The 141,966-nt window shown below is 41.4% G+C and overlaps 1 protein-coding gene and 2 long non-coding RNA genes across 9 annotated transcripts; 1 reads left to right on the top strand and 2 right to left on the bottom strand.

Annotated features, from left to right (window-relative positions):
• Positions 1-54,573: 54,573 nt before the first annotated feature.
• LOC133364371 (uncharacterized) lies at positions 54,574-72,606 on the bottom strand. Its single transcript, XR_009757927.1, has 3 exons — positions 72,450-72,606; positions 55,590-55,681; positions 54,574-55,119 (listed from the first exon to the last, which is right to left on the bottom strand). It is a non-coding gene; the product is annotated as an uncharacterized LOC133364371 (long non-coding RNA).
• A 16-nt stretch (positions 72,607-72,622) lies between these two features.
• LOC133364370 (uncharacterized) lies at positions 72,623-85,613 on the bottom strand. Of its 2 annotated transcripts, none has more exons than XR_009757926.1 (3): positions 85,481-85,613; positions 84,040-84,285; positions 72,623-74,048 (listed from the first exon to the last, which is right to left on the bottom strand). It is a non-coding gene; the product is annotated as an uncharacterized LOC133364370 (long non-coding RNA). The 2 variants fall into 2 exon arrangements; XR_009757925.1 differs by lacking the exon at positions 85,481-85,613 and adding an exon at positions 85,138-85,287.
• SMAD1 (SMAD family member 1) lies at positions 83,977-136,681 on the top strand. 6 transcript variants are annotated; one of them, XM_061584781.1, is made up of 8 exons: positions 83,977-84,443; positions 97,831-97,933; positions 100,156-100,733; positions 120,360-120,617; positions 125,504-125,620; positions 130,554-130,775; positions 133,074-133,330; positions 135,436-136,681. In XM_061584781.1, exons 3-8 carry the CDS (start codon positions 100,334-100,336, stop codon positions 135,577-135,579), a joined length of 1,398 nt encoding a protein of 465 aa, XP_061440765.1. In that variant the 5' UTR covers positions 83,977-84,443; positions 97,831-97,933; positions 100,156-100,333; the 3' UTR covers positions 135,580-136,681. The 6 variants fall into 6 exon arrangements, with proteins under 6 accessions (XP_061440765.1, XP_061440764.1, XP_061440767.1 ...); XM_061584780.1 differs by having other exon boundaries at positions 83,977-84,466; XM_061584779.1 differs by lacking the exon at positions 83,977-84,443 and adding an exon at positions 84,473-84,694.
• Positions 136,682-141,966: the final 5,285 nt, after the last annotated feature.

The following is a 141,966-nucleotide window of genomic DNA, read 5'->3' as shown; positions in this document are numbered from 1 at the left end:
GCTAGAAGTTACGGGGGGGGGGAACGGACGGACCCAAAAGTACAAAAATTAGGCGGGTTGTTGAAACGATGGGCTCTGCATTTAGGCTCAGTCTGAAGATGGAGATTGCAGACTGATCTAGTTAGTCTCTTGGTAGTTGCTGCAGGTATCAGGTTGCACCTAGAATCCTGGGATAAAAAATAAACAGCAATGGCTGATCCCCATTTTTAAAAAAACAAATTAACTGTTACTATCACCATTATAATGCTGCCCCTGATATACAAACGTTAGAAGTGGAACACCCCGTGGTGGTGACTGGGAGGCAGGACAACCTGCAGCAGCACTGACCAGACCATAGGTCCGCACTAGCACTGTCATATTGATTACTGCATCCTCATCCCTGCTGTGCATCAGGTCAGAAGTGAGGGTGATGTAATTAAGACAGCAGTGCCAGTAAGTTGCTGTGTGCAGGTTGTGTGCGCTGCCATGGGCAGGCAGCCTAAAAAAGCCCACAACCTGGAACTGGGTTTGCTTATAGGCCAAATCTATGCATGTTTACACATATGTGATTTTACAGCATTTACTCTTAAATAAGGATCCATAGGATTGCAGCCTTGCAGGGCTATCCTTTACATGTCTACTTAGAAGTAAGTTCCAATTACTTCAATGGATCCTACTCCAGGGTAAGTAGTATATAATTACAGACAGACTGCAATCCAATACACATTTACCTGGGAGTGTATGTACTGCCTTCAAGTCAATTCCGACTTACGGAGACCCTATGAATAGGGTTTTCATGAGGCTGAGAGGCAGTAACTGGCCCAAGGTCACCCAGTGAGCTTCATGGCTATGTGGGGATTTGAACCCTGGTCTCCCAGGTCGTAGTCCAACACCTTAACCACTACACCACACTGTCTCTGAGTAGACATGTATTAGATTGCAGCCTAAGTGTTTGAAGGAGTCCACAAAGCTCCTGATTTCTGAACAGCTATAATTGTATGCATGCCTTCCTGGGAGTAAGTCCCAATGTCTTTTGAGTAAATGTGCATTTGATCAGGCTGCAGGATTTATACGAAGGTACAGACATGGTGGCTGGCTAAATGTTAGTGGAGTTGGAGGAGGTGTCCTTAGTTTTTAAACTGTTACTTGAAGTCAGGAAGGTTAAAGAATACCAAAAAGGTGTATTGGTGCCTGCTCCTTCTTTCTTGCAGTGCATGCTTAAGGGTAGAGAGTTTGGTTCTAATCTGAGCTAGCAATTGGAAGGGCATGGCCAGGTGGCTGAAGTCATTTCAGATCAACATGGAGAGGTTTTTTGAAAACAAAAAAAGTTTGGAGACCCACAGAGACTGCCTGATACAGGACTGGATTTGAATCAAGGATCATCAAGGCTCTGCCCCCCAAGCTTGTTTTTCAGTCCTATGATTCAGCCTTTGAAGATGTGAAGTGACAGAGAAGAGGGGGGCTTATGCAAGTGCAGAGTGCCTCTCCCTCTGTTTAAAAAGTGACTGAAGAAGAGAACGCTTTGTTGATGTAAAGACTATGTTTTCTTCACTTCTGTGCCTCACAAGCGATCCAGTGAGTGTGTTCCAATTGGTTCTAGAGATAGAACCTAGTAATTGCTGGGTTTAGTAAGCTAATTAAGGAGGGTTCATTTATATGCTGCTTTTCAGCTGTATGTCCCCCCCTCCAAGCAACATACATACAATTAAAATACAAATATATAACTGGATGTTAAAATGACACTCACTACATTGATTATAATTAATGCGTACTGAGCTGCAAATAACCCACCCACAGCATGAAACTCATTGGGTGATCTTAGGCCAGGCACAATATCTCTCAGCCTAAACTACCTCTCAGGGTTGTTGTGAGGATAAATTGGGGGGGTGAAGTGTGTCACACTCACTAATGTGGACGGAACATTGTGGAATGTGCACATAAAAAGTGCAATTCTCCCAATAGTGTGGAGAGTCAATTGCAACTCCACTTGTAACTTGCAGTGGAAGAGCAATGACTGGGTAGCACTAGGAGTCACCCATCCAAATCAGCCAGACTTTATGTGCTGCCTTTTAACCATAGACCCCCAAAGCAAAATCTCTTCAATTAAAATGCAAATGAGTAAGTAAAATAACAACAACCATAAAACCACCATTTTATATATCAGCAAGGAGACAAAAGTTAAGGACAAAGCAACATTTTCTATTGTATACTTTTTGAAGAGAGCAGGCATTGCTTATTTGTCCCAGGCTGGCTATTCGGAGTAACCTCACAGAATGGAGTAAGCCCAACAAAGAATCTGGTGGGGGCCCTTTAGAGACTCACATTTTTACTGTGGCATAAGCTTTTGTTAGCCAAAGCTTTGAGATCTACTACCCTGTTGCAAAAACAACAAAGCTGTTTGTTACACCTTTAAAAGCTTATATATTAATTGTTTATTATGAATAAAAATATTTCATTATTCATGGATTATGGTCCACTTCATCAAATGCTGCTGAAATATCAGACTTGGAATGGAGTGTGGGTGCAGCTAGTTCACTGCAGAAAGCAACTGTCCCTCATTAGGTGTACATACACACTGTTCATCTTGCTTTGCCAATTCAATCATTACAGGGTTAGCAGTGGATCACACCCACTCTTGATTGTATCTTTTGCCCTATTCAATAGACCTTGATTACATTAGATTTTGCATAGTGATAGCTCTTGCCTTGGCTTTTCTTCTACCCTCACTGAGTAACAGTTCACACATGCAGCACATACACACACATGCTTTCCTCTGTGTGTGTGTGTGTGTGTGTGTGTGTGTGTGTGTGTGTGTGTGTGTGTGTGTGTGTGTGAGAGAGAGAGAGAGAGAGAGAGAGAGAGGGAGGGGGGGGGATATACTTTGTGTATATAATGAAATTGGTTTGGGTCCATGAAAGTTTATTCCACAGTAAATTTGTATGCCTTCAAAGTGCCACAAAACGCTTTGTGTTTTTCTGCAACAGACTAACATGACTACTCCTTTGGAGTATGTTGTGAAGCTACACAGTAAAATCTCAATGCCAACTCTGTGCAAACTTTAAAAGTTGCATTGACCCTTGTTTATGCCATGTAGGTGAGTTTGTGCTGATTAGTCTGGGTGATGGTTGCCACTGTTATGTACACAGGATAAAGCTTCAAAAAGCACGTTAGGCTGCAGTCTGTACACACTTACTTGGGAATGTCCCATTGGACCTGTGGGGCTTACTTCTGAATGGTCATGTATACATGCTCACACTGTTAGAATGTTCTAATGGCTTTACATACATTATTTCAGTAATCCTTATATGAGCCCTATAGGTCAAAAGTGGGGAGGGGCACACTCCCTCATAGAGAACCTTATGGGGGCCATGTGCCAGTGGAAGGCAGGGGCAGAGGCAAAAGTGAGCAGGGCATGGATGAGAATGCAGGAGGCTGCATTCCACTTATTTATTTTATTTATTTATTTATTTTCATTTCTAGACCGCCCATAGCTAATAGCTCTCTGGGCGGTGTACAAAACGAGATTAAAATACAATATAGAATAAAATCAATAACAAAGGAACACATTAAACTAAAAACATAAACATAAAGCATTAAACATTAACATGCCTGGGAGTATAGCCAGGTCTTAACCTGGCGCCTAAAAGAAAGAACCGTAGGCGCCAGGCGTATTTCCTCCGGTAAGCTGTTCCATAATTCGGGGGCCACCACAGAAAAGACCCTAGATCTAGTAACAGTCCTCCGGGCATCCTGGTGAGTTGGTACCCGGAGGAGGGCCTTAGATACTGAACAAAGTGAACGGGTAGGTTCATAGCGGGAGAGGCGTTCCACAAGGTATTGCGGTCCCACACCGTGTAAGGCTTTATAGGTCAACACCAGCACCTTGAATCTAGCTCGGAAACAAATAGGTAGCCAGTGCAAGCGAGCCAGGACAGGTGTTATATGCGCAGACCGATTGGTCCTCGTCAACAGCCTGGCTGCCGCATTTTGCACTAGCTGAAGTTTCCGAACAGTCTTCAAGGGCAGCCCTACGTAGAGCGCGTTACAGTAATCCAGTCTAGAAGTTACCAGAGCGTGAACAACCGAGGCGAGATCATCACTGTCCAGATAGGGGCGTAGTTGGGCTACTAAGCGCAGGTGGTAAAACGCATTCCGTGCCACCGAGGCCACTTGAGCCTCGAGCGACAAGGAAGGGTCAAAAAGGACCCCCAAACTACGAACCTGTTCCTTCAAGGGGAGTGTAACCCCATCTAGAACAGGATAAGCATCCACCATCTGAGCAGGGAAAGAGCTCACCAACAGTGTCTCAGTCTTGTCTGGATTGAGTTTCAGTTTATTAGCTCTCATCCAGTCCATTATCGCGGTCAGGCAACGGTTCAGCACATCAACAGTCTCACCTGTGGAAGGTGAAAAGGAGAAGTAGAGCTGCGTGTCATCAGCGTACTGATGGCAACGCACTCCAAAACTCCTGATGACCGCACCCAGAGGCTGCATGTAGATGTTGAAAAGCATGGGGGACAAAACCGACCCCTGAGGGACTCCACAATGGAGAGTCCAGGGTGTCGAGCAATGTTCCCCAAGCACTACCTTCTGGCGACGATCCGCTAAGTAGGAGCAGAGCCACTGCCAAGCAGTGCCCCCAACTCCCAACTCCGCGAGCCTCCCCAGAAGGATACCATGGTCGATGGTATCAAACGCTGCTGAGAGATCAAGGAGAATCAACAGAGTCACACTCCCCCTGTCCCTCTCCCGACAAAGGTCATCATACAGGGCGACCAAGGCTGTTTCAGTGCCAAAACCGGACCTAAAACCGGATTGAAACGGATCCAGATAATCGGTTTCATCCAAGAGCGCCTGGAGCTGGCCGGCAACCACCCGCTCCAGAACCTTGCCCAGAAAAGGGACATTCGCCACCGGTCTGTAGTTGTTCAAAACATCTGGGTCCAGAGAAGGTTTCTTTAAAAGAGGTCTTATTATTGCCTCCTTGAGACTACCAGGGACTACTCCCTCTCTCAAGGAGGCATTTATTACCTCCCTGGCCCAGCCGGCGGTTACAGCCCTGCTAGTCTTCACTAGCCAAGATGGGCAAGGGTCCAGAGCAGACGTGGTCGCCCGCACCATTCCAAGCACCTTGTCCACTTCCTCGAGCTGCACCAACTGAAATTCATCCAATAATAAATGACAAGACCGCGCTCTGGACACTTCAATGGAATCAACTGTCATAACATCAGAGTCTAAGTCCCGACGGATGCATGCAATCTTATCCTGGAAGTGCTCCGCAAGTTTGTTGCAGCGGGCTTCCGATGTTTCCTTAGTATCATGAGAGCCAGAATGTAGAAGCCCTCGTACCACCCTAAAAAGCTCCGCTGGGCGGCAAAGGGATGATCTAATGGTGGTAGCAAAATAAGACTTTTTTGCCGCCCTAACCACTTTTATGTACAACTTAGTGGAAGCACTTACCAAGGAATGATTACATCCGTCAAGGAATGATTACACAAAAGGGAGAGTTTTCTACACACACACAGCCATGCTCTCTCGATCCATGCAAGCAAGAGGTATGAGCGTAGTTCAAGGACCCATTCCAGCCAGGGAAAACTACTTGAGGAAAGCGAAGAGCGCGGCTTCTGAGGGGTGTGGCCTGGAAAGAATTCCAATGGCCAGATTGAGAAGCCTGGAGAACCGCACCTGGTCCCCAGGGCGGAGATTCCCTACCCTTGCAGTGAGATCGTTACAGTACCATCCTCCCCATATTTCAGATGGGGAGGTGATGTGTATTGTCGTGCATCTAGTGAATTAATGGGTGAAGCAATGCTTACACAGTGAAACTTCCCAACTCTCAGAGATTCCTAGGTTGTGGGGGGGGATCAGTTTCTCCAGGCCCAGCTGAAGATATTTTGATGCCTGATGTGAAAGATAATAATATAATAAGCATGTCCTCTCTTGCTGCTCTTTCAGGATAGATGGGCTCATGCAGAGAGAGGTGATCATGAAGGGAGAGGCCCTCTAAGCAATGGTTCTCAAACATTCTTCCCCCGCAGACCGTTTGAAAATTGCTGAGGGTCTTGGCAGACTACTGGATTATTTTTCTGCCTGTTGTAGCAAGCGTAAGGTGCTGTGTTAAATGCTGTATGGTTTTTAATTGTATTTTTATTGCTTCTTTTATTTCACATATAGAATTGTATGACCATTTCATATTTTATTGTGTTACAGTTACAAATTGAATTCTTATTGTAATACAATAAAATGCAAAAAGAAACAATAACATGCAATTAAAAGTCAATATGAATATTTAATGTGATAGATATGCCATCTCCCATCGTCAGCCACAAATTCAAAAATATGCCACAGACCCCTTGAATGAAGCTTGTGGACCACAGTTTGGGAACCCCTGCTCTAAGGTATGATGAACCAAAACCACAAAGAGGTGGACCAGAATGCTGGGATGGATCCTGTCTTCTCATGGGAGCTAAATAATAATATGCTATCTGCAAGCATGTTGAAACCGTTTTGGACCAGTAAATCATCAAATCATCAATCTGCCACCCAGCGGAGCTCTTCAGAATTGTCCGGGGGCTATTGCACGCTGGCCCCAAGGACATGGTAAAACCATCTGAGGCCCGCTGTAATGAATTTGCTAGGCACTTCCAAGATAAAATCTTTAGCATCCGCCAGGACTTAGACTCCAGTGTTATAGCAGGTGAATCAAGCGAGGTATCGAGAGCACAGCCTTGTCCCGATTTCTTGGATGAGTTTCAGTTGGTACAGCTTGAGGACGTTGACAAGGTGCTTGGACAGGTTCGTGCAACCACTTCTGTGCTGGATCCTTGCCCTTCTTGGCTAATAAAAGCTAGCAGGGATGGAACAGCTGGCTGGGCCAGGGAAGTGATTAATGCCTCTCTGCAAGAGGGAGTGGTCCCTGGCTGCCTGAAGGAGGCAGTAGTGAGACCACTCCTGAAGAGACCCTCCCTGGACCCAGAAAATCTTAATAACTATAGGCCGGTAGCAAATGTTCCATTCCTGGGCAAGGTCCTTGAACAAGTGGTGGCAGGCCAGCTCCAGACACTCTTGGATGAGACCAATTATCTAGATCCATTTCAGTCAGGTTTCAGGCCTGGTTTTGGCACAGAAACAGCCTTGGTCGCCCTGTAGGATGCCCTCTGCCAGGAGAGAGACAGAGGGAGTGTGACTCTGTTGATTCTCCTTGATCTCTCAGCGGCTTTCGATACCATCGACCATGGTATCCTTCTGCAAAGACTGGCTGAGCTGGGAGTGGAAGGGACTGCATGGCAGTGGTTTCACTCCTACTTGGCGGGTCGGGTCCAGAAGGTGGTGCTTGGGGATCATTGCTTGGCACCCTGGACTCTCCAGTATGGGGTTCCACAGGGGTCAGTTCTGTCCCCCATGCTGTTCAACATCTACATGAAACCATTGGGTGTGGTCATCCGGAACTTTGGAGTGCGCTGCCATCAGTATGCTGATGACACACAGCTCTATTTCTCCTTTTCATCTTCTTCAGGTGAGGCTGTCAATGTGCTCAACCAGTGCCTGGCTGCGACAATGGACTGGATGAGGGCTAATAAACTGAGGCTCAATCCAGACAAGACTGAGATGCTGCTAGTGGGTGGTTCTTCTGACCAGATAATGGATGTCTAACCTGTCCTGGATGGGGTTCCACGCCCCCTGAAGGAACAGGTTCATAGCTTAGGGGTTCTCCTAGAACCATCTCTGTCACTTGAGGCTCAGGTAGCCTCGGTGGCACGGAGTGCCTTCTACCAACTTCGGTTGGTGGCCCAACTACACCCCTATCTGGACAGGGATAATCTGGCTTCAGTTGTCCATGCTCTGGTAACCTCCAAGTTAGATTACTGCAATGCGCTCTATGTGGGGCTGCCTTTGAAGATGGTTCAGAAGCTGCAGCTTGTGCAAAATGCAGCGGCCAGATTGGTAACAGGGACCAGACGGTTCAAACATATAAACCGATTCTGGCCTGCTTGCATTGTCTGCCTGTATGTTTCCAAGCTCGATTCAAGGTGCTGGTTTTAACCTATAAAGCTTTACACAGCTTAGAACCACAATACCTGATGGAATGCCTCTCCCGACGCGAACCCACCCGTACATTGTGCTCAACATCCAAGGCCCTCATCCAGGTGTCTCCTCCAAGGGAAGCTGGGAGTCTGGCAACAAGGAAGAGGGCCTTCTCAGTGGTGGCCCCCAAATTATGGAATGATTTTCTTGACAAGGTCCGCCTGGCGCCAACACTGTTATGTTTTCGGCACCAAGTCAAGACTTTCCTCTTCTCCCAGGCATTTTAACATTGTTTTTAAATTGCTTTTTTAAAAAATGTGTTTTTAAATTTATATATTTGTTTTTAACATTTTTAATTGTTGTAAACTGCCCAGAAAGCTTCGGCTATGGGGCGGTATACAAATGCAATAAATAAAGAAATAAAGAAATCTCCCAAATTACTTAAATCCCAAGATTTTTAACCACCGAGCAAAAATTCTTCATTTTGAAAATGCTACAAACCCAGACAGTTGCTTATTTGATAAAAACAGCTGTCAAGGGGCAAAATGTTGAAGCACAGGCTATTTTAGTTAGATTAGAAACAATTAACCCTTGCCTTGTGTTCTTGGGTTACTAGAATTAAGCGTTTAAGCAAATAATGAAAAATGTGCAGCAAACAAGAATACAGTAGGGCCCCGCTTTACGGCGTTCTGCTGATACGGCAGCTTTCAATCGGGAAATTCCCCGTTTTAAAGCTGGTTTTGCCGTTTTGCGGCATTTTCACGTCATTTTTGCTCGACACGACCCATTAAAGTGAATGGGTTCCGCTTTACAGCGATTTCCGCTTTACGGCGGGGGCCTGGTCCCTAACCCGCCGTATAAGCAGGGCCCTACTGTATAATAATCACAATACTTGCATTGCAAATAAGCAGAAGGCTTTTTAAAAATCTTGGGTAATTGATTGATTCTTTGTTGTTATGTTCAATAACCAGCATAAAACAGAAACATAAGACTCTTAGAAGATTATTCAAATATACAGAAGAATAACATGCAGTAAAATAAGATAAAATTGTTAAAACATCAATATTATTAAAATTCCAAGAGGAAAACTTACTAGATTGATAGGGTCAATTCCTGGCAAGTTTTGCTCGCTGCATTGCAAAATTTGGCAACACTTGTAGTAAATGTATTTTAGTCAGAAAGGAGTAAAGAAACAGAATGCATCTGATCATCTTCTTCAGACACTTGCATTCATGATAGGGGATTTTTTGATATCTTCCCTCCAAAACTGCTGAGGGAAGAACATAAAAATGCGTCATTGTAAAAGCTCTTTGATGATTTTGGACAAAGAGTGCAGAAAGATAATTTGCTAGTTTATTGGGCTGGAGTGCTCTGGCAACTGAAGTATAGTTGCAGATTAAGCCCAGATCATGTTGGCGTTCAGCATCAGTGATGTGTTGCCTAAGAATCACTCTGACTGTCTCATATCCTTGTGAGATGAGATAACCCAAGGAGAATCCATATACAGTAGGGCCCCACTTATACGGTGGGTTAGGGACCAGGCCCCCACGGTAAAGCGGAAATCTCTGTAAAGCGGAACCCACTGACTGTAATAGGTCGCATCGCGTGAAAATGATGTGAAAATGCCACAAAACGGCAAAATCGGCTTTAAAACAGGGAATTTCCCCTGATTGAAAGCTGCCGCATCAGCGGAACGCCAGAAAACGGAACGCCAGAAAGCAGGGCCCTACTTTACAGTAGCTGGAACTTTTGAGGCAAGGTTTGCCTCCACTTTGAATGGAATCCATTCTGTATTGCTAATGGAGCTAGACCAGTGGGGGGGAATTAGTTTTAGCCTTAAGTTAAAAATAGCAAACCAGGCCTTGGTTAAGCTTGGGTATTGGTATTCTCTTTCCTTCCAGCCTCTAGTGCCCAGTCTAGCCAAGAGGAGTTGTAGGCCAGGAAGATGCATTTCCCTCCTAGACAGCTAGGAAGAGAAGGTTAAGAGCCGAGACCCAATCTAGGTTCTTTTTGTTTCCCTTCAGTGCTTGAAGAACACATGACTACGACATGTTGGACAGAAGATACTGTATCTTAGCTCAGTGGTGCCTACATTGATTGGCAGGGCTCTATAGGGTTTCCCTAAGACACAGCGAAGGGGAGGGGCCTTAGCTCAGTGGTAAAGCATCTGCTTTGTATGTAGAAGATCCCAGGTCCAATCCCCATCATTGTCAGGTAGGTTTGGAAGAGACCCCAGTCTGAAACCCGGGAGAGCCCCTGTCAGTCTATGTAGACAAGACTGAGCTAGATGAATCAATAGTCTAACGGGGTATCAGGTAGCTTCCTATATCATAGCATTAGGGTGGCTCACTGTTTACAATCCCCCTCGTCCCGGCAACCAGATAACACTTCATGCGTCTGATAAAGTAGACTGTGGTCCACAAAAGCTTATGTCATAATAAATTGTTTCGTCTTTAAGATATCACAAGACTTTTCATTGTTTTTGCTGTGCAAGGCTTTACATTGCTACCTCTCTGGAAATAGATTCAATAGCGTGCAGTAGGCTCTAGATGGCACTAAATCCATAGACATGTCAGCAAAACTGAACAAAACTTCAGTTGCTGAAATGCTAAAGGCAACATGTGCAGACAACAGCCAGAAAATATTATAGTTTAGATTGTAGGCTCCTTGGGACAGAATCCTCTAAGTTTTGTTTATGTTACTCTGTAAAGCACCAGGTATAACTGTTGAAACTGTATAAATATGTAATAGCAACCATAATGTTCCCATGATTGTATGTGTGTTTTGTTTCTCCTGTTTATCTGTAAATAATTTTAAACCATTTTTCACAAAAAAAAAATTAAAAAGACAATTTTTTGTTACATGGACAGTAACAAAAATAAAAGAATCAGTGTGTGTACATAAAATCACTTGGAAATAAATTCCATAGCACAGACAATCAGATCAATTTCTTAGCGTAAGTCCATCTATTAGCAACATGAGGGTGTGGAGGAGGAGGAGGATCACCCTCCTCAAAGAGAAAGTTGAATTTTTATTAGCTTCTAATTCAGTGAGAGCTCCAATGATGGTACGACCCATTTTTCCTTTCTCATTCAAGGAAAGTTTGATAATTTGAAATATTAGGATATAAGTTGTGAGGTTCCTCATAATTTGATGTGTACTCTTTTTAAGATAGCCAATATTGCACATGTATTACTGTAAGGCATTAGAGCAGGGAATCTGGTAGCAGGTAGGGTTGCCGTATTCCAGTTCCACAAATCCGGGCAGGCTAATTTGCATATTATTTGCATATTAATATTTGGATTGTCCAGTTGTTTTGTTTTTGTGCCTAGGAATTACCACCAAAAACTGGGGAAAGATGTGAGAAATCTTTGTTTTTAAAGCAACATTTTCAGCCTTAAATGCTTAGACTCTCGTTTCCAAAACTATGGAATATTGATTGATTAAGAGGATTTATATCCTGCCCTTCTGCTGTTAAAAACAGAGCTCAGGACAGCTTACAGATATAATAAAAACAATAAAAATACACAATCAATATAAAAACATAATAAAAACACAAAATAGCAACAAACATATAGTAAGTCAGGGCAGCAGTATGGTTAACCATTACATATACTATATATTTCAGAGATGTGGTGGGTGGAAAAAAACAAGAAGCCAAAATGTTAGGAAAAGGAGTCTTTCACACCACATGCTCAGTTGTAAATACTGTTGCAGCAAGTTTTACAAGTTCCTCCAGTATTCCACTGGTGCAGGCACTCAGACATTCAAAGTATCTGTATGTTTCTTAGGTTTTATAAAAGCAGAGCTTTGCTTAACTCAAAATTTCTTCTCCCTTTGATCAACCACATCTACACAGGTTCCACCTCCATACTCAAAATGAAACTGGGCCTGGAAGTGTGCAACAACCCCACACATACCTTGCTAATTAGATTACCAATGCCAGGATGTCTGTCTTATCGACTACTCTCCTGTCCCTCCCACCACCAGGCATCATGAAAGACCCAGTCCTGGGCTCAGAAAGAAAATACAGTAGGGCCCCACTTATATGGCGGGTTAGGGACCAGGCCCCTGCCGTAAAGTGGAAATCGCTGTAAAGCGGAACCACATTGACTATAATGGGCCGCATCACGCAAAAATGACACAAAATGTCACAAAACGTTGCAAAAGAGCAAAAATCGGCTTTAAATGGAAAACGAATGCCATCGCATTAGTGGAACGCCGGTAAGCAGGGCCCTACTGTATCTGGTCCTCTTCAAAGTACTGATAAGCCTCTTGTTTTAATTAAAATAATAATTATAAGTTCTTGCTCTTATCACTAATGGGAGTTAATTATCTTGCATATGCTGCTGTTGCTTCTATGGCTGTAACGGAGTGAGGTTAAAGATAAGTGAAATGCAAATAGGAAAAAAAAACACAAAAGACATTAACACTTTCCTAAATGTAATACCATACCAACCACAACAAGATGCCTATGAGTAAGGCAGAAAACTCAGCATCCCACAACCAGTCAGGATTCACAACCAAAAACCCAAACTAAAAAAATCCTAGCAGCCAGTCAGCCAAGGTCACAGAAATCCCCATGCAGCACAACGTGACCTGCGGACTGCAGTTAATGCAGAATGCTGCAGCGCAATTGCTGACATGAGTGAGATCCTATCAGCACATAATACCTCTGCTCTGAAATCTGCATTGGTTGCTGATTTGCTACCAGGCCAAGTTCAAGCTGTGCTTTCCATGTTATGGGTGCCACATAGTACTTGTTCTGCTCTTGTAAGAAATCAGTCCTGTAAAGTGGCAGCACCTGCGCTTTGGAACTCCTTGCCTACTGACATTAGGCAGACACCTCTTTTCAGCACGTGCTAAAATCAGTTTTCTTGAGGCAAGCCTCTCCAGGCATGTGGAAGCTATTGTGTTTTTAAATCTGTTTTTAACTCATTGTTGGTTTTATTACTTTGAATGTTTTTAAGCATCTGTCCTTAACGCTTTTGCCAATAATTTTATTGTTTTAATTCTTTCTGTAAACTGCTTTGAGATTTTTTACAATAAAGTGGTATATAAATGTTGTAAATAAAAATACATAAATAAATGTTGGAGTCACTGTGGCCCTTGAGTCTCTTCCCATTTTTAGGATCCAAGGAATCTGCCTTATACTGATTCAGGCCATTTCATACCATGATTTCTTAAATGCAATACCATACCAACCACAACAAGATTCCTATGAGTAAGGCAGAAAACTAAGCATCTCACAACCAGTCAGGATTCCTAACCAAAAACCAAAAATATGATAAATGAAGAAATATTTATATAAGCATGACTATCAAATATATTTATTATTTACACAAACTGTAAAGATATTTATAGTGCAATCCTAGGTTTATTTATTCAGAAGCAAGTCCCAGTGTATTCAGTGGGGCTTACTGAAACAGGGACAGAAATGCAACCTCAAGTGATAAGCAACTTCATTCACACAACCCAAAATTCCGAATCATGCCACTTTACACTGTTTTGCAACTGTTTATACTTATTTTTATGGTTATTGGATTTTAAATGGCTTTATTTCTTGTTGTGAGCTGCCTTGGTTTCCAACCCTACCTCACAGGGTTGTTGGAAAGACTCCATACACGCGCGCACACACACACACTGCAGATGTATAAATACATACAGCCCATATAATAGTTTATTGTCAAACCAGTTGGTCATTGCAGAAAAATCAGTATTAGTTTCCTACAGAATAAAAACTGTAATACCTAAGTAAAGCCTTGCCTACTTGCTTTAAAATAGGACTGGAGGAGGGGACAGAAAGAGTTATAACGCAAACACAATTCTTTTTTACATTCACTCCAAAGTCCCATTGATTTTCAGCACATTCATAACCATATCTACTCAAAAGTAAGTCCTATTGAATTCAATGGGATTTACTCTGGGCATATGGGATTAGCATTGGTTTTACAAAAGCAAGTATTGGGAAGGTTTTCAAAACACTGCCCAGGATCTGACTCCTGCACATAAGAGGAAAAAAAACTGAAATGTATATACTTACCCAATTTATGAGATTTTCAGATAAATGGGGGAAACCACCATTTTGTTTTCTAGACACTGCCTCAGGTCAATGAAACTGAAACACAACCCTGGCTTCACTGATTGGCTGCAATTCTGAATGGGCGGGGTTAAAGCTACGAAGTGCTATAGTATACAGTACTGTTTAAAGAAAGATTTAACAGTTGGGGCGGCCGACCTTTTTATGTATATCTTGAGAACCGGACCACCTAGAAACGTAATTTTTTTAAAATTAAAGCTGAGAATCCGGGCTACCTACGGGCTAGCCGGGCGCCGGGTGGCATGCAAAGAATCCGGGTAAAACCCGGCTAACCGGGCAATATGGCAACCCTAGCAGCAGGGCACAAACACCTTATACTTAGCTCCATCAGGCCAGCTTGCAGATGGAGGAAATGGCTGGCTCAGCTCTACAGTGACATCCTGACAAAGGCAAAAAAAGAGAGTGCAGCACATTAACCCAGCTGAATCAGGTAACTTGGGGAGTTTGGAACCCTCCTTTGAGCAGCTTGTTATCAGTAGTAGAAATACAGAATTGCTTTCTGGAGTCTGGCTACCTGCCCCTGAGCCTTGCCTACCTGTCACAGAATCTGTCTGCCTTTGACCACATCTGCCTTGGGCCCTGTGGACCCATAATTGCCACCTGTGGGTACCTAACTAAGATCATGCTGCTTTGCTTCTACTCTGCTGGGCCCTGATGGTTTTGTTTTTTGACAATGCAAGGTTTTATACTTGTTGAATGGTGTCTGGGAAGCAGATGAACAGTGCAGTTAATAAATACTAGGTAACAGTGTGATGAGAAGTAGTCATTGCAGGACAGTGTGAGAATGAAGAGATTAGTTATTCAACTCATGGCTCATTCTTTTATCAGTAGCTTGATGTAATCAAGAGTTTCTTAGCTGAGACCTTGGTAAGGTTTGACTGTGATTTTGGATTGTTTCAGGATCATACAAATTACAGGCTGCTTTTCAACCTCACAAAAATTTGTTATTCAATATTTCTTAAATACTTCCATTCGAGTCCAGGAATAACATCCTATGAAAATTTATATCAAAAATTCTAATTGTGAAATTGCAAGGTTTTGAAACAATGTGAAATGTTGACAGTGCTCATTTCTCAGAACTGAGAACCCTTATACTCTGTTATTTATTAAGCAACCAAGATGACCACATAGGCAGGTGCTGATCTCCTAACTAATGGAATAGTATCAGGCTTTCATTTTGTCCACCCAGTCTAAAATTAGTAAGTAGGCAGAAGTGTGACATTTGTGGGTTTGACTGACATTTTGCTCTCATTCTCAATTGCGCTGCTTTCTAATGATATTTTGTAAGATATAGGTAGAGGTGAACCAGTTGTGAACTTAATTGGCATAAAGCTTTTGACAAAGTACCTCGTCAAAGACTCCTGAGTGAGCTTAGCAATCATGAAATAAGTGAAGAGGTCCTCTTGTGCATCAGTAACTGGTTAAGAAACAGGAAGCAGGCAATAGGAATAAATGGACAATTCTCCCAGTGGAGGGATGTAGAAAGTGGAGTCCCCAAGGATCAGTACTAGGACCTGTGCTTTGAAACTTGTTCATAAACAATCTGGAGTTAGGGGTGAGCAATGAGGTAGCCAAGTTTGCTATCATACCAAATTATTCAGTGTGGTTAAAACAAAAAGGGATTGTGTAGAGCTCTAAAACGATCTCTCCAAACTGTGGGAATGGGCAGAAAAATGGCAACCGCACTCCAATGTGAGGAAGTGTAGTGATGCACATCTGGACAAAAATCTTAATTTCACCTGTACACTCATGGGATCTGAACAGATGGTGACTTACCAGGAACAAGACGTTGGGGTCATAGTGGATAGCTTAATGAAGATGTTGACCCAGTGTGCGGCAGCTGTGGAAAAACTTGCATGTCATGCTCTAGGGATCATTAGAAAAAGGACTGAAAATAAAACTGCCAATATCATACTGTCATTATACAAATTTGTGGTGCAACCACACTTGGAATACTGTGTACAGTTCTGGTTGCATCACAAAAGGATATTGCAAAGCTGAAAGAGGTTTGGAAAAAGGCAAAACGATCAAAAGGATGGAGCAACTCCCTTATGAGGAAAGGTTACAAATTTAAGAACATAAGAAAAGCCTGCTGGATCAGGTCAATGACCCATCCAGTGCAACTTCCTGTTCTCACAGAGGCCAACCAGTTGCCCATGGGAAACCTGCAAGCAGGACCTAAGTCCAAGAGCACTCTCCCCTCCTGCAGTTTCCAGCAATTGGTATTTGGAAGCATACTGCCTCTGACTATGGAGGCAGAGCATAGCTATCATGGCTAGTCGCCATTGATAGCTTTTTTTTCCTCCGTGAATTTGTGTAATCTTTTAAATCCATCCAAGTTGGTGGCCATCACTGTCTCTTGTGGGAGCGAATTCCATAGTTTAACTGCACTGTGTGAAGAAGTATTTTCTTTTGTCTGTCCTGAATCTTCCAACATTCAGCTTCATTGAATATCCATGAGTTCTAGTGTTATGAGGGAGAAAAGCTTTTGTCTATCTACTTTCTCCATGCCATGCATAATTTTATACAATCATATCACCTCTTTACTCACCTTTTCTCTAAACTAAAAATCCCCAAATGCTGGAGAGCCACCCATGCTGAAAGAGTAGTTTGTTGCCTTATATATCAGAACAGTCCAGAGAAAAATACTACAAGACAGCTTTTCTCTGTTGGTGCCATACTCTGTAGGCTCAGAGCAGAGATGGCTGAGAGTAGATTTAAGCACAAACCTTTCTCTGGATTGTGCCCATCATATGAAAAGGAAAGTGGGACTTAGTTCCTGTCGTACACTTAGGATAGGGGAGCCTTTATCCTATCACCGAATTCATGATAAATTACCAAATGAAAAGTTAAATCTTAATGTCTGTCTTAGTACAATGGTTTATTTGAACAATAGTTTATTTGAAGAGCATTATTATTTGGAGAAGATGAGTAATTAGTAATTTGGCACAGATTTTAAAGAGAATGTTTGATAACAACAAAGAATCTTGTGGCCCCTTAAATACTAACACATTATGGCATAAGCTTTTGTGGACTCGAGCCTGCAATGCTGTGTTTCCACTAGAAACAAAATATCTCCTATATCTCCTTCTGAGGCCTTTCTCTGGGTCCCCTCTCTGAGGAAGGCTCAGAGAGTGGTGACAAGAGTGATGGCCTTTTCAGTTGTGGCTTCCTGTTAGTGCAATGCTCTCCTTGATGAGGTCTGCCTGGCACCTTCATTGACATATTTTTGATGCTGTATAAAGACTAGTATTTTTCCCCAGGCATTTGATTGACTGAGATTATGTTTTGTTATTAGTGTGCTACCAAGCTTCCTGTGGCAGTTATGAGGGTTGTTTGTTCTGTTTTTATGCTATTATATATTTATGTTTATGCTTTTAACGTGTCATGAGTGGAGGCCTTCAGGCAACAAATGACTAACAAGTGTAAATAATAATATCCAGTAAACATTTTTCAGGAGTTTATTGAAGACAAAAAGATTTGTCATCACTAAATATTACCTTCGAGACTTATTTATGCATTGCACAACAGCCAATTGCTCCAGTCCACATATCATCACAAAATAATAGCTTCAAGGCTTACTTTATGCATTGAGCAACAGCCAATTGCCACAGTCCAGCAAGGGAGATCTGCATATGGAAGCAGGCCTCCAAGAGCATGTCTGCATAGTGATGTTAATTTAGGCTCCATTGAACTAGATGGATGTTTTCTCAACTTTAATAATAATAATAATAATAATAATAATATGCAGATGGCAAGGCAATTCTCTGTTAGGGCCAGTAGTAGTGAACAGCTCCAGCTGGATCAGATCATGTGTGGTTTAGTGGTAAGAATGTAGGTCTTGAACGTAGCAGATAATTGGTTCAAATCTTCCAAAAGCCATCTATGTGAATAGCTTTCAGCAAGCTACTGTCTCTCAGATCAGTGTCTCCCAACTACAAAAAGAAAGTAGTGATGTGACAGAGTGTTTTGCCTCCCAGAATGTCTGGGAGCTGTGTATTAAAGAATAATAACTGCAACTAAATGAAGCCTACAGTATGCAAGCAAACTAGAAAAGGAGAAAAATTAAGTAGATAGTCACAGAAAAACAAGGCAGAATATTTGTGATCTTCTTTCCTCTGTCACCTGTGTAACTTTATACTCATACAAGTGAGTGAGAATTTTCTGTTGGTGCCAAAAATTGCACAAATCTTATAACATCTCATAGATCACTTGTTAGAGTCAGATTGTTTGGGACAAACACATACACAACCAATCATTTTGGTATGCCCCCCCAAGTTTAAAGAAACTGTATATGGGAATAACAATGTAGTTGCAGGTGGCTAATTACTGCTAATCAGGGGAAAGGGTAGAAGGAGGGAGCGGCCTCAGACGTCAAAGGTGTATGGATTTCAGCAGGGGAAAAAGATGTGTGGAGTTCTAATCCAAAGAGCTCTCTAATTGGAATCATAGGCCCATAGATATGGAAGGGACGTAACAATTATATCAGTTGCAGATGTAGGATCCACCCATAATGCACTGGGCCATATCATCCAGATTACAGTGTGCTATAACGCCTTAAACCTGATGCACTTACAGGGCAAGACATCCAGGATGCATATGCAAGGAAAACCTGTCTAGATTCTACAGAGAAAGACAAAAACAGAAAGGGATGAAAACAGCCCTACTGCTAATGTTATCCAGGCATTTCTTTGTTTATTACATTTATGTCCCACCTTTTCTCCAGGGAGCTCAAAGTGGTACACACAGTTCTTCCCTCTCCCCATTTTATCCTCACAACAACCCAGTGAAGTAAGTTAGGCTGAGAGACAATGGCTGGCCCAAGGTCACCCAGTGAGCTCCTTGGCTGAGCCAAGGGTTTGAAGCCTAATCTCCCAAATCCTAGTTCAATACTCTAACCACTACACCACACATATTAATTTAATGACCAGCAACACAGTTTAGGGGAAGGTTCATAGCTCAGTGTAGACCACATGCTTTGCCCACAAAAAGTCCCAGATTTAATCCCCAACATCTCCAGGTAGGACTGGGAAATATCCTTGTCTGAAAAGCTGGAGAGCCACTGCCTGTCAGGGTAGACAATACTGAGCTAGATGGACCAATGATCTAACTTAGTATGGCAGCGTTCTACTTTCCTATGGTAACTTCCTGAGCATGAATTCAAAGCCTTGTGGACTGTGGTATGGAAGGAATTAAAGCAACTCAAGCCGCAGAATTAACTTCTGAAAGAGTCCGGGCTAGATGCGAGTTTCAACATCAGGCGGTGTGCTTATCCTTCACAAATGCTATGTAAATACAGAAGACCATCTTACATATGGGGAAGGGGTACCATTTGGTAAACACCCCAAGGTTCACTACACATAAGAAAGTGAGGCAGGAAAAAAACATGTATCATGTGCATGATACAGACAACCAAGCAACCTCATGGTAGAAGACCTTTGCACAGGGTAAGCTGATCTTCTGTATTAATTCTTTGTTATGACTAATCAGTGTATTGAATAAAACTGTTTTGCATCATTCATACTTTAGAGGAACTCCAGAGGGGGAAAGACCCAAAATTGAAAAGCAGCTACTGAACTAATTTTTCTAAGAGCCCCCACCATTCATATCTGAAGCACTGAAGACCCTAGCAAAAGGTTGTACAGCAAGGATGAGGACCCTGTGGCTCTCCAAGATGTGGCTGGCCTTCAACTCTCATTAACCCTAGCCAGCATGGCGAACGGTTGGAGATGATGAGAGTTGGGCCATAGATTTTCCATCCCTGTTGATTATGAAATCTTCAGATTATGAAAGGGGTGAAAGACAATTCTTGGCAAATGTTAATATTTATACTCTCTCGTTGGGAATGGCAGAAAGAGCAAGCACATTACCCAGTTCCAGGGAAAGCCCTACAGGGTTTACACAGCAAACACCCTTACCTGGGACTAAGTTCCATTGAATTCAATGGGTTGCTTCTCAGTGGACATACATAAAATTGCTCGGCTTCCTTTTGAAAGAGGTTATTGGGAAACTTACAGGCCTTTTTGTAAATGTCTGAGCAGGTAGGCAGCCAATTTAGAATTGTCGGTCTCCACACAGCATGAGGCCAACACCCAAAGATTCTCAGTCTAATCCGTTTCTTCTTCCAGCACCTTACTTAGGGAGATTCCCTCCCCTACCCCTCCTATCTGTTCAAGCATCAAAGCTGACAAACAAGTTCTAGCTGTTTTCATTTCCATGAGAAGCAGGCCCTTTGTAAAATTAATGGCCCTTGATTGCCCATTCATGGCTTAAGGATACTTTGCATTACAGCAGGCAGGACTCAGGCAGGATAAATAGTTAACTGTAGGGTAAATTGTCTAATTTGTTATGAGTGCCATATCCTTTTATTTGGGAAAACTGCATATACCACCCATCACCTTTATCACCTGACCCCTAGTTTTTGTCTGGTACAAATAATTGTGCTTTATCAGCATGGGACTGTGGCGGCTGGTGGCTCCATGTCAATGGGGCAGTGGAATCTGCTCTGGGTTTTAGTTTATTATTATTTAGTTGCATTTCTAAACCGCCCTATAGCTAGCAGCTCCCAGGGCGGTGTACAACATGATAAAACCACAATATTTAAAATACAGCAAGTGTGTATTGCGCAGACAATATAAACATTATATAAACAAAGTGAAAGAAAACTAAAAAAAAATAAGATTAAAAGCTTAAATACTTTAAAATGCTTGGGTGAAGAGGTAGGTCTTTACCTGGCACCGGAAAGATGACAGAGAAGGCGCCAGGCGTATCTCATCTGGGAGGGCATTCCATAATTCGGGGGCCACCACCGAAAAGGCCCTAGATCTTGTTACTGTTCTCCGGGCCTCTGTATGGGTTGGGACCCGGAGAAGGGCCTTAGACGTCGAGCGGAGTGAACGGGTAGGAACATAGCGAGAGAGGCGTTCCATCAGATATTGCGGTCCAGTGCCGTTAAGGGCTTTATAGGTAAGGACCAACACTTTGAATCTGGCCCGGAAACATATTGGAAGCCAGTGCAGTTGGGCCAGAATAGGTGTTATGTGATCGAATTTCTTCGTCCCAGTAAGAACTCTGGCCGCAGCATTCTGCACTAGCTGAAGTTTCCAAATCGTTTTCAAAGGTAACCCTACGTAGAGAGCATTACAGTAATCCAATCTAGAGGTTACCAGAGCGTGAATAACTGAGGCTAGGTTCTCCCTGTCCAGATAGGGTCGTAGTTGGGCTACCAGCCGAAGCTGGTAGAACGCATTTCGTGCCACCGAGGCTACCTGGGCCTCAAGTGACAGAAGCGGATCTAATAAGATCCCCAAACTACGGACCTGTTCCTTTAGGGGGAGTGTAACCCCATCTAGAACAGGTCTGACATCAACCATCTGAGCAGAGGGCCCCCCAACTAGCAGCATCTCAGTCTTGTCAGGGAGTTTCAGTTTGTTTGCTCTCATCCAGTCCATTATCGCGGCCAGGCAGCGGTTCAGTACAGCAACAGCCTCACCTGAAGAAGATGAAAAGGAGAAATAGAGCTGCGTATCATCAGCATATTGCTGGAAACGCACTCCATAACTCCTGATGACCTCACCCAGCGGCTTCATATAGATATTAAAAAGCATGGGGAACAGAACTGAGCCCTGCGGGACCCCATACTGGAGCACCCAGGGACTCGAGTAGTGTTCCCCAAGCATCACCTTCTGGAGACGATTCTCAAGATAGGAGCACAGCCACCGCCAAGCAGTGCCTCCAACTCCTAACTCCGCGAGTCGCCCCAGAAGGATACCATGGTCGATGGTATCAAAAGCCGCCGACAGATCAAGGAGAACCAACAGAGTTACACTCCCTCTGTCTTTCTCCCGACAGAGGTCATCATACAGGGCGACCAAGGCTGTTTCTGTACCAAACCCCGGCCGAAAGCCGGATTGAAATGGATCCAGATAATCAGTTTCATCCAAGAGGGCCTGGAGTTGGCGAGCGACCACGTGCTCTAGAACCTTGCCCAGAAATGGAACATTTGCTACCGGCCTATAGTTGTTAAAGTTATCAGGGTCCAAGGAGGACTTTTTTAGGAGCGGTCGCACTACCGCCTGTTTCAGGCAAGGTGGGACCACTCCCTCTCGTAACGAGGCATTAATTACCTCCTTGGCCCAGCCGGCCGTTCCATTTCTGCTAGCTTTTATTAGCCACGAGGGGCAAGGGTCCAGAGCAGAAGTAGTCGCCCGTATCTGTCCAAGCACCTTGTCCACATCCTCGAGCTGTACCAACTGAAACTCATCCAATAAAACCAGACAAGACTGTGTTCTGGACACCTCATTAGATTCAACTGTTACAATATTGGAGTCAAGGTCCCAACGGATGTTTATGATCTTGTCTTGGAAGTGCCTCGCAAACTCATTACAGCGGGCTATTGATGGTAATATTGCGTCTGGAGAACCAGAGTGTAAAAGTCTCCGGACAACCTTATAAAGTTCCGCTGGGTGGTTACAAGATGACTGAATGGAGGTAGCGAAGTATTGCTTCTTCGCCATCCTCACCGCCTTCACATAGCGTTTCGTGGAGACCTTCACAAGTGCATAATTACAGCCGTCGGGAGTTCATCTCCATTTACCCTCCAACCGTCTCCTTTCTTGCTTCATCACTCTTAGCTCCTCGGTAAACCAAGGGGCCAATTGAGCTCTGCAATGGAGAGGGCGCACCGGGGCGATTGTGTCAACTGCCCGGGTCATTTCCGTATTCCACAGAGTGACCAGGGTTTCGACAGGGTCATCAGTTTTATCAGCCGGAAAATCCCCCAGAGCCCTCTGAAATCCTTCAGGATTCATTAGTCTCCGGGGACGGACCATCTTAATTGGTCCTCCACCCTTGCAGAGGGGAGAAGACAATGTGAGTCTAAATCTCAAGAGGCGATGATCTGTCCATGACAAAGGAATAGATGTAAGATTCCTCACTCCCAGATCACCTTCCCCCATTCCAGTGGCAAAAATCAAGTCTAGAGAATGTCCTGACACATGCGTCGGGCCAGCAACAAATTGAGACAGCCCCATGGCTGTCATGGAGGTCATGAAGTCCTGAGCTGCTCCAGAGGCGGCCTCGGCATGAATGTTGAGATCCCCCAATACCAAAAGTTTGGGAGATCGCAACACCAAGTCCGAGACCACCTCTGTCACCTCAGTTAGGGAAGCTGTTGGGCAGCAGGGTGGACGGTACACCAACAGTATTCCCAGTCTGTCTCGCTGTTTTAGTCTGAAAGTTTGGACTAAAACCCAGCGGATGCCACTGCTCCACTGATAAGGAGCCACCAGCCACCACTGGCATGGGAAGGGCTATAGCTCCATGGAGGAGCATTTGCTTTGCATGAAGAAGCCCAGTGGTTCAATCCCACCTGGCATCTCCAGATAAGGCTATGGGAGACCCCTGTCTGAATTCCTGGAGAGGTGCTGCCGTGTTTTGTGGACAATCCTGAGCTACATAGATCAACTGTCTGAGTCCATTGGTAAGCCCATTGATACCTATGTTCAGGCATAGTTCTCCCATTTGCATTAGGGCTGGTGCTGGAAAGTCATTTTCTATCCATTCCTCTTCAGGATAAAGTATTCAGTAGCTGACAGTCATCTAAACTTTCTCTCAATCTCTATTTCTGTTCTAACACAAATACTTTAGCTTATGATGCTAGCTCACATTTATAGACTGGGCTCTGTGACCTCATAGACCATAATAACAACCTTTGTAAATGAGTGTCTTAAAAAACCATTTCATATAGTAAGTTAAGATAGGCAATGGACACATCTCAGTCCCCATTGCTGGCCAATCAAAGAGGAACTATGTTTGTATTCAAAAGTTGCAAGATAACTTTCTGACTATCGCATAAAAACAGACTATGCATCCACTTCTAGACCTCTGAATAGAGATGTAAATTTTCTGGTATTTACCCATTTTTTTCCTTAAATTTATTGTGCAGGGAGAATGGAATCTTGGGAAAAATGGAAAAATATTCAAATTTTCAAATTTCAAATTTTATTTAATTACAGTCATAGACCCAGTCTATTCAAAACATATTCAAAACATATTTTTTAGCACCTTTTGCAGATTGAAAGCCACTTTGTTACTTTAGGAACATAAAATGTATTATGTATAACTTGTCTGCCATGAAATTATCATGTTGGTATATTAGAAGTCTAGTGTATTCAGACAATAATTACTAATTTACTTTATTTTGTTTTGTTATAAATTGAGCTATAACCTACTGAACTGTGCAACTTAATGCACAGTTCTATGATTATGATTATGATTATTATTGATAACGCTTGCAGTAATCGGTCATGTAAAAGGAAGTGGCCATGCACAAGGAAAATGTATCTTGATCTAAAGTTATAAAGAAAATATGACAAAGGCAGAATTGCATGCTACATTGCTCTCGAGATCTTGCCCCCCAACTTATGCTGTATGTGTGGTCTCTTTCATACTAGTCTCTTTGCTCTTCATCAGTCAGTTGCAACTGTAACTGCACAATGCTCATCTCCACAGCAAAGCCATCCAACCATATCTGCCATAGCAAAAAAGTTTGAATATTTGCAAGTGAAAAATCCCTCTGGTCTTCTGCTTAGGATAGAAGAGGGGTCTGAATCAATTTCCTGCCTGTTCTTCCAAACAACTGATCTATGGGATTTTAAGCTTTTTGAAAGGTTCCATGAGTGCAGGACAGATTATGCGGGATAATGCATCCAGAAAATGAAAGGCAAGCAGTGCGGAAAGGTCAGTTTTCACAAACCACATCAACAAAGGCCTCTTGGGCACTCCTCTCCATCAATTGAGTCAATAGTGCTTTATGTGGAAATTTATTAAGTACATTTATGTCCTGCCTTTTTCCCAGTAAGCTCAAGGCAGCAAACATGTTTCTTTCCTCCTCCTCCATTTTATCCTCACAACAACTCTGTGCGGCAGACTTGGCTGAAAGAACAGTGTGACTTGTTACTAGTGAGCTTCATAGATCCATCACATCCATGTTAATGGGAAAACAACAATAAGGTGCCTTAGTATGCCTCTAGTGCTGTTTGTACCTTGAATACCTTTAGACGCTAGTAAAACCTGTTCTCCCTCATCATAACCACAAGGATGGGAATGTGCCAACAACTTTAGAAAGGATCTTACAAGACTTTATTGGGTCTCCAAAAATTATACCCAAAGTACTTGCAGGATATGCTAAGGACACTGAGAACTCAGTAATGATGTTTCTCTATGTAGATACTAGCAAAATGGATGCTGGGATACACAATAGGGGGAAAATGGGAAATGCTTCATTGTAATATTTGCTGACATCTGTTATATGCGGTAAATGCCCAGCCAGCCAGTTTATGTAGAAAAGGAAACTGTAAAACTGACAGTGAAATTAGATATAGTTCCATGACAGACTATGGATTAACTCTTGTAAGAAGAGACTTTTTTAAAAATGAGATGTTTAGTGGGTATATTGTATCTGTTAAATGAAGAGTAAGGAAGATAAATTCAGTTCCAGAGGTGTATCCATGTTAATTTGCTGCAGTAAACAAGTTCTGTGACATCTTAAAGATGAACACGTTTATTGCAGCATAAGTTTTCATGACCAGAGTCCACTTCATCACATCACCTTAATGCATCTTCAGCTGCAACAGACAGCCAATGTGGTGGAGTACGTTCTTACAAAGGAAAGCCAGAAGGCCCAGCAAGAGCCATCACTATCCTATGTAAAGCAAACAAAGTCTATCGAAAAGGTACAAAGATTCCAATCAGAGTTGGTGTGACCCACTCCTAGCTGGTCATGAAATTGGCAAAGCAAGGTGGAACAGTGTGCATGAGTGAGCCTAATGAAAGAGAATGGGGGTTTTATTTAGTCATAACCACTCCCAGTTTCCAAGGTGTGTTGCCTGTGTTGGTGATGAGGCACAAGAGAGGCCCCTTATATGGAGAGATCTGCTCCCCTGGGGAAATCTGGCTCAGACTGTACTGCCTCCAAGAGAACCCTGGCTGTTTGGCTCAGAGTTCAGCACTGCTGAAGCTTGTACTACCAATTACAAACTGGCTGATCTCCCCTTCTGAGTTGGTGTTCAAGCTGCTGTCTGAGGCTGGGTTCTTGACATTGGAGCACTTCAAGCTGTACCCTGGAAAAAGTCAAACTAACCCCCAGAAACATGAGTAGCATGAGTTTCTGCAAGAGATGTCATTATGTTTTGGTGCATTTGTGTGGCTATTAGACTGTGCACTTGACTGTGCACACACTGCAATGCCCAAAGCAGTTTGGAACTGTTTTGTAAAGGGACTTAACATATAGAAAGATGTATATTACATGAGAGTTCTTGTAGCCTTTGAAAGAAAAGAAAAAGCACAAATCATCTTCACCTAACCATTTAAGAACAATTTAGTTTAGTTTTAGGGGTGAAATTAATAAGACCGGAAGATGCATGCAATCTGATCTGATCAATTTCATCATTTCATTGAATGGGCTGTATATGCTGAACCATCTTTCTTCACATAGGCTTCAGTAAAGCATTTTTGGTGATGGGATTACTGGTTTGCAAGACGGTTTCCAATTTTGGTGATGGGTTTGGATTGCAAGAGTGTTTCAATAACTGAAAATCATTACTAAATAGAAGCTGGGGAGTATAAGCAGTGCTTAAGGAGGAAAGGGGGCACAAGCCAAGCATTTCTAGCATTGTAATATTTTTTCCCCACACTGATTATCAATTCCAAGTTTTATTGGATAAAGAATGTCATTTCAAACCATATCTGTTCAACATATTCTGCAAAAGAAGAAAATGAAATAACTTAAGACTGAGGTGTGTTTTCCTATCAGCTGCAGTGAGAATAAGGAACAGGAAAAGGTGATGTAATGATGATATCAGTTACATCATTCTCTCCCTAATGAATAATCTTCTACACCAAGGATGAGCTCACTTACTATTATTGGAATCACATCTGTATGCCACAGGACACTGCTGAACATTGGAAGGATTTAATGGTGTGTGATCAACCTGCAGCTAACAACTGTTTATATAATAGCAAAATTATTATTGTGTTTACACACACACACACACACACACACACACACACACACACACACACACACACACACACACACACACACACACACACACACACACACACACACACACACACACACACACACACACACACACACACACACACACACACACACACAGAGGCTAACAGCATGAGAGGGGGCATAGTTTTTTATTTGTTTCATTGTAAGAAAGCCATACTTTCCAGGCACAACAGATTCTTTCACTGGAGCCCAGCCTTGAGACTATTATTAGTTTGAATATCTAAAATGTGATGAATGCCTTTGCCCCCACTTCAGCTACAGCTCACATGACAGACACAAGAGGCAACGTTTCAATTTCAGTCTAAGGGCAGGGAGAAATTTCTATTTCTGTTCTCTCTCATCTTCCAGTCGAACATTCCATAAAAAACATTGGTGCGTTTACCCCATATACATTCTGGAAATGCATCGTGCACAATCTTACCTTATTTGAACCTAACCATGAATAAACCTAATTTGACATGTAACTGAAGAATTAACGTTTCCAAGTTCACCAGCTAAGCATGCCAATGCAGTATTAGGGATGGCCTCAGTAGAGACACTTGCATTAAAATAAACAATGCAATATTATATATGTAATTTTTAAAAGCTTGCTTAGAATAGGAGCACTTTCTTGTTGATGCCATTAAAACATGTGCTTTCAGGCCCCTTGCGCATCATAAATTACTGGCCTGTTCCAGGCACTGCAGATGACTGTGTGAAGAGTCATGCATATCAGAAAGGATCAAAGGTTGGATATTTGTGTTTACACACACTGTAGTTGTGAAGCAAGCCCAGTTGACTCCAATCAGCATTTTGACGGATGCCATTCCCCGGTCTGCTTGGAATGCTGTAAACTGGCAAGTTGTTGAATATTTGGAAAAATAAGTGTTTGGATGAGGGTACAGACCTGGATGTTGTTATAAAGTTAAGATACTAAGATCATACATTCATATAAAACCAGGGGTGGTGAATCTGTAGCTCTCCAGATGTTGGGCTACAACTTCCATCATGGTAGTACAGCAACTTGTGGAGGGCCGCAGCCCTGCCCCTGCTTTATATTGTCAGTTTATTGAAAGTCCATGCCACAGGACAGGTTCAATCATTTCCTGCTTTGGAATTTGGTGTGTGGCTTTTTACTTTTGCCTTACACCCATTTCTAATATTTTTGCCCCAATGTGTTTTTTTTCCTTTTATCTAAACTTGTCTTCTCATCTTGCCTTGCCTACCCTCTCTGCCACTCTCTCTCCTTTCTTGAGAAGCTCCCAGCCCACTTCCAGCGTTAGTTGCTAAGCTACTAAATTGGCTTCTGATTGCTGAGCTCCTCAAATGACACTATTCCTTGCTCTCTACTCCCAGTCTGGTGTGTCTAGTATCCAGCTCCTGATATTCAGTGTGGCTCCAGGCACAAGATTTTGGCCAAACTGTTTTTATAAATACAGCCCAGAAGCTGTCCTGTGCACTACATAATCACAGGACTGCCCAATGAAACATAGTTTCGTTGTTAAGATAGACTTCCCCACCACCATCAAACTCTTTGTGTAATGATGCCACTCTTTGAAGTTTAACTGACTCATTCTCATTAAATGCACTGAAACCGTCTTCTTCCTGCTTCACCTTAAGCTAGCACTGGCCTCCCATTCTCACCTGAATACAATTTAATCAAGTAATTGCTGGGACCTACAAATTAGGCGACATTCTTGCTGGTTGCTAAAGGAGGCATTTGAGCACTTGTCCTAACATGTTGAATGGGTTTTCCTTGTTCTCTTTTTCTTTTATTTTCAGCTGACTGCTTTTCTTCAAGCCCTGCCTGGCACTTCTTTCTTTGAGAGCTGCCAAAATTGTTTCTCTTCCCTGTTTTGTGTGCTGATTAATTCTTTGCACATTCCAGGAACATAACCCACAATGATGAATTCAGCCTACTGATGTGATTCTTGTGTGGGAACAAGCCATTATGTCCCTCATCACTGTTACTCACTGAATTGCCCAGTTTACTATTAAGCTTTCTTAAAGATGCATCACATCTTACCATATTGACATCATTTGGTCTTTTGATTTAAATTAGCACCCAGTAAAGAAATCATTTCTATTCTTGCACATATACAGAGATAATAGACAACTTTTGTGAATGCATAAACTTTCTCAGTTTACATCATGTGAATGCATTCTTACACTGTGCCTCGTTTTGCATAAAGCTCATAGCTGAAGACAGTTTATTTGCCTATTGAATATCATGGAGCTCAATGTCAGTTTGCATAAATACTAAGATTCGATAAAAGTCTCTAGTTTTGTAAAAAGTTCCTGTGAAATCATCAAAGGCTTCTTTTTGGATATAAGGACCACGATACCTGCAGGAACGCCTCTCCCGTTACGAACCGGCTCGTACACTACGGTCTACTACGAAGGCCCTCCTCCAGGTCCCGACCCATAGGGAGGCCCGGAGGGTAGTAACAAGATCTAGGGCCTTCTCAGTGGTGGCCCCCGAATTGTGGAATAGTCTCCCCGAGGAGGTATGCCTGGCGCCGACACTATTATCCTTTCGGCGCCAGGTTAAAACCTTTCTCTTCTCTGAGGCATTTTAATTTAAGTTATTTATGTAAATGCTGTAATTTCTATTTTAGATGGTGTATTTTTATATTTGTTATACTGACTTTGTAATTTTATTATTGTATAGGTTGCTAAGTTTGCCGCCCAGAGAGCTGTTTGCTAGTCGGGCGGGATATAAGCTGAATAAATAAAATAAAATAAATAAATTATATACTGAAGTATATTTATTCCTTGTCTGATGGATGTTTCTGAAATGGTGTACCTTATCTACACCAGCCCTCTGATCCTGCTAAAGATGTGTATCTGAAAATAAATATTGAACCAAAATGAAAAACTTTAGTAAAACTATATAGTAAATCAAGTTTGTGCATAGTATTAGTCCAGATAGATTAAGTTAGAATAACTTGGATTTAGTAGTTGCACACAAATATGATTTGTAATCCTCATAACAGGTAAGTATGCATTGACAGATGCCATATCCACACCACACATTTAAAGCAGTATCATATCACTTTAAACAGTCATGGCTTCCCCCAAAGAATCTTAGGTACTATAATTTGTTAAGAGTGCTGAGAGTTGTTAGGAGATCCTTATTTTCCTCATACAGCTGCAATTCCCAAAGGGGTTTAACAATCAATCCCTCTTACCGAGGAACTCTGGAAACTGTAGCTCTGTGAGGGGAATAGGGATCTCCTCTCAGCACCCTCAACAGACTACAGTTCCCAGGATTCTTTGGGGGAAGCCAGGACTGTTTAATATGGTATGATGCTGATTTAAATGTATGATGCAGCTGTAGCTTCTACAGCTAGCTGGACTGGTCCCAGGTGTCTGGCCAACTAACATCTACATCAGGAATGGGGAACCTTTGGCCCTCCAGATGTTGTTGGACTCCAACTCCCATCAGTCCCAGCCATCATGGCCAATAAGTCAGGGATGATGGGAACTGTAGTCCAACAACATCTGGGGGCTTCCCATTTCTGAATTGTACATTGCTTTCCAATAGCTGCCATTTGACAGAGTCAATGTGTCAAGGAAGGAGGAAAGTTGTGCCAGAGGGCTTCCCAATGGTTGCCAAACATAAGCATTGCTTTGTCAAGACCCTGATTCACCTGTTGGTCATTCCTTGCTTTAATACTGGGGGAATGCTTTAGGCTTGAAGCATTCTGCCCTCATGCAGTGGGCCAAAACATGTCACTTTTAGACTAATTCAGCTCTACAGTTCTGTGAATTGTGCTCAGTCCCATGCAGAGAACAGAATTAGATGCAAAGTCTTCCAAAATCAACACAAAAGGACTCCTGCTTGCACGGAATCCTGTGGACTATGGGAGTGGTCCTAACTTGCTAGTGGTGGCATTCCAATATCCTTTGTGTCAGCCTTTTTCAAACACAACTGTGGTGAGGAGGGGATAGAATCACACCACAACCACCGTAACCATATTTGGTTGAATGTTCATCTAGAACTTTGGTATACATAACTCTGCATGCATAGGACTCTTTCTGTGTTTGGGAAGCTTGACAAAACAATTGCGTACACAAGCTCTGTGCAGCTATTCAACTAAACCCCCTAATAAATGTGTTCAGTCAGCACAGTTGTGTTGTCTAAAAAGGGCTGTCGAATGTAGTTGAAGGGTTTGAGAAGGCTCAAGGCCAGCCTTAATGGTTGCATGGGTTGGGTACCTGCTGAGGGCTCACACCCTAGCAGGAGGAAGAGTGACAAGAGAGCCCTGGGCTTGATCTTTCTCCCCTTCACCATTGCAACTTGCTTGGTTGTTTACCTGCCTCTTGCTCTGCCCCAGACAAGAGTATTGATGAGAAGCAGCAGTAGATGCCACTGCCTGCTTGCTCATTGGCTCTCTGCCTGGCAAGTAAGCGGGTGGTACTAATCAGTGGAAGCTGGTCCATTTGAGCAAATGGACCAGTCTGCCCCACCAGCCTCAGTCTGCCCTCAAGCAGCACTTCCATCCTGCCTGCCTTCTTACTTGCAACCAGTCCAGGGTGGGTGGCACTGCCTATTTGCTTCCTCTTCCTTAGCCTCCATGTTGCCCCTTGTAGAACTCTGCAGGGAGGAAGATGGGGACAAAACTAGAATGAGTTGGTTCTGCCTGTCAGTGGCTCTGCCTCCACCTACTGTTGGTCTCACTAGTGGCTGGTGGCTCCATGTGAGTGGGGCAGTGGAAACCTTGGATAGCTCCTTGAACATTCAGACTAAAACCCGGAGCAAATTCCACTGCCCCACTCACATGGAGCCACTAGCCACCACTAGCTGGCTTCCCTGCCTTCCATCCAACCCTACCAATCCCAATGGGCAACAGCCGTCACATGGTGAGGAAGAACAGCAGCAGCAGCAACTGGTGAGTATGGCAATGAGGAGACAGACTTACTGAATGGCAGGGGGGCATGCAGGGGACATTTCCAAGCAGGGATGGAAAGTTCTGCCAATTTTGGTTCTCTCCGTTTCTTATTTTTCCAATCTTAAATTCAGTTCTCCACATTTCTGCAGCAATTTGCAATTTTTAAAAAAATCCTCATGAAAATTCTCCAGCATTTTAGTGTAAATTTCTCCTAATAAACACATTCTTGTCGGTAGTTTTGACTAGTGTACACATTTTTGCAAGCCATTTCTCATCATATAATGCATTTTTGCATATTATTTTCACATTTATTCATTTTTATGCACACTTTCCCCAAATATAAACATTTTTCTAAACACTGGTTGGTTGGCAAGCTGCATCACAAAATTCAAATAAGCACAAATTTTGAAGGATGGCTGTGTTTCAGTTCGCATGTTGTTTCGAACAGTGAAAATGTGATAGATTCAGTTTAACGTGCAAACTGAATCAAAATTCTCACCCATCCCTATTCCCAAAATGGAAATGGACTGCCTTCAAGTCAATTCCGACTTATGGAGACCCTATGAATAGGGTTTTCATGGTAAGCGGTATTCAGAGGGGGTTTACCATTGCCTTCCTCTGAGGCTGAGAGGCAGTGACTGGCCCAAGGTCACCCAGTGAGCTTCATGGCTGTGTGGGGATTCGAACCCTGGTCTCCCAGGTCATAGTCCAATACTCTAACCACTACACCACACTGACTATTCCCAAGGGGTCTCCAAAGACCTGGACCAAACACTGAGGAAGCAAGAAGGGAAGCGCTCAATGTCTGTCTCCTGTTCATTTTGTAGCAATGACCTGTTGAGCTCCTCTTAACTGCTGCAGAGCAAGCAGAAGTTGCACTTCATCTGCTGATCCCTGGGTGTGATGCGCTTGCCAAAAGCCCACGGGAGGCCAAGCTCTCCACTGCTCCAGTAAAATACTCCTGCACCCATTGGATTTTTATAGTAACACAAAAGCAGAAATTATTTTCCTGCATCTTGGGGTAGAAAAAGAGTAGTAAATACAAGAACAGAACTCTCGGTGGGGAACATTAGCAATGCGCCAAAAATGGATCCATGTTTGAAGCACAATGTCAAAGTTTTAAGAAACCCTTCCCTATTAATTTTACAGTTTTGTTAAAATGAACAATAAATATTTATTTGGCTTAGTCATAAAACTCCTGCTGATTTAATTCAAAATATAAACAGTAAAGACGTCTGTTTGTTGGTTGGTTAATGTGGATTTTAGTCAGGTCTTCCTTTGGCTGCTCCGTTTGGGGCTCCTGTAAATTTTTGCAAATATTTCCTCCATCTCTCTGTTTTAGCTTCTGATAACTATCTGAGGGCAGAGTACAGTAGCTTAACTTTCTGTGTGCATTTGTAGGCGAACATTAAAAGCCGTAAAACTAATACAAACATCCTTCCATCTTTAGACAACCTTCCTTCCTAATCCCAGAGCATTAGTGAATCTTGTAAATTACATTATCAGGAAGTTACTGGAAAATACTGAAAATGCCAGTTACTTCCTCATTTTCCTGGGGTATCTATTGATTTCTTTCCCATCATCTGTTAGATTCTTTCCAGATGTGATCAGTTAGATTTCATAGCCCATGAAGAGATGTCATAGAGTAACAATTCATGTAAGCATGCCTTCTGCAATAATCCCTTAATGGATAGAGCCTCATGGAAATAATTCAGCTGACTGTTGGCCATACTGGCTACGGCAAATAGGAGCTGGCATCCAACAGCATTTGGAGGGCCACAGGTTCCCTGTTCCTGACCTAGATTATGTGAACTCAGCTAATTTAACTGCTTGTTGGACTAGGCTAGCCAGTTACATAATGCCAAAAAAGAGGAAGTGCCTCACTAAAAAAGATGGCAAGAGATGACAATGATTTATATATGCTAACATATATGCAAATTTAGAAATTACTGTGATTTAAATAGAAATACAATACATCTCACCATATCAGGAAAGACTATAATCAGGTGTACCTGCTGAGTCTGCTGTTGAAGTGCTCCTAATTGTTGACAGGTAGCTTCAAGGCCCTTGTTCTTCCTTTTTATATATATTTTCACTGGACTTGGACTGGGCCTGGACAGCAGTTCAAATAGAGGGCTGTCCTCTTGTTCTATAGGGAACATAGCTGCTAGGGTTGCCAGATCAGAAGCATCCCAAACCCTTTCAGTGGCACACCCTTGTGATGCCATGACTAGTGAGGACTAGAGAGAGGGCTTTTTCAGTTGTGGCCCCCACCCTGTGGAACTCCCTCCCAAATGATCTCCGCCATGCCCCTTCCATGATGAGTTTCCGCCAGGCCTTGAAGACCTGGCTCTTCAGGCAGGCTTTTGGGGTTGGCTAGATTTTATCTTCATTCTTTTTAGATTTTTAGTGATGTCATTAAGTATGATACATTAAGCATCAACCACAGTTACCTGGAGCATACAATTCAAACAAAAACATTTATCTGATTGGAAATTAAGATAGGACTCTTAGCTAAAAGATGGAGCCTAGGTAGGCACATATCTGCCAGGAGTGGCCTTCCTATATCTCTCTCCCAACTTTTCCATGATACAGGTTCTTTAGCTTTCAGATCCAAAAATATTTTGTAATTAGTTGACAACAATCTCATCCCTCGTTCAAGTATCTCCTTCCATTAGGGTTGCCAGGTCAGAAGCATCCCAAACCCTGAGGTTTCAGGGGTGGGTCCTAGTGATGCCACAGGGATGGGCCCTGGTGATGTAATGGGGTGGGCCTTAGTGATGTCACAAGGGTAGGGCCCTAGTGATGTCATTAAGCATATGTTAAGCATCAACCACAGTTGCTTGGAGCATACCACAATCAAACAAAAAATCTGATTGGAAATTAAGATAGAAATCTTAGCTAATTGAGGGTGTTCCCAGGTCCAACTGAAGTGACGGGATCATTCCTTCTCACCTGTTTAGAGAGCCTGGGTAGGGAAAATTTAATCTAGCCTACTTGCTTCTGGCAAGAAGGGTTTAAGTGCCCTCAGGCCAGGCCAGTCACCAGAAAGCCATTCTGGGAAGAAAGGAGCCTAGTGTTGTGGAGATGTTAGATGTGAGCACTCAAGAATAAAGATGGATGCCCCTGAAGACTGCAATTCCAAACACTCTTATTAAGGGACTAAGCCCCATAGAACTCAACAGGACTTACTTCTGAGTAGATATAGTTTGGACTGTGCTGTTGGAAAAGCTTGACTAGGGATGCTCTGCAAAGATATCCATATCCAAGCAAGGTTAGCAGTCTCCTGCCTGGAATGCCCTGCCCCTACCTTTTAACATGACTGCTCCAAACTTTACAGATTTGACCCTTCACGTTAGAAAGAGGTTTGAGAAATTAGTAAGAAGATTCTCTACCCATTATAGATTTGACCCTTTACAGATTTGACACTTCACTTCAGAAAGGTTTGAGAAATTAGTAAGAGTAAGTAGATTCTCTACCCTTTTCTGTCTACCCTGTGGGCTGCTATAAACTTACTTTGACAGCCAACCCAATTCCAGTGAGTAATAATTGACAGAGAGAAAAAACAAATGGTTTCGTCTACCTTCATAGGCAGCAGCTTGAGAACAACAATTGCAGCCACACTTCCCAGTATGTGAATTCTCTTTTATCGCTATTGGGCAAGAAACAAACCATCATGCAAATAACAAGGTGCATCATCAGTGGATTTAAGGGGGTTGAGCTGAGAGCATGGAACCACTGTTGGTGCTTCTATGGATGTGAGTGAGGTTAAAGGTAAATGAAATGCAAACAAAAACAAAAGACAGTGATGATTTCCTAAATGCAATACCATACCAACCACAAGAAGATTCCTATGAATAAGGCAGAAAACTCAGAATCCCACAATCAGTCAGGGTTCCTAACCAAAAGCTAAAACTAAAAAAACCTGGCAGCCAGTCCACCAAGATCACAGAAATCCCCATGCAGCACAACCTGATTTGGGGGCTGCAGTTAGTGCACAATGCTGTGGCATGATTGCTGACATGAGTGAGACCCTATCAGCACATAATACCTTTACTCTGAAATCTGCACTGGTTGCTGATTTGCTACCAGGCCAAGTTCAAGGTGTGCTTTCCATGTTACGGGTGCCACATAGTACTTGTGCTGCTCTTGTAAGAAATCAGCCCTTTAGTGTGGCAGCACCTACGCTTTGGAACTCCCTGCCTATTGACATTAGGCAGACTCCTTCATTGTACTCTTTTCAGCACGTGCTAAAAACAGTTTTGTTTAGGCAAGCCTATCCAGGCATATAAAAGTTATGTTTTTTATCTGTTTTTAACTCATTGTTGGTTTTATTATTTTGCATCTTTTAAAATATCTGTCTTTAACTGTTTTTGCCAATAATTTCATTGGTTTAATTCCTTCTCTCAATCGCTTTGAGATTTTTTACAATAAAGCTGCATATAAATGGTGTAAATAAAATACATAAATAAATGTTGGAGTCACTGTGGCACTTGGGTCTCTTTCCACGTATAGGAACAAAGGAATCTGCCTTATACTGATTCAGGCCTTTTAGTACCATTTAGCTGAGTACTGATGATATGGACTAGCATTGGCTCTCCAGGATTCCAGGCAATAGTCTTTTCCAGAAATTGAATTTTGGACATTTGCATGCAAAACATATGCCTTACCACTGAGCTATAGCCCTTCCCCTGTTTAAAAAAGTATCTTTTAATATTGTTCTTTTCAATTCACTAATGAATGCACATCATACCTAGGGCAGATCCACACCATTCATTTAAGGCATATCCAACATACATTTGAAGGACGTGAATCCCACCACAGAATCATGGGAACTGTAGTTTGTTAAGGGTAGTGGGAGCTATAACTGTGAGGGGGAAACTATACTTCCCAGGATTATTTGAGGGAAGTCATGCACTTTAAATGCAAGTTGGATGTGCTTTAAATGTATTGTGTAGATCTACTTCATAAACTTTGCCTGCATGTAAATTGTTTTAGTTAATCTTTTAAATAAAAATGAGCTATAAGGTTTACTGAGTGACCATGGTCTACTTACCACCTCTCAGCCTAATCTGCCGCTCAGGATGAAAACAACAAAGGGGGACCATGACCATCCCAAGGAAGAAGGGCACACTTAAAATGTAGAGGAAATAATCATGTACAACCATAGGGTGAAATCAGATACTTATCGGGACATAGTATGAAGAAATATTTAAGCATGACTGTCAAAGATGTTTATTATTTATACAACCTGTAAAGATATTTAAAGTGCATTCCTATATTTGTTTACTCAGAAGCAAGTTCAATGCATCTTACTCAAACAGGGAAGCATGCACAGAACTGCAAACCTCAGGTGATAAGGAACTTCACTCACCCAACCCAAAATTCAGAATCATGCCATTTTAAGCTCTTTTGCAACTGTTTATACTTGTTTTTGTGGTTATTGGATTTTAAAGGGATTTATTTCTTGTTGTGAGCTGCCTTGGTTTCCAGCCCACAACCCCACCTCACAGGGTTGTTGGACAGACTCCATATACACCCCATATAATACTTTATTGTCAAAACCATTTGGTCATTACAGATTTTTTTTTTAAAAAAAGATGAAATCCTTCCTACATAATAAAAGCAGTAATACCTAAGTAAGCCCTGCCTAATTGCTTTGAAGATAGGATTGTCATGTTTACTCAAAAGTCCAATTAATTTACAGCACAACCCTAACCCTGTCTATTCAAAAGTAACTCCTGCTGAATTCAATGGGGTTTACTCCAGGTATGTAGGATTAGCATTGCAGCTTTACTCCCAGAAAAGTGAGTATTGGATTAAAGCTTCATATTGGAAGGTTTTCAAAACACTGCCCTCTTCAACAGCCCAGGAAAATTTATACTTGCTTGACTCCTGCACTTAAGAGAGAAAAAGACTGAAAGCTATATACTTACCCAATTTATGAGATTTTCAGATAAGCAGGAAAAAAACAAGAGTGTTCTGGCCTTGTAATGGAATCTAGGTACTGCCTGGAAGTCAAAAGATCCCTTGTCAATCACAACCCTTACTAATGGCTACAAACCTGAAAGGGTGGGGTTAGAGCAGCCAGCTACGAGCTAATTTAAGAGAAATTGCAGGGGGGTGGCTGACATTTTGGTGTATATCTCATGAACCAGACCACCTAGAAATTTAATTCTTTAAAAAATAAAAGCTGAGAGTCCAGAGATTAAGGTGACATACCCGGAGACCCAGAGAGAACCCAAAAAATCCAGAGTCTCCAGGGGAAAACCAGAGACTTGGCAACCCTAATAGCCACTCTAGTCTACATTGAACTAATATGCACAGACTAGTATTTTCACAAGTAAAGATAAAAGACAGTTTTAATTGGGAATATGTCACTTGTGGGTGCAGTACATCACACATTTCCCACAAGCATTCTTTGATAAGCCTCCTCACTGATGTTCAGCATACAGAATGCTAATGCAATCTTCTCATAATCTCTCACCAACTTGATAAGATACCTACAACCTCCTGGTCTGGCTCTGAAATCCAGTACAAGGATAGTGACTCTGGGAGAAGGATAGTGCATCCTTGTGAGATCAACTAACTGTATGTTGTTGCCTATTTCAGAGATTTTTGTGAAGGTCATGCTAGGGATGTGGATAGCCTCACCAAATATCCTATGTAGTAAACAGAAGCTGGATCTAGGCCACAATAGAATGGATACAGAAGCAAACTTGAAAGAGAATGAAGGATCAGGCACAAGAAAGACAAACCAAAGCCAAGCCTCTAAGCAATGATAAAGACAAAGGAGTTGGTCCAAAGTCCTCCAGCAGCAAGGCCTTGCCAACAGAAAGTTCAAAAGAAGCAGAGGCCAGAAAATAACTGCTTTGTTGACTACACAAGGACAAAGTTCTAGTATCTGAACCTGACTTGCTCATCCAGAGGCCTAATGGGCTTCAGAATGCCTCACCAGGCTAAACTCTGATACTCAGATCTAGCTCTGCACCTCCTGAAACATACAAATTGTAAGCCAAGGGTCCCATTTTATTAAGGCAGTGTTTCTCATATAGTGGGATGGGACCCACCAATGGGCCTTGGATCACTTTCCAGCGGGCCTCAGTGCCACAGCCTGCCCAACGCCTCCTCACTTGTCTGCCTCGCCCCTAGCTGTGTCATAGCCTTTTGGTTGGACCAATGCCAACACCATCAGCTCCTTATTTGCTGAGTAACGGTGACTGGGAGCAGATACGTTCAGGGGGAGAAGGAGGAAGGGAAGGTCTGAGGGGAAAGGATCATAGAGGAAGTGTTGAAGGAAACTGGAAATGAGATAAAAAGATAATACTGAAAGACAAAGGATATAGGAAGCTGCCTTCTACTGAGTCGGGCCATTGGTCCATCTAGCTCAGAATTATCTACACTGACTGGAAGTGGCTCTCCAGGTCTTCAGTCAGGCTTCTCTCCCAGTCCCAGCCCAACCTGGACATGCTGGGGACTGAACCTGGGATCCTCTCCATGCATGGCAGGTGCTCTTCCACTGAGCTATGGGTCTTCCTCACTATTCCTGGTTAAATAAATGAACCACAAATAGAAAATGGGATAAGAGAGGTAAACTCTTACAGGAGAAAGAGAATGTAAAGGGAGGAAGGATGAAAGAAACTGACACTTTGGGTGGAGTGGGGAGAGAATGAGGTACAAGATGAGTGTGAAAGGAGAATGGGAAAAGAAAAAAGTTGAGAGGCATGTGGGAAGGGAAAAATATATATAAAAGAAAAAGATCTCCACTTAAAGCCTCTGGATCAGCAAATTCTCCCTAAGATGGGAGGCTGTTGCAATAGGGAGGCACAATAACTCCAGATCAAGTGTCGATATTTAGCATGAGGAAAGTTGAGCAATGGAACTCCTTGCTGCAAGGAAAATGCTGTGGCAAAGAATTTAGCAATTTCCAGAGGTGGATTAGATATCACTAGAAAGTGAAGTCAGTCATTGCCAGCTGATTATGCCAAACTCTGCCTCCATTTTGTTACTGGCTGTTAGGCCTCAGTAATTTTCAGCTGTCTCAACTTGGCCCTGGGAGTAGAAACTCTGAGTACCCTGTACTAAGGCATATAGGCAATGGGCACATGAGGGCTGGAATTTCCCATGCTCCCAACAAGTACAGGTTAATTTCCTGTGGTCATAGAATCATAGAATATTAGAGTTGGAAGGGGCCTATAAGGCCATCGAGTCCAACCCTCTGCTCAATGCAGGAATCCAAATCAAAGCATTCCCAACAGATGGCTGTCCAGCTGCCTCTTGAATGCCTCCAATGTCGGAGAGCCCACTACCTCTCTAGGTAATTGATTCCATTGTCGTATGGCTCTAACAATTAGGAAGTTTTTCCTGATGCCCAGTCGAAATCTGGCTTCCTGCAACTTAAGCCCATTATTCCGTGTCCTGCACTCTGGGACGATCGAGAAGAGATCCCGGCCCTCCTCTGTGTGCCAACCTTTCATGTACTTGAAGAGTGCTATCATATCTCCCTTAGTCTTGCCATGGTTGCCATAGAAAGATTATTATTATTATTTAAATAATTTAATTTGAGTTTATTGTTGGGCCCATATCATGAAACACACTCACTAAGGTGGCCTTAGACAAATGACTATATTTTCTCAGCCTAATCTACCTCAGAGGATTGTTTAATGTAATAACTCCATATATCCTGCTCTGAGCTCATTGGAGGAAGGATTGGACATCAATATGATAAAAAAACCCAAAATATTAAAGGTGAGTGAGTTTATTTATTTATTTACTCAATTTATTAGTCGCCCATCTGGCTGGTTGTCCAGCCACTCTGGGCGACGTACAAGATAAAAAACAATACATTAAAACGTTAAAATTTAAAACCATAACAGTAAAAACCTAACCCACCCCAAAATCCTGCCTGAAGAGCCAGGTCTTCAAGGCCCGGCGGAAACTCATCATAGAAGGGGCATGGCAGAGATCATTTGGGAGAGAGTTCCACAGGGTGGGGGCCACTATTGAAAAAGCCCTCTCTCTAGTCCTCACCAGTCTAGCTGTTTTAACCGGTGGGATCGAGAGAAGGTCTTTTGAGGCTGATCTTGTTGAGCCATGATTTCAAGCAGAACTATTCAGGGAAACTAAATGGTAGATTGAGTCCTTTATCACTCAATAAAAAATCATATGTCCCTGTAGCATCTAGTTTTGCAGATATTCCTGGTCTGGAGATGAAAAATGGTGCAGGTTTGATGATGCTGGAGGCGCTCCTTCAGATAGACTGGGCTAAAACCGTGTAGGGTTTTAAAGGTCAAAACCAACACCTTGAATTGGGCCTGGTAAACAACCGGTAGCCAGTGCAACTCCTTCAGCACTGGAGTGATGTGATATTGCCGGCGGCTGCCTTTAATCAGACGAGCTGCCGCATTCTGTACCAGTTGTAGCTTCTGGACCGTTTTCAAGGGTAACCCCACATAGAGCGCATTACAGTAGTCTAGGCGAGAGGTGTCTAGGGCATGTACCACCGGTGGGAGTAGATGGTTGGGAAGGTAGGGGCGCAGCCTCCGTATCAGATGGAGTTGATACAGCGCCGCCCGGCTCACAGCCGAGACTTGAGCCTCCATGGACAGCTGGGAGTCAAGAATGACCCCCAGGCTGCAGATCTGGTCTTTCAGGGGCAATCGTACCCCATTGAGCACCAGGTCCACATCCCCCAGCCTTCCCTTGTCTCCCACAAACAGTACCTCGGTTTTGTCAGGGTTCAGCTTCAGCTTATTCCTTCCCATCCAGCCACTCACCGACTGCAGGCACTTGGACAGGGTTTCTACAGCCAACTTCGGTGAAGATTTAAATGAGAGATAGAGCTGTTCACACATGGGTAACTGCTAATGTACTACATTATATCATATTAGTACTTTACTACTTCTGCTGTGCCAATCATAAAGACCAGGTGCTATCAGTAAACTATAATGTAACAAATAGTCTTGTAGCACCTTAAAGACTACTAGTTTTATTATGGCATAAGCTTTTGTGGATCACAGTCCACTTCATCAGATGCAGGAAGAGTTATAGTTATATAGGAAACTGCAGGAGCAATAAGAGGGTACTCTGAACAACTTGGATGAAGGACAGAGTGCAAGTGCAACAAATAAGTATATTAACTAGAAGACATCCATCGATAATTGGGCAAACAGACAGCTTTTGCCTTTCAAGGGTCAGCCTGTCAGGGTGCTGCATTTACTCTTCTGCAGTACAGTGCACTGGGGAAAAAGCAGTGTTCTCATAAGTGACATTATCTGAAACATTTGAACTGGCACTATGACAACCTTGTTGAATTCTATGGCTGAACACTAGGCACTCAAGCTGCTCCCACCAGGTTTTACAGTAAAAAGGAGTGGGGACAGGTTTGACTAGCACTGTGTGCCCACGTTTTCACAAGAGAGGTGGAGACACATTGAAACTGGCAGAATAGTGAGTGTGTTTCTACTCTATATTTTGAAGGGGTAGGAAAAGAGCAACCTCCAAATGCTGCCAGAGAACCTGCACCATTTTTCATCTCCAGACCAGGAATATCTGCAAAACTAGATGCTACAGGGACATATGATTTTTTATTGAGTGATAAAGGACTCAATCTACTATTCCCTGAATAGTTCTGCTTGAAATCATGACGCAAGACACCGTTATGGAGATACAGTTGCTTTTTGTGTAATCTGAACTCAAGAGGTTTGGTTTTTTTCTGTTACTAATGTACTTTGGAGCACTAGCTGAAGCCCATAATGGCTGGCCAAGACAGCGTGTCCGGGCCTACCTCCGGCAGTGGGCTGACATTTGCCGGGCACCATGACAACAGGATCGTGGTGGGCAGCAGCAGCAGCAGCAGCACCCCAGCGTGCTCTAGAAGACAACAATAATGAAGCTTTAGAACCAGAAAGGGCTGGACGAACATCAGGGCAACAATTTTTCAAAATGCAAGGTAGGCCTCCCAAAGAGTTGCAGACAATTGCTAGCAGTGAGTCAGTTAGTTTCTTGGTTGGGCCAAGACGTCAAACCATTATAGGATCTCAGAACAGTAGAAGAAGTTACACTCCAAAACATTACTCTCTGGAACAAATAAACTTAAGCACAACATTAGATCATTGTTTTCAATAGTGATACCTTCTGGATGGTGAATAGCTGCCACAGGAAATTAGGGAATCCTTTTAAAGCTGACAAAAGCCATTTCTGCTAGCTCTCGCTAGATTGTAGCGCAGGTGTATTCAGGGTGTGAGCACTGTGGAAGCATTTGCTGCATTTTATGCATGTGTACGTTCCTCTTCCCCAAATTAAGCCCCAGGAAACCTGTTCTCCATGTTTAGGACCCAAGTCAGCCATGCACTCTGTTAACGGGGAGGGGGCTTGTCACTTTGTCAGCGTTGCAGTTTAAGACACCAAAGCAATAGGAAATTAAACTTTTAACTTTTTAGCTGCTGTTTTAATGTGTTCTTTTAATCCTATTTCTTTTGTTGCTTTTCGATCTTATGTTTCCACTGCTTGATTTTGATTGTTTGAAAATTATAAGCAGCCCTGAAGGTACTTACATGTGTTGAAGGTGTAGACAGAAAATTGCAAGTGACACTTGTTTTAAACAAATAGAAAGAGAATCACTTGAAGCAGTGGAAAAGGTGCATGGCCAGACAACTCAGTCCATGCTTGATTGGCTGATAAGCATGCCTATAAAAAGCAGTAAGGAGGTGGGAAAGCTGGACTCACTCTGCAGAAGGGCACATCTGTATATGCCCCTAGATGAGGAGTCATGGAGAAGCTGTTTAAGAGTTTAACACATGGGAGGCGTTCATCCATAGAGCTTGATCGCTTGGTTAAGCCTAACATTGGGTCCTCTTCTTTTCCAGCTAGGCTGTGGATGTGGGCAGTGTGTACCTGAATCTAGACCTGGAGGATGTGGATGCAGAAAATTCTGCCTTTTTTTTTGGTCAACGGAGTAATACGTTTGGCCTTCTGGGACTGCCTGATAATCACAGAGGCTGAGGTTTCACATCCCTATACTTTCTTTAAAAGAGAGAGAGAGAGAGAGAGAATGCAAAAGCTGTGAGGTCTAAACACACTCAGAGGTTCCTGGTCCAGGCCTTGGACTCCCTAAAACCTCCCAGGCAGCTTGGAAATTGCAGGGAAATAATAAAGTTGTAGTAACATCATGGTGGGAGGTCCATTTCTGCATCCATTTTGGAATCACTCCTTTAATTAGGACAAGACATGTACAATTGTATGTGCTCCATTACTTTTATTTATATCCCATTTTCCCTCCAGGGAGCTCAAGGTGGTGCACATAGTTCTCCTTCCTCTCCATTTTGTCCTCACAACAACCCTGTGAGGTAGGTTAGGCTAAGAGATCAGGACTGGCTCAGGGTCACCCAGCAAACCTTATGGCAGAGTGTCGATTTGAACCCTAGTCTCCCAGGTACTAGTCCAACACTAACCACTACACCACACTAGCTTTTATAACTACTTGTAAAAGGGAAAGAAGACTGAAGAGCAGAACTGTTTCACTGTGGCAAACCTGTTGCCACTCCTTCTTAGGTGGGACTTTTCTAGATGAGACTTTTTTTTTGGTCTTATACTGAGTCAGACCAGTGGTCCATTTAGCTCAGTATTGTCTTCACCAGGGACCAAATGTTATTGGACTGCAACTCCAATCAGTCCTGGCCAGCATGGCCAATGGTCAGGGATGATGGGAGCTGTAGCCCAGCTACATCTGGAGAGCACTCCATTGGCAACCCCTGGTGTACAGCGACTTGTAACAGCTCACCAGGGTTTCAGGCAGGAGTCTCTCCCAGCCCCACCTGGAGATACTGGGGATTGAATCTGGGACCTTCTGCATGTAAAGCAGATACTCTACTACTAAGCTACAAACCTTCCCTTTGTAATTTGGTATTTAACAGTGCTCATTGAAACATACTTTTCAAAAACAGCATTAGCCCTAATATTTGTAAGCTGTGGACAGCACCACAATTTTGCACTCCATTTTATATGAAGCATGTTGCTGTTCAAGCAGGTGCCACATCTGCAGCCCTGGTGTTCACTTCTGTTCATTTGAATGGCTATGTTAGCTTTTTAGACACATTGTTTAATGTCTCTCCATTTTTCAGGTTGATGCAGATGTTGCAAATTAGCAACAGAAATCTTGAAGATGAGCAAAAACATATGTTCTGGTTTTGATGTGGAGTCAGTCACACAGGCGTGGAAACTAAGCAGAGGATCTGAAGTGACTTGAAATGCTTTTCTGAAGCCATTTGCCTTTCTTGGCATGCCGCATCCCCACACTTACTAGCTTCCCAGAAATCTGTGAAATGTTGAGCTCAGATGGCTTTTCTCAGCCACAGAAAGGGCTACAAAAGTGACAAAAGTTAACCCTTGCACCTGCAAAGCAAATTGATGTAGCTAGTGTATACCCTGTGAGAGGATCTGTCAGCAATTCCTATCCACCAGGTATGGAGCTGAAAACCAGGCATGGATTTTCACCATGTCAGCTAAATGAATGATTTTAGGTCTCTTCTGTTGCTTTGTTTGCCTTTCTTTTAACCCGTGTTTGGTTCTCTCTACTTGAACCATTCTTGCCTGAAGGGATCATGTTTGGCATAGGCTGAGTGTTGCCAAGTCACTGGCTTTGGCTCCCACACTCAGCTCTGGGGGTCAGTTCTCAGTGCAGCAAGTTTAAATCTCAAGGCGAACACAGTCTCCAAAATACTACTTCTGAATCTCAAGACTTCATCTGCACCATACATTTAAAGCGCATGGCTTCCCCCCCAAGAATCCTGGGAATGGTAGGTTGTTAAGGATGCTAAGAATTGCAGCTCTGGGAGGGGTAAACTACAATTCCCAGGATTCTTTAGGGAAAGTCATGTGCTTTACATATACGGTGTGGATGTGAGTTTTGTGGTCGTATGGCTGGTTATAACAATAAAGGGAACACTATAGCTCAGTGGTGGAGCACATGCTTTGCATGCAAAAGGTCTCAGGTTCAATTCTTGTCATCTCCCACATATGGTTGGGAAAGACCCCTGTCTGAAACCCTGCAAAGCCACTTCCATTCATTGTAGACTGGGGTGGGGAATGTTTTTCATATGTCAGAGCCCAGGGGTGGGCAGGACCAGAGGGAAAAGTGGACAGGGCAATTGACGTGACTCTTACCTTTGTACAGTAGGCAACATGCCAACCATACAAAAGTCAAAGAGGACAATGCACACATCTTTCCATCCACCATCAATGCAAGCAAGAGGCATGATCACATTCCAGCCAAGCAAACACATGAAAGGAAGATACCCAATAAGGCCAGTGAGAGGACATGCCAGGGGAGTGCGGGTGGCCTGGGGATGAGGCATGGCCCCGGGAGAGTTCTGAGGGCCAGACAGAGAGGCCTGGAAGGCCTTGAGGTTTCCACTCCTTATGTAGCTAGATGGACCAATATCTTAGTTACATTATTTTCAAATGCTATTTTTTTTAAGAGTCAGCTATATAATATCTTTCCGAATAAGGTTTTTTAAAGTCCCCCCAAAAATGGGGCGGGGGAAATCTCCACCAAATGAAAAGAATGTGTGTTCTTCTGCCCTCTCCCCCCCCCAAGCTTTCTTAGCATTTACCTTTCTAGATCTGCTTGGCTATATCCATAAGTCTTGGTATCTCACTTTTGCTGACAGTCCCAGCACATCAAAAGGCCTTCCCCCTTGCCATTGTTATAATTCACCCCATGAGTCACAGCCTCTGGAATACCAAAGACTTGGCAACTTTAGGAATTGCGTATTCTATTTACATGTAATACTTGTATAATATCAGTTAATTTATAGAGCGGTTATGTGTGAAGAATGCTACCTTACAGCAAAGGGATTGGGGAAGATAACCTACAGATCCCTTCCTGTCTTATTACATCTTGCACTGAAAGAACAGGAAGCATATTAGCTTAAAAACAAATCCAACAGGCCTTTGCAGATGTTTAAAATGTTTTTTGAGTAGCCAGTTGTTTTAATGATTGCTTTGTATTGCTTTTGCATGTTTTTAAGTTGCTGTACAACACCCTGATGTTTTGTGAGAGGGTGGTAAATAAAAACTTTTATAAAATAATCTGAACAAATAAAACAGGAAAACAAAGTAGTGAATATAGTTACCTGCCTTATATCAAGTCAGACTGTTGGTCAATCTAGCCCAGTATTGTCTACACTGACTGGCAGCTGCTCTCCAGGTTTTCAGACGGAACGTTCCCAGTCCTACCTTTAGACGCCGCAGATTGAAGCTGGGACCACCTGCATGTAAAGCGGACACTCTGCCACTGAGCTATGGCTTTTCCATTGTAATCATGTAGAAATATGATTGTGAAAATATTATAGCAAGCATTCAGATGTGGCTATGTTCTACTTGATCAAATGCATGAAGTATAATTCTAAATTGGCAGACATATATATTCATGCAGGGGGAGAAACAGAATGGAGAGGCATGATGTCAGAGGGAAATGAAACGCATAAAAGAAAGACAGTGTCAATTATGTCCAAGCAAAATAGTTACAGTGACCATTAAGGCAGTTTTATGGTAACATGAACATTCTGGCACTAGTGCATATAACAGGATAAAACCTGTGATCTCAATTCCAACCACAGGTGGTAGAAATGAATTTCCTGAAAAATTGTAATGCAGAGGTTTCATGCTGGAGTTTCCCTTTGAAATGCCCTTCGTCTGGAATGGTTACTTTAAGATCAGCAGTAAGAGTGTCCAGTGAGATCGAAATCTTCTCCTACTGGCCTTTTTACTCTGGCATACTTCTCCACAACAGCAGCTATAGCACTTCTGCTGCAGTTCACCATTGTGTACAGTCCAATCTGTATATTTTGATACCATTGAAAAATTAAAACCTCAGAGTGAATGTACAGTGAAGACCGAACATGGTCTTCATCCTTCATACATGGCTATACTAATCACAGTTCATCAGTATGTGGCTAGCTGTTCTCATTCCTTGTACACACATTGAACTAGGGATGAAATTCTAATTCAAGAAGAAGATACCCCCCCCACACACACATGATATGAGTCATCCAATATATTGCATCAGATTGTAGTTCCTCGTGGGCTATCATTCAGCATCGAATACCCAGGCCAAGAGGTAAGCCAAAGAAACACACAGTTAAAAAATCTGGGCATTCTGGGGTCTGCTATAATCTATTTAATGGCTTGTGAGGATACTAACTTTTTACATATGAACGTGTTTACTTTAATCAAAATAAATCTAACAGCAGGTTGTGTGGAGTTATAAGCACATGAATTATGAATGTATGCTGAATTACAACTTCAGAACCTTCTGTTGGGTATAAGAAGGGGTTATTTGTTATGGTATATCTTATTCTTCCTTTAAGAAGTTCAAAACAATTTATCTTCAGTTCCCAAGCATTTCCCAATCAAAATGGTTTATAAAGACAGACCTGCTGAGCCTTGACAGTAGAAGTGCATTATGTGCCTTGCGGCCATTCTCTGGGCACAAGCCTAGATGTACTCAGCTCTCTGTTTCACCTGTCCTTGCCATCTTTAGCAATATATCACCAATCATTAACATATACTATCCCCATTCCCTAGATCTGCAAAAAATTTGTACAAGAGTTGACAGCTGGCTGGAGATTAGCTGGTCTTCCCTGCTTTGGCAACCTCCTTCAGAAATCCAGGTGACCTTTAGCTAGACCACACAAACAGAAGAGAACTTGAAACTGATTCCACCTGTTTGCTGTTTGACTCTTTAAGTTCAGTCCTGTTTCTCTCAACAGAATCACTGTGATTGTCTTTCTTTGGAATCCATAATATAAACATTGGCTGCCCTTTTTCCAACTAGTGCTTGATTCTATAAGGAAAAGGTCTTGATTTGTGTTTATGCATTTAACCCAAAAAGTAGTTCAAAGAATGATGTCATTAGCTTAGTTGTGGTTTTTTTGTAAAAGAAGGAAAGGGACATAGTTTCATAAAGAAAGGAAGCAGTATAAAAATGAGATGCAAAGGAGAAGTTTAAGTGAGAATAACCCAACGCAATTAGCTCCAGCTGTGTTGATTTGAGACAAGGTGACAGTCAGGCTTTAAAAAGGATTCCCATATCAGTAATGTTCATACATGAAACCCTGTCCCAGACCAACTAGGAAAGGCCTGCCCAGGTCTTGCTTCTGCCTGAAGATTGGAGGACTGGCCCCATTGTTGAAGATGTATCTTAGGTTGCCATTGAGCCCTCCTTGTTTGGTTGTGTTGCGATTAGTAACCATGTGGGCAAATTGTTAAGGCTGGCAAAATTATGAAATGCATTGTATCTTTTTCTTTTTGTGGTCTGGATTTCCCTTTCCCTTTTGTGATTTGGATTTTCCTTTCCATTTTGTGATCAGGATTTCTGTTCAGAGGTGCATGGTATGGTTAACTTGCATATATCACTATGCTTCAGAGTGATGCTATATTAGAGTCTGCGGGAAATTAAGATGACAGTTCCCAGACCCAGCCACCAGTGTAGTCTGGAACACCAGGGAAAATTGTAGAAGAGAGTCCAGGATAGGCATCAGTGGCAGGCTCTGCTAGGGCTGGGGATCCAGCAGCTATCCAAGAATGCTACATGCTGGTGCTGGGTCTGGTACAATGAAGGACCACTTTCATTTGATCCATCAAAGAGTACAGCAAACACTGCAGTATATCAGCTCACACCAGAAATTTCATAGGCCCTTTTCTAATATAACTTCCTAGTGAGGTTTGGCCTTATTGTATCTATTCCCTACCTCCTACAAGTGAAGAAGACCCATTTCATAGTATATCCATGGTACAATTGTAGTACAGGATTGTTCTGCCCATCTTAGTGTGTTTTGCTAAATACTAAATGGATTTTGTATTGTTTTTCTGATATGGATTCCTTTTTGTTGGAGTTTGTAAAACCACTTAGAGATTTCTATTGAAATATGAAAAGAACTGCCTTCAAGTTGATTCCGATTTATAGAGACTCTGAATAGGGTTTTCATGGTAAGCGGTATTCAGAGGTGGTTTACCATTGCCTTCCTCTGAGGCTGAGAGGCAGTGACTGGCCCAAGGTCACCCAGTGAGCTTCATGGCTGTGTGGGGATTTGAACCCTGGTCTCCCAGGTCATAGTCCAATACTCTAACCACTACACCACACTGACTATTCCCAAGGGGTCTCCAAAGACCTGGACCAGACACTGAGGAAGCAAGAAGGGAAGCGCTCAATGTCTGTCTCCTGTTCATTTTGTAGCAATGACCTGTTGAGCTCCTCTTAACTGCTGCAGAGCAAGCAGAAGTTGCACTTCATCTGCTGATCCCTGGGTGTGATGCGCTTGCCAAAAGCCCACGGAAGGCCAAGCTCTCCACTGCTCCAGTAAAATACTCCTGCACCCATTGGATTTTTATAGTAACACAAAAGCAGAAATTATTTTCCTGCATCTTGGGGTAGAAAAAGAGTAGTAAATACAAGAACAGAACTCTCGGTGGGGAACATTAGCAATGCACCAAAAATGGATCCATGTTTGAAGCACAATGTCAAAGTTTTAAGAAACCCTTCCCTATTAATTTTACAGTTTTGTTAAAATGAACAATAAATATTTATTTGGCTTAGTCATAAAACTCCTGCTAATTTAATTCAAAATATAAACAGTAAGCCCTACTGGGATGCAGTTGCTCAAATACACTATTTTGGGGGGTAGGGAGATTAAAGCAAGCATATGATTCCAGAAGGAAGAAGCATAATCGTGCCCTAATTAAGATGTTTTTAAAAATAAAACTCAGTCAAGATGGATCAAATAATGTGTACATTATCTACATAGGAGACTTTACCTGACACTGTATATCATCTAATACCTAAATGACATGATCAAAACAAAGAACTCATTCTACAAACTTGAGGCAGGTTTCTATTCAAGCAAAAACTCATAGGAGCACGCTGTATGGATTACTTTCTGCTTTATTTCCCAGCTTGACACATTTTCATATTTGGTGATCCTCTGTATATAAAACATTAATTTTATGTCATAATGGGAAGTTCTTATGCAGCCCATCCAGACAGAAAAAAAAAAATCCACAAGAAGTGATAGATTCAGCATACAGTAGAAACTCCTGATAACTCTACTAAAATTCCATCTGATGGAACACCTACAGTAAACACTGCTCCCCCCCCCAATAGTTTGTGATTCAATGCAAAACAGTCTGGAACTTCAAGTGACCTTGCCTCAACAATCCAGTGTTACAGACTTCCAGATATTCCAGCTGAATTGCCACACTCGTAATTCAGCATCAGATGTGCCAGGACAAACAGAATAATCACATATTGGTCTTGGAGATTCTGCATAGAAAACTGATTTGCCAGGGCAGAGGTGAATTCAGTGAGATAAGGCGCACTATTGAAGACGTGAAGTCAGAAAAGGAATTACTCCGTTTCCCAGGCCAAATTTTGAAGTGTGATATGCCAATGGAAAGAGGGAACGTTATAATGTCAGCCAAGGCAGAACCAGCCTGTAAACTGTAGCTCTTGTCTGTTATGAATGGAGAAAGAAAGAAGAGCAAGTGAGGAATAGCTTCACTCTAATACCTGTTCTGAATCAAAAGCAGGCTTGCTATATGCCTTCTGCAGTCACATCTGCCAAGTCCAGCTACTTGGCGACTTGATGTCCAGTTGTGTAACCTTATGGCCTACTCTCTTCCTTACTCTCCCACAGATACGCCTTCCCCACCTTCCTGGGTTCAAAGCCAACCTTTGCTTAATGTCTCTTTGCTAGTTACCCAAAAGCTGCAAAACAGGAAGAACAAATTATTCTTCCCATTATACACACGCTTCTGGGTCTCATGTAAGGTGGGAACTAATAGGATGAGGGAGATGCCTAAGAGGGCACCTGATGAGGAAACAACCTTATTTTCCTTGTTTATGTTGCATCCCCCTCCCTATATGAGACTCAGGAACATGTATAGAGACTGTGCTAGTTGCTCCTACATAGACTGGATGAACTTAGTAACATGCAAAACCAGCCCTAGGAGATGTTGTGTAGTAGCTGTAAGATAATACCCTGGTTCAGTCATAACCAGGATAAGAACATTATCAATATTTGATACCCTACAGCAGTTGTGGGGAACCTTTGACCCTCCAAATGTTGATGAACCATTATTATCATCATCATCATCATCTCATCAATAACAACAACAACAATAATAAGCCTCAGAGGAAGACAATGGTAAACCACCTCTGAATACCGCTAACCATGAAAACCCTATTCATAGGGTCGCCGTAAGTCGGAATCGACTTGAAGGCAGTCCATTTCCATTTTTTCCTCTCAAAAGGACACAGGGCAGCAAACAAACAAAACAGTTTAGTAAGAGAAAGAAAAAATTACTTTAAACAGTTAAAAACATTCCAAAACACAGATGATATTGTAAAACACAGCTTAAAAACATTCTTTCATCAGTGATCTTCAGATTGCCAGGAACCAGGAATGTTTTCAAATTCCCCCTGAAAGTTAATAGTGATAGCAACAGACACACTTCACTGGGGAGGCCATTCCATAAATTGGGAGCCACCACTGAAAAGGAACAGTCACAGGTCAGCACCAACCAGGCAGCACTCGGTGGCACCATCACCAAGGCCTTGCCTGCCTATTGTATGGTCCAAGAGGGTTTATGCTGGTGAAGGCACTCTTTTAGATACTTAGGTTCCAAACCATTTAGGGTTTTATATGCTAATACTAACATCTAGAATTGGGCATGGTACCTCACTGACAGCTAGGGCAGCAGTTTCAGGACTGAGACACATGGTCTCATTGGGCTGCCCCACTTACCAGCCTAACAGCCACATTCTGCACTAGCTGCAGCCTCTGGACCATCTTCAAGGACAGCCCCACATAAAGTGCATGACAGTAGTCCACAGAGAAAGCCACCAGAGCCTGAACAACTGAGGCCAGGCTATTCCAGTCCAGGAACAGCTGTAGCTGGCAAATCAGCCTCAGCTAGGCATAAGCACTCCTAGCTACAGAAGCCACTTAGGACTCTAGTGACAAGTTGGAATCCAGGAGTACTCCTATTCTACAAACCTGTTCCTTCAGTAGGAGTACAGTATCTGCTCTCAGAACAGATCACACACCTAATTTTTGGACACAGGAACCACCCACTCACAGCACTTCTGTCTTATTAGGATTCAGGCTTATTTTGTTGGCTCCCATGCAGTCCATCACAGCCTCCAGACATTGGTTCAACACCTTCACAGCCTCTCCTGATTCAGACAGAATGAAGAGGTAGAGCTGTGTGTCATCAGCATGCTGATGACACCATGCTCCAAATTCCTGGATGACAGCTCCCAACAGTTACATATGGATTTAAAATGGTATAGGAGACAGAATGGACCCTTGTGGGACCCCACAGCCCCAAAGCTATGGAGCACCAACCTCCTAGTCTTCCTTTCTGGTAGCGGCCCAGCAAGTAGGAGTGGAACTACCACAATACAGTACCTCCATCTCCCACCTCCTTCAATTTCTCCAGAAGGACACCCTGGTCAATGATGTCAAAAGCCACTGAGACATCAAGGAGAACCAATAGGGTTACCCCATCTCTCTCCCAATAAAGGTCATCAGTCAGGATAATCATGGCTGTTTCTGTGCCAAAACTCTGCTGGAAGCCATAATGGCATGGATCTAGGTAATCTGTTTCCTCCAGGCATGACTGCAGTTGGCTGGCCACCACCCTCTTGATCACATTGCACAGGAAGGGAATATTAGAGACTGGATGGTAGTTTTCTAAAATCTCTGGTTCCAGGGAGGTTTTCTTTCAAGGCAGTGGACATAACCCCCTCCTGTAATGAGGCATTGAGCACTCACTGGACCCATCCCTCCTACTACATGTTACCAGCCATGATGGGCAGGGATCAAGAGGGCATGTAGTTGGCCTCAATGCCACAAGCATCCTGTCCACATCCTGAGGCTGCAACAACTGAAACTGATCCCACAAGCTGCACTGAATCAGCATGAATCTGAGTAATTTTCCCCTCAAAATGATTTGCAAATCGGGGAGACAAATTCCCACATGTCCATGAAGTTGATTGGGTGACCTCGGACCAGTCACTATCTCTCAGAGTAACTTACTTCAGAGGATTGTTGTGAGGATAAAATGAAAAAGGGGAAATCCATGTATGCCACCTTGAATCCTTAAGAGGGAAAGTGGGGCGTAGATGTAAAAACTTTTTTAATGGTGGTGTTATTTCCACAAAGCTAGAAAATACCTTACACTGGGATAGCTTCTCTTCATGGCAGTACTGGATTTGCACACAAACTAAGTAAGGTACAATTTAGGGCCTCAGATTGTGAGGGGCATCTAAATGCAAAATATTTACTAAATTTCATGTTTTACATAATAATACACATTTTTGAGGGGTAATGCTGTGGGGCCTTTTAAAGTTGGCATAGTTTAAGGCAGTGTTTCTCAACCAGTGTGCCTCCAGATGTTGTTGGACCACAACTCCCATCAGCCTCAGCCAGCATTGCCAATGGTCAGGAAAGATGGGAATTGTGGTCCAACAACATCTGGAGGCACACCGGTTGAGAAACACTGGTTTAAGGCCTCAGCATGTCTTAATCCAGCCCTGTTTCATAGCGTTGCCTGCACTTTACTGACTTGAATAAATGTCTTCTGATGATTGTACACCCTAACCCACAGATGTGAGCCTAAGAAATACCACCTTACAGCCTTGTCTCTCAGAAACCCTTTGGCATTTTTCTATCTCATGTTTAAAGTGTCATATCAAAAAGTAGCATGTAACTCTCAGCAGTATTCAGTATTTCTGTTGGGACTTCTACTTCACAGAGATGTCTGTCCACAAGAGCCCTACAGTTGCTGCTCACTGACAGGCATGTATCTCTAGTAATTCCCTCTTGGCTGATAGAGCAATATTCCTCTGGGAGCAAGTGAGATACAGCTGCAGCTGCTAAATGCTTGTTGGTTGACTGTCTGGGCCTTTGGTACTCCTGAGTCCACCTGATTCCCACTTGCTGCCTCCATATCTTTGCCTTCTTGGCTGCTTGCCTGCACTGGTTTTCCAGTAACTGTCAGGAGACAAAAGATAAGGAGTATACAGATAGTATGTAGACTGAGGTGATATATAGTTATTTCTTTCCACTCACAGAAAACACAGTGTGCCAGATTGCAGAGGAGAATGTTGTATCCTAAAGTGCTATATTAAAAGTTTCTGCCACACCCCAGGCCCAAATTTACATGTTAAGTATTTAATTACTATGCTTGTATGTTATTTATTCATTCAACAGTTGCCTCATAACACCATTTAAAAAAGCAAACCAAAATCATCATATCAGTCCTAAATTGATAAAATCAAAAATTAAAAAAATAAAAATGAATGAATTTAAATAATTAAAACCAAAAGCGTTGGCTGCATCAAAATAACATAAAAAAGAAAATAGCAGCAGCCAAACTAAATATACAACAGCAGCAGCAGCAGACAGGAGACAGCTAAACCCCCATATTTCCAAGTGCATGCCAAAACAGGAAAGTTTCTTACCTGTTAGAATAGAGGTGGGGAATGTGTGATCCTCCAGGTGCTGTTGGACTACAACTCCCATAATCCTTTACCACTGGCTATGTTGTCTGGAGCTGATGAGAGTTGGAAGAAAACAATGTTTGAAGGGCCACATATTGCCCATCCATGCTTTAGAAGACCAAAATACGGGGGGGAGGGAGGAAGGACAGATGGACAAACTCCAGAGGAAGGAAACCATTAATGATTCACAATATATCTTATTTTAAAATGTGTACTGTGAGGTTTGTACTGTAAAGTATCTATAGCATGTAAAACTACTTTGCACTTGTTCAAATATTTGTTTTGTTCCATTGACTCCTTTTGAATGGCTCAGACATGCATGAGGATCCAATTCCACAGTAAAATGGTAAGTGTTGGTGTGGTGCTGGTTGTTACATTTTATGGTCCCATGCTATTTACTGTGTGGTTACAGTGTAAGGCAGGGGTCTCCAACCTTTTTGGGGCATATTTGGAAGTCAGAGAAACTGCTGTGGAAACCACAAAATGCCTATTTCACAGAATAAAACCTGGCAATACTAAAAAGAAAACCAAATAATTGCATCCAAAATACCTACACCTACCAAAATCAAACAGAACACAGAAAAAAGCAAGCAACCCTCAAACTCTTTTTAAAAATGGGAGGAGCAGGGGGCCTTGGTGGGCACAATGAGGGATGTCTGAGGATGCAGTGATTGCTCACGGGTGCCACGTTGGGAACTCCAGTTCTAAGGCTAACCAGCGGTAGAAATCAACTTCAGTTAGTGTCATCACTTCATGCAATGGTGATCAAGGAGGTAGCAGCAACGTAGAGAAAGATAAAAGTATAACCTGAGGCTTCCTTACCCAAGACAAAATATCTTTTAAGGAGGAGACTTCTTAGTCATGCTGAACAAACATTTGGGACTATGGGTTGCTTTTGCTACTGGAGATGAAGAAAATGGCTCACAGCAGATTTTGTGCCCCAGTGCACAACTCTGGTTCTTAAATATGTATAACACAATTTAGCGAGTGTCATGAGCAGAGGGCAAGATTAAAGAAATTTGACAGAACTTAGTATTTATTGAACACATACATGCCGACTACTTTGCATTTACACACAGCAGGCGAGGAGCAGAAGCCGCCAGACTTATGGAAACTTGAAGTACTCAGAGATTGAAGGAAATGCAAGATGATGTTATATGTCAACACAACATTGAATCCAAATTGCTGGCGACATGTTTACCACCAAAGTTGCTATTTGTCATGGAGGGAGAAATGTGCAAACTTAAGAACTTTATTTTAAAAAATGAAAGCTCATATTCTGTACAGAATACTTACAGTTCTGACTACATGCTATTTTCTATAAAAAATGATATGCTGGGTATGTTGATTCTCTTGCCTCACTGCATGGAGATGAAATAAATGCTTTTCACCAATATCAGCCTGATCCTATCCATGGTTACTCAGAAGTAAGTTCTAGTAAGTTCAATATGATTAAACTCTAGGTTTCTATGATTCCTTGTTGCTAATGTTGCATGGTTAGCGATTATCCTATCTGATGCTGAAATTGCCTAGAAGAAAATAAGGGTAAACGATGAATGTTCTTCAGACCATGAATTTGAGGAACATCTGTGAAAATGTCCTACAAATCTACTCCAACCTCAGCTTCCATTCCACTGGGCTTTTGCTTGAACATGGTACTGTAATGCAATTTTTTTAAAAAAAATTGCTCTTTTTTGCTCATCCCTGATGTATAATGTTTCAAAACCATATGCCAAATGTATTTTCTCATATGCTCTAGCCCCATTTATCTGTGACTGAAAATCTCAGAGAGGAAAATAGGTAAAATATTGTTTTCCACCCCACACAGTGATATGCAAAAATGTTTTTATATATATAACTGTCATAGATGAGACTATGCTAATTGTGTCCTCTTGTAACTGTTTGGTACATGTCTAAATGTTTTGGGGGTGTCTCAAATCCACAAAATGCCTCAAGGTACTCAATTTTACCATTTGTATCTCTGATTTAGGAGACAGATGTGGAAAAGCCACATGGAGATGGATAATTCCCTGGTAACTTCACAGCTGCAGATATTGAAATTAAACGGCTGCAGTCAGCATAAACTTAATTGTTCAGATGCTTCCTGTCTTGTCTGGAAAAAAAACCCCAGTCATAATGGAAGGACACAGTTCAAGAGCAAGTGCCATTGAAATGATTGCATGGTAGTGCTCTCACTCAACTTCCATTCATTTCAGTGGGGCTCATGCTAGAAAACTTCTGAATGGATTAATAGTGATAATGTGTTAATATTATTTAAATTCTAATAATAATAATAGAGCTGTTTGCATGACATGCTACTGATTTTCATGAGGGGGGAGGACAGAGCCTTCACCCGTCTGCAGGATCTGTCACTGTTTGTACTCATATTTCCCTGATTTTTTCCCTCATAAAATCTTGGGCCCTGTTAACATACAAGCTTTTGTACTAGATGGAAGTCTCTCATTGTTCAGCTCCTGCCCTTTCATCCCTGCCTCCATTTTATTGGGGCAATTTTCTGTTTCTTTTCTTGAATTAGCACCAGTGTTACCATTCATATAGACTATAATTTCATTAAATCATTTTTAACATCTCTGTTATCTTTTCGGCGCTTTTTGAAGACGCTCCTCTTTCAACAAGCCTTTTAAGTTGAGACCTATCGCAGTCTGCATCTGTGTTGGAATTGCTTTTAATATGTTTTTTTATTTTATTTTAAACAATATGTTTTTAACCCTTTTTAAAAGATTTTTTAAAGCTTTTTTTTTTTTTTAATGTTCTTAAAGTTGTTTTGTTTTAATGTATTTTAAGGTCTGTTTTTATGATGTTTTGATGTGTTTTTAGCGCTTTTGTTTGCCGCCCTGGGTTCCTGCTGGGAGGAAGGGCAGGATATAAATCAAATAATAAACAAATAAATAAATAAGCATGTCTCTCCATTTACAAAATGCCCCAGGCATCTTGCAGCATAATAACACACTTAAAATCACCAGGGGGTGACGAAAAAAGAAAGATATGTTAAAATAGAGGTGACAAAAAAAGAAAGATAGGTTAAAAACAGCAGATGAAAGTCAGATTAAAATACATGAACAGGACTTTTTAAAATGAATGTTTATTTGTTTGAAACGGAAGGTCTTCACAATTTTATTTATTTATTTATTTATTAAATTTATATACCGCCCGACTAGCAATAGCTCTCTGGGCGGTGAACATAAAATAGCATAAAAATACAATGAATAACAAAATAATACTAAAATACAATCATCAATCCAATACAATAAACATTTTAAAAAGTAAATCAGTGTAACTTAAAATGCTTCAGAGAATAGGAAGGTTTTGACCTGGCGCCGGAAGGAGAGCAGAGTCGGCGCCAGGCGTACTTCCTCGGGGAGACTGTTCCATAGTTTGGGGGCCACCACTGAGAAGGCCCTAGATCTTGTCATCACCCTCCGGGCCTCCCTGTGAGTTGGAACCCGGAGGAGGGCCTTCGTAGCAGAACGTAGTGCACGGGCCGGTTCATATCGGAAGAGGCGTTCCGCAAGGTATCGTGGTCCCGCACCGTATAAGGCTTTATAGGTTAATACCAACACTTTGAATCTAGCCTGGAAACATATTGGCAACCAGTGCAAGCTGGCCAGAACAGGTGTTATATGCTCGGACCGCTTGGTCCTTGTCAGCAATCTGGCCGCCGCATTTTGCACTAGTTGTAGCTTCCGAACTGTCTTCAAAGGTAGCCCTACGTAAAGCGCATTACAGTAATCCAAACGTGAGGTTACCAGAGCATGTACCACTGATGTAAGGTCCTCTTTACTCAAATAGGGACGTAGCTGGGCTACCAACCGAAGTTGGTAAAACGCATTCCTAACCACCGAGGCTACTTGAGCCTCAAGCGAGAGGGAAGAGTCTAAAAAGACTCCCAGACTCCCAATGTGACAGAAGGCCATAAGACAGGTGTACCTCCTTAGGAAGAGAGATCCACAGTTTGGCTACAGCCACAGAGAAGGCCCTCTCATGCCTCTTGACCAAACATAGATTGAGAGTCACCAACCCAGCACTTGTGGGTGCCATAGTACCCCCAAAGACTCTCATTGGCACACACATGATGGACCCCAGACTCCAAGCTTTCATTTTTTAAACAAGATAAGTCTCTAGCCCTCCTAGAAAGTAAGTGATGAAGGAAAATGTGCAGGTACCCTTCTAAGTGATCTCTGTGAAATGAGCCAGCCTGACTGCTTCCACCAGTCAGTGTTTTTAGCCAATGAGTGAAGTCAGAGCTGTGATGAGTCATGAAGACATCAGGCAATAGGAATCCCTGGGATTCTCCTTTGTCGGGAGAGGGACAGAGGGAGTGTGACTCTGTTGATTCTCCTTGATCTCTCAGCGGCGTTTGATACCATCGACCATGGTATCCTTCTGGGGAGACTCGCGGAGTTGGGAGTTGGAGGCACTGCTTGGCAGTGGTTCCGCTCCTACTTGGCGGATCGTCACCAGAAGGTAGTACTTGGGGAACATTGCTCAACTCCTTGGACTCTCCATTGTGGAGTCCCTCAGGGGTCGGTTTTGTCCCCCATGCTTTTTAACATCTACATGCAGCCTCTGGGTGCCGTCATCAGGAGTTTTGGAGTGCGTTGCCACCAGTACGCTGATGACACGCAGCTCTATTTCTCCTTTTCATCTTCTACAGGTGAGTCTGTGGATGTGCTGAATCACTGCCTGACCGCGATAATGGACTGGATGAGAGATAATAAACTGAGACTCAGTCCAGACAAGACTGAGACACTGTTGGTGAATGCCTTCCCTGCCCAGATGGTGGATGCTTACCCTGTTCTAGATGGGGTTACACTCCCCTTGAAGGAACAGGTTCGTGGTCTTGGGGTTCTTTTCGATCCTTCCTTGTCTCTGGAGGCGCAAGTGGCCACGGTGGCAAGGAATGCATTCTACCACCTTCGGTTGGTAGCCCAGCTACGCCCCTATCTGGACAGGAATGACCTCGCCTCAGTTGTTCATGCTCTGGTAACTTCTAGGTTGGATTACTGTAATGCGCTCTACGTAGGGCTGCCCTTGAAGACAGTTTGGAAGCTTCAGCTAGTGCAAAACGCAGCAGCCAGACTGCTGACGAGGACCAGCCGGTCAGCGCATATAACACCTGTTCTGGCCCGTTTGCAAGGTGCTGGTTTTGACCTATAAAGCCTTACACGGCATGGGACTGCAGTATCTTGTGGAACGCCTTTCCCGCTATGAACCTACCCAGTCACTTCGCTCAGCGTCTAAGGCCCTCCTCCGGGTACCAACCCATCGGGAAGCCCGGAGGACAGTTACTCGATCTAGGGCCTTTTCTGTAGTGGCCCCTGAATTGTGGAATAGCCTCCCCGAAGAAATACACCTGGCGCCGACGCTTCTATCTTTTCGGCGCCAGGTTAAGACCTGGCTATGCTCCCAGGCATTTTAAAGCGTTTAATGTTACAATTTTAAATCTCTTTGTTTCAGTTTATTTATTGTGATATTTTGTATTTCTGTACTTTTAATCTTTTGTACACCGCCCAGAGAGCTATTCGCTATGGGTGGTTTAAAAATGAAATAAAATAAATAAAAATAAATAAAATTCTAAAGGGCTATTTCCTCCTCCTGTAAAGTGCTCTTTTCCTGCTTGTGTCTTAATTTCTAGTAGTCCTTGAAAACTTTGCTGTTTGCCCTTCCTTATTTCCTAGCAACCAGCATGCATTTTTCCTGTGGTGAATTAGTCTGTGATCAGTTACTCCCTAGAAGTTATTTTCCGCAAATACTACTACACAATAAATATTGGTGGATGCTAAAGAATTGCCTCTCCAAATAGCAACGTGTGAAAACTGTGCAGGAGTTGATGCCCAGGACATCATTATGAATTCACTGCATAGTTAATTTGCATTACAAAGGTATATATACCTATTTCAAAAGTAAGCCTCTTTGTGTCTAATGGGTCTTAGTCCCAGATAAGTGGGTACACAATGGCAACCTAGGTGGTTTTCCATGTCTCCGTGGCAGCCATTTTATGACTGGCACCCCCAGCACTCCCAAAATTTGAAATGTGTTCACTGGTCCAAAAAGGTTGGCAACCACTGACTCAGATGGTGGCGGGATATGGTGAACAGTCTGTTGTTTTTTTAAAGCAAACTACTGGTTGTGCTTTTCAGAAAGCTATATCAAATTTACTAATCTATTAATTTTTGACATGGGACACAAGCTCCAGGGCATGGTACACTCAAGTAGCTCCCCTTCTATATTGGTGGGTACTGATATTGGCAGCAATAGAAAGCTATACAGCTCTGGAATTAGCTGGGAGAGTTCAAATAATTTTAATTTCCTACAATGCCTCCCATGCACAATCACTCTGGAGCATTATGGGAAATTAAAATGGTGGCTCCAAGCCACCTAGCACAGTGGGCCAGGGTCAACTCCAGGTTTAAGAGAGCATGTGATCTGGCTCCTGTCCCAAAGCACCGCAATAAGGCTTTTCATTCCAGTAATAGGAAACAATTTATTCGGGAAAGTTTGGTACATGTTCAGCAAGGGTTTCAAAATAATGCTGGTTGCAAACAAGAGTCTGAGAGCAGGGTCTGGAATAGACTAGACTGGATGGTAGCAATGAAGATGTCTTGATAAGTCTCCACACCCTTCCTGACTAGCTTTAAAAGAGTAAGGCATGGTGAGCTGGCACTCTCACCCCATGCAGGAAGATTGTAGTGTAGTCAGTGAGAAGCCTATAGCCAATGGAGATGGCACTGAGTTGTGGGTGACAGCACAGTGGCCATGCCCTTGAGGCATCTCCTCCTGCTCTGCTGCCCCACCTGTTAAGTCAGCAGCTCACTTGGTCCCCAGGGACATGTCCTGCTCCAGGGGCAGGGTGGAGACAAAAGCTGGCACCTCTGGTGCCCCATCTCCAACAACCTGAGGCAAAGGAGCTGGGTCCTTATCCTCCCCTCTGGCTGTCTCCTGCTCACTCATCCCCTCTGTCTCATCCACCTCCTCCTCTGTCAAACACTGCTATTCCAAACCAGACTCTTCTGAGACTGCGGGGCTCATGACAGTATGTATCAATACAGCAGAGGGCCCTGTGGAATCTCTGGGGGCCCAGTAGGTGCCAAAGGATGCCACAGAGGGAATGAATGATACTGCCAAGCAGAGCTACAAAGCTACAAAGAAATCACATTAGATTTTGAAGCACTGGGAAGGAAACTCAAAGACTTTGGGGCCCAGATAGAATTCTTACCCACCCTTTTGGTACTTAGAAGAGGAGTAGAAAAGGAAACAAATATATTCAGGGTGAATGACTGGCTATGAAAATGATGCCGATGTGAGAGATTTAGATTCTGGGACCACGGACTATGCTTCCTGGAAGATGGACTACTGGCAAATGATGGACTACACCTCACAAGGACTGGGAAGAATGTGTTTGGCCACAGCATGGAGAACTTAATCAGGAGAGCGGTAAACTGAAGGGGAAGGGAAATGTAAACCTGGTGGTAACAACTACCAAAGGCTTGTGCACAGTAAGAGGAACTGAGAAAATGGCTCTAATGGGGCCCAGTAATAGTCTTCATAAAAATGTAGGAAGGCAGCCAGGCATAAATCACATGGTCTTCAATGTCTGTATACTAATGCCCAGAGTAGGGGAAACAAATAGGACAAATTTGAACTCTTAATACAGGAGAGTAAATACAACTTGATAGGAATAACTGGAACTTGATAGGATGACTCCCATGACTGGAATACAGCAACTGAAGGATATAACTTGTTAAAAAAGAACAGAGAGAATAGAAAGGGAGGTGGAGTCACGCTATATATCCATGGTATACTCTGGAGCTGAGAGCGATGAAGCAATATAGGAGACGGCTTGAGTGCAAATGGAGACGAACTCCTGATGGATGCAATTATACATTGGTAAGTGACTATACCAAGTTGTATTTAGGGGCAGTAAGAGCAGCAAAAAAGCAGTATTTTGCTGACACTATTAAATCATCTATCTGCCGTCCAGCGGAGCTTTTTAAAATTGTCCGAGGACTATTACATTCTGATCCTAGGGACTTGGTAGAACCATCAGAGGCCCGCTGCAGTGCTTTTGCTCAACACTTCCAAGATAAAATCTTTTGCATCCGTCGGGACTTAGACTCCAATGTTATAACAGTTGAATCGAATGAGGTATCCGGAACACAGTCTTGTCCTGATTTTTTGGATGAATTTCAGTTGGTGCAGCTTGAGGATGTTGACAAGGTGCTTGGACAGGTGCGTGCAACCACTTCTGTACTGGATCCTTGCCTTTCTTGGCTAATAAAAGCTAGCAGGGATGGAACAGCCGGCTGGGCCAGGGAAGTGATTAATGCCTCATTGCGAGAGGGAGTGGTCCCTGACTGCCTAAAAGAAGCGGTAGTGAGACCGCTCCTGAAGAAATCTTCCCTGGACCCAGAAAATTATAACAATTATAGGCCGGTAGCAAATATCCCATTCCTGGGCAAGGTCCTGGAACGAGTGGTTGCGGATCAGCTCCAGACACTCTTGGATGAGACTGATTATCTGGATCCATTTCAATCAGGTTTCAGGCCCGCTTCTGGCACTGAGACAGCCTTGGTCGCCCTGTACGATGACCTTTGTCGGGAGAAAGACAGGGGGAATGTAACTCTGTTGATTCTCCTTGATTTATCAGCAGCCTTTGATACCATCGACCATGGTATCCTTCTGGGGAGACTCGCTGATTTGGGAGTTGGAGGTACTGCCTGGCAATGGTTCTGCTCCTACTTGGCGGGTCGTCTCCAGAAGGTAGTGCATGGGCAGTATTGCTCGGCACCCGGGTCCTCCAGTATGGAGTTCCGCAGGGGTCAGTTCTATCCCCCATGCTTTTTAACATCTACATGAAGCCACTGGGTATGGTCATCAGGAGTTTTGGAGTGCGTTGTCACCAGTATGCTGATGACACGCAGCTCTACTTCTCCTTTACATCTTTTTCAGGTGAGGCTGTCGATGTGCTGAATCGGTGCCTGGTTGCGACAATGGACTGGATGAGAGCTAATAAACTGAGGCTCAATCCAGACAAGACTGAAATGCTGTTAGTGGGTGGCTCCTCTGATCAGATGATGGATGTTCGACCTGTCCTGGATGGGGTTGCACTCCCCCTGAAAGGGCAGGTTCGCAGCTTGGGCGTTCTTTTTGAACCATCCTTGTCACTTGAGGCTCAGGTAGCCTCGGTGGCACGGAATGCTTTCTACCAACTTCGGTTGGTGGCCCAGCTACGCCCCTATCTGGACAGAGACAACCTTGCTTCAGTCATTCATGCTCTGGTAACTTCTAAATTAGATTACTGTAATGCGCTCTACGTGGGGCTGCCTTTGAAGACGGTTCGGAAACTGCAGCTCGTGCAAAATGCAGCGGCCAGATTGTTAACTGGGACAAGGTGGTCCGAACATATAACACCGATTCTGGCCCGCTTGCACTGGCTGCCTATATGTTTCCGGGCCCAATTCAAGGTGTTGGTTTTAACCTATAAAGCCTTACACGGCATGGGACCACAATACCTGTCGGAACGCCTCTCCCGATATGAACCTACCCATACACTTCGGTCAACATCGAAGGCCCTCCTCCGGGCACCTACTCAGAGAGAAGCTCAGAGGGTAGCAACAAGAAAAAGGGCCTTCTCAGTGGTGTCCCCCGAGTTATGGAACAATCCCCCTTGAAGTACGCCTGGCGCCAACGTTAATATCCTTTCGGCGCCAGGTTAAAACGTTCTTCTTCTCCCAGGCATTTTAATTAATTATGTTAATCATTTTTAATCATTTAATCATTTAACATTATAACATCTTTGTATCTTATACTTTATGCTTTTAGTATTTAGTATATCAGTATTTTTAACGTTAATATTTTTGAGTGTTTTAATTCTATATGTGTTTTAATTGTATATTGATGTATTTATTCTGTTGTGAACCGCCCAGAGAGCTTCAGCTATGGGGCGGTATAGAAATTTAATAAATAATAAATAATAATAATAATATATATTAAAAAATATATATCCCTGCACAGAAATACAGGAGGATGACCTTGGTAGCTTCACCAAGAGTATCTGGATTTAAATAAATGGGGTAAGGAATAAAAGGAACATGGTGGTTGGAGTCTAGTACCAACCATCCAATCAAGGAGAAGATGAGGATGAAAATTGCCAATGTTTTGAGGCAAGTTGTAGTAGTAATGGGGAACTTCAGTACCCCGATACCTGTTGGGAGATAAATTCTGCCAAACACTGCCCCTCCAAGCAATTCCTGACTTATGTTGAAGATAACTTTCTCCTACAGAAAGTGGAGGAAGCAACTAGAGGATCAGCTATCCTTCAGTTGATTCTAACCAATAGAAATGACTTGGTGGATGAAGTGGCAGTTATGGAAACTCTGGGGAAAAGTGACCACACTATACTTGAGCTTTTGATTTTAAAGGAAGCAAAAGCTGAGAGTAGCCATATGTGTACCCGGGACTTCAGAAAAGTCAGCACAATGGTAAGTAAAGTTCCATGCCAAACACCCCTAATGAAAAAAGGAATCCAAGATGGGTGGGAGTTTCTCAAAGAGGAAATTCTAAGGGCACAATGGCAAACAATTCCATCAAGGAAAAAAGGGGGAAGACAGCAGAAGCCAATGTGGCTTCACAGAAAGCTTAGAGGTGACCTGAAAACAAAAAAGGACACACACAGGAAGTGGAAAAAAGGCTAGGCCACAAAGGAAGAGTGAAGACAGGAATTGCAGGGATGGTATAAGGAAGGCTAAAGCTGAGAATGAGCTGAGGTTAGCAAGGGAGGCCAAAAGCAACAAAAAGAGCTTTCTTTAGGAACATCCATTGTAAAACACAGAGAAAATAAATGGTGGTACTGCTATTCAATGAAGATGGCAAAATGATAACAGATGACAAGGAAAAGACAGAAAAGGCAAAATGATAACAGATGACAAGGAAAAGGAAATTCCTACTTTGGTTCAGTCTTTTCCCAAAAGAGGGTCTATGACTTGGGAAACGTGAAATTGAAGGGGCAGGATTGCAGATTGAGATTGATAGACAAATGGTCAATGAATACCTAATCACTTTGAACGAGTTTAAATCTTCAGGGCCCAATGAACTGCATCCTAGAGTACTGAAGGAATTGGCTGAAGACCTCGCAGAATCACTATCTAATTATCTTTGCAAAATTGTGGAGGATGGGTGAAGTGCCGGATGACTGGAGGAGGTCTAATGTTGTCCCTTTCTTCAAAAAGGGCAAAAGGGAGGAACCTGTGAACTACATACCAGTCAGCCTGACATCAATCCCTGGGAAAACTCTGGAGCAGATTATAAAGCAGTCAATCCGTAAGCACCTTGAAAACAATGCAGTGATTGTTAGAAGCCAACACTGATTTGTCAAGAACAAATCCTGCCAGACTAATCTTATTTCAGTTTTTGATCGGGTAACCTCCCTGATAGACTGTGGGAATGCTGTGGACATAATATATCTTGACTTCAGCAAAGCTTTTGACAAAAAGCCAAGATATTCTGATTAGCAAGCTAGCTAAATGTGAGCTGGTTGGAACAACTATCAGATGGATCCACAGTTGGCTACAGAATTGTACTCAAAGACTGCTTATCAATGAGTCCTTGTCAAAGCAGGGGAGGTAACAAGTGGGTACTGCAAGGTGCGGTCTTGGACCCAATGCTCTTCAACATTTTTTTTATAACTTGGATGAGGAGGTACAGGAAATGCTTATCAAATTTGCAGATGATACAAAATTGGGTGGGATAGCTAATACTATGTAGGACAAAAACAAAATTCAAAGGGATCCTGATAGACTGGAGCATTGTGCTGAAAATAACAGAATGAAATCTAACAGGGATATGTGCAAAGTTCTACAGTTAGGAAAAATACACCAAATGCATAGTTATAAGACGGGATACTTGGCTCAGCAATACTACATGCGAGAAGGATCTTGGGATTGTTGTTGATCACAAGCTGAGTATGAGCCAACAGTGTGATGTGATTGCAAAAAGGCAAATGCTATTTTACGCTGCATTAACAGAAGTAAAGTTTCCAAATTGCGTGAAGTATTAGTTTCCCTCTATTCGGCAGTGGTTAGGCCTCATCTTGAGGACTGCATCCAGTTCTGCAGTTTAAGAAGGATGCAGACAAACTGGAACAGGCACAGAAGAGGGCAACAGGGATGATCAGAGGACTGGAAACGAAGCCCTATGAGCAAAGACTGGAAGAACTGGGCGTGTCTAGCCTTGAGAAGAGAAGACTGAGGGGAGATATGATAGCACTCTTCAAGTACTTGAAAGGTTGCCACACAGAGGAGGGCCATGATCTCTTCTCAATCATCCCAGAGTGCAGGACATGGAATAATGGGCTCAAGTTGCTGGAAGCCAGATTTTGACTGACATCAGGAAAAATTTCCTAACTGTTAGAACAGTACAACAATGGAACCAATTACCTAGGGAGGTGGTGGGCTCTCCAACACTGGAGGCTTTCAAGAGGTAGCTGGACAGCCTCCTGTTGGGTATGTTTTAATATGGATTCCTGCATTGAGCAAGGGATTGGACTCGATAGCCTTATAGGGCCCTTCTAACTCTACGATTCTATGATTCAGAATGTTAGTTCTGTTATGGGGCAAATACATAAATATATCAAAATATCATTTTTAACAAATACTGAAAGCCATCAGTCAAAAATCTATATTAAAATATCATACCTAAAAATGACTACTAGAAAAGATACTATAGATGCTTGGCAAAAGGCAAGCAGCAATAGGGTCTGAAAAACATCCTTAGGTAGGGCATTCCATTGTGTTAGTGCTACCACAGAAAAGTTCCTGTTCCTTGTGTTTGTCCTTGTGTTGCACGCATTTCTACCATGAGCCAGTTACATTTTTTGGGTAACATTTAAAAGACATTTCAGTGTCTGAAAATACATATGCCTGAAACAGGCATAGCCCATTGTGTTTACAACCTATTTGAGATGTATGAATATTCTTCAAGCAATACTGAAAAGATGCAGTTGATCCGCAGTGAATTTGCAGAAATGTGGTAATCTCTGAAATGTCCCTCAGGACCTGTCCAAGGTATTTTGGTAGGCAGGTATTTTGCTGCCTGAGGCAAAGCAGTAAATGGTGCCCTCTTAAAAAATCAAGTTATTCTGGCACCTGAGGCACAAAATCCTACAAGTGCCTCTCCCTCTACCTAGCAGTAAAATACAACAATAATAAATTAAATGATTAACAATTTCCTGCCCTTTCATCACACCCCAAATTTCTCTGCCTAATAGTAGGGATGGCCCTTTTCCTCAGACAGTACCAGTGATAACACTCAAACTTTGGTGGAGAGGGCCCCACAATGCATGTGGGGCTGGAGTGTGAGTCAGTTTTATCTTGAATTCAGTTGTCATTTTGTGTTTCTGGGAAGTTGCAAGAGAATGTTATGCTTTTTAGTTAATTAAATTAACTCTTGCTTCTGGCACTTTAACTCAGTTTTCAGAGAAGTCCAAATAATGCTGACTGTGCTCTTTCGCATCTCCTTGCCATTCAACTTTCACCTTACTGTTTTCTCCTTTATATACCTGCCAACTAGGATTTCACTTCATGTATCTGATGAAGTGCGCTTTACAAAAGCTTACACCATAATAAATCTATTCATCTTTAAAATGCCACAGGACTCTTTGTTGTTTTTGCCGCAAGAGACTAGCACAACTACCCCTCTGGATTATTTTTTTTACTAGTGCTAGTTGCTATCCCTGGTCTGCTGGAAATTTTGTCCTAGGACTATGTAGTACACAGGTCACCTATATAGGTTTCTATAGGGATCACACACACCCCAAAGCACAAACTAGTTCCATGGACTCAAAAGGGGTCCAGGCTTGTTCTTCTCCAACAGCTTCCCTCAATTCCACATATCAATTTGTTTTTGAAACTGTGGGGCAGGTGTGTTCAATAGCAGCTCATTATATGGCACACAGGTCAGCTGTTCAAAGATTTTTTAAAAATCTAGTGCCCTTTGAGTTAGTCTGTCATCTCACATTCTAAAAACATCAATTTTGGTACACTTTGCTCTATTGATAGTTTTTTATTATTAGGATTTTGTCTCTTAACACAAACCTAGCATTTTAGACTGCCAAAAGCAATTTACACATTGTCTTTGAACATATTCTCAACATTTTATATTATATTTATGTTATCTCATCTATTTGTTGCTGACACCATACATTTGTGGACAATTTTTATACTACAAATACCAATAAACATATCTGGCATAGTTTACCAGCTAAGTCAGCCATGTCAAATCATGATATGTTCATGTCTCTCTTCACTAATTACTGCAATCTTCTTCCATACACTGCCTTCATGATTTGTTAAAGATTTGACCATAATTTATAACACCTGAAAATAAGCTATTAGCCACACTTTAAACAGTTTGATATAAAACTGGTGAATACATTGGTCAGCCCTCCCTGACCTGGTGTCCCCTAGATATTTTGAACTACAATTCCTATCAGCCCTAGCCAGCATGTCCAATGGTCAGGGACGATGGGAATTATAGTCCAAAATATCTGGAGGGTAGTTCTACAACATCTGAAGGGCACCAGGTTGAGGAAGACTGACATAGGTATTATTAAATGATAAGTGAATTGCAATTGTTTGGGTCTTATTGTTTTAAACTGAAGCTATTAAAACGACTTCAGAACACTGAGACTCATCTGTAGCCAGCCTAGTGCTATGGGCTCCAAACTGGTACCCTCTAGATGTTTGTTGGAATCTAACTCCCATCAGCCTCATCTAGCATAGCCAATGATCAGGGATGATGATAGCTGTAGTCCAAAACATCTGGAGGATATCACATTGGAGAAGGCTGGCCTCAAAAGAGCACCAGCATGGTGTAGTAGTTAAAAAATCAAACTAGGACTGAGGAAGCCTAGGTTCAAATCCCCACAAAGCTCACTGGATATCCTCGGGGCATTCACTACCTCTCAGCCTAATCTACCTCAGAAAATTGTTGATAAAAATGAAAAACAATGAGATAGAAATGTAGTAAATAAATATCCTCTATTATTAGATAATTGGCATGGTAGGGAGCAGGAGGTACAAATCTCTGGGAACAGGCCCTGAGGGCAATCCATCTGGCAGGTAATCATGTAAACAAAAATCATACAGTAGCTGGACAGAGTAGGTCAAGAAAGACTAACTGTGGCCCAACAAGTCCAAGGCTGACCTGGAAGCTTGTATAGCCCTCCTAGATCAGGAGATACTGATGGTGGTCTTGAGGGGGTAGAGTCTCCTTGTTGCTGGGAACCTTTCCAATAGCAGTCCTGAATGGCTATTCGTAAGGGGCAGCAGAACATAGATCTGAAGATAACTGGTTCCAGTCTATAGTTTCTGACTACTAGTTATCATAATGTACGGACAAATAAAGATGACCTCCTCCCACATGTATTTACCTGCACACTTTGCTGAAATCTGATACTCTGCTGCATGTCCCTCCACTGTCCGAAGAGCAGTGGGTGAGCGCAAAAGACCAGGCTTTCTTGATCACTGCATCTTAGTTGTAGGATGCCTTCCTGTAGGAAGTCCACGCGGCTCAATCTCTGCTTTCCAGTGTATGGCCCAAACTTTATTTTTTAAGAAGGCTTTTGATGAGGTGATCTGAGTTATGGTTGGTGATGTTATTGAAGTGCTTTTGGCAGATGCTGTTCATTTGAAGTCTGCTTCGTTTCATTTTAACTGATCTTCTACTTTTCCATTTTCTGATCATTTTATATTTGTTATTAACTGCCTTTAATATAAAAAATGATAAACGGCAGAATATCTACAGTATCTATCTATTGACAGATATTGATATAGATAGATGTGATATGCACACACATTGAATATACGTATTTGCCCAATGCGGCTTAGAAACAGGAGGCATGATTTGCAACATGTCTGTCTAGCCTCTTTAAAGGCTTCTGAGACCCTTGGTACAAGGAATACCTGTGTACCTTCAGGGCCATTTAATTTAATTTTGAACACTTGAATACAGCAATAAGTGCTGGTGGGCATACGGTTTGTAGTCTCTATTTCTCTCTCTAGATGGATAGAAATGACTGACTAAAAGCAAAGATAAGCATTTCTAACTGCCTGTTACCATAAACAAAAACCTTTCCGGTGACAAATGCTACATCATATCGAACCTCATTATTGGGTCTGTCGGGGTTTCCATGTCACAATCTGGAAAAACCCTCCTGCTTCTCTAGCAGGCGACACTGTTGTAAAGGAGGATGCAGCCACTGAAGCTGCCCCCCTCCTGGATGAATAACATCAGAAGAATTGCACTGAGCTTGTTCAAACACAATATTGATGTGATAACAGTACACAGGGATAGCAATGAGAACAGCAGTCATCATCATAAGTTCAAACAAACATTAAAGAGAATTGTGAGTAGTTTTTCTTTTGATAACAGGGATTTATTATCACAGACAAGTTGTAAGAGCTACACTAGCCAGAGATAATTTTCTGTTACATATGGCAGTGTGGTAGCTGAAAGACCAACTGATCTATCTTTAGTTTGATCATATCTTCAAACCAGTCATTTCTCTGCTAGGAGAAAAAAAAAGAGATGAAGAGAAAGTGGGCACTAATGACCTGACTTGCTTTCTAAGGAAAGTGCAACATAAATCATGTACACACACACACACACACACACACAAATAATGATAACAGTCTGTGTGCTCGTTCCTGTGCCCCTGTAATATTGTACCTGTGCATACATAAATAACCAGACTATTACAAATACTGATCTGCATCAGTCCTCTCTGCTTGAAAGGAAACTCACCATGTAAAGGGGGGGCAGGCATCTGTTGCCTTCCAGATGTTGTTGGAGTCCAACTCCAGTCAGCCCCAGGCAACATGACCAGTGATCAGGGATGAATGCGAGTTGTAGTTCAACAATATCTGCTATATAAGCTGCTGTAAAGGCTGTCCTGACCTCACTGTTTTAGGGAGAGAAAGCATAAACCAATATTATGTTATGAGAATGAATCAGATAAGGAAATATTGTGCATCTTGTATTTTGGGAATATGGTCACCCATAAAGCCAAATAAATAAAAGGTTTGAGTGTGCCATTATTTGGGTATCCAGAAATGGAATGTATTCATGAATATATAAACTTAACTTGATTAATAATATATTTAATAATAAATATTTAATTAAACAAAAAATTAAATGTGTTATCTGGTCCTCGTCTTCCTACTGCATGAACCAAAGGCCATTTCACATGTCATATGGTAGATGTTTCAAACTGATGTATGTTTGCTACAGGCATCGAGTGCTATTTATTATGTACTACCTCACAATGAAAATCAGCCCTTACCCACCCAATACGCAGTAGCAATGCCATTGCTAACTATTGTTGGATTTTTAAATTTTTAAAATTTATTTTATTTTTGCTAGCAGTGTGGAAGTCCAAATCCCCACTTTGTCATGAAGCTCACTGGGTGATCTTGGGCCAGCCACTACCTCTCAGCCTAACCTACCTCACAGGATTGTTTGAAGATAATTTATTTTATTTATTACATTTATATACTGCCCCATAGCCGATGCGCTTTTACAGATAAAATGGAGAGGGGGAGAACCATGCACACCACCTTGAGCTCCTTGGGATATAAATGCAATAATAAATTTAAAAGTACCTTTTACCGCGATCTACGTTTTGCCCTTGTTACCCCTATCCTGCAAAGTATCCCCGGCTGGGATGAGGCCTTTTATGTCCAATTTCTTTTATTGGACGCCACTTTAGAAGTGACCGCCAAGGTGGCAAGCTTCTGTGTGGCGGCCATACATTGGAGAAGGACTCTGACCACTGAGCACTAATATAGTACTGACCTCAACAGGAATTTACTTCCAGCACTACTTTGGGCTTAATTGTTTTAACTGTTTTTAACCTTATTTCGTTTTTATCTTCTCATTTTGTATCTTTGTCTGCTGGTCTAAGAACCGTAACAATAAATATTCATTCAATAAATTTAAAAAACCACATAGTATGTGTATATGTGTATGTATGCTATCACAATCCGTTTATTTATGTACCACATTTTCCATAAACACATGTGCTCAAAGTGATTCACATGAAATCTAAATACAGTAGTACAATAATGCATAATAAAAAGTATAGTATCATGACAACATAACACTAAAATAAATAGTTCATTTCACATACATCAAAATGTAAGCAAGCATAAATCTTATCAATAGGTCAAGTAAAATGTCCAACAATTTCACATCCAAAAGTAGTCCCAAAGCTGACTCGCCTGCATCTCTTATGCCTGAATCCCAAAGGCCAGAAAGTTTCCTCAGAGTTCTTCTGGAATCAACTCCATTTTGAAAGCTCCTAGGGCTGGAGGGTGAGGCAAAGCAGGTGGAAGCAGTCATCTCCTGATGGAAAACACATTTCCATTTATAATTGGCCCTATATTTTGCATATCATGTAATTAATAGAAAATGCTTTGATCTCTATACCTATTGTTATTATATTGAACCATCCATGGTACGTTCAGGAGTAGCACAGCTCTCTCTCTCTCTCTCTCTCTCTCTCTCTCTCTCTCTCTCTCTCTCTCATCGAAACATCCACAAAATGGCTTGGCTGAACCAGCAGCTGCCACACAGGGACCATTTCAAGCAGCCTAGGCATAGCAGCTGTGGCAAGAAAAGTGGTCTTAACATATACCAGCCCTGCATGACTGTATGGTTGCACTGCTCCTAAGCGATGAACTACCGGAAATAGATTCTTGAAAATGCTTGAACATTTCTACAGGTTGTTAGTGGACTATGTTCGTATAGGTTACAAGACTCCTTTATCCATAGAGGAATATTTCCACAAACTGACATCTACATTGTTAAAACTAAAGCCACGTGGTGGGTTGTGTTACTCAGAGGCCTCGATTGCATCTTGCCCAACACTTCTTTTCCCCTCACATGACTGCTCTTTGCACTTCAAAGTCAGCCTAAGCTAATGTGTTGAGGAAATAACTCTTTGACATCTATGTGTTACATGATTTTTTTAGTTTGCAGGGGCTAGACAGGTAAATGTCCTGCCCTTTCTAGAATTGTCTGTGACACCCAGAGAACTCCCCATCTGGCAAAAACATCTTCTAGTAGCACCATCTGATACTATAAAGATGAGAATTGGTTCTTCAGTCACCTGATTTCCACCAGCAGTCAATAAATGCCCCTAGCATACTGGCCTAAATCATCTGTTTGTGGCATAGACCCATATCTGAAAATGTGTCCAAAACTGACACAGCAGGAAGAGTATCAGCAGCTGAATCATCCCTGACACCATCATTTCCTGAAATACTCATGACTTTCCTTCAATGTCTCCCATCCAATTGCCAATCAGACCTGCCCTGCATAGCTTGAAATATGACTGTAATTTGGCTGTGGAAACGCAAGCCATAAATCTGAGTTATGTCCCTCCTGATGGTTACTCTGACTAATGTATATTATGGTTGTAGTTAATGAGGGCTGAGACACATTCTGTTTGCGTTGTTTATCACTACATGATGTGAGTGACTCCAGGCAGATTGCTACATGAGGCCTATTTTTTTTCAATCGATGGTAGAGATGCTACAAGTGGCATTCACATCCCAAGCAAGTATATACTGTGCCTACAAATTGCTCAAACCCACAATTCTCTTAGATTGTGTATCTCACGTTCATCCTTCTTAAGCTGTGACTGCAAGAAATATTACTTTGTATGGAAACATTCTTGAGTATTGTTTCTCTACTTTTACTGAAAACATAGTCCCAAAATGTGTTTCCATTTATCATAATTGGCCCTATATTTTGCATATCATGTAATTAATAAAAATGCTTTGATCTCTATACCTATTATTATATTGAACCATCCATGGTACACTAAGGAGTAGCACAGATCTTTACCCCAAAATGCTTAAAATCAGCATTTCAGCAGTAGAGGGAAAATCCACACGTGAAGGATAACAAATTTAAAAAGGAAACCAGGCCATTTGGGATGGGGGTTGCCTTGGGCCTCACACACAAAGGCACAACACTGACAAAAGGCACTATATGTTTTCAGTGAACTGATTAACCTTTTCCTTCCAGCACATTGCTGATCAGTGAAAAACATCACATCAGGACCAGAAATTCTTTAGGTTTGCCCAGTGGTCCAGTAGTCTATTTCTAAAGTGCAAGTCCTCTTCATAACAAGAAGCCATAGCCCCACCCCTTCTAAGACTATGCAGCAAAAGTGAATTTCGACCAATGCAGATATTATGGCTTCAATTCCAAGCCAGCCTTTCTCTCACCCCCACCTCCTATTTAACATAACATCCAGCCTGATGAAGAGTTCTGATGGACTCAAAAGCTCACTTCCTGCTTTGTGACAAATTAGCAGTAGCAGCTTCCCCGGTGGGGGGGGAGCCACTATACTAGCTTCCCACGAGGTGGGTCACTGTTGCTTACTGGGGGACAGTGAGGAAGTCAGTGTGGTGCAAATACACCAGTAGGAGTGCCAGATTGGCTCTGCCTATGCATTTGCACTGTGCTGACCTCCCTGCTGCCTGCCTCCTCCACCATGTGATCCATGTGCTCAGCCTGCTATCCAGGTGCTAACTGTTGATTAGGAACTTCAAGGCCCCTGCTCACTCTCCCTTTTTCTGGTTCATTATCTTTAAACTGACCTTGGACTGATCAGCCCTTCAAAAAGAGGAATCTTTCAAACACAGGATTGTCCTCCAAATTGAGGGCCGTCCTCTGTGGATACATGGTCACCCTAAAAGGATGAATGTGAAGAAGTGCAACTACATATTGTGAAAAAGTGGGAGGCAAGCAGGGTGGTGTCCTTTGGAAGGAGGTCTGTTCCTTATACTCTTTAGCACATAGCTCTCTTTGTAAACACAGCCACAAAGCTCCTTCTTCCTTCTTGCCATGTAAGCTATAGCTGCTGGAATTCTCTCTTTTGCACAACTATTAATGGTGCATCTTTTCAATCTGGCTACCTTACTCTCCACTTTTCTCTCTGTCTTCTACTACTCCTGTCATGGACCCTGTTCCCATATTTACACCACCACCACCCAACACACATATATACATACCCAGAATTACTGATGGTTGGGAATCAGATCTAAGGGGTGAAGCTAAATGTTTTTAAATAGGACATTTAACCACTGAAAAAACAAACAATGCCACTGAAGTTCAGAAGAACCATTGCAGTTTTGGATTGAACTGACATTTGACACAGATTTTGTGCACATTAAACCCAGATTTCCAAGAACTTGTGTAAACGTGTCACTGTCAGGGTGCTTAGAATCTGCAACACAACTTGCTCCAGGAGATGCAAATGAAAACAGAGATTTGTCTTGAGACCATCTGTCATTAAGTACCTGCCAAGAACCCACTGCCCTAGGACAGATAAGCTAGACAGCCCACATTTTAACTCCTATTTAAGGTTTAGATGTAGCAAGGTTTGACGTAGAGCCAGGGAGCCCTCTAAAATGCATTCACCTTGTCAAAGAGGAAGGTGCATGAGTATGGGTGACCATGCTATTGATGTTGGCAGAAAGTTGCCTGCTGTGTGCCTACTAGGTACAATTATATCTTTGAAAAAACTCTGTCATAGTGCCAAAGCCAAGAATCCTATACAGAACCTGCACAGTTACACAATTAATATTAAAAAGACAACAATATGTTTTCCTTTTCTTGGGACAGTAGAGAAATCAGGTTAGTAACCCTTTCCCCACCCTTACACTGCAATCCTACACATGGCTACTAAGAAGTAAGCCCTATCAAATTAAGTGGGAAATACCCCAAGGAAGGGGCTGGCTTGTGCAGCTGTGGCAAGCTGAGCAGGCCCTAGGCAGCTGGGGAGGCAATGGTAAACCCCTCTGAATACCGCTTACCATGAAAACCCTACTCATAGGGTAGCCATAAGTCAGGATCGACTTGAAGGCAGTCCACTTCAAAGTGTGTATAGGATTGCATCCTTAGCCTTTTCGTTTGCTTATTTGTTTTTGTACTTGAGTGAGCCTCTCTTTAGTCTGTGCTGAAAATTATAAAATTGCCTTCCACTACTACCAAGGCACTCTGATTCTAAACAGATTTATTTGGAAGTGTGTCTGGTTGATTCCAATGGAACTCTTAAGATCTCCAGTAATGGAAGTCGCTTAGCATTAGAATTCTCTACCTGTCTCATGGACTATATAACTACTAGCAAAGTTTGTCTAATTTTCATAGGCAAGGTCCTTCACTTCAGGACTAGGTTAGTCTTCCAAATCCCAGTCTCTGGGCCAAATAGCAGTTTTCACTGTTGTGTGGCAACCAGAGATAAGGCCTTTTTTGATGGTGGCACCCAGTTTATACAATTCCCTCTCCAGAGAGGTTTGCCTACTGCTCATGCAAGTTTTTGGCACCAAGCCAAAATGGTTTTATTCATCCAGAGTTTGAATAAATGATGAGATGTTAAGCTGCTGCTGTTTTTGTTTGCTATTTTATGCTGTTACTTTTATTGCTTTTATTGGTTTGTTGTTACTTTGGTCTTATGTGAATTTTGTTGTGGTTGGTGGTGGTTTTGAAAAGGTTTTTAGTGATTGATACTTGGTTTTAAACCACCTTGTAAATCCAATGGATTAAAAGGCAGGATTTAAATGTCTGCATATATGCATAGTAATCAAAAAGAGCTTTAGGAAATTAAGTCCAAACTATCTGCATAGCCCCACTCTGGGTTCTGTTTGATGGTCATACCATGTTGACAAAGATATGGAACTTAGGAGTTGACTGTTTAATGCATAGTATCACACATCTGTCTCCAGATATACTATTATCCAGTTATTTTATGCTCCACTTTCACAGGGATCATACTGGTTTAGGAATGTTCTGTGTGCATGCAGTGGGTACAACCGTTTCCTGACACTGAAGAGAACAGAACATCCCCTGTGCACACTGAGCTTCATGGGCATGCCAGAATTTTGCAGAGCTTTGGATTGTAGCCATAATATAACCTAAGTTTCAGTGTTTCCTAGAAGGCAATTACAACATTTTATAACGTAATTACAACATTTCCTAAAAGGCAGGTACAACAACAATATGCTTACCAATCTTACCATTTATAAAATCCCATCCAAAGGTCTATCCATTTGTTTGTTTTTGAAGAAAATTTGTAAGCATTTTCTATGCATGGTGAATAAATGCATGCCACATGGCCCTAGCCATTTTAATCACAAATAAGTTAAATCAGACTTCTGCTATTGTAAGTGTGCATATGATTGCAGCTTTAGTTCCCAAAGGATTTGGCCAATGCAGTCGTTTTGCTGGAACTTTTCCACATGGGACACATTGAGGACTGGATCAAATATTTCACTTCTATATACTAAAGCAGGATAATGGAAATGCATTCAGGACAGCTAACTGGGATTTATTAGGCTTCCCTAGGTTACCAAAACTGTTGGTAGGCCTTTCTGCCCCTGTCAGTTTATGGATCTAAGGACCAGCTCATAACATTCCACATGCAGGTGGTAGCCATTCCCACCACCACCTTCTCCCACACATCTCAACTGTCCCAAGGTACAAAACTGCATGGGAAAATGTCAGTTTGAACTGTGCTTCATGTGGATATTGCCAGCAGCAACTTCTGCAACTGGAAAAGCACAATTTCCAGCTGCTGCAAACACTGGAATAGTTGCTGACAGTTGCTAGCTATATCTGTGTCTAGTTTGGTTCACCTTGATGTTTCTCCATGAGATCATGTACCTAGAAATGGTTGGAAAGAATTGTGCGGAGTGCTGGGGAACAGAAATGTGCGTGTGTGAACTGGTCCTTTAAGTTTGCTGACAAACAATGAAGTGTGAAAGTGCCCAACAACTAGTAACATAGAAAGGTGCTTTAATTTTGTGCTTGCGATGTGTTGAAACACATTTTAATATACCACTTTGCAGTTTATAACGAGATGTAACTGGGACAGAGCTCATAAGAAATGGGAAAGTGTAATTAATATGTCAAAGGAGGCTCACAGTAAAGGTGTCTTCCAAGATACAAATAGAAGACCATGTTAATGCAGTTATGTAAATGCCTCCAAATGGAATAGTCAGAAGGAAATAATTTATTTTCAAGGACTCTTTGCAGAATCCTCAGGCTATCTTACTGAGGCCCAAGGAGGGTGGGAGTGGGAATGCTAAAGAGACATGAGTGAGCGTGCTAGCCATGCTGCCTTGCTGTATGGCAATGACTTCAGCATTAAGAAGGGACAGCTCCAGTATATTGAATAGATACTTTTAAAATAGACCATTCATACTGACACAAAATATATAACACCCTAGATCCCTAACTTCTAAGCTAGTAAATACAATTAAGGGAGTGAATTCTTTTATCCACATGTAAGTTGTGACGATAGGCAGTAAGGAAGATAATAGGCCAGTCCTGTCTGCTATTGTCTCACTCCCCAAACTTTTAATGTAAAACCTTTTTAATCAGGCTTGGCTGCTATGGATGGATATATTAATCTTACCTAAGTAATGAATTTTGGTCTGAATCCCATCAGAGCATAAGTTGAAAAGATAAATGAATTGAAGCCAAGCTAATACTTTTTTGGCATCTAGATATACAATTTCTGCAGAGGTATTATCTAAATTAGAAGAGTGAAGCGCATTTAATAATATTAGAATGTTTTCATTTCCCTGATGATTCCATGTGCTTCATGCCCTGTGCTTAATTCCATAGAAAAATACTGTGTTGAAAGATGAAATGAGGTACTGCTCCTGTTTGCTTTAGGATAGTCTATACTGCAGCAAAGAAAGACACTAATCCTGAAAGTTCTTCAATAGGCCTTTTTATTCTCTAGAACAGCTTGCAGGATTTACTAAAGAACATTAGCTTAGATGTCCTGTCATTTCACATAAAATATCCTATCTCTGTCTGGTCTTGGTCAAGACTGTACCTACAGTACAGCTCAACCTTTCCTTGTTTTATTCAGCATTTAAACAACCCTATAAGAGAGGTTTGCCATTTATTTATTTTTACGGGTAAGAAACTATGCCTTTAACTGCTTGGAATCATAAGAACATAAGAAGAGCCTGCTAGATAAGGTCAATGGCCCATTTAGTCCAGCATTCTGTTCTCACAGTGGGCAACCAATTGCCCACAGGAAGCCTGCAAATGGACTTGAGTGCAAGAGCACTCTCCCCTCCTGTGGTTTCCTTCAACAGGTATTTGGAAGCATACCTCCTCTGACTATGGAGGCAGAGCCCAGCCATTATGGCTAGTAGCCACTGATAGCCTTATCCACCATATGTTTAATCTTCTTCTAAAGCCATTGAAGTTGGTGACCATCACTGCCTCTTGTGAGAGCATTCCATAGTTTAACTATGCACTTTGGGAAGAAGTACTTTCTTTTGTCTGTCCTGAATCTTCCAACATTCAGCTTCATTTAATGTCCATGAGTTCTGCTGTTATGACAGAGGGAGAAAAACTTTTCTCCAGCCACTTTCTCCATGCCATGCATAATTTTGTACACTTCTATCATGTCACCTCTGATTCACCTTTTCTTTAAACTAAAAAGCTCCAAATGCCGCAACCTTTACTCACAGGGGAGTCTCTCGTTAGATAGAAAGAGAAGGCTCCCCTTTTACCACTTGTGGTAAGTAGGACAAAGTGGGCACCAAGGGATCAATAATATGTGTTGAATTACTCTGTTAATGGTCTCCTTACATCTGGGCCGAACCACTTCAGACTGTAGGGGCTCTGTCATGACTGAATATTCATCTATTAAAAATAATTCATCTATTAAAAATAAATCTCTGCCTTCAGCAAACTAACATGTCAACAAAAGGGCAAGATGGAGATCAGAATCCTTCTGTCATCAAAACTTTTATGTGGACAGGTTATTATCAGTATGGGGAAACTTTCAGTCATGTTAGCCCACACCTGAAGCCGGAAGTGGTACAGCCCAGGCAAAATTTATCATCTCAATGCAGAACAAGGTCAGTGTGATATTAGATCAAAATGTGAACCTCCACATTCAGGAGCATAAAGCTTGTAATTATTAGTTGTTAGGCACAAATGATAGGGAATGAAATTATGCTTTGCCCTATGAACTTGGCAGGGTGGTTGGGCTGGCAGCTGGTTACAACAAAAGTCTCATAGTAAATGGTTCTTTTTTCTTACCCAGCAAGGCAATTATGTTCCCTCTCAAGTACATCCAATCATCTAGGATGGGCTCTATTAATATACAATAATCTTTGGATACTCTTTTCTTCAGTGGCCCATTTAATGTATTTGAATTGACTGGTTGGTTGCTTCCAGCCCTTGCATATCAGAAGCACATCTTGAATCCACATGTGTTGGGCTATTTCCAAGCAACAGGCTCTCCCTAAGGACGTGTGAGTATAGTTTTGTTTCTATCATCTTCCAAGGCTCTCCTTTATTTTGAACTTTATATTAGTGGGGATGTTGAATTGTATGTTTGCAAGTGGTAATCGATAGCATGCTGGGTGATCCCCAAGTTCAAACCCCTCCTTGGCCAATTAAACTTTTGCTGAGTACTCTTGAGTATCTCAGTATATCTCAGCCTCTTCTCCCAGGGTTGTGGCAATAATAAATGAGAAGAATTTCAAAGCAGTTTTCAGACAAGTACTTTCAAAGCATCTTAATGTGTTGTGTCAGATCATCAGTATAGTGCAGACAATGCAGATCAAATGTGCAGATCAAAACCGGTTAACTTTAATTGTTAAACTAGTAGCACAGTCAGCTCTCTCACTGGGACAAATTTGTAAAAAGCTCTTGGAGACTTATCTATAGCAAACTGGGGTTTTTCAGTCCTAAAATTCCACATAATTCCAGCAAAGGTCCTGGAAAGTCATTGTCAAAAGATGAGCTTTTAGCATTTACATATCTTTGAGCATGAGTTCAGCCGAGAACTTGACTCATTCTTGGCTGGGTTATCTTTCATATGGATCTTGAAGCTGGCTGGCTTCTTCAGGTAGTGTGTTCTTAATGAAAGGAGTAGAACATTCTACTTTGGTCATTATTAAAATCCAAATTGGTCAGTGAAGTTCTTCAGGGGTGGGAAACTTTTTTCAGCCTGAGGGTCACCTTCCCATGCGAGGAACCAGTATTGCATCAAACATGTGTAATGTGAGCATAATACATAAGTGCCCATACATCTTTCAGTGCACACATTTGGGAAACCTGCTCAACATGTGTACACTGGGGGTTAAAGAAGTGTTTACATTTCTTTGTAAGTTGCCCACATCTTGCATGTGTTTTTTTGGGAGCCACCAGGATTTCCAACAATTGTAATGCACTATTATCCAAACTAACATGCTGTCTTAACTTGAGAGCTTGCTAACATTAGGAACCTGATACAAGCTAGGGCTTTATTGATTAGATATGGACGGATCATTCGTTGTTGTTGTTGTTATGTGCCTTCAAGTTGTTTGTTTATTTATTTATTGTACTTATATACAGCCCCATAGCTGACCTCCAGTAGCATCTGTCATGAACCACTCTGTTCAGATCTTGTAAGTTCAGGTCTGGATGGGTCAAAACCCACATGCAAATTGTGTATTAATTTGCATTTAAATATGTATTTTGAACATATTTTCTCTCAACATATGCTTTCATAAACATATTTTATTTAACTATACATATTTATATCCTAAAATATGGCAGTTCCAATCAAAATTCACAAAGATCAAACTTTGCACCAACCCCTAATACTGGCAAAAGAAGAGACTTGTGGCACCATGAAGACTAACGGATTTATTGTGGCATAAGTTTTCATGGACTGGAGCCCACTTCAGAGATACATGATTTCATGTGTCTAACGAGGCCTCATAAGCTTCATGAAAGCTTATGCCACAGTAAATCTGTTAAGAGTCTTATGACCATGAGATGCTCTTTGCCTCTGCGTATATAATAATGCAATCCTATACATGTTTACTCAGAAGGAAGTCCCAGTGTGGTATCCAACTAAGTTTTACCCAGAGTAGACCCACTGAAATTAATGGACCCAAGTTAGTTGTGCCCATTAATGCCAATTGGTATTCTTTGAGTATGACTAACATTGGATGTAACCTAGTGTGTTCGATGGGTTTTACTCCCTAGTTAGGACTGCAGCTTAACAGGGTGGCGCCTCTGGAATTTGGACACACACACATTTACACAACTGAATCTTTAAATGAAGCTGTGATTTGCTACCCGGAGCATAAAAACATGCTTTTTCTCTCTCGACACACACACGCAGTTCTGCAATACACGCCAGCAGGGGGAAAAGGGGGGGGGCAGAATAGGACAAAGTGCATTTCTAGTAAGGGGGGCGAGCTTTGTTCCACATCGTAAATTTCTGAACGAGAGAGACGATTTCGGGACGGGGAGTTATTTTCAGTATTGGGACTCCTAGGCTACCTATACTCACACAAGTCGCTTACTTCAGAGCCTCCGAACCTGTTCCTGTCTTAGCGACGAGGCCACGCTCCCAGGCGGCTATAACTCTGTGGGATTGCCACCTAACCCACGTCGAAGCTGGAAGGAATTGGAAACGACAACATGAAAGGCTGCCCTAGTTGCTCGCGACCATTCGCAAATGGCTTCTGACGAAGTTCCAAACCCCACCGCAGGCCGCCCGTCCCAGCAGTGGCTGCGAATCCTCCTTGGGGGCGGGCTGAGGAGAGAGGGAGAGAGAAGGGGAGGAGGAGAAGAAAAGAAATGAGAGGCAGTTTCTCCAGCCAAGCCAGCAGTGCCTTCCTTGTAGAAGCGGGGGCAGGCATTTGGAGAGGATCCCTAACTTGGCCGAGAGTGCGAGCGTATATGTATATATATGTATGTTGTATATTGGCAGTGGGGTAAGTGGAGGCTGGGTGGCTCCGACTCTCTGACGCCAGTGAGACCAGATCAATCCAGGCGCAGCAGTAGAGCAAGCGTGGGGCTGCTCGGCGGCTGTGGAAGCAAGAGCGGCAAGCGGGGGGGGGGGCGGGGGAAGCTCAGTAGAACGGGACTTCTCTAGTCTGCCCGCCGCCGACGGCTTCCCCATTTGCACGCTCTTTTTCGCCTTCGCTCGCCACCGAGAGCCGGTAAGAATTCCTGGTTTTCACTCTCGCTCTCTTTCTTCCCTGCCCAGAGTTTTGCCTACATTCAGCAACTCTCCTCACACCCGGTGGCGTCCTTGCTTTTGCATCGTTGAGTCACTTTTTTTAAAGTGTTCATGCCTTTCTGTGCCTTCTCATTATTATTATTTTCTCTGGAGTTGAAAAGGGTGGCGAGGAGAGTCTGAGCAAGCGAAAGACTTAAGGTGTATGCGTGGAATGAAAGGGGAGAACGGTTTCTTTTCCATCATGATGGCGGCTGCAGTTAGCGGTGGGGCCGAAGGGAGACGAAGCCGCGATGGGTTTTTCTTTTTTCTTTCTTTTTTACTTTAATGTCTTAAAAAGTGCCCCATTTCTTCTCCCCCCCTTTTTCTTCTTCTTCTTCTTCTATATGAAAATCTTGTGTTGCTCTAGGAGCAAAAGAGACTCACCAAGAATGTCGCCCGCTTTCCCTCCCTCTCTAGCCAGAGACGAAATAAAACAAAAACAAGAGCTCTTGTTCCCGGCTGTGTGTGTGGAGATTCTCCAGGCGTCCTGGCCCCTTTTGTGTTCAAAGCCAAGCCGGGGAAACTTGCCGTTGCTTCCCCTGAGCGCGCGCACCCCCCTCCCCCGGCAGGATGAGGCCACTGTGACTAGAGTTGTGTGGTTAAGGGAAACAAATCAGAGCAACACAACTCTTCCCTCTGTGGTTTTCTAATTCTTCCTCCTCTTCGTGTGTGTGTGAGCGAGTGTGATGTTCCTGGGACATTCGAAGCTAGTCCTTTTCTTACTTACCAGGAGGCTTCTGTACCCTATAACTTTCCTTTCTGAAGTGTTTTTCAGCCTTTTTTGAGGGGGGATGATCTACTCTCTTGTAGTGATGGGTCGGTGAAATTTGGAAGGTGGCTTCCTTTCCCCAGCCTCTCCACCCCCGTCCGAAAATTGTTGGCTATCATATTCTAGCAACCTTTCTGGCAATTGGTGGGTAGAGAAGCTATGACAAAACCGGGGGCAGCGATTTCTGGCCCTTTGTTAATAGTTGATGAAAATGTGTGTGGGCTGGCTTAGCAGTTCTTCATACATGATATGTATATGAATGGCTGCTTTAAATTGAGGAGTGGCTTCATGCTTCAGGAAACAACCGATCCTTACTGTAGTGCATGTATACACCTAATGTGTGAGTTACTCTGAATTTAATTTTTTCTGTAGATTCCAGTACCAGCCATTTATGACTGAAATGTAGATATACTATCCCTTAGAAAAGAGTTTATTGGTGAAAATGCATGTTCCAAATGGGTGCCTTAACAAGTCCAGGATGAATCATTCCTGAATACTAATTAAAAAAGTGAAGAGAGATTTTGTTAATTAAATGGAATGTATAGCCACAACTGACACTTGAATTATAGTAACAAGAAATGGAAAATGTGATTTAAGCATCACTTGCAAAAGTTGTGTCCAGTCTAACTCTCTCGCCCTACATTTGTTGTCTATTTTTGGTATCACTTTTTAGAAGCTGTAACTTAACTTTTAGTTGCAAAGATTTTTTTCTAAATATTTGCTGTTTGGCTGCTGGGAAGTTATATAGCACATGAAAATAGATTATATTCTTCTAGGCTTTTGCTGCCTTAAACTTATTGGATGCTTATTTTTCATTGTAGAAAATTAGAGGGGTAGCTGTGTTAGCCTCTTGCAGCAAAAAACAGTTTTGTGGCTCCTTAAAAGCAAACCAATTTTTTATAGCACAAGCTTTCATGGGCTCAAGCCCACATTGTCCAGGAAAGCTTATGCTATAATCAATTTGTTTCCCTTTAAAGTGCCAAAAGACTTGATTATCTTTCATTGTGTGCAGTACACCTAGATATAGACTGGTGATCACGGCAGAGGACTGAGAGGCAACAAAGTTGTGTTGCCTGTTTAAAAACAGCTTCTTGAAATGATCACCCTTCTTGCTAATAGTTACACTCGAACCTTCTGTTTTCAAGGCACAAACTGGGTCTTCTGGATATGTTTTCCAGAAGCTCAAGGAGCCTTGCAGTAACCACCTCCCACGGATAAGATCACTTCAGTTCAAGGCCAGATTAGGTTACAAGGGTAGTGATTTGTCCTTACTTTAATTATGACCCCTTCACTCCCCAAAAGGTAATCAAATACAGTTCTCTTCTGCATTGTTCCTCTCTCCACTTGTGTTTTTTTCTATATATCCTTGAAGACCTGATGACTCAAACACTTCTGAGGAGTGTTGAGAGAGGCAAAGGCAATATAGATTCTAGATAAGAACACTGATGGTGAAAACTTGTAAAGCTGCAATCTCAAAGTTCCATGGGAGAAAGATAGGACCCAAATAGTGAGGCATCCTGCCTTACCCCACCCTTTCCCTTAATGCACATCTGCCACCATTCACAAATTAAGGTTTCCTGCTTTGAATATCACTGCAGCACCTGGAGTTAAAGTGGGAGAAAATATATCCCCACCTGTTTATACCTGATGCTGTTCTATACTGCCCTGTGAATAGACCTACAGGCATCATTTATCCCATACCACTGCACCACCATTTCCTTCACTGCTTCCTCCCTCTGTATTCCAGTAAAACTGACAGGAGGAAAGCCTTGTCATTTCACCAGTCTTGAGCATATGCATACCCCTTTTGAAGGCACAAACACATAAAACCTTTCTCCTTCCCCCGCTTGGAACATAAGTAGGAAAGACCACAGAGAAGAAGGGTGGATGTTAATTTTTTCCCCTGCATTAGTGGAACTGACAAGGCACTTCTCTTCATGGTTTTGTATGGGGAGGAGAGATTTAATATGAAAAAACCTAATGCAGTGGTTCCTAAACTTTTTTCCTCACAAAAACAGCTGATGGTCTTGGTGGATCACTTAATGATTTTTCTGCCTGTTGTAGCAATTGCAGTGTGCTGTGTTAGAAGCTGTATGATTTTTAAATATATTTTTATTGCTGCCTTTATTTCTTACATTATTGTTACGTATTAACATTTGCATTTGCATTTCATATAATTCAAATCGTATTATCGTAATAAAAAGCAATAAAATACAATTTAAAATTAACATGAATATTTAATGTTGCCGTGCTGTGGACCACCTGAATAAAGCTCGTGGACTGCTGATGGTCCATGGACCACCGATGGTCCATGAGCCACAGTTTGGAAACATCTGCCCTAATGCATACAACTTCAGAAAATAATGGTGGGTAGAGGAAGAATGTGTCTGTTCACAGGTGACACAAAATGCAGGAATGCTGAAATGTCATTGTAAATTCACGTTGCTGCATGGTCACCAACAGTTTTTAAATGTGCTTGTTTTTAAACTACATTCCTGTCTTTCACACTTGCATGCATATGGCAAAGGGAGAGGAGCTCAAAAGGGTTTTTATGTGTAAAGTCTGTCTGTTTCTGAGAAGGAAAACATGAACCTAAAGTAGCAGTGATTATTTCCAAACAAATTTCCCACAGCATTCCACCTTAATGTATGTAAACTGAAGGAAAGATCAGCCTAGGGAGTAGGTAAACTTGAATTAAATTGTGCTGGCAACACAGTAGCCAGTACCGTCAAGTGTAAGTGGTATTTCTTGGTGTGTAATCCTGCAAGGCTAATGGACGCATCATCTAGGCTTTATAAATAATGTAAGCTGTGTATAATGTGGACTCCCTAGAGACTGCAGAGAGCATCATTACTAGCCTTTCCAACCTGCTGTAGATCTCAAATTGACTTACAGCAGTTTAATGCAAAATGATACATCAGGATGACATGAGGGAGGTCAGCCTATGAGCTTGTTAGTTCAGTCGTCATAATTAAATATATTATGAAAGCAAGTTTTGGAACTGCATTACCATATTCTTTTGCGGATAATACAGAGGTGAATATTCAAGTAATTAATCAAGAGCATTGTCTGTCTTTGCAAGTAAACATGTATTATGTTCTCAAAAAGCTTAAATTGATAAGTGAGCTTGTTGAACAATGGATACTGACTACCAAAGGCAAGAAACACGAACATGTTAACTAAATAATGTGAAATATAAATTAAATATGCTCCTTGAAAGCTGATATATCCTACTTTCTTGGAATTGACCACCAAATTATCAGTGCCAATTGACACTGTCTTCGTCCTGAGAGCTAGAATTTTTGGGAACTCAACTTCAAATCCTTGTTCAACCCACTTTATGTCTCAGAGTTGTATAGTTGAAATGCTGCTTGGGGCAAGCAAGGGTGGGATACAAATGTAACAAATCTGCAAATGAAAACAGCTTTGTCTGCAGGCAAACACTTTGCAGTTAATTTCGATTGTGAATGCAACAAGCTTCCTGGCAGTCATAGTGCTATAGAAGCCACAGATCCTACTCTATCAAATAACAATAAGCAAAAAGTAAATTGTATGTGTTTTGCTTTGGTGTGCATAGTTCAATCCTTGGTGCTGCTTTAGGATCTTGGATACAACAGACCAACTGGGCTTTCTGCCAAACTAGCAAGGTTTAAGTCACATCAACAGTGTTGGCCACTACAAGTTCATTTATTAATGGAGTTGGAAAATAGAAGGCTCGATTGGTAGAAAGTTATTGGAATGCTCACAGCCCATAAATTAACTTGAACTGGCACAATGTGCCTTTCAGCTTGGACTAATGCAGGAAATGATTTTGCTGAACCAAGGAATGTGAAAATATCTTCTTCCAGTAGCCTTATTTTTGGTAGGTACATGCCCAATCATGCTTCCAGATCAAGCCATTGGGAGATAGGAAGGAATGATAATGCTGTTGGAACAACAGCATTTCCAAAATACAATGCCATCCATCCAGCTATGGAATCCATACTGTACAACAAAATGAGTATTTTTCAGCATAAAATGTCCTGGGGCTGTAGGAGTAAAGATGAAGATTTGGATAAATGTTAGTGGCATTTGCAATTTTGGCACATAAAAGAATAGTACCTCAAAAAATCAGCTGAATCCAGAGAGGGCACAGCTGAAAAATGGGAGAACAATCTATAGGTACTGGTTGGCTACAAGTAAGCATTCCTTTTTCGGCAAAAACCATGATACAAATCTTGTTACAGATTTTTGCAGTTTGAACATATTATGTATTTCTATACTTGTGTCAGATGATTATGGAGACTGATGACAGACCATGCAAAAGACCATTGAATCTTGAAACTGCTAATAAGCAGGGGCTGCACAGTAACTTTGCAACTTGAACCTGGTGTAAAGCTGTGGATAAAGTGAGTTGGAATCTTAGTTCAAGACCCTTGTCATGTACTTGGAGACTTGTCCAAAGCTTAGGCACGTCTCAGCAGGGCCAATGGGGGAAAGCTGGTACAAATTACTGGGCCTGGCGGTCCGGAAGGGGCCCGGGCCCCAGCTATGTTGCATAGGTTTTTGTCTTTCTTGGTAGTATCATTTGTCAATTGATTTTGACATCCATTGCAAAATCGGTGAATTTCAAAGAAAATAATAATGATATAAAAAATTAAAGTGTAAAGATTTTTAGCCGTTTCGCCCTTGCTGGGGGCCCTGAGAAAATCTTTTTCACCGGGGTCTGAACCCGTTCTTGGTGGCCCTGCTTCTCAGTTTGTTTATTTATTTAATGAGGTTCCATACAGATGTATCTAAAAACAGATATTGGTGCAGTTCTCCAGTGGTGTGAACCTGGCTTCCTGCTGCCTTGGAACTGAAAATAACAGACTTTGTTCCAATCCCAATCCTGACCTAGGCCTTGTTTTTCCCCTCAGGTGTGCTGTTTGCCTTCCAGAAAAACTGAATTCTTAAATGTATAACTGTACAGGTGGCACCTTTATATTTAAGGAGGAAGCTTCAGTTGGTTGAACATCTGTTCTAGTGGGAGGTTTCTCTGTCTCATCACCTCCCCAACCAATCAGTACCGCTGGATTCTGCTGCAAACTGGCAGAAGCCATCTTCTCTGACCTTCATCCTAATCAATAAAAAGACCTTACATATGATCTAAATGCTGTGAGTACACTTTCATGATGGCCCCCACCCCTGTTCTAGGTATGTTCCTCTGCACTCAGAAAATAGGGTAGTTTCACTTAGGAATACAATGTGTTACCACTTTAAATAAACTATTGTTTGTGTTCTTTTGTGCCGGAGGTATCAAATGAAATCCAGTTAAGGAAATGATGATTAGCAGGTCCTGTTATCTGAATAGGGGGGCAGTGATATGGGTTTTCTGGGAAATCTTGAAAACTTTCTGGAAACAAAATCTGTTGCCCTAAATCAGTGGTTCCCAAACTGTGGTCCATGAGCTTCATTCAGGTGCAGGTTCATTCTGCAGAAAACATGCCTCCACACATCACTGGTAGTTGTGGATATAGCCATCTTTCCTGAACATTCAGAAATGTAAGAGTGGTCGCAGATCTATTGAGGCTTTTGTTTGGAAGCCCGGGGAGGTGGTACTTTTTGTTTCCCCAAATTTGTCCTATAATTGGCACTTGGCATGACCTGAAGCTACTCTAGAAATGTGTGTTCTGCCTGGAATCCCTGAACAGCTTGAGCTGGTACCAAACAGAATAGCTTGCCTCCGTTTGGAGTCAGTTGCAGATACCACCAGCAACTGCAGTGTTATCTCCTGTTCTGTTTCAAAGTCTGTGCACCTTACATTGTCTGTAGATCTATATAAACTAGGGCTGTCACACAGACAAATAAGTCTTAGTCAAGTGGTTGATTTTTAAACTTGCATATGAGTGGAAACAATAGTTCTGAAGCATATTGTAATATTTTTAGATGAGGCTTATGTTGTATCATGTGCGAGAGGAGATGGATGCATCTTCAGATGACTATTTGCTGCTGCTGTTGTTTTAAAAAATCTGCCTGAATATAATCTGATGCACCTCTTTAGTAGATTTAAGAGTCTGGAGTAATGTTTAATCTTTAATCAGATGTTGCCAGTGTTGCAGAGTGGTTAGTGACAGAGAAGGATGGGCAAGCCCTAGTTTGAATCCCAACTCAGCCATGACCTTGGGCCAGTCACCACCTCCCTGCTGAATCTACCCTTGCAGAATTCTTGTGAAGATAAAATGAGGTGAGGGTAGGAAAACCACGTACAACATCCTGAACTCCTTGAAGAAAGGATGGGAAGAAACGTAATAAATGAAACACTGCAGTCCTATTATAAACCATTAAATTATTTGAGCACTACATATGTTGGATTTTATCCTCCCCACTATTCCCTCCTGATTTCTGAGAGCAGAGGAAACAGTCTTACAATCATATGCCAAGTTTAGACAGAAAAGTGAACAGAATGGTCATCTTGAAGGCTGTTGCACAGCTGTAAATTTTCTCTACCTGAAGATGTTTTCTTGAAGTGTTGCAAGACCTTTTAGTTAGGGCTGATTTTGGTGTGCATTGTTAGACATTTAAGGATGTGGGCGTTATTGTATCTTGTGTAATACAATTGTAGCCTGTCTTAGTCCTTTGGGATAGAAATTAAAAACCTGTGTTTAAGAGTTGATCATACTTCTAAAATGGTAAACTTTGAACATCTCATAGTAGACCTCATTTATAATTTTAATTATGTTTTCAGGTTAAACCAGTTGAAAGTTCCAGGAGTATAAACTTTTTATAGTATATAATAAGCTCAGAAAAGGCTGAATACTTAAAATTATTTCCTCAAAACGTGAAATTTGAACTTTCATGACAACTTTTACCACTGAGGCATACTATAGTTGCTACTTTGGACTAGAGACTGTCTCAAATATATAATTTGGATAAACATTAGAGCTGAAATGTGTTTCTTTGTTTCAAATGTTAAGCAAACATCAAGAATAAATTGATTTATGTACAATTGGGAGGAGAATAATCTACAACATTATGAGAGTTTTTTCAATACAATTCCTTCTGTGAGTATTTAGCATTTCCTCCTGATATTTAAACACTCCAAGTTGTGACACATATGTTCACATGCTTAACTTTCACTCTGTTGCAAAACTTGAACCTAATGCAGCTCCCTGGGGTCAGAAAGAAACATCTGTTAGGTAGTCAATTTGCATGAACTAGTAATAAATTCAGCAGAAGTGTACAAGTTCAAACATAGCCTTTCTAAATCAGATATACTGCAGTGCGCTATTTAAATCAAAAGCATAGCTAAATATTCTCTTTAGAGGTGTAGCAGCTGATCGTGCGTGAAAGAAAATGGGGAAAGCGTCATTTGCTGTCAAATAACTAAGACAAGTGTTTTTGCTTCGTTTATAACTTTCTCACACTGACAATATATGAGGAAACTTTGTATACTTCTAGTTCTGCAAGTGTTCCAAATAGAAATGGAGGACTTGTATTGCAAATTTGATTAATGAGAATAGACAAGTTGCAGCTTGTTTCACTTTCTCTGTTCAGTGAAAGAAAACTGTTATGATGTCAAAGTGCAACTGCATTCTTTGAACATTGTTTATGTGAGCAAATAAACATGGGTTGGGGAAGAGAAACCCAGGTTATACATGCTAATAGGCATTCCACAAACCTGAGGCATGGAAAGAACTCTCATTTAGAGACTTGCCAAGTCAAATAACTATACATTATATTTGCCATCTCCTCTTGTAGTCTTGGAACAACTGCACAGCAAAATGGCATTCTGCTATGGGACCAATTTTATAAATTTCTGGCTAATTTTATGTTCAAAACATGTAGCCTTCTGTGAGACTTATTCTAATATACCTCTGCCGTGGATACATCAGGGCAGAATTGAGCCTAGTACCTATTTGTACAATGTTTTGCTGGTTAATAAGCTTTCATGGGCTTTGGGGTACCTGCTATTAAGCACAACTTCCCATTTTGTAAGAGGCTTATTTCTGGAGGTTGCCAAAGAAGCATGTAATGAGGGCTGAACTGAATGTCCGCAAAATATTTGTAGCTGAAGAACATGCTTTTTGGAGGGTTCAAAATTGCCCCGCCATTCCCACTGTTGGTGCTGTTTGCAAGCTGATTTTTCTCAGGGGAACTCTAGATCATGCTGTATGAGCAGTCTGCTCCCTGATCAGTTAACACTTCAGCTTCTTGCCTTCCACAGGGAAGGTGTTGGGAGGCAGATTGCTGCTGAAATGGGAATGGATTGCTGTATGATCACCATTGTTGGCTTCCCTCCTCCTCTTAAGTGTACACTCCTGCCCATTTTGCAGTGTCCCCTGGAAACGTACTAAAAAGAGGGAGACACATTTTGCACCTATGTTGGTGAAAATGTTTTCTCTTTTTGCTCAGCCCTACATCATAAATCAAGGCTAGAACAATGCAGGTGCATATAAGAACTTTGCTATTTCTGTTAGAGAGTTGCTGTATATGTTTCATCATCTTCTAAACTTGGCTCCCTGGGAATATGAAGATAATTTTCTGTTCACCGGATCAACGTTTGAAAGCAACAGATAACTGCAGCTGCCTTACCAAACTACACAACTGTTACTTCAAAGAATTCCAGACAAGCTGCTGAGGATAAAAAAGTCCTTCAATAGTCTGATTTGCCCATCACTGTAAACCATGGTTTATGGCTTACCATGAATAAGCAATGAGCTAGTGTGCATTACTCAATTACCCCCTTTTTGCTGTGCCCTGCTGAGTAGGATAAGCCTTGGTTTATCATTATGTGAAAGCCAGCACTTGCTTTGTTTCTCCCAGACAAACCAACTGCCAGTAAGGCAAGGTTTGTTCTTGGCTAACCGCTGATAGTTTGTTTGGGAGAAAAAAACCATGAGCACTGGTTCAGTTACTGTGATGTATGAATAAACCAGCCCAATGTATTCATCAGAACTGCTAGGTCCCTATTGTAGAGGCAGCAGTTGTAACTTGGGTTCTTGTTTCCTATAGTTGACAAAGCATCACCTATTGCATCTAGATTTTTGCATCTCTGTATGTGATTGCCTTTTGGATTTTAGTTTAGTTTATGCTTTATTTAAAGTGAGAAACAGTAGGACAGAGGAAACTTCCCTTTTTGTATTCAGTAAGTATTGAGGTATTCTAATGTGTCAGACAATACACACTAGTGAACATGCTGTTCTGATTAAAATGTAGCTTTTGTACATTCACTTTAAGTACATTGCAGAGCTTTTTAAAGCAAGTTGATCTGTAATTTGGAACAGAAAACTACAAGGGGTTCAAGTATTAATAAACCTACAACAGATCTTGTCTTTTCAGCCCATTCCACTTTGAACTATTCCATACATGACTATTTCTTAATGTGATGAAATCTCTTCTGGACATATAATGTGTCCCTAGAGGAAGAAAAAATCCATAATGCATAGCTGATATGGAAGGGAAGGTCTCCCCTTTTGAGAGAGGATGTTTGGGAGGAATGCCCAGGTACTTTTTCTTTGTTCTTTTCTCAGCAGCTTTGTGCTTTAAGGAACACAAATATCTCAACAGATATGCTTCTGCCAGGAATAGTTGACTAACTCCAGCTGGCTTCCTCATGGGGTATGCCTGAGCTACACGAAAGCAACAGCTGTATGCCATATAAGGAACCATCTTGGGGTGCATAGTGAAGAACTCCTACCTTTCTGTGAAGGTCAATGACTTTTGAACACATGCAGGAATGGAGCAAAACCCTGTGGGTGTTTCAAGTTGTATTTACACCTTTATCTGCTTCTGTAATATAACTGCAAACCTCTGAGTAATGCATCTGAGTTCCCAAAGCAGTTTCTGTGACTAAAATCCAATGTGAGAACTGACCCAAAAGAGATGCTTCTCTACTGAACTTCACTAATGGCAAGCAGTTCCTCTTCCTCTTTTTTTGGTCTCCACTCTTTCCCCCTCCTCCTTCGCTCACCTGTGGAGGAAGCCCCACCTTTTTTGTCCTTCTAGCCATAAGGGGAAATGACTTTGCTATTGATAAAAAAAATAAAATTCCCTGCCCTTCCTAAAGGAGGAATTCAACAATTGGGGAGAGTGGCATGAGACCATGTGTTGGTTTGTAAAAGGATATGGCTTGTAAAGATGTTTCCTTTGATGCCTGTGTGATGAATATGGATGTATTTCCGTTGCAGAAGGTCTTGATGAAATTATGCAATTACAGCTGACCAGGCAGATCTAAATATAGACAGAAACGTCTGCTATCCTCCTTTTGTGTATCTTAACACACCCACACACTGTGTGTAAAACTGCCATTAAAAAAAACAGGTGTTTATAACAGCTGCAGTTGGAAGTAGTGATGGGTTTTTGTGGAAAGGCAAAAGCACTGGAGTCTTGTGGCACTCTGTTCTTGAAACTTCTTTATCTTAATTGTTTATACTGCTTTTCTACCAATGCACTGAGGTTCATGCATATTTCTCAAAAATGCAAAGTGTGTATGTACCAGCAGCTCTTCATGCAATCTTCTGTAGGTGGTTATGTGAGTATATGCAGTCTTCATGCAACCGCTGGTAAAACCATTACAGGTTGTTTCTCCTCCAGTGGATCTGACACGAAATGCAAGCTACTAACCTCTTAGGCTGCAATCCAATACACACTTACCTGGAAGTCCCACTGAACCCAGTGGAGCTTTCTTCTGAATAAACATGTACAGTATTGGATTGCAGCCTTAGTACGTTGGTAGTTAACAAAGGGGGGGGCTTTCCTTTTTCATGGCTAGCATAGAAATTAAGTGCACCAGCAAAGGAGGGATGGATCACTCCATCCCTCCTCTACCAGTCTGCTTGATTGAAGGCAGTTTTTTAATCAGCCAACTAAGAGGTTAATACCCTGCATTTCCATGCTGACTGTGGAAGAAGTGTCTGCATGGGATTCTTGGTTCTCTGTGATGATGTATAGATTTTAAAGTAATTGACAGGAATCCTTTTTCTCCTGCTAGCCAAAGTTTCAACTCTACTATGGTGAACAGCAAATCTGGAAATATCTTGAAAACTCCTCTTATACCCAGTTCCAGTTATACCAGCACATGTTGATGTCAACAGAATTCATTAGTAGTTGATCCTTCAGAATGGAGCTTTAGGAAGTCTTTCCAATACTGAAAACCAATTATCCATAATGACACCATGTGGGCATATATTTAAGTCTAATGATTCTAGTCTGGTTGTTTGAGGTAACTACCTTGTAGTATATGCAGTCCATGAGGTTAAATCTACTACTGGTTTTAAATTTTGAGAATAAGCAAACAATGCATTCTCTTCAAAATTCCTTTTGAATTTTATCTTTACTTTATTTGTTGGAGGGGGTTATATCCAGTTGTGTTGATCTAAGAATAGAATGGACATCCCCTGCCCCCTGTCTGCTCCAGAGGATCCAGACAGATTTTGGGGAGGAGAGGAAGGGGAAATCTGTGCGATGTTGGATTTCATCCAGTGTCTAAATGATAAATGATGATGTAATAATCTTAGAGGATTCCCCATTTCTTTCTGTGGAGGTGGGTAGCTGATTATCCTGTCTGGAGGTAGAGTTCTATAAGCAAAGTGCCACAACCAAGAAGATATTTTCCAGTCCATCACACAGCTGCTACCTCACCTCAGAGGGGGCACTATATTATCTTGGTGCATAGGAAGCTTTATGTGGGAGTAGACTTCTAAGAATCTGGTGTCTACACAGAAATAAAATGAGAGAAATCGGCCATTGTTGCTTGTATGCTAAAACTGTGCTTGCACTAAGTAACCTTTTAGTTGTTGTTGCATGATAAGCAAAGTATTTAAATTTACTTCCAAATAGAAATGGGACACTGTTTTAAATTCCTAATATTTAAAGTAGCAACTTCATAAAACCTAGTCACATTAGATGTAAGAACAGTGGTAATCTGGTTCAAAACCAGGTTATGACAGAAATTGTGACAAGGCCATTTGAGGGAGGGGAGGAATATGCCTTTTGCATAGACACTTATCTTCATGGGCTGGTAAGCTGCTGGGTTGTCAGAGGTACAGAATTCTCTTTTCCAGAAGGGTACATTGATTTGGGGAAGTATGGAGAAGGTGTCATATGCAGACTCATGTTAACTGTTTGTACTTCTAATTGATAAGGCCATTTTGTCCTCAAAGTAATATAGGAAATGATGTATTGCAGAAACCAAAAGTGGCAGAAAGGAAAATGGAATGTACTGGCAAAAGCTCAGAATTAAGGAGGCACTTTACGATTCTTAGAAACTAGAAACTTGGCTGACTTGTGCTCAAATGTCTATTTCAAAACACCTACATAGCATCCTTTATTTATCTTTTCATATTCAGATCTCAAAAGTAACAGAAACTAGAGAACATACAAGTGCGCATATATAACATAAATCAACAAATAAGGAAGGCAGCAACTCACACAGCACCAAGACAAGACAAGGTATTCATGCTATACCTACCTAGTATCATGACATCAGTGCTATATCTACCTGTATCCGAAATAAACTATCCAACAGCATATGTCTGGCTATGTTGATGGGTAACCCACTGAGTGTGCTATATGAAAAAGATACCCAAAACAGAGATGATGGTTTGTGTGGGTTTTTTGTTCTTAAAAAACCTTGAAAATTTGGTCTGTGATGTACTTCTGAACTAGTTGATTAAATGTTAACACACATTTTTACATTACAATATCCCATTTCTTTAGACAGTTTAAAAGTTCATTCTGTGGATTTAACATAATGAAAAAATAGCTCTGGAACTACTAGAAAAGAGCAGTGGACTTTATTGAAATGTAGCGTAGTTACATTCTCATTATCTTTCACCATCTGGTCAAAATTTACTTATTCCAACATGCATTTGACCTGCAAGGCTGATTTTTGTATGATAACTTAATATTTAAAATTAGAGTTTATTTGCTATGTGTGTCTGTTTCACAATTTTGTTTGTATTTCATTGCTGTAAACTGCCTTGAGCAATGCAAATATAGTGGAGGGGCTACAATATATTTTCTAAATATTAAATAGTTAATCACTTATAAGGAAAAATGCAAAACATTTAAATCTACCAAATGGAGAGCAAACATATTCTCTAACTTGGTTTGGCATCATGCTGAATATGATGAGAATGCTTCTCTTTTCCTTGAGTGCTTTTTGCATTATTTAACAGAAAGAAAATAAGCTGTCCTTAAATCAATTTCCCATTGGTGGTACATATATTTTCCATAATCTGTTTAAATAATTTTAGCTTTAGTTTATCAGTATTTTAGCAATATGCAGAATATATTGCTGAAGCAAGAAAAAAGTGCTCTTTGTTGATGTATACATGTCAGAGCAGACATCCTCCTAGGCTGCAGTCCTATCCACTGCCCCCCTCCCCGTTGATGGCTGGAGGGGGGGGCATTGGTTAGGATGCAGCACAGTTGCCTCTCTGCCACCCTCCATTGGTTGTTAATGGATAACTTCAAATCACTAGAAGTTATGCACTCTAATCCTCCCCTGATGAGAGATGGGAAATGGACTGAGAGGAGTTGAAAATATTGCCATTCTTCCTCCAAGCTGCACATATATCCAGTTTTGATATTCTGCAATCTCTGTTCCTCAGGGCATTCCTTCCAGCACTGTCCTTTATGTGATGGCATTACAAGGCAGATGGAAACACTTGGCCCCTTGATGGTGATATTGTCATCAAGCACCCGTTCAGGTTGCTCCTCCAAGCGTGGAAACTTGTTCTGGAATAGTCCTGCCTTGCCTTATTTACATATAGCATGATGACAATCACTGTTAAAATTCCTTTTGAGAAAATTGTTTTGATTAATTGAAGGGTGTTTAAGAACATAATGGTTCTGCGGCATTTGAAATGAATTTGTCCTGACTGTCAGTTGCTGGTTTTGAAAGAAAAAAAAATACATTGTTTTTTACAATGTATTTTATATTGTTGTGACCCACCCTGGGACCTACTGGTGAGGGGCAGGTAATAAATTTAACAACAACTTGGTCAAAGTTTTTTTTAAAACATTTCCATGAAGTTAATGATGACCCAGGCAGTTCTGACATTATTCTTAGTGTTTTAACTCTAGTGCAAAACAAATCCAAATGCAGAATAGTGGTAATCAAAGAGCTGGCCAGCTGTATGAAGATATTTAGTTTAATTCAACTGCTTAATGACTTTGAAGATGATGGCAAATGCTCTCTTCACCCTTGATGCTGTCTTGACTAAACGTGGACTGTTGGAGTGGATGAAGGAAAACTTTTATTTTTAATGATAACTTTTATTAATTTTTTATAACACAAACAAAAATACAAAATATTACAACACATAAGTAGTGTTGCAGTTGCAAAAGCAGGGAGAATAGAGAACAAGCATATCACATTACAGGTGGATACTCTTTAACCTAGAAACTGTTATTCCAACTGTTTTAATTTCTTAAGAGGAATTGGTCTGTTCCATGGGCCAAGTGAAGCAGTGGCTCTTCCTGTACAATCTTCTGAGAACTTCACCATGCTTTGAATTCTGCTCAGGTTTTGAGTTCTGTAATAACCATGGTCTGCCAGATCCTGAATTTTGCCAGTACAATAGAATGGCAGAGTATATGGGCTTGTTAAAATTTTATGTATTAAAGAGATCTGATCTATGCATTTCTTTGCTCTTGCCCTTCTGTAGGTGCCTGACTTAGATTTGGAACTCCAAAGAGTAGAGAAAACTGTCAAGCTGGAATGCTAGTTTCAACTATTCCACACATTTGGGTTAGGAAGATTAAAGGAATCGTATAAATTTGTTCAAGACTGTTGTTGCCAAGCCCTTATAGGATTTGCTGTTCTTGAGCTTTTGATTAGTCGCTATGAATGTGACAAGTTTGTTCTCCTTCACAAGCCCTGCTGTTAAAAGACTGCTAGGATGGAAGCAAGGAGATGAAGAGGAAAAATGGGCAGAGAAAGCTGTTGATGCCCTAGTTAAAAAATTGAAGAAGAAAAAAGGAGCAATGGAAGAGTTGGAGAAGGCATTAAGCTGTCCAGGTCAGCCCAGCAACTGTGTCACAATTCCTCGTTCCCTAGATGGCAGACTTCAGGTGTCACATCGGAAAGGGCTACCCCATGTAATTTATTGCCGTGTGTGGCGCTGGCCAGATCTGCAGAGCCATCATGAACTTAAACCTCTGGAATGCTGTGAGTTTCCCTTTGGTTCAAAGCAGAAGGAAGTTTGCATCAATCCCTATCATTATAAGCGAGTGGAAAGTCCTGGTAGGTATCTTTGAATATATTTCACTATAATTTTATTTCCTTATGCGGTGTCTTGTCCCGATAACTCAACTACAACCAGTTTTAAGATTACAGGACTGCTAAACGAGAGAAATGTGTTACATAATTCAGAGGAATGTGGGGCTGGTTGGGAATAGATATGGAGTTGGTTATCCTAGTTCTGCTTTTGAACTGGCTTAAGACCACAGCTTATCACACCTATGCTTGCTCATGTATTCAGATGGACTCAGGTATCTGGGAAGCAAGATAGATGTTGACATACTTCACTCTTTTAAATGTGGCTGGGATGGTGTATGATAACTGTAGTCTGTGTGCGTTACAGTGTGCAACTTGATTTTAAAAATTCAGTAGGTTAATAATAGCGGTTACTGTGTGGGAGAGGAAGTGAAAGTAAAACTTGCAGTGGCATATGACCTTCACCAGTGTGCTCTGCTAAGCAGTGAAGTAAACTTGCTGCTTTGATGACTAAGCAGCTATGCATCCTAAATCTATTTAGTGTCTGGAATAATTGACTTCCCATATTAGTATTGGGTGCAGCAGTTTAGGCAGAGAGCTTGTTGGAAGTCTCTAGTTGTCTGTCCCACTTTGGGGAAGCTGCTTGAAAGCTCATGAGAATAATAGATCTTGGGTAGTGTTCAATGCTAGGCCTCCTCAGAGTGGACCCATTGAAGACAATGGGCATTAATAATTTAGGTTCATTGACTTCAATGGGTCTACTCTGAGTAGGACTTGGTTGAATACAACTCATATTGTCCGAGAGAGGACTAAATAATTCTTTCCTTTGTTTAGCATTAGATTTTAGTACATGCAGTGTTTTGTAAGAGATTATAAATATTTAATGAGATGGGCAAAATTGATTCCATAGTTATACACTGCTTTGAGGATATGAAGTATGGGAGCAAATGGCTGCACAGTAAATCTATTTTCCATAACCAGATTTTGAGATCAATTCAGTTTTTGTTTAGGGAATTACTTCAGTAGACTTGTTGGAACAACCGGTTTTCTCCCCCCCCCCCCAAAAGCACTGGGGAGAGAAACTTCTGTGGACAAAAGTTACAGGATCCCAAATTGCTTACGTGCTCTAGAAAACTGCAATACAGATATCTGTTTTGGGGGTGGACAATCTATGAAAAGTGATATGCCATTTGGAAAGCTGAGATCACTAGCTGTAGCTAAAGGGCAGGAGTAACTTAAAACTGGAAATTCAAAGCTTAGAGAATCCAAGTTTTGTCAGCATGCTTCCTGGTAGATTGCTGCATATGTGTAGTGATGGGAGGAGGAAGAAGTGATAGGGGAAGCTTGTCGTCGTCTGGCAAACACTCCAGCACAATTGTCGGAAAAAAGTGCCTTGCGCAGGCATGTCTGTAACAGCTTAACGTAATGGACTATGCAAAGCTATTTGTCCATCTGCTGTGCACACAAAAGTGTTGTAGTTTAAAATTATGACAAATCTAGCTGGCTGTTTTTTGGTAAGTATTAAACATGCCACTGAATCTAGTATAAGAATGTAATGAGAGGTTCATAGTTGTCTCCTTCTGGAGCTGTAAGGATGTGAATTCTGGCTTTGGAAACTTTGTTTTGATGTAATGCAAAGAAAGCAATCCTACTCCTGCCTTCTAACTAATCTCTCACTTTTACAGATACATTCTAAATGTTGCATATCTCAGTCAGTAGTGTAGTGGCAAATTGAGAAGTGCAGGGTCCCTTCATGATATTTATTTATTTATTTATTTAATTTATTGTACTTATATACTGCCCCATAGCCAAAGCTCTCTGGGCGGTTTACAGTATGATAGTCACATCTGTGCTCCTCCTTTTGTTGCTGCTGGGTTAAGAATGAGATCCTTGTTATTTCCTTCTCCCACAACAGCAGATGTCCCTAGGAGCCAAGCATGAAAGGGGAGAGTGTTAGCTATTGAGAAGAATCTTCTCAGTTGCTATCTCCTTTTACTCTGATTGGCTCCAATCAGCAGGAAAGGACAAAGAAATATCTTAGACTCTTCTCAGTGGCTAACACACTCCTCTTTCATGCTGATTGGCTCATAGGAGGCTGGAGACATGGGGACCCTGCCCCCCCAAAAGTAAGGGGTCTAAGACCTCCTGAGACCCTGGACAACTACACCACTGATCTCAGTACAGCACATTTCCAAATAATTATCCTTAATTCAGTTGACTCCTCCCAGGCTAAGCTTTTCTAGTATTTGCATTTTTAAGTTAACAATTTAAATTATACATTCTTAAGACTCAGTTGATTTAAGCACACTCTTTTGGCCTTAGGACTAAATAGCAAGAGGAAGAAACAACAAGCAATTTAGCTACTTTGTTAATGTTCTGAAATTCATTTAAATTGGAGACAACCTCAAGAGATATAGCTCTTTCTTTGTTGTCTGTCTTGGAAGTAGGGTTAAAACTCTTTTTCCGTCATTGGCAGCAGAGTTTCTTTAATACAGTAATTCTGTCTGTAGGTGAAGCTGTTAAACACGGAGATGTAAGTTTGGAACTCCTCTGCATGTAGTTCAGGCAGGTAGTGGAAGGCGCAAGTATCAAGTAAGTATCAAGTATTAGAAAAACCGGCAATCTACTTGTTATATGTATCTGCCATGCTAATACTTCCACTGGAGAATGTATATTCACACCAGGGCAAAGAGGTTTTTATTGATTTACATTACAGTACATTTACATCCCGCCTTTCCTTCTAATGGAGCCCAGGGCAAATGAACTGAAGAAGATTGACCTAAACATGTCTAGGGTAAACAGCTAGTAGTAACACTTCTGCTTTTTAAAAAAAATCCTTGTATTCTATAAACTTGGAAATCATGGAACACTTCACTGGTATGTGCTTTATAAAACACTAAAGAGAGAACGGGCTTCTGGTTTTCTTGTAAACTTTCCTTGTACAGAGCCTATGGGATGAATAATTTGTCTTGACCTTGGTTTTTGTTGTTCTTGGGACATCCCACTGAACTGTGAGAGGGGAGGGTATTAAGACTCCCCTTAAGAGAAGTTATCAAATTTGTAGTTTTATGATACTACTAGAGCAGTCTTTCCTCTAGTTGATGCTGGGCTCCAGCTCCCCTCAGCCCCAGCTGGAGTAGCAAGTGGTCACGGAGGAAGGGAACTGTAGTCCAGCAACATCTGGGAAGTCACAGGTTCCTCACCCATGTGTTGATGTCTGTTCAGCGGATAGTGTAATGAAGAGTTTGTCTTTTTTTTTTAAAATTAAATTTAAATAAATACACTTAGTTATCAATACCTGTATCAACAAACCCCTCATAAAGCTGTTCTGTACTAGGATAATGTTAGAACATTTCCTGAACAATTTTTCCTGTTATGTGTGCAGGCTGTATGCAAAAACACAAGCAAATATAACATGGAATATTTACATTAAACGCTATCTCTTAGGATGTGCAACATAACAAAATATAAATATATGATTTATTTAAGTGGTGTAATGCCCTGAATGAATCCCCCTAAAATTCATGAAATCATCCTCCTATGATAACTCCGACCTTCAGTACTGAACTTGGTGTCTTGAAGTAGATGCCAATGGAATTCATGTGTCATCATTAGCTCCATGTTTTCCCTGACTAAGAATATATCCAGGCATTCAGTCATGTGATTTATTATCTTGTGAGGTAAAGAGCAGGGATGCACTTGCTGCTCCCACCCCCTCTGTCACATTCCCATCGCCTGGCCTTGCCACCCTCTGCACTTGTGTGTGTAAGTTCTGAAGTAGGAAGCCTTCTCTATACGTTTAGGCTACCCATGTATTGTTAGGACCCTGATTGTGCAAGGTTCTAGACTGTGTGAGGAACCTACATGTACAGAGCAGGCTCTCCAGAGTCCATGCATGGGGTGCAGGTAGGAACAGCCCTCCTCTTCTTATTAATGCATTGAGGCATAAATCCAAATAGGGTTAAAGAAGGTGCTGTTCAAAGTCAGAAAGGGATTCAATGTTCCAGCATATTCTCCTTCTCTCTGCCAATTTGCATGCCACTCCTGTCTGTTGCCAAGAGGAGGAATCTTCCCAAAAGAATCTTCTGAATATCTGTTGTTGGAAACTGCAGGAGGGGAGAATGCTTTTGCGCTCAGGTCTTGCTTGTGGGCTTCCCATAGGCAGCTGGCTGGCCACTGTGAGCACAGGATGCTGGACTAGATGGGCCTTTGGCCTGATCCAGCAGGCTCTTGTGACTACCATACCCCAGAACTGCAGAATGGGTAATAAATACCCTGGCTTTTGCTGTTTGGCAAATGCATGTCATACTGTTACACTGTTAAAGGTTTTTGTAGATCAATGTAGTATGGTTATTGTTATGCTAGTTTTTTGTGATGCCGTTTAGTATTTACAGAATGAGGTCTTGTTTTGTAGTTTAGTCTTTTGTGTAGCATTATGGTCACTCTAAATCTTTAGTATAATATGTAGGTAATTTCCTGCTTCTGTATGGACTTTTAACTAAGCTGGGTTGACTGATACTTGATGTTAAATATAAAAATGGGAGTCAATGCACTTATAAAGTCTTTAAATGATGATTATGCATTAGCATGCAGGGCTGTGGAGTCGGAGTCAGAGTCGGGAGCAATTTTGGGTGGAGTCGGAGTCGGTAGAAATGTACCGACTCTGACTTCCAAATAAATTTTGATTGACAAGAAGCAATTTTGGGTGAAGTCGGAGTCGGACAGTAGAAAAATAGAGGAGTTGGAGTCAGAGTCGAAGTTGGAGTCGGACAGCAGAAAAATAGAGGAGGCGGAGTCGAAGGTTTGGCGTACCAACTCCACAGCCCTGTTAGCATGTATTTATTACATTATTCAGTCTCTTAAAAACGTAAGTGTAGATCTTGTATTCAGTGAGTGGGCTTCAGGGCAATGGTTACCTGTGTGACTTATTGTTTAGTTAACTACTGGGTATCTCAACACTGCTAAGCAACAGTGAATCATGTCTGTATAGCATATAGCTATGTGCAAGCCCCACAAACACAAAGGAACTTACTTTTGAGTAACGTTGTTTTCTTATATTTTATATCCCATCTTCTGCCAAGGAATTGCATTGGGCTGTGAGAAGCTTTCCAAAATGGATATTGGTAAACTGGCTTTCTGAAGAGTGAGCTTAGCTGTGACCATGCAGCGATCAGTGGCTATTAGCCATGATGGCTCTGCTCTGTCAGAGGCAGTGCAATTCTGAATACCAGTTGCTGGAAACCGCAGGAGGGGAGAGCGCTCTTGTGTTCAGGTTCGGCTTATAGGCTTCCATCTGGGTGGACACTGTGAGAACAGGGTGCTGGACTTGATGGGTCACTGGCCTAATCCAGCAGGCTCTTCTTCTGTTCTTATGAATTCTGCAGTCTGAACATACTAGAATTTGGCCTTTCTAGCAGCCAGGGCTGTGGAGTTGGAGTCGGAAGCAATTTTGGGTGGAGTCGGAGTTGGTAGAAATGTTCTGACTTCGGCTTCAAAATAAAAACTTTCATAGGAATTTAGGAAAGTTTTCTTGTTCAGAAATTTTAATCAAATAAATATATTTTATGTTGTATCAATCTAGCCTGATGATTCACGTGGTGTTGATGAAATGCCTTGTGCTACCATTTTACTACAGTAAATTTGTTATTACTAGTTAATATACATTTGCCATTTATGAAGGAGTTGGAGTCAGACAGTAGAAAAATAGAGGAGTCAGAGTCTGAGTCGAAGGTTTGGTGTATCGACTCCACAGCCCTGCTAGCAACATCAAATATGAGTTGTAAAATCTATGCAGTTCACAGCTCAACATGAGCATCAACTTAAGCAACAAGTTAAACACTGGATTTTGGAGTTATTGTTGAGGATACGATTTCAAGCATTTTAGTCGGATTCATTAAGGGTGTATACATCACTTAATGGCATGATTGTTTACATAAATATATTCAAACAAATGCAAATATCACAAGACAGCTTTCTGTTATAAATATTTCATTGTGGATTGCCTTGTGTTGATACTTAGTGTGAACTTCTATATGTTAGTAAGCTAAGGGGTCTTTTGCTCTGTTTGGTATGTATACTAGGTCATACTTATGGGGAGGCTTTTTACTTCTGAAAAACATGTAGGCAACTTTCTAACCAGTTATTCAGCAAGAAGTAAATCTGCTTCCACTTTTCAGTGTTCTTGCCAATATGTTCAAAGATACTGGAATGATTAGCACTTAATTTCAAGTTTGTACTTCTAGCTAGCTAGTAGTAATATTAGTCATCCTTTGGATAATGTTCAGCTTTCCATTAACTACAGAACTCTTCTATAATCCGTAAAGGGATTTGTTTCAAGTCTATCTGATGAGATTAAATGTTTTTTTACCTGAATGTGGCTCCCTATGAAGAAAACATTCAGTGTCTGTCTGACACACACAGAGAGACACGTACACACCTATGTAACCTTTTTTTATGCAGCCTGGCTAAGGTTGGGTACCTCCTTTAGTCCAGGACATGGAAGAATTCTACTTAGTATTCCCTGGTCTGTGACTTACTAAGTAATGAGGCTATGCTTGAGGGGAAGAAGGAGTAGAATAGGCCAACTGTGTGCTGGTCTCCTGTGCTACCAGCATTATTTTTGGAAGGGAATGTTGGAAAGTAATAAACATGGGGGGGGGGGAAGAACTAGATGATATTATGAAGAACAAGTGCAAGAAAAAAGCTTGGGGTTCTCTGAGGGAAAGTAAGTGCCTTTTAAAGAAACACAGAATGCCTGCATTAAAATGAGTCCTCCAATATTAGTGAACCTTCAATAACTCAGGGGGAAAAATGGACCGGTTTACATGACAGGATGAACTGAATTTAATAATTGGCTTAAATTGCCAAGAAAAGATTGTGGGGTTTTTTCTTAAATCACTGGTTTTAAATTAAGTTTCGCACTTTGCAATTCTTATATTTCTTGGGCAAAAATGTCTACGAACATGTTGGCTTGCAGCTAAACTCAACTTTCATACGATTTAGGAGTATAATCCAAAACTTTTGGTCTTGAAGTCCATGTATCTTCTGTGTTTCAAAATGGGCATAATTCTATAGTACTCATTTTGACTTTCCATATATACACAGTATGATGCTAAACATGTACGTCTAAATGAAGAGTAGGGCTTCATCCTATAGGCATTTAAATGTGCCATTTTTTCAATAGGACTGAATAAAACATAAATCAGAATGGCAAATGTATTGGACTAAATCCATCTACAAAAAGGAAATTCCTAGATCTCTGTGGCATTCAGTGTATAAAATGTTATGCTTTTTAAAGCTTACATTAATCTCAGTAACTCTCTTTTCCATCTCTTTTTTATTTATTGATTTCTTATTTTTATTATAATTTTAAAACTTTTTTATTTTATTTATTCTTCCTTTTTTAATTTATGTATACAGTATATGTTTTGATTGTATAAACTATATGCCAGTACATTGTAACAGGCATTTAAATTGTTATGAAGTTTTTGATTTATACACTTAAGAAGGTGATTTAAAAAAACAAAAGACAAAAAAAGAATTTAAGAAATGTAGTAGAAACATTTTGAGCATCTTGGTCAAGTCTTATTGTCTATGGGGTTGAGTGAGTGTGTGTGTGTACATGGATCACTCTAAAAAGATTATACAGGAAAACTCAATGTGGAAAAGAGAACAATTATTAAACAAGGACTATTAACGCAAAAATGAATTCTTTATATGCAACAATGTGAATAATGCTCCTTTTTATCTTTCTTTGGTTGTGTATGTATTGTTTTTTTTTTTACAATAATTTTTATTCAAATTTTCATAAAACATACAAAACAAAATCATAAAACATTCAAAGACAAAAAACAAAACAAAACAAAAATGATTAAACAAAAAAATAAAATGTTGACTTCCCATTTGTCGCAGATCAAATCAGTTATAGGTCTACAATATATAACAATCCTGTCTCTTAAATTATATTATAAGATCACTTTCCTCCAGTAGTTATCTTAATTAATCATCAAATCTCATAAACATTACTTTATTCTTTCCACAAAAAGTCAAAGAGAGGTTTCAATTCTTTAAGAAATATATCTATCAATTTTTTTCCAAATAAACATGTCGATTAATCCATCTCGTTAATAATAATAATAATCTTATTGTCATAACCATAGTCCAAATAAACATATCGATTAATCCATCTCATCAAAATCTGTTAGGTCCAATAATTTCAATAGCCATTATTCCATTATCCCTATTAATTCCATCTTCCATCTTCAATAGTCCTGTTAAGTCCAGTAATTTCAGTGTCCAATCTTCCATTATCAGTATTCCATAATAATCTTGCTGTCATAGCCATAGTCATATAATAAGAGTCTGATGGGAATTTCCTCTATCCCAAATATTTTCTTGCCATCAATTCTGAATAAGTTGCTGAAATATTGTTGTAAAGTCATATCTGTGTTCTTCTTTTTTACAAAATGCACTGGCTCATCTCTTGAGAGTTTTTCCATTGTCACATGGCTGCAGTTAATTCCATAGATTTTCTCTATATCAAGCTCCATCACGTCATTCCAGTCCAGAAGATTATCCAAGCCATTGATAACTTTATCTCTAATATCTTCATTAATTTCTTCAGAGATAACGTTAAATTCCAAACAGTAGATTTTATTTCTAATATCCATAAACTCCAGATCTTTTTCCAATTCCACATTTGTTCCAATCTCCAGGGCTTGTATCTTCCCTTTATTTTTTCTTTTCTCATCTCTCATCTCATTCTCCTCTCTCACAGGATCCCCTATTTCTTTAAGCTCCTGCGTCATTTTGCTCAGTTCAATTTTCAGCTCCTTACTGCCCTGTCGCAGGGTTTGTTTCGTTATCTCAATCTCATCCATTATTTTCTGAAACATAATTACTTCCAGATTCTCAGCCACTTTCTTGATTGCCATTTTTAAAACCACGAAAACAAAACAAAACAAAAATAAAGAAGAACCACTTCTTATTTCAGCAACAATTGAGTTAATATTCCAGGCTTGATGACATCACAGTATAAACAGAGCAGCCTGCCTTATCTCTCTATGTTCAAGAATACAAAACAAATTTAGTTCCCAGCATCAAAACAGTTAGTGGCGTCGTGAAGAAGCAGATTCGTCAAAATAAAATAGACCAAAAAGAGAATAGTCCCAGACAATATAATGTTCCTCGGAATAGAAATCCCTCTTCTGTTTATATCTTTAGAATGCACTTCCAGGACAGCTTTTTGCAATAGAAACAGAGATAAGCTGTTAATTTCGTGAATAACAGAGAAGAATTATAGCTCACCCAGAAGTTCTTTAAAGCTGATTCATTTGACAAATCTCTTTTTGCTGCAACAATTTAAACCAAGTAAAAAAAAGAATAGAAAGAAGGGTGCTTGCCTGTTAGTCCGTTTTCTCTTTGAAGAAAAGATAAACGTATCGCATTAATCAGATAGAGCTTGTTCGGAAGTCCGTCCGGCATTGCTGGCTGGACCTTTTCTCATAAATTAATGAAATCCAGTCCTCCCAACAAAAACAGGCTTTTGAGGTTGATCTCTACGTTTCTCCCTGCCCGGGAGAAATTTCATCAGTCAAAAAAAAAAATGTTCTGACTGATTTATATCTGAATAAGCTTCTTTTGAGGCGGGAGCCCGTCTCAAAAGCAGGCACAAGCGAAGTCACCCTTCCCGGAAGTCGGTTGTGTATGTATTGTTTTATACTGTTCTGATATTTGTATGGCAAAGAAGAAATGAAATGTATTTAAAAAAAAAGAATGGCAAATGTCCAGAACTTTCTAAAACCAATGGGTGTTAGTTATTAGGGAAAACAGATCACCCTCATGAACTGGAAAGTAAACATACTTTTTTAAAAATGGTAAATTCTCATAAACTGAGAACTTAAAACATTGAAGAGCTCAGGTAGTTGGTGAGTATCAGATTATATATAGGTGTGTGTGTGTGTGTCTGTCTGTCTCTGTCTCTCTCTCTCTCTCTCAAAATGCTTCTAGACCAGCCTTTATCTACGAAGACAGAGGCAGTATGGAAAGGTAACGAAAAATAAAACAAACAAATTTAATATAATACAACCAAAGATGAAACAACATCAGTAAAATCACTAGAGGCCGTTTAAACCTGGAAGGGTAGACTAGAAACACAAATTTAATATGTTTGGGTAAGTGAATGAATTTTGACCTGGTGTTGAAATGATTGCAGTGTTGATGCCAGTCATACTCTTATAAGGAGGGCATTCTACAGACAGAGCAACACCATAGAGAAGTGTATGTCCTGTGCTTCCACATAGCGGATTTCACCCAGCAATGGGATGTGAAAAAGAGCCTTCTCTGAAGATCTTTAGACATGGGCAGGTTGGTATATGCCTACAAGGTCATCTGTGTGGACTTACTGGATGATACTGGTGAAATACACACTGGTATGTCAGTGGATCCTAAAGTCTGTGACTTGATAGCTTTTTGGTCCAGCAGGCAGTTCCTAATAAAGACAGTATCTATTAGGTTGCGTTCATAATGCTTAATCTCTAGAAATCAGACTTGTGTTTGAACTTGGTAGGTTTGGAAAGGTTGGCTTCCTTGACCAGATTTGTTGTGACAGATTAAAGAAGGCTGAATTAGAAATAGGTTTTTTTGGGTGAGGGATTAACTTTCATACAGATGTTCCACATATGTTTTATTGCTCCATTGTTTACTGTTGGATTGTTTTATATAAATAACAAGTTGTAACAGGTATATGCAGTTACAGGATAATCTTAAACAGGAAATGATTCTGTTTGTAACAAGGCTTCCTTATTCTTGGTATGGAAGGATGGAGTGAGGCAAACCAACTGCTGCATGAAAAGGTTTTTAAAATGCACAATATAGCATAACCTTTGACTGCACATTGATATAGCAGTGCTTAACAGGTCATAGTATGAAGGACTATCAGTAAATCTGACTTCAAGACCCTTTTTGGCAGGGATCAGCTCCACTTGGGAGCTTCTGAGTGGAGCCAATCCCAGTAGAGTTTGCATTTGGCATCAAATACAAGCCCCCTTTGCCAAGGAACAATCAGAAGTGCATGTTAATGCTCCTGATAGTTCCTTTGTAGCCACATATTTACCTGTCCCTGTTAAAGGGACATATATAACACGTGGCTGTGGCTTGGAAAAATGGCCTTGTGGGCCAAATTAGGACTCCTGCTGGATGTAGTAAGGCCTGTGGGCCAAAGGTTCTCAACCAGTGGCCTAACTCATTGGCCGACTTCTAGGCCTCTGGACAAGAACCAGTATGTGAGCCCAGGCCATTCTTTATAGTGGTTCCCAAACATTAGAACATGATTTTTGATGCAGCAGCCCTAGCTGCACTGTGTTGCTCACCTTCCTCATCCCAAGAAACTTGTAATTGACAAAACTGTACCACAAATCATGTGTGGGTGGAACCTAAATGGATTGGGTTGTACCCAATGTAGCACTGTCACTGTTCCATCTGCACAAGGATTTCCACTTGTGCAAATGGCCTTTCCCCTGCATGCCCCTAAATCTGTTCTAGGGGTTCCCCCAACCCTCCAGAGCAGATTTGGGAAGGGTGTGAGGCATGTGGGGGGAAGAGGAGGGAAGTCCTGTTGCATAAGCAGAAATTGTTGTGCTGACAGGACACATTAGTTGAATACTGCCCTTAGACTTCAGTGTTGACATAACCAGGCACAATTACAGAACTTTTTTTTTAAAGGCAAAGCTCTTCAAGTGTCCAGTCATACAAAAAGCTGAAGCATTAGGCAGGGATTCCAAAATACTTATGCTTTCACTCTTCTCTTCCCATCCACTTTCAATGATTGTGTCCAATAGGATCATGTATTGAATTAAAAGTACACCTCTGGGTGAATGTGGATGAGAAACAAAAGATCTGAGTGATGGGAAGAGTTGTGAAAATAGAGGGAACTGCAGGGAGTAGATATAAACTAAGCATAAACATAAAGGTAAAATTGAAGGGTTGAGGGGAATAAGTGGCTTATATGTGTTGGTCTGTCTTGAAATAAAGTAAATTTTCAACTTTTTGCACCATTCTGATCTATAACAAAACCTAGCATGAACTGCATAGTGGAACAACATGCAGAAGGATGATATTTTGGGACTCAGACTTTACTTTGAAAATAATATAAGATGGCTTTCTTAAAGAAGATATTGGCAGCAAATTTTGCGTCAAATATAAGCAGGGGAGGGAGCGTATGTATGTTAGGCTGCAATATGTGCAAATGCTCCCAAATTAATTGAATTGCAGGTGTCGTCTATTACTACATCACCTGCAAAATGGCATGTATATGAGAATCATGCAGGAATTGTACATAATTCCCTTCTAATAAATCTAAATGTTTCAGCAACAATTACCTCACACTTTATATAGTTTCAAGCAATTTTACACATCATACTGTTTTGAACAGATGCCAGTGTAAAGGAATGGGGAATAGCAATGCAAATTGTGAAGAAACAATATTTGCTGCCTGTGCTTTTCCCAAAAATCATTCATTCATTTGCCACCCAAAACTAATCAAGCATGCAGCAGTGGAAATATATGTAAAGTGATAGTTCAAAGGAGTTCCTTCTAAAGTTTTCAACTCCAGCTTGGGCTGTGAACTGAAGGGAAAATGGGAGGCAAAAGGATTCTTTTACCAGGCAGAGTTTGCAGTGACACTAGTGAGAGTCAATGAGTGCTGGGAAATGAGCATCTCTGCTGTCACCTAGCATCTCTGTTGCTTCACAGGTGATTTGAATGGGGTAACAAAACAATCAAACAGTATAGTAAAGGACAGATGTGGGGAAGATTTGGCCCTCCAGAAGTTGCTAAATTACAACTCACATGAGCCCTATCAAACATAGCCAATGGTCAGGTATTATGGGAATTGTAGTCCAGCAATACTTGGTTAAGAGGTGCTTATATTTGAATGTAATGCAAAGCTATCGTTAAGATCAATAAGCCAACAGGAAAGCCTGGCTTATTTTCATGAACAAACCAAAATTGGGGTACTGTGCTGGATTCACATGTAACACTAAGATTTATTTAAACCATGGTGTAATGTGGTATGCAAGCTAGGTCTGTATTAGTCTAAGCCAGTGGTTCTTAACCTGGGGTGCACACACCCCTGGGGGTGCGAGATACTTTTTCTAGGGGTGCGAGAGCATATTTTGGAAATCCAAGGAGTGCTGGCAGTGGAAAAGGTTAAGAACCACTGGTCTAGGCATACACATCCATATGGTCCACCTGCTTCACAAGTGCAATTTTGGAAATACAGCTTTTAAAATGTTATGTGATGGTCTAATTTATTAGCTCCAGACGTACTATATAACTAATAAATGTGAAACTGCTGTGTGGTGACCCCTAGAAATACATTGGGTGATTTCTTTCCATCGTTGTACTTGTTTTTTCCTCTTTGTGTTTGAAAAGTGAAATACTTTTATAAAAAATAAAAAGCATCAAGATAACAACCTGCCAGAGAGCAGTCTGAATCATACCTTCTTGAAGCTATATAGTTTCAGAAGTCTTAATGTGGTTATAGTGTAATCTTGAAATGGTTACCTAGGTTGTGTGACAAATTTGATCTCTTAAGTGTTGGACTACGACCTGGGAGACCAGGGTTCGAATCCCCACACAGCCAGGAAGCTCACTGGGTGACCTTGGGCCAGTCACTACCTCTCAGAGGAAGGCAATGGTAAACCTCCTCTGAATACCGCTTACCATGAAAACCCTATTCATAGAGTTGCCGTAAGTCAGAATCGACTTGAAGGTGGTCCAATTCATTTTCATACAACAGGCAAGCTTCCCAGTGCCTTGTCACCTTTGTCTGCTATGTTGCATGCAGACATGATAATCCATGTTTAGGGTTTATATGGACAGTTATGTCTGTCTGTATGTGTTTAATTACATTTATATCCCACTCTTCCTCGCAAAGAAGCCGAGGACAGCAAACAACAAGTGATAAAACATCTTTAAAAACCATCTTTTTAATATTCCAATACAGATGCAGACTGGGAAAGATCTCTACTTAAAAAGCTTATTGGAAGAGGAAGCTCTTCAGTAGGCATCAAAAAGACAACAGACAGCACCTGTCTAATATTTAAGGGGAGAGAATTCAATGGGTAGGTGCTACAACACTAAAGACTTGATTCCTATATAGTGTGGAATAGACCTCCTAGGAAGCCCTCACCTGCTGAGTATTAATCAACTGAGTATATGGTATAAGGAGAGAGGTGATCATTCAAATATCCTGGTACCAAGCTGTATAGGGCTTTACACACTAAAACCAGCACCTTGAACTTAGCCTGGTAGCTAATCGGCAGCCAGTGCAATTATTTCAACAGCAGGGTAACTTGCTGGCAATATCCTGCACCAGTGAGCAGTTGAGCCACTGCATTTTGCACCAGCCTCAAGAACAGTCCCACATAGAGTGTAGTGCAGTAATCCAGCCTGGAAGTTACCAGCAAATGAAAAACAGTGGTCAGGTTATCATGGCCCAGGAACAGTTGTAGTTGTCTTAACAGCCAAAGCAGACAAAAGGACACTCCTAGCAACCGAGGTCACTTGGGGCTCTAGCAATACAGATGGATACAGGAGCACCACCAGACTACAAAACTGAGCTGTGTCAAAGGGAGTGCAACCCAGTCCAAAGCAGGCAGTTGACCAATTATCTGAACTAAGGAACCACCTACCCACAGTACCTCTGTCCTGCCAGGATTCAGAGTCAGTTTGTTGGTGTTCATCCAGCCCACCACCAAGTCCAGGCACTGGTACAGGGCTTGCATGGCTGGTCCTGATTTGGATGTTACAGAGAAATAGAACTGGGCATAATAAGAATACTGATGACACCTCACCCCAAATCTCCTAATGACTGCTCCTAACAGCTTTATATAAATGTTAAATAGCATTGGGGACAAGATAATGCTGCCAGGGGCTAAAAGGCTCCTGCTGGGAGGAAGGGCGGGATCTAAATCAAATAATAAATAAATAAATAAATAGACAATAACCCAATGCTATTCTCTGAAACCAACCCTGGAGATAGGATCAGAACCACTGCAAAACAGTGTCTCCAATACCCATCTCAGTAAGTTTGTTCAGAAGGATACCATGGTCAATGGTATCAAGAGCTGTGTTAAGACAGTGAGCAAGAGTAACAGGGCCACATTCCTCCTGTCCTTCACCTGATAAAAGTCATCCATCAGGGCAACCAAGGCCAATTCAATGCCATTGGAGGGTGATGCAGGCACACTGCAGCTTATTACACATTTGCTTTGCAAGACTCTTCAGAAGTGCAAAGGAGGGAATGGGGGGAGAGAGAAGGAGAGATAACATGTTTGGCAATAATACTTTACAGCAAAACTAACTTTTAGTTAGCAACCATTACTAGATGAGCAAGGCAGACTTTACTTGCATTCCTTGCAGATCTGTTCCTTTTTATTTCACCTCTACAGCTGTATCCAGTGTCTTGCAGCCCCTCCAAAAAGCAGATCTGTGCCTCTTGATTACTTTGTAGCAACATGCGTGCTTGGCTCAACATAGCCGAATCTCAAGCTGTATCTTCAGTTATGCCTCTTCCTCTGAACTGGAAACTACTTCTGAGATCAACCTCTTCCTTTGCTGTGTCGAATTTTAGCAATTTATTTTGTACAGTGGAGGTGTCATAACTTGATCAAGCTAAGCGAGCTTATCTCAATCCAACTGCAGGCAGGTTTTTCATCGAAACCTCTTGGAATGTTTGGCTCTCTTGCTCAATGATGCTATTGCAGGACCTGGGTCACTGGAAGGCTCCTCTACTTTTATTAATTGCACGAGAGGAAATATTTCCTAGCACAACAATGGGAGAAGCCACACCCAGTGGACCTGCCCCCCTTTTTTGTCTTAAGGTACAGGAGTCTGGGACTGGTAATTCTTTCTAGTTCAATTGCTAACAGTTGATAAGCACTCCAGAAGAACCAGGGACTTCTCATTAATTAGCTACAAGCAGCCCTAAAAGCGACGCTCATGGGTTGGGATAGAAATGTTTGCCATCTGTTAGAGCAGGTTCATGCTGAAGGCACTTGTCAGTTCTGGGACCTAAATGAGTGCTGGTCCTACCCTTCTGCTTCTGAACACACACGTCATGGTGCTCTACTGGTATTTTGCAAATGCATTTTAACAAAGCGAAAACTTATGATACACAGCTTTATATAGTTGCATAATGTGGGAGAGTCTTAAATTAGTGACATGATGTACATGAGCTGTTAAGGAAAAGTCACACCAAAAGTGACTTTCTCTTCTCTTTGCCGTTTGTCTTTAGTTTAATGTGGAAAATCCAGTGTCTCTGTAACCTTGGAAAATCTGAGTAGTGTATCCACTTTTGGATTGTTAAAGGCACACTGAAAATTCTTTCTATATCTTCTAGAAAAGCAAAAAAACCCTACATGACTTGCAACAGTGTTTCATATGCATGTGAGAGAGGATGAGAAAGATGTGACGTTTCATTAATCATGGCACTAATTATTCTAGGCTTGCAACATTTTCAACAGATACCAGGGAAACTGCTAATGTCCCAGACTGGTGCCTGGAGACTGTAGTGAACAGAATGAAACCTAATAAATTGAAGCAAAATTCAGAAAAGACAGAGGTGGTCCTGAGAGATGCACTCTTGTAATGGGGATTTGGCCTGTTCTGCAGAGGCTTGAAAAATGGAGTTCATTGTTTGGGAGCACTCCTAGATTAAGCTTTGCATCTGGATGTCCAGAAGGTGTGGATGCTGAAGATACAGGCAGTTCACAGGAAGTGAGGTGATGGAAGAAGAGACACATGGTCTCTCCTAGAGGACGTACCTCTGCCGGGCAAGCTGTGGCTCCTGAGGAGGGTCAGATGAGGGTCTCCTTAGGAGTAAGGAAGGCTTGTTGGAAGAAGAACTTTCACCCAGTCGTTGTCCCAGCTTTCCAGATAATGGCTGTGGGCAGGGATGCCTTTGCCCAGCTTAGATTGGTGCACTATCTGCGTCCATTTTAGAGAAGATCAGACCTTGGTTGTACCCAGGTTGGAATATTGCAATGCCTTCTACATGAAATTACCTTGAAACCTGTGTCTTCAGAAACTTCAGTTGGTTCAGAATGCAGTGGCAAGGATGTTAATGAGTGCTTATCCATGGTGTCATATTGCATAGATACTGTTAACAGCTGTATTGGTTGCAAATTTGTTTTCCTGGCACAATTCAGTGTTGGTGATTAGTTAAACCACTATAAGGCTTGGTGTCATGATACCCAAGGGACCATCTCTACCCAGTCCATCCTGCATATTCCCTAAGATCTTTTGGAGAGGTCCTTCTCTGTGTCCCATTCATAAATGAGGAACATTTAGGTAGGGCAAGAGAGGGTCTTCTCAGTGGCTGTACCCAGATTGCAGAATATTTTGCACTGTGATATTTGTTTATATGGGTAGAGCCTCATTTTAGAATGTTTGTATTTGTCAAGCCCATGTCTGGTTTTGCGCTGTTTTATTTTATGAGATTATGTTCTTTGTTTTTAATTGTTGCAAGCTGCCAAGTACAAATGCATTGGAAGGGCTCCATTTAATGCAACTGTATTGGACATGTTTTCTAAATAAATAAAATGGAAAATGCAGTATAAAGTAATCACATGGGGTGGGGGAAGAGTCTTTGTGTATACAGTGATGGAATCTGAACTGATTGTGACTAACAAGAAAAGGGATCTTGGGGTCATGGTGGATAGCTTATTGAAACTGTTGACTCAGCTTGCGGCAGCTGTGACCAAGGCAAATTCTATTGGGATCATTAGAAAAGAGAAAATAATTATGCCAATAAAATAACATTTTATACAGACTTTTGGTTTGACCATACTTTGAGCCAGAACTGAACACAGTATTCCAAGTGCAGAAAAAGACAACCAACATTATCAAGGAACTGGGGCAATTCCCCTATAAGGAAATATAACATTGTTTGGGGCTGCTTAGTTTAGGGAAAAAAGGGAATAAATAAGGGTGTAGTCATCCAGGGTCTCAGGGGTCTTGGTTCCCCAAAAAGTAAAGGGTCTAAATCCCAGCAGGGTCCCTAAGTCTCCAGCATCCTATGAACCAAACAGAATGAAAGGGGAGTATGTTGGCCACTGAGTCAAGTCTTCTTACTTGCTTTGTTTCCTGCTGACTGAAGATAATTAGAGCAAAAGTAGTTCCTATTCATTCCTACTTCAAAAAGCCAAGTTGTGGAGAGTAACTGCAGAAGAAGAGAAGTGAATCCTGATGATAGCATCCCATCTACACCATCAACTATTTTGGTAGTAACAGGAGATAAATGTGTAGACATTGAATCCAGTAATTCAAGCAATATCTTGGACAGTGAGAAGGGATAGTCAAAAGGAGACAGTGACAGAGAAGCAGAAACCAGTATTTAAGCCTGTCCAGATTATTATATAATCTTAGAAGGGGGTGTAGCTGTGAATATTATGAAGGGACCCTGCACTTCTGAATTTGCCCCTATGCTACTGAGAGTAAGGGACGACATTCTAGAGGTGTATAAAATTATCTACTTCCTGCCCACCATGCAGAGAGAGGTTTCTAGCACTTCAAGTCATCTAATAAAGCTTAATGGTGGGAGATTCAGGACAGACAATGGGAAGAGTCAGCTTGCAAAAAGGGCATTGAACACTGAAACAACATTCTGATATGTTACTTCAGTGTCTGTCCCAAAAGCACTGTGATTGGGAAGCATTAGTAAAGTCATTCCATGGATTGAAGCTAGAGTTGTCTGTGATAAAATTATTGCCCCATCTCTACTCCCCCCCATGGCATTTTTCCTCAAGATGCTGCTGGGAGTACAACACTCATTATCCTTTACCATTGGCCATGCTGACTGGGGCTGATGGGAGTTGGAGTCTAACAACATCTGGAGGGTTGCAGGTTCCCCGGCCCTGTTCTTTGCTTCAGACAAGGCCCAAATTTCTGTAAAGTGGTTCACTCTTATTCTGGATTCAGGCTCTCTCTGAAGCAGATGCAGATCCCTACTATATACTACCTTCGGAAATGGAGGCAGCATGCTGCTGGATACCAGTTGCTGGAAGTTGGGCGTTTGCCCTTATGTCCTGCCTGTGGGTTCCCCATACTTACAGGGTTGGCCACTGTAGGAAACAATAGCATTTTAATATTAACCTTTTTAGCCCGTTGCTTACGCTAAAAATAATCTTTCAGCTGTTGTGTCTGTGCATAGCCTATGTAATACTATCATTGTCTTCAGAATAATTCGTTAGTTAACAAGGGTTTGGCTTACAAACCATTAAGTGGTTAGCAAGACAGCAAAGTGCACTGAAAGTACAAATGTTGACATTAAATTTACAAAAAGCTTTCCTGTGTTTAATAAACAAAATGAACAAGCAACAAATTCACTTGATCACCTTGCTTCTAGCTGCTGTGAAAAGGAAGCCCACAACTTCAGGTGCCTGGCAGTCAGTGTATCCCCTTTATGAATTCAAGTTATGTAGTAAATGGATACAAGGAAGTGTCCTTGCTTAGACCTGTTTGTTCCTAGAAGGGGAGCACCTCATCTACAGCACATGTAATCATTGCATCCATAGGAGAACTTGGTTTTGTTCTGTTAAATACGGTAGCAAACAAAGGTATCAGTCTTTCTCCCTTTTTCTCTCTTTCTAGTTCTTCCTCCAGTGCTTGTTCCGAGGCACAGTGAATACAACCCTCAGCACAGTCTCCTGGCTCAGTTTCGCAACTTGGGACAAAATGAGCCTCACATGCCACACAATGCTACTTTTCCAGACTCTTTCCAGCAGCCCAACAGTCATCCGTTCCCTCATTCACCCAACAGCAGCTACCCAAACTCCCCTGGAAGCAGCAGTGGCACCTATCCTCACTCACCTGCCAGCTCTGACCCAGGAAGTCCTTTCCAGATACCAGGTAAGCTTGCGGGGTGGTAGTGACATTTCCAGAGCTTGGATCCAAATCACCAGGGGAAGGCAACTGTCCATTAAAAAAAAAAGCCGATATACACGTTGGTTCAGAAAGCAAATGTAACCTTCTTTGTTTTGTCTTATGACATAAGCTTATTCTGACTAAAAAGATCAAGTAGATAAAGAGTAAAATGAAATTACTGCTTCATGAAGTTGCTCTCTTACTTGCACAGAAATAACCTTTTCCCTCACTGTTTGAGTGTTTAGTTCTCACAAATCTCTCCTGTGTGTTTTGGATTGTAAAAAGATACTAAAGTATTGCTCAGTTGTCAATTGTATATGCAAAATTGGGGAAACATAAGTCATGGTTCAAGAGAACTTTGAGAGTGAGTTTCCAAACAGTGTTTAAACTTCAAAAATTTAAACAAATGTAGGAATACACAGACATGGCTGGAGAGCAGAAGTATTCAAACTGTTATTAGTGTAGCAATCAACAACTGATGATTTATGCCTGTATAGCTACTGAAAGCTTAAACCTAAGGACCCTGGCTGCCACCCAGCAATCAGTTGGCCTTAACCAATCCCAGTCTCAATATTGCATGAGTGTAAATCTTTCCATGTACTGGATGGTAGCCCCTGTTTGCTGATAAACATCAATGTTACACTGTTCATCTCCTAATTTCAATGCTTCATTTTGGTAGGTGGCTATTCATTGCCTTGCACTAACAACTCACCAGGAAGCCGCAGACAATGACTAATTCCATGGAGGTGAACGGGCTGGTGGAGGAAGAACATCCTCCTCTGCCACTTGGTCTCTTTGCTAGATGTGGAGGAAGGAAAGCCTGTTCCTCAGTTCTGTCCTTCCTCTGCCATTCCACTAGACCAGCCTTTTTCAACCAGTGTGCCTCCAGATGTTGTTGGACCACAACTCCCATCAGCCTCAGCCAGCGTTGCCAATGGTCAGGAAAGATGGGAGTTGTGGTTCAACAACACCTGGAGGCACACTGGTTGGGAAGGCTGCACTAGACCGAAAGCATTTTTTTACTTGCCTGCATTTCCACACAGATGTGAAGGAGAGGGCTTCCTGTCCAACATGAAAATGTGGAGTAGTAGTCTCTTAGTAGGTTGGTAAATTTTGTTGGCTTAGGCTGCAATCTAGTACACACTTATCTTGGAGTAAGTCCCATTGAACTCAGTGGAGCTTACTTCTGAGTAAACATGTATTGGATTGCAGCGTTAGTGTTGTTACAGCACCATAATAGGGAGTTATTTCTCACCTAAAACCACTAAAGACAATAAACATACCTTAAAAAGATAATCCTGAAGATATATTCAACCCTCTTCTCTCTTGTAGTGTGACTTAACCTTTGCTTGCTTCACAATTACACAAGCCTAGTTCCCTCAAGAGAAAAGTCTAGCATTATACAGCCATGAGAGTGGCTGTATATTATAGCCAGCGTGGATTTTTCACATTCCGCAATGTTAAATTGAAAATGCCCCCCAAGCCATTCTGATGCTTCCCATAAGCTCATTTCAAAACAAAACTTTACAGATCTTATAGTCCTGAACTCAGAAACACTTGCTTAACAACCCTCTCAATTTTCATGGCGATACATAAAACAGTCAGAGAATCAAGAGTTCAAAGTCTAAAAAGAGAGGAAAAAACCCCAGAGCCCTTTTGGGCTTTTTTCTCTCTCATAATCTGTTGAAATTCATTAAAAATCAGCCATGTTCACAACATACCTGTAATCCTAATACTGACCTTGTCCCATACTCTGACCTTCATCTTATGCAGTTTAAAAGTTTAAAAAATGCCTGGCTGATTTTTAATTAATTTAAGAAAGTTTGACTGGCAGCCTATGATAACACAGGGCATGCTCAGTAAGAACCAACTGTCAGTGTTCTAAAAACCTCACAGCTGCTGGGCTTGGCTAATCAGGGGGCCACATCCACACCAGACTTTGATTTCACTTGAGACAGTCATGGCTCGCCCAGAGAATCCTGGAAAGTGTAGTTTGTGAAGGGTGTTTAGAGGAGACTCCTGTTCCACTGAGAGTGCTCCAGTGGCCAGACTGGTTTAACAGTCAGCCACTCTGGTTGAGCAGGGTGTCTCCTAGCAACTCTCAGCACCCTTCACTAACTACACTTCCCAGGATTATTTGAGAGAAGCTATGACTGTCCAAAGTGAAATAAAGGCCTCGTGTGGATGTGGCCAGGGACAGCTTTGGTTTAAATTTGGGTGGGAGGCTACATGTGCCTGCTGTAGAATAAAAAGGTGGGGGAAATGCTAAAAAACAATGATACTGTTCACAATGTTTTCCTTTTGGAAAGGGGCTTCCCTTCTGCCCAGTGCCCACCCACCCAATCTCCTCCCCCTCCCTGCCCTTCCCCCAGGTCAGTGTTGGACTAGGACCTGGGAGACCAGGGTTCGAATCCCCACACAGCCATGAAGCTCACTGGGTGACCTTGGGGCAGTCACTGCCTCTCAGCCTCAGAGGAAGGCAATGATAAAACCATCTCTGAATACTGTTTACTATGAAAACCCTATTCATAGGGTCAAAATAAGTCGGGATTGACTTGAAGGCAGTCCATTTCCATTTTCAAACATGATTGCACAGAAATAAATCCCATTGAACTCAAAGTATGCAAATGATCAAACCCATCCTCCCTTCTCCTCCCTCCTATCCCCTCCCTGTTGCCCCTTCCCTCCCCCTTCCTTTGCCCCTCCATCCCCATCCCCTTCCAATACCCTCATTCCTCCTCCCCCTCCCCTTCCTCCTCCCCCTCCCCTTCCTCCTCCCCCTCCCCTTCCTCCTCCCCCTCCCCTTCCTCCTCCCCCTCCCCTTCCTCCTCCCCCTCCCCTTCCTCCTCCCCCTCCCCTTCCTCCTCCCCATGGTCAGTTTTACTTCTCTTAAGCATGATTGCATTGGAAGTAAATACCATTGAACTCTATAAGCATGCAAATGATCAAACCTGCCCTCCCCTCCGCCTTCCTTTGCCCCCCTCCAATATGCTCCCTCCCCCTTCCTTTGCCCCCCTCCAATACGCTCCCTCTCCTTCCTCCTCCCCTTCCTCCCCCCCCCCGGTCAGTTTTTCCTTCCTAAGCATGATTGCATAGGAGTAAATCCCATTGAACTCAATAATCATGCAAATGATCAGACCTGCTTTTCTCTCCCTTCCCCTCCCCTCTTCCTTCTTCCTCCTCCCTTGCCCACTCCAGCCCTACCCCCCCCGGTCAGTTTTACCTGTCCTAAGCATGATTGCACAGGAGTAAATTGTACTGAATTCAATAAACATGCAAATGATCAAACCTGTCCTCCTTCTCCCCATCCAGCCTGCCCCCATCCCCTGTGGTCAGTTTCCCCTATTCTAAGCATGATTGCAGGGGAGTAAATCCCACTGAACTCAATAAGCATGCAAATGATCAATCCATTATCAGCAAACTTGCACAGGATCCCATTTCTTACCTGCCAGATTAAAAAACAGGGAAATTCACTAATAGGCAAAAAACCTTGTGGTTTAAGAATGTAGCTATAGCCCACAGCTATTTCTATCAAACTTTAAAAAGCAGGGAAATTGGGCAGCTATAGTGAATGCACCAGGGAAGCAGGAGACCTGACCTCCTCTCTGAGATATTGTACTGCCCTACAAATTGGTCAAAATGCAAACACAATTTGGGTTGGTCTTTCACAGTCCAATCCGCTTGCTGTGTAGTTTGGAAGAATTTGGTAAATGTGGGCATACGGTGAGTGGTGGCAACACCTGCAATCAGCCTAAAGAATAGAAAGAAGACATGTGCTATGCTGATCTTGTTTTAGCAGGGAGGAAGCAACATTATTAAGACAGTTGATATAGTTCAGATGGTCACTTTAAATATGTCTGATTTACTTTGCAATTTTAGTGAAGTTTCTTATAGGAAATCATTTTCTTTTGTTTCTATTTCTGTGAATATGTGAAGTAGAGCAACACTGTGAAATTTACACTAAAAAAACTCCAAACATAATTGTGGAATAATGGCACTGTCTTCTGCAGAATAGTCTCCAGTGGACCTCAGGAGTGTCTCAATTTGCACAAGATAAAACAGTGGGAGGAGAAATATATGTTAAAAGCAAAATTCTATGTGTGCTTTATGTTTTTAATTGACCGTGCCCACCTTGCCTTAAATAAAGTGGTTTAAACATAGCAGGCTCAAAGCATGTATCCTCTTTTTTCCAACGGCCAAGAGTCCTTGCTGAAGTAGCAACATATTGTAATCAGTCTGATTTTACATCAAACTGCAGTTTCAGATTCAACTGTTGATGCACCAAAAATAGAAATAGAACATAACTTCCAGTTTGAAACACAAAAGGCTGTCTTCAACATCATATGACATTGACCAAAAAAAGGCTTTGAAATTAATAAAAATAAATTTGATACAGATTTGTAGGATGAGTAATGAGGGAAATAAAATTTTCTAGTTTAGATTCTCTGTAGAAACATTAGTAACACAGGAAAGAAGCAAAGTAAGAACAACACCAACAAACATACAAAAATATAATTCTTTAACTTTGGAGATGGCAGGTGTTGCCACTACTCACCATATGCTCAGAGGCACGTTACCAAATTCTTCCAAGCTACACTGCAAGGTTTTTTGCCTATTAGTGAATTATTTCTTAATCAGAAAGTAATGACTTCTGTTGGTCTTGTTTTTAAAAAGTTAAGGGAGACTTGCTAGGCAAAACTAGAGACAGATGAATTAAGGGCTTTCTTAGATTATAATAAGGGGGCGGAAATTTGGCTTGGGCCACTGACCTGACCCAGTAAGCTCTTCATATGCTCGTACCTGTCTTAGTGCTTTTCAATTAACATGAATGTACAAAGAAAAATGAAATAATTTGTATTTTTTCCACTTAGCTGATACTCCCCCTCCTGCTTACCTGCCTCCAGAAGATCAGATGACACAGGATGGTTCACAGCCAATGGACACCAATATGATGGCACCTCCAATTCCTGCAGACGTAAACAGAGGAGGTACAGGTTTTATTTCCCCTTATATAAAATTTAAATGCTGTCTAACGTATGTATATGGCATCATTTCAATGCTGAGTTTAAAACATGGTACTGGCGTACACTTTATGAAAGAGAAGCTATGAATGATCATGCCGTTTGTGGGCTTCTAGCATGCATCTGGTTGGCCACTGTCAGAACAGGATACTGGACTAGATGGGCTGTGATCTGATCCAACAGAGCTGGACTTATTTTTTATGATTTAGAATATTGTACTCATGCTCTGGACTCAGAATCTGGAGCAATAGTAAAGTGAATATCAGTGGATGTGCTCCCTAAGGTATGAAAATGGTGTGCCAGCAAAACTTGCTCCAAATTGGGCACTACCTCTCCCTCCCTTTAGTTGAATGCAGGTGGCCCAGACACCTACAAAGTGTTTATCGTTGCCAGCAAGATTAGAGAGCCACCTGGATAACTTGGCTAATGTTGAGCCTAGTGTGCAACTTTAAAAGTATTTGGAAAAATAAGGGAAAGCAACAATCTCATGGTAAATTTAACTTGCTGTGCTTTAAAGCAGGCTTGCAATTGATAAAACAATCTTTTGGTGGTTTCGCTGATCTATTCATTATATGTAGTCCTTGCAGCTGACGAAAGCAAAAAGCAAACTTATCAGTGTTTATTCTTGACTCTCTAGACTTTTTGTACACATTATTTTTGTAAACGTCCTGTATCTTTGTCCTGGGATTCTTGCATTCCTTAGGAATTCCCCCAATAACCAGAGGGCTACGTGTCTAATCAGTCTTTAAGGGTTTGTTTGGATATTCTGGTTGCAACAAACTGGTGTGTGTTGGGCAGGAAGAGATGCCCCCATATAAACAGTGTGCTCCTCATTGGGTTTTACTTGAATCGGCTCTGGTTTGTGTGGCATGAACATTTAACTGCTGCCAGCAGCACTGTATTATACTCTGTGTTGCCTAGACCTTGATCACAGCATCTTTACCCAAAAGGACAGTTAAGATTGCCAGATCTGGAACCAAATTAGGTTTCTGTCATTTTTATAAGCTGTATTGCTACCAGAAATAATGGTATTTGCAGCTTTATCCACCTCTGTGGTCACAGTGGCAGCTTTTCTGTGCCCTTCCCCCTGTGGCTTTGGGGCTAGATATTTTAACAGGAGGCAGGAAACAGAACGTATAGGGCAGCTGTTATAAGCACAGAAGCGGTAATACTGGAGGCCTGGTTACTAGTAGCAATGCATATTTTAAAGAGGCAGATGCTCCCTCTAAATCTGGTAACTTTCATCCCCTGGTTTTAATATCCCCTTTTTACAGAGGGTAAACCTACACTCACTTATTTCCTTTACATCCACATTGTTTACCCACACCTGTTTCCCTTAATTCTGTGAGTTCATTTCTCTACTCTTGTACCTCTACCTGATATATATGGTCACATCCTTTGTTTTATAGCCCTTCTATAAAGGTCTGCTGCAGTTTGTGTATAGGAAGGGCACTGGCAGTAAATGTAGGCTCAAGCACTCTAGCTGCAGACATTTAGAGGCCTGTTCTTTGTGAAGATTTGTTAGTCTTAAGAGATTTGGCCTAACAAGCTGCATCCTGTCAATGAAGTTGGGTAACTCCTATTGTTGGCTCATGCTGGGAATAGAGAGACAAAACGCACCTGCTCTGCATGACTTAAGGCAAATGTGAGGAAGTTAGTATGAAATCTGTGTGAGAGAGATATGATTTCATTCTGCAGGAATGGCCAGCTGGCAGGATTTCTTCCTGAGTTTGAGAACTAGGGCAGAGCTGTGTAGCTTTAATAGTTACTGGCATCTTACTGTGAAGAGTGCACCTACTTACTAATAATTAAAGGCTGCCTTACAAAGACTTGAAAGGATTAAAAATGTCATGGCTTGTTTGCATCAGCACTTCTTGGCATATCCTTGATAATCAGTGAATGGGATTTAGATGGGCTTTCTCCCCACTCCCCTTTTAGGTTATATGGTCAGCTGTCCAGTCTTCCATATAATCAGTTTCCTATGGCCAGAACTATATTTGTGACTGTCATTGGTTGACTTGCCCTTCTGTATGTTAGATCATATAAATAAATCCTTATCTACTACCAAGAGTCACTATGGTAAGGTGGTCAGTGTCAGACGAAGCTAATCTTGGGGCAGTTGCTATCTCCCTGCCTAACCTATCTCACAATGTGGTTGTGAGGATAAAATGGGGGACCATTTCATATATATTTAATTTCTATCCCACCTTTCTCTCCAAAGGAGCCCAAGGTGGCAAACAACAAAGGAACAAAACAATGCAATTGACAAATAATTTTTAAAAAACAGTCATATATCCTCATTCATAATAATTTCAGGGTTGCCAGGAACAGTGTCTTTCAGCCATCAAATGCCTGGGTGAACAGCTATGTTTTATAATTCTCCCTGAATGTTGTTAGTGAGGGAGACAGATGCTCTTCACAGGGAGGGCATTCAGCAAGCGAGGAATTGCCTCCAAGACAGTCCTGTCGCAGGTCAGAGCCAACAGGGCAACACCCAGCAGCGGCACCACCAACAGGGCCTCCCTTGCTGATAGTAGGGCCCAAGATGGTTGATATTGGGGGAGGTGGGTTTTTTAAGGTACTTTTTAGGTTCCATGCTCTTTAAGGCTTTGTGTACTAGTACTAACACCTTGAATTGGGCCTAATAGCACACTGGCACCTAGTGCAGTGCCTTCAGGACCAGCAACATGGACCCATTTAGCTACCCCACTCACCAGCCTAGCAACTGATTGCTACACTAGCTGCAGCTTCTGGACCATTTTTTAAGGGGTGCGCCTTGTAGAATGCATTTCAGTAGTCCATGTAGGAGGTCACTAGAGCATGGACAACTGAGGCTATGCTGTCTTGCTCCAGTAATGTCCATAGCACAAGCACAGCTAGCTACAGAAGGCAATTGGAACTCCTGTGACAGATTGAAATCCAGGAGTGCTCCCAGATTATGAACCTGCTCCTTCAGAGGGAGTTCAACCTTTCCAAAAGAAGTCATTCACCTAATTCCTGGACACAGACATCGCCTATCCACAGCACTTCTGTCTTATTATTATTATTATTATCTAGTTTATTTATATACCACTTTTTGGCCAAAAGGCCCCCAAAGTGATGAACAAAATATTATAAAACATATTGCAAAAAAGAATTACATAAGAAATAACCAGTAAAAAATATACAGTAAAAATACAATGCAACACAAACAATGCAAATACAAAACAACAAGAACAATGTATCAGGTTTAGCTTGAGTTTATTGGCATCCATTCAATCCATCACTGCTTTAGGCATCAGTCCAGCATTTTCACAGCTTCTCCTGATTCAGATGGAACGCACAGATACGTGTCAACAGCATATTTGTAACAAATCCCCAGCTTCCAATGGTTTAACATAGATGCTGAGTTGCATAGGACAGTGGTTCCCAATTTTTTTTTCTTTGTGGATCACTTGAAAATTGCTGAGGGTCTTGGTGGACACTTCATGATTTTTCTGCCTGTTGTAGCCATTGTATTGCACTGTGCACTACATGACTTTTAATTGTATTTTTATTGCTCCTTTTATTTTTTATATATTGTATTTTATTGTATCCCATGGAATTCAGATTGTAAGACAGTAACAAACTATATAAGAAATCAGCAATTAAAATACAATTAAAAATCGATATGACTATTTAATGTGATGAATGTGCTGTCTTCCATTTTCCAACCACAAATCCACAGACACACTGAATTAAGCTCATGGGCCACAGTTTGGGAACCCCTGGCACAGGAGACAGAATGAGTCCTTGCAGGACCCTACAGCTCAAATGTTGTGGGACTTTTCCCACAGTTCTTTTCAGTATTTTTTACCATTGTGCCTGACTTGCAAGTGCAGTCTTCTGGGATATGGATATTTGGTCAAGGTCTTTTAATTGCATTGTCATAGGCATGGCTTACGGTAGCACATCTGGGTTCTCTAAAGCATTGAAGTAGTTTGATAAATAACTGCTTGCCTGTGAAGAAAAAAGATTGCTGCTAGGTGACCAGGCAGTAGTTTTTGGTAAACTGTATGAGACTTGGTAGTTTTCTTTTGAGCTTATCTGCCACACAAACACAGCACAGTCGTCAAATAAGCATTTTCCCTTCTTTCACAAACCGGACAGCATGCCTCCTTTTTATTTAAAACAAAACTTTAAAAATATGCTCCCTGGAGTTGGTCTGTGGTGTAATTTTAAACTATTAATTAACCTAATACTATTCCTCACATATACCTCCATGCCCCCACAGAGTGACAGATGAGACTGTCCTCTTTATCCTCCCAGCAGAGAGTGACTGAGCCAAGGTTACCCAATGAGTTTCACAGTTCAAGTGACAATTCAAACCCAGGACTCCCCAGTCCAAATCTATCACTCTAGTCCAGTCTTCCCCATGCTGGTGCTCTCTAGATGTTTTGGACTACAAATCCCATCATCCATGAATGACTATTGACCATGCTGGTTGGTGGTGATGGAGTTTGTAGTCCAAAAAGCCTGGAGGGCACCAGGTTGGGAAAAGGTAATCTAACAATCCTTTTGCAGTCACTCTATAATGTGACCAGTTAATAGATAATTAGTGTTACAGTCTTAATTCTTATAAGTCTACTTGTAAAGGGTGGTTTAAAAAATCAGCACACTGCTTGGCTGAATACTTGTTATGCTTTCTTCTCTTTTCCTTACATAGAGGCTTTGATTGAATTGCTAGCATGGCACAAATGTATTGCATAATAGGGCATTGTGGGAGAATGACTTCTAATTAGCAGCTGCATAGCCAGATTTTTTTTTGTTTTTCAGTGATCTTAAGCCAAAACCTACACACTGAAAATAAATAAATAAAACTTTAAAGCTCAGGAACTCATTAATTCTAGTGTCACTGATTTCTGTTTTTCCTCCTTTCCAGATGTTCAGGCAGTTGCTTACGAAGAGCCAAAACACTGGTGCTCTATTGTCTACTATGAGCTCAACAATCGTGTTGGAGAGGCATTTCATGCCTCTTCAACAAGTGTGTTGGTGGATGGCTTCACTGATCCTTCAAACAACAAGAACAGGTTTTGCCTAGGGCTGCTCTCTAATGTTAACCGGAATTCCACCATTGAGAACACCAGGCGGCATATTGGCAAAGGTACTGTTGGGTTTTGTTCATATTTGAAAGTGGGAAGTGAGAGGAGTAGGGAATGCAAGCTACATTTATTGCCTCAAGGTTTCATTGAGAAGCAACATGCTCAACTTTAGTGCATATACAGTGTTACCTCTGTGTACACAAAGTACTTTTGACAACATGTACACTATAGGCTTCCACCCAGATAATTTTTCTCCAAAATACTTTGGTTGGGGGGAAGAATGCCCTTTTGGACTTACAACAAAGGAGATGGACCTATTACTGCAGCAGGTTCTTATCTGGGGATTAAAATCACAATTGGGCCTCCTGATGAAGCTAATATAGCTTGCAAAATAGGGGGAAGGCTTGTTCTGTGTAGAGAAGTTGGAGCAAAAAATCTTAATTTCACATATACGCTCATGGGGTCTGAACTGGCGGTGACCGACCAGGAGAGAGACCTCGGGGTTGTAGTGGACAGCACGATGAAAATGTCGACCCAGTGTGCGGCAGCTGTGAAAAAGGCAAATTCCATGCTAGCAATAATTAGGAAAGGTATTGAAAATAAAACAGCCGATATCATAATGCCGTTGTATAAATCTATGGTGCAGCCGCATTTGGAATACTGTGTACAGTTCTGGTCACCTCATCTCAAAAAGGATATTCTAGAGTTGGAAAAGGTTCAGAAGAGGGCAACCAGAATGATCAAGGGGATGGAGTGACTCCCTTACGAGGAAAGGTTGCAGCATTTGGGGCTTTTTAGTTTAGAGAAAAGGCGGGTCAGAGGAGACATGATAGAAGTGTATAAAATTATGCATGGCATTGAGAAAGTGGATAGAGAAAAGTTCTTCTCCCTCTCTCATAATACTAGAACTCGTGGACATTCCAAGAAGCTGAATGTTGGAAGATTCAGGACCGACAAAAGGAAGTACTTCTTTACTCAGCGCATAGTTAAACTATGGAATTTGCTCCCACAAGATGCAGTAATGGCCACCAGCTTGGACGGCTTTAAAAGAAGATTAGACAAATCCATGGAGGACAGGGCTATCAATGGCTACTAGCCGTGATGGCTGTGCTGTGCCACCCTAGTCAGAGGCAGCATGCTTCTGAAAACCAGTTGCCGGAAGCCTCAGGAGGGGAGAGTGTTCTTGCACTCGGGTCCTGCTTGCGGGCTTCCCCCAGGCACCTGGTTGGCCACTGTGAGAACAGGATGCTGGACTAGATGGGCCACTGGCCTGATCCAGCAGGCTCTTCTTATGTTCTTATGTCTCCTTAGAACCTGTTATTGTCAAGGTAAAATAATACTCAAATCTGTAACGAAGAAGTGTCACATTTTATTTATTTATAAAAGAATTCATATATTCTACCTATTAAAATCCATAATGCCCAAAATAAATAAATCTCTATAAAACACAATGATATATCTCCTCCTTTATTTTAAAGATTGAAGTAGTATTGATATATCTCCTCCTCTATTTTAAAGATTGAACTGGTTTTCAGTGTAATTTGGATTTCTAGAAGTGTGTTCCTTTTGTTTGTCTTCTTTTTAACGGAGGTGGACTTGAGTGAAGACTATAACATGTATACTGTAAATTTGCTTGGAATAAAAATAGTTCGTCAAATATCCGTATTAAAAATTCCCAGGTTGATTTTTCTCTAGAAGATTACTTTGGTTTTACAAAGCCAGATGTGAGAAAGGGAGAGTTTTTTCCCCCTAGACTGCAAATGATACTTTGGCTACATAGAAGGATATTTTCTCTTCCAGGTGTATGTAAGATGCAGTTGGGGGAATATCCACAACTGGTGCTTTCTAAACTTTTCAGAACATTCTTTGAATGGGAGGCTGTTAATCTTTTTTTCCTAAAAGTCCCACTCTCTACTCTTATGAAATAGAATTGCTGGTTGGCAAGAGCCTTGGCAAGAGCATGGAGCTAGTTATGGACAAAATGATTTTATTACATTTATATCCTGCCCATTTCCTTTGTTTCCTTGGGTAAAAATGCACCTTCACAGTCTACTTTTTAACTAGGAAAATCCTTTAGTCTAAGGATATGTGCATGTGCAGATGTCCAAAGCAGCAACAGATTGACTAATGTTGCCTGTGAAACATGCAAAGAAATTTGCACAATTCCTGCAGTTATGTGGTTGTTCCAGGTGTATGAAGTTCATGCATCACCGTGAAGATGTGTGTTCCTCATTTATACCATGACACCAGAACCAGAAATTAGTTATTCATAGTCTTTAATTGCTGCTTTGAATATCTGCACCAATCTGAAGTGCCTCAACATCAGAATAAATCTTAACAAAATCATGCCTCTTTTATAGGAGTTCACCTGTATTATGTTGGTGGTGAAGTCTATGCAGAGTGCCTTAGTGACAGTAGTATATTTGTGCAAAGTCGAAATTGCAACTATCATCATGGCTTCCACCCAACAACAGTCTGCAAAATTCCAAGTGGCTGCAGTTTGAAAATTTTCAACAACCAAGAGTTTGCTCAACTTCTGGCTCAGTCAGTGAACCATGGCTTTGAAACGGTGTATGAGCTCACTAAGATGTGCACTATCCGTATGAGCTTTGTTAAGGTAAGCCATGCATTTTGGTGAGTGTGCCCCTTGTAAGGCATTGCAATGCAGATGCTTGAGTTTGATAGATCTCTCATCGGTAAGACTCAAATGGATGGTTTTAAAAATGTCTCTTGTCTAGAAAAATAAGCTAAACAGAAGAATGCACATGCACACAAATACTCCCCAAAACTTAATCTGTGAGGCTGCTGCTGAGCCTGATCATGGAGCAGAGCAGGTCCCAGACAGGTTACAACAGTTTAAAATTCAGTATTAAAAACAGTTAAAACAAATTATTCACAGGAATAGTGTGGGTCCTGAAATCACACATCTCAAGTGTCAAAGGCAAGGTTAAGATGTGCTTTTGGCATCATTAAGCATAGTAGTTGTTTCTATACATAGAGACTTTGATATAAAAATGCTGCCTAAAAATGCTACCAGTAATAAGAAACTCCATTTATAGGGACCAATGTATTTTGTAGATGTATTATGCAAGAGGTGTGTTCTATGTTGGGTCCTCCTTGAGAGCCTTCATAGGAATGAGACAAACTACCATAAAACTACCCTGATGAAATTGCTGAAGACATGAAATCCCTCCTTTATGCAGCTGCAAACCTATATAGAATCCATGTTAAGGTATGTTTAGAAGCTACATGGGGAGCGTTTCGGTTTGTTGGAACATTTCATATTAAGAGTGGGAAACCTGTGGTCTTCCATATGTTGCTGGACTCCAATTCCCACAGTCCTTGTCCATTTACCATGCTGCCTGGGGCTGATGTGAGTTGGAGCTGCAACAAATGCTGGAGGGCGATAGGGTTTTCCATTCTTGTTTTATAAGAAGCATATCTGTGACAAGTCTATAGTGGAAAGGGACAACCTCTGTTGGGGATGGCTAATGAATCCTGACCTGAGTTTGTTCTACTGATGTATTTGGCAAGCCAACAAATCCTACTAAAAAGTGCTAACAAAGTGTTCTTACTTGAAGCTAAGATATTCTTGATTTCTAAAATTGCACTGTGTCTTACATGTTAATCAAACTGAAAAATATTATCTTGGATTTTGTGACGTGAAATTCTAGCTCCAGAACCAGACTATCAGCACTGGAAATATAAAGTCATTCTTTTTATCATTATTTTTAATTTAAGAAAATTATATCCGCTTTATCTTCACAGAAATAAATCGTGTTGAACACGAAAAATCCAAGATAGTAAATGTCTGCTGGCTAAAATAATTAGAGCAATAAAGTAACAACCTTTATCATGAGAAAAGAAGAGAAATCAAGCAAATGGGTCAAATGCATGCCAGAATAGAAAAGTCACTGCCATCAAGTGGAAGGTCATTAAAGAGTTTGCTGGATGCTCCCTGGGCAAGGGAGTTCAGTAGTCTGGGTGCAACTACTGAGAAATACAGGAATGTTAAGTTTGGCTGACTTGTTCCGTGGTACCTTACCATCTACCAGAAATTCTCTTTTGTAGTAGGAACATAATATTTTTATATAAGGGGGCAGTATTCAACTAAATTCTTGCACTAGTGCAATGGGATTCCCCCCTCCTCTCCCATGCATACTGCATGCTATCTCCAAATCTGCTCTGGAGGGTTGGGAAAAACCCCAGACCAGATTTAAGGGATGTGTAGGGGGAGGAGAGGGGGAGAATGTTCCGTTGCGCAAGGAGAAATCCATGTGCTAATGCCGTTTCTTTGAATATAATCCAAGGTATAAGGATACTGGATACTATGGCAGTGTATATGGAAAAATGTGATACAAAGAATTGAGAGAGCACCATTGACGGCCCAAACATCAACAAGTATTTTTCCTTGAAGATGGAATATTACAGAACAAGCACATTGTGTGTGATCAGTTACTTGAAAGAGTGTTCTCTTCAGGGCTTTTGGTCAGTTAAAAGGATGACTTCAGGGCTTTCAGTTGAGCTGCATCCTACAATGTTTAAATATACTTCAGATTAAAATTCAAGAGAGCAGAAATTGGTTGCATTCTTTTAACGGAAAAAATAAAGACTGACTGCTTTATGGAATGTGATATCATGTTACTGCCTTTGGATTCTCAGGATGCAATTAAATCTGTAGCCAGAAGAATTGCTGTAACACTCGCACTTCTCTGATTCTAGGGTTGGGGAGCAGAATATCATCGGCAAGATGTCACAAGCACACCATGCTGGATTGAGATTCATTTGCATGGTCCCCTTCAGTGGCTGGATAAAGTTCTTACACAGATGGGTTCTCCTCATAACCCAATCTCTTCTGTGTCTTAAAAGGATTCTACGCAGCTACGCTTCAGAAACTATTGAGCCTTGCATGTACTTGAAGGATGTATGAGTCAGACACATGTACAAAACTGGCAGCAGCCTTTATTATACTTGACCTCTGTGACCAACTGTTAGATCAGGAAAGGAAGCCACTACTAAGTTGTTGGTATCAAGATTTTTAGTTTACATAGTAGTAATCTCTTGCAAATCTTTATGCAGGGCAGCGTGTAATAGCTAGGGATGACCAAGTCAATGTAATCTGGATGCTGTTCTCAAGCAATCTTATCTAGCACACTAAGATCCCCTTGTGTTGAATATCCATTGTATTGTGCATTCTGGGATGAGTACCAAAACCCGATGAAGGTTATTCTCTCCTTTTTAACAAGCTTCTTGCAATATTTGAAAATTAATGGTTCTTGGTAATAGTTGCTATCCTCAGAAAATATTGAGGCTTCTGTGTAATCTTCTGAAATTGTGTACTGACCATACCGCTGCAAGAATGTTTAGGTATGCTCTTTGCTAAATGTATGTACAGTGTATTTGGAAGTTAGAGATGGACTAGCCTAAAGAAATATAGTTGAGGGAGGTGGGTGGGAAGGGAAAATGACAAGGACAGGTAGAATTATACTGTAAACATAGCTTGTTAAACAAGTCCAAGTCTTGCTGTGTGCATTTCATTTTATAGTGGCTTCATCTTACTACTAACTGATATATTTCTGCCCAACCACAGCTTCATAGAGTAAGGGTGAGTCAATAACTGCTTTTGTCATGTACTGCAAGGTCTGTATATTTCAAGTCAAACTATACAGCCTTTTTAAAATTGGGTGGGTTTTTTGCAGTTCACATAACAGAAGTAGCTGTTTTTGTTTGTAAGAGCTTTGTGTTTTGCCAACTTAGCAGATGTTAGTACATGTTGGGAGGACTTAAACAACCTATTCAAGTGTTTCAGACTTAAAGGTTAATTTTTTACCATTTAAATTGTTTTCTTTTTGCTAATGTTTTTATATTCATTCAAGCTGTAGTACTTTTCCAGTATTTTTTTATTCCAAAACTTAGTGGTTCATCTCTACTGAAGTTCAAATAAACGTATTACTTACTTTGATTAAAACCTTCTATTGTACAATTCTTCTTCATATCAAGCTGTAAAACACTAATTAGCTGTGATATAAATGGATATCAGTTGCTGAGAACAGTTTCTTGAGACAAGGAACTAGAACACAATTTTTTATTTTATTATTATTATTAAATTTGTATCCTGCCTTTCCTCCCAGAAGAAGCCCAAGGCAGCAAACAAAACACTAAAAACACTCTAAAACATCTTAAAAATAGATCTTAAAGACATTTTAAAACTAAAAATCTTTAAAAAGAAACCTTTAAAATCAACTTAAAAAGCAATTCCTACACAGACGCAGACCGGGGTAATGTCTCTATTTAAAAGGCTTGTTGAAAGAGGAAGGTCTTCAGTAGGCGCCAAAAAGATAACAGAGATGGCACCTGTCTAATATTTAAGGGAAGGGAATTCCAAAGGGGAGATGTCACAACGCTAAAGATCTGCTTCCTGTGTTGTGCAGTATAGACCTCCTGATAAGATAGCATCTGCAGGAGACCCTCACCTGTAGAGAGCAGTGATGGACTGAGTATATTAGGGGTAAGACTATCTTTCAGGTATCCTGGTCCCAAACTGTATAGGGCTTTATACACTAAAACCAGAACCTTGAACTTGGCCCAGTAGCTAATGGGCAGCCAGTGCAATTCTTTCAGCAGTGGGGTAACATGTTGGTGATACCCTGCCCCACTGAGCAGTTGCACTGACGTATTTTGCACCAGCTACGGCTTCCAGACCAACCTCAAGGGCAGCCCGATATAGAGTGCATTTCAGTAATCCAGCCTGGAAGTTACCAGTGCATGGACAACAGTGGTCAGGCTATCTCAGTCCAGAAATTGTCACAGCTGTATTACCAGCTGAAGCTGGTAAAAGGCATTCCTAGCCAGTGAGGTAATCTGGGGCCTCTAGCAACAAAGATGGATCCAGGAACACCCCCAAATTATGAACCTGCTCTTTCAGAGGAAGTATGCAGTGGAACTGATGCACAAACTTGGTCAAATGGAAGCGCAAACAATACCAAAAGCTCCCTTTCATGCCTCCAAAAAAATTAGTAGATTCTTTGTCTAATCTCTTATTGCCAAATTTATTAGGGAAGTTCTTTAAAACTTTGCTTGCGCTTTTACTTGATACATTTTACCAGAATACAAGTGTTTGCCTTCATTTTAGCGTTGAAAACATGGTTATCTCCTCACCCCTCGCTAATGTAAGGACAACAACTTTTTCACTTGAGACCTACTACAATCAGTTTCTTTGGATGGGTTATTAGACCCTGCAATCTAAGACTGTCAGAAGCAACCTCTGCTTTGATGAAAATCTGGGATGCTCTTTTTATCTGGTGTAGGTGAAATGCTGAAAAAGGCTTCTGAGAATTAGCCAAATTTTGTTTCTGTCTCTTTCCCTTCGCTCCCCCTGCCCCCTGGTGTACTGACCATACAGCTACATTTTGATGCATGCTGCCCTGCATAAAAATTCTTGCAGCAGTATGGTCAGTACAGGGGTGCGGGAGAGAAAGAGACAAAAACAAGAATTTAAAAACAGAACGCTCTTCTCATATCTGACAGCATGAACAGCCCACAGCATCAACAGGGAAAAGTTACCATTGTGAATAGATTATTTTTAATCAAATAAAGAGACATTTCTGCTTACTGCTGACAAGCTGAAATAGGATATTTGATCAAGAGCTGCAACTGAACAGTTCAGCTTGTCTGTTCCTACAGTATTTGAAATGCATCAAAGTAAGTGGATCTGAATGTGGTTTTAAAAGGGTGATAGCTTTTTAACCATATACAGCTGAATCTGAATCATTGGAGGCAAAAGCTGTAATTTCTTTTAACCTCTCTGTAACAAACAATGAAACTGGTAAGTATTGAATTTATGCTGCAGACTAACTGATCACACCTTTTTAACATGATCAGTTATCTGTCCTCTTCGCAACAACCTTCAGAGAAAGCACTCTTATCCAAAATGTAATTGCTCCTTAAAGTGATACTTTGCATTTCACTTCTGTTTACATGAGTCATAAGATGAGGTTTCCCACACTTACTGGAAAGAGCAACCCACAAAACAATTTGATTTGATTTTAAAATGCTTAAAATCTCAGCTTTCACTTTTAGCTTAATAATTATTATTATTATTAGTCCTCATTGTTGAAAATAAAATCTTGCAGCTCACTAGCCAGAAGACAAATATAGAGAGTTCCAAGGTTTTTTTATTAGTTTAAAGCTAATTTGGCTGGGATCCACCTTGCAAATAGCTATGTGCCTGCCTCTCCCAAGACTGCTTGGTATGCAACTCCTATTAAAGGGTGTCTCCTTGCCTCAGGAAGTTTTTATATCATTGACAACATAGGACAGCATGTGCTAGTTGGACGTGTGCTATGCAGCCACTTCCATTCCAATTCTGCTTTATAGGGGCACAGCAAAAGAACCAGAGTGGAATTGTTTCTGACATGTACGTGAATTTGACATGTGCCATGCTTAGTGGCCTACTGACACTAAGTAAAACCCAACAGTTGGCTATAATATGTAACAAAAACTGTGAACACTGTAGAGTATGTAAAATGTAACAAATTATGTACCCCTGCTGTACTATAGGTGCACAGAGAATGCAAGCACCATTCTGCCTGTATCTGGAAAAGTAGATCTCTGCAAACCAGGGTTTTGTTTACTTGGAAAGTGAATGTTTTTCATTTAAACTGTAGGGACTGGGACCTACAGTCGGGTATATCATGTACTTTCGGATTCTGCTGAAATCCAGCAGCACATGTGAAATATGCAAAGCCTTGACATGCTCAAGGGCTCAGTGGAGAGGCCAGATTATTATTGTGATAAGGTAAACATAAGAACCTCAATAAATTCAGAACACCTCAGTCCCTCTAGCTTCTCCATGTAAGGCTGTAAATGTCCCCATCTGAAACCCTGGAGAGCCACTGCCAGACAAGGCTCTCAGTACTGAGCTAGATGGACCAATGGTCTGACTTGGTATAAGACAAGAAAACTATACCTGGTAGTAGATTTCCTTCTGCCTATAAGAAACGATTCAAAGATTAATCCTTTTTTCTGGCAAGGCTTCTATGGGTTGATTATTTATCTGTTAAAATTCTATACTGCCTTCCTTCAAAGTGAATTCAAAGTGAGTTATAACCATTTGACTTCAAGAAAACAAATAGTTTTTAACAGAACTGCATGACAGGCAAAATCCAAGTGAGAAGATGCTGTGATAGGGCAGCCTTTCTTGGTGGAATGCATACCATTTTGCAGCTGTGAAGGGCACAGCATGGTCAATGGGAGTTGTAGTCCAACAACATCTGGAGGGCCATGCAGGTTCCTCATCCCTTTGCTAGATGACAACAATGACATCACAGCAACAAGAACTACTAAACAAGAATCTCCCAATAACTGCTTGGGAAAGAGAGGATGGGTCTGCATGTACAACAAAGCCCAGAAAGAAGGCTTACAATGATTTTTAGGCATGGTCTTAATGAGCTTATTTCAAATGGCAAATGTTAGAATGGTGGGTGAATCTTACGCCACATTAAAAGATTATGCCTTCCAGCAGGTGAAAATGTTGATTGCTTTCAAGCACCATCAAGTGGTAAAGACTAATACTCCTTTTTGATCAAAAAGCCAGCATAGCCTGGGTAGAAAATTGACTGCGCTGCTAGTTTACCTCTGCTAAGATGTTTCCATTTATTGTGGTATGTGCAGCTTAAACCTGTGCATATTGACTCAACTATAAATCTCACTGTTCAGTAGGATTTAAGCTGCAATCCTATACACATTTACCAGGGAATAATCCCACTGAACTCAGCAGGACTTACTCTTACTTCTGAGAAGAGTCAATTTGGTTTGTTAAATCAGATTGTATTATCCTATGTTTTAAAATGGAATGTTACCTACTAAGCAGCATTACAGCATCCTGTTACAAATGGTTTTTAAATAAAAACTACATTAAACAGAATATATAGATGGGCCAGTGATAAGTATAAGCATAAACACATAATCTTAAGGCTGCAATACTGTGTGGTCCTACTGGGGAGTAGACCCCACTGAATTCCATCTGACTTCACTTCCAAGTAAACATGTCTAGGACTGGGATGTAAAGTATTTGCCAACCACTGATCTGTTTAGAGCTGTGGTTAGGCTCAAAGTGATCTGTTTGGAAGCTAACCACAAACCCAAACAGTTTGAGGAGGCTTAGACGGAGATGGAGCAGCAGCAGACTGCCCCCTTCATCTGTCTCAGTCTTTAGACCCCCTTCCACCCTGTCCCAAGCCAGTCAACGGCTAGTGCAGTGAAACTTTGGAAAGTGTATGTGTGTATGGGGATGGGGATCAGCTGACCTACCCACTATGTTTCTAAACACTCTGGTTGACCCACTCAGGGCCAGCTCCAAGTTTTTCAGATACCTCTGGCATGATGCTCTCAGCATATCCCCTTCTTTGAGTGGATCCTTCCCCCGTGCCACTCTCCCCACTACGATTCAGTTGCCCTGTCCCTTTGGGCCCAATCTGCACTACTGCTCAGAGAAGGCAATGCAGGCTCATTTTCCTTGCTCTTGTCTTTCTTTCTTTCTTTCTTTCTTTCTTTCTTTCTTTCTTTCTTTCTTTCTTTCTTTCTTTCTTTCTTTCTTTCTTTCTTTCTTTCTTTCTTTCTTTCTTTCTTTCTTTCTTTCTACATACATACATACATACATACATACATACATACCTCCCCATAGCCGAAGCTCTCTGGACGGTTTACAGCAACCAAAAACATTAAAACAAATATACAATTTAAAACACATATTTTAAAAACAATTTAAAACACAATTTAAAAATTTAAAACAATTTAAAACACATGCTAAAATGCCTGGGAGAAGAGGAAAGTCTTGGCCTGGCGCCAAAAAGATAACAGTGTTGGCACCAGGCGCACCTCATCAGGGAGATCATTCCATAATTTGGGGGCCACCACTGAGAAGGCCCTCTCCCTTGTTGCCACCCTCCAAGCTTCCCTAGGAGTAGGCGCCCGGAGGAGGGCCTTTGATCTTGAACGTAGTGTATAGGTGGGTTCATATCGGAAGAGGCGTTCCATCAGGTATTGTGGTCCCAAGCCGTGTAAGGCTTTATAGGTCAAAACCAGCACCTTGAATCGAGCTCGGAAACATACAGGTAGCCAATGCAAGTGGCCCAGAATCAGTGTTATATGTTCGGACCGTCTGGTCCCTGTTACCAATCTGGCCGCTGCATTTTGCACAAGCTGCAGTTTCCAAACTGTCTTCAAAGGCAGCCCCACGTAGAGTAATCTAAT

Source organism: Rhineura floridana, chromosome 9 (genome assembly GCF_030035675.1).
Source record: "Rhineura floridana isolate rRhiFlo1 chromosome 9, rRhiFlo1.hap2, whole genome shotgun sequence".
NCBI lineage: Eukaryota > Metazoa > Chordata > Lepidosauria > Squamata > Rhineuridae > Rhineura > Rhineura floridana.
This window is presented reverse-complemented; position numbering and strand designations above follow the sequence as displayed.

Bases quoted from the DNA above. Each gene is read 5' to 3' on its own strand.
- SMAD1 (XM_061584783.1), top strand. From the start codon at position 100,334: ATGAATGTGACAAGTTTGTTCTCCTTCACAAGCCCTGCTGTTAAAAGA. The intron at 130,776-133,073 runs GTACTGTTGGGT...CCTCTTTTATAG, and splicing joins CAGGCGGCATATTGGCAAAG to GAGTTCACCTGTATTATGTT. The intron at 133,331-135,435 runs GTAAGCCATGCA...CTCTGATTCTAG, and splicing joins TCCGTATGAGCTTTGTTAAG to GGTTGGGGAGCAGAATATCA.